The sequence below is a fragment of the Columba livia genome, assembly GCF_036013475.1.
Source record: "Columba livia isolate bColLiv1 breed racing homer chromosome W unlocalized genomic scaffold, bColLiv1.pat.W.v2 SUPER_W_unloc_5, whole genome shotgun sequence".
NCBI classification, from domain to species: domain Eukaryota; kingdom Metazoa; phylum Chordata; class Aves; order Columbiformes; family Columbidae; genus Columba; species Columba livia.
The window spans coordinates 148,131-292,309 of NW_027043000.1; the positions used below are offsets into that span (position 1 = coordinate 148,131).

General features: G+C 40.8%; 1 protein-coding gene and 1 long non-coding RNA gene across 2 annotated transcripts; one reads left to right on the forward strand and one right to left on the reverse strand.

Annotated features, from left to right (window-relative positions):
* The first annotated feature begins 42,855 nt into the window (after positions 1–42,855).
* On the forward strand, positions 42,856–45,223 carry LOC135577531 (uncharacterized). The gene is made up of 3 exons (XR_010469311.1): positions 42,856–43,114; positions 44,293–44,385; positions 45,137–45,223. It is a non-coding gene; the product is annotated as an uncharacterized LOC135577531 (long non-coding RNA).
* A 4,402-nt stretch (positions 45,224–49,625) lies between these two features.
* On the reverse strand, positions 49,626–96,398 carry LOC135577501 (uncharacterized). Its single transcript, XM_065047636.1, has 8 exons — positions 96,266–96,398; positions 96,014–96,180; positions 72,859–72,927; positions 71,566–71,985; positions 70,150–70,216; positions 60,145–60,222; positions 50,783–52,362; positions 49,626–50,240 (listed from the first exon to the last, which is right to left on the reverse strand). Exons 1-8 carry the CDS (start codon positions 96,396–96,398, stop codon positions 50,172–50,174), a joined length of 2,583 nt encoding a protein of 860 aa, XP_064903708.1. The 3' UTR covers positions 49,626–50,171.
* Between the last annotated feature and the right edge of the window lie 47,781 nt (positions 96,399–144,179).

Here is a 144,179-nt window from a genome sequence, read left to right on the forward strand (position 1 = left end):
TCTTTCTCTCCACGAGCATGTGGGTTGATTTCGTCGCACAAGTGCATCTGCCATAATATTGAGCTCAGCGGATTGTGTCTGTTGACTCTTGGTGTGCGTTGGCTGTAACACAGTGTGTAACACAGCAGAGTCATGACTGCTCATGTGAACAGAGAAAAGGGAAACCATCTAGGTAGAGGCAACAAAGGAAAGCCGAGGCAGGACTGACGTTTGCTAGACAGAGATGAATTCGCTGCGCTGACATTTCTCAGTTATCGAACCCACCACATGGACCTGCACAAAACACCGAAACACCTTGTAAGCTTCTTGCTCAGGCTGATAAGCATTTCATTCTGAATCCTCTGCAGATCTCGGATTTTCTCCTCATGCTCTTAGCGAGAAACTAAGCAACTGTCTCCAGTATTACAATGCGTATCTCCCACTCTCCCCAGCTTCTCTTTCAGTACAAGATCCTTCTTTGCTTAACAAGAGGCCTCCTCTTGAGATGCAGACTCCTATCAGATGGCCCCGGGACTCTTCTGTTCACTTGATTGTACAAATGGAATGACTCAATCCAGTCCTTATAACTGCTTGAGTCCTTCTCCTTCCCTGGGCTTGTGACAAAACCTTTACTTTCAAACACATGAACTGCAGTCTCCACTTCATAAAACTCTATGTCTTCCCTGCTTTAAGCCACAGTTCAGACTACAGATGATAGAATGCATCACTTACCAAAAGGAGTTCTAGTTCTATTATATATCCTGGTTTTCAGTGAAATGTGATGGACCCATGCCTTTTGGTTTATCGATGAGAAATTTTGATTCTACTCGTATTGATGAGTGTGGTCTCTAAATTCAGTTGCTGGCAGATGCCAAAGCTATGTCCACTTTAAAATAGTGTCATTTTCATGCGATTTTTCATCATGTTAATTACAACCTCAAGAACGGTATAAAGCGGAAGAATTCCCACAATTTTCAGCGTTTTTATATTAATTTCTCCTCATCAACTCTCTTCATTATGATATAGCTCTAAATAGATAACAATATAAGCAATTACTCTAATGTCTAAGGATGCATCCTAAGGGGGAGCAAGGTGGAATTTTAGCAGTGGAACCAGTTTCCATTTTGTAATTATCTCCCCAAACAAAATTCTTTTAGTACCAAATAGAAATATGCAAATTAAAATGCTGAGCTCAGATATGAAAACCAAACACCAAGTTCAAATATGCAGATAGATCACAGTTACACTTATTCAAGACAATATCTCAATTTTTGCATTGCACCTTTGGGCCGATCACTGCTCAGCCAGGTAGAGGTGCCGCTGGGTCTCCCTGACAAAACAGGTCAATGCGCGCTGGAGCCCAATCGGCACCCGCCCCCCCGCAGCAAGAAGCTGGACTGGGCAAGGCTTTTATTAGTGTCTCATCTGGTGTGCTACAACTGTTATTCCAAAACCGGGATTCTTTACTTGATGTGCATACAAAAGAGTCAAATCCAGCACATCGAGATGAGACATAGCCTATCACAGAGTTGCGCAAGTCTGGACACCTGAATAAAGCTAGCATTCTAGAAAGAAAAGTAACAGCTACTACACACAAAAATTTTACCATCACATTCACGCAGTAAAGAAGTAAATTACTCATGATCTTCCGTATTGTCACAAAATGCACATTTTGAGTCAACGCATTCTCATGATTTAACAGTCTGTGAACTTATCGTACCATATAACAAAGACCTACCAAAACTGTAACATACTTAAACAGATACCTACAAAGAAAACAGGTTAATAAGGAAAGCATCCTGCAGACTTTAACAAGTTTTCTGACCTGTGTGTTATCAGTTAATTCTTTCTCAGCTTGTTGAAGTTCAAACCGTTCCACCTGTAAAACTGTCTGAAATGATTTAATGATCTCTTGTAGAGATTTATTTTGTCCTGCTCTTCTCGCCTTAAAAACAACACGAATTGCAACAAAGTGTTATACTTCAAGATTTTATTCTCTGAACACTTTTCCCAATCATTTAACTTATACAGCAGCCACCCTTAATTACAACATCTCACAAGATCTTCCTTCCTCATATTTCCAAGTGCTTTCCTATGTTTTAAAACACCTCCCAATACCGATCTCTTAGGAACACAACTGAAAACAGTTGTTTCTGACCCCATCTCATAAGTAAAAACCATGAGAAGAGGGAGGGAGGAGGGAAAAGCACAGGGCTGCTTGCAGTGTGAGTGGGAAAAGTGGGGAGAAGGTTTTTTACGGTGTACTTATACCACAAAGAAACAAGTCTAATAGCAACCAGTGAAACAATTAACTCACATTCCTAACAAGCTGCTTGATTTTCAGAGAGGCAATACACAGAAGCATGTAATATGTACTGTAAAACTCGCAAATAACATGTTGATAGCAAACATTAGCATTCTCTACTGCTAATTTCAACACCCGTGCTTCCTTAACTTCTAAGTTTTCAACCTGCTTATTGATGGCCTCTTGAAGATGGTCAATAAATTGCATGTAATTCTCATTGGGACCCTGATAGTAGTTATAAACGATTTGGCTGCTTTGTTGGTTTCAGACACCTCTACTATAGCTTGATATGCGAGGTCTGTTGACTGCCTCAGGATTTCAGAAACTTATCAGTGCCTGTAGTTGTGGTGTGCCAATTAGTGTCTCTTCCTAGAGCTGTGGGATACCCACCCCTTTCAACAAATCCCCATAGTTCCGTCCTAAATGATCTATAGCTGTTACATTCCATAGGTCAAATTTTCCTTTGAGTCTCTCATGGATTTTATCTGATCTCGGGGCAGCTTGCACACATACTCCTTTTAACTTTTCAAGAATATGCTGCAAACCCTCATCTTCATCCGAGTCATCAGATAACGTGGACTTGAACGGTGCTGGAGAATCATTAGTAACAGGTGGGTTCGGGGTTTGGAACAGTGCTTTTTTTTTTTACAAATCTAGTCCAGAGAAGCCACCCCCCTCCACTGTCTCTGCATGTTCCCGTTGCTCTTTTAATCCTCTCAAAGTCTCTAGCAACAAGTGCCATGTTATTAACAGTTCAGTTGCTGCTTTGGATCTTTCACTAGTGCTTTGCCCCATAGTAACTTAGTCCTTCGTAAAGTCAATTCCAGAAGGCTAATACCCTGCTTCTTCAGAAGCAACTTCCATGTAGATAATATAATACCATCTTCTTTAGATAAGTTCCACCCCCCTGTTCCTGGTAGCTCACCAACCCTTGGCGTGGTGTCTTTTCAAGGATCCGGATCTTCAGCAGCTCCCCTCTGCTTCTCTATCAGCTGTACCGGGCTCCGTCTCCACAGCTCGTCTCCGGCTGTCACAGCTTCACTGCTGTCTCTTCTTCATGTGAGATCCTCTTCATGCAGGATCACGTCGGGGTCACCATATGTTGTGGTTGAGACGGACAAACGACATACACCAAGTTCTTCCAGGATGAAAGTAGTAGATGCCATTTGTTGCCACAAGTGCATTTTTATACAGTTTTACCAATTAAAATGTCTCTTCATTATTGGTTACAAGTTACAGCAGTAACATCTCATTGGCTAATTTTGTTATCATCAATGTTACTCTTCTACTCCCTTCTCTCTCACGGGTACATCCTTAACATCTCCGGATACTCCTTTACTCCCATCTTTCTCACGGGTAGGCCTTCATATCTTCAAGGCTAATTTCTGTTCCCATGCCCTCCGTCAGGGAATCCACGGACCCACCATAGTCCCCCCCCCACACGTCAATCCTTCCTTGGTTTTGCTTTATTGCCTCTACCTAGATTATTTCCCTTTTCTCTGTTCACTTGAGCAGTCATGGCTGTGCTGTGTTACACACAGGCACAGCCAATGCACACCAAGTGTCAACAGACACAGTCCGCTGAGCTCAACACTAGCGCAGATGCACATGTGCGATGAAATCAACCCACATGCTCGTGGAGAGAATGACATGGACTCACACGCGTGTGGAGCGACTCATAGATACAGCAGGTGCTAACGAACACAGACTTTCAGGCACTCTGTCTCCACGCAAACAGGGACCGGTCTGCAGGTATCCTAAATGTTGATTATTGAACCCACCACATGGACCTGCGCAAAACTCACAAGATTTACTTGCTAAGTAAATAAGAGGTGCAGATTTATCAAGTCCAATGCATTGAAGCCTTGTGCCAGCTGCCTGTTAAATTTGCATTTTTTTTAATTACACTTGAAAAATGTAGTATTTAGTTTTAACACTCATTTTTGGAGCAAGAGTTAAGCTAATCCCCAGAAGTCTTCTTTCAGTGGCATAGAAAACACTTTCTTCTTTGAAAACAGAGAGGAAGGATTCAAGACAGCTTTTTGATTTCTTAGGGTAGAGGAAAGGAAAGGAAAAAAATCTGAAACTGCTTTCAGGTCAATAAGGCTGAAAATTCTTTTCCCTTGAGGTTTCTGCTCATGTAGAGCAAATTCCAGGCTTGGAAGAGCCTGCTGGCAACTGCTAAGGGTGTTGTTACCTTTTTAAGACACCAACAGTAAAACATTCCATCCTTCCATGCTTCATCCACAACCAGAAAAGCCCTTTAAATATAAAAATTCTGATAACTGTATTGCTTCTGGAAACTGGCTCACTTCCTCTCTTGGGATCTCAGCACTATTACTATCTTTCCTTGGTCAGCCACTGCCTTAGCTCCATGCTCCATGGCAACATTCTGCTATCTCATCACAAAAGTTAGATACAGATATCTAACATGTTTGGCTGCTGCCACATATCTCCTTCCTCAAAAATTTAGTGTAAGCCTTCCAGTTTCATATATACCACTGATGGATAAACACACATGTAGAAGGAACTTCATAGTAAGTGTGAGTTACCATCTACTAGAACATGAGTACTGAACACAGGCACTTCCAGGTTTTCTAACTATTCCACTCTGTAGATGGCACAATGTATATTCAAGACAAAAACATACAAACAAAAAAGCAACAACCCCCCCTACATCCATAACATACTTCTCCGCTGCCCCCCTTTCTCTACACTAATATCAAGCTTAGGAAGACTTAGCTAAGCTCAAAGAAAGAAATTCGAGACCTACCCTCTTCTTTCTAAGTATGCCTTTCCTCCCTAAGGTAGAGTTGTCTTTCATGCCTACTTTAGGATGCTTCTCCTTGTCGTTCTCTAAAACAACAAACAAAATACTACCTCATAAGCTCTTTTTTTTTTTTTTTTACTTTGTCAAGTGTTGTCTCAGTCAGCTTCACTCAATCATGTTAGCCTTTAGCCAAACACTACTGTTTGCTTGACTCCATTTGAGCAGACTTACTCCTTCATATACAGCTGTGCACATCAATATTTAATAATACTCCATTTACCTTCTCCAAGCACTTAAATACCAAAAGCTATTCCCAGCCAAGTCACATGTCCACTTGACATAGGTTCTTACCTTGGAGACATCAGCAGCATATGTTTACCAAAGATCACATAAGTAGCCAAGCAGTCAGAGATACTTTCCCAGAATATGCACCCAGCAGTTTATAGCTTGGGGACTTTGAAAAGAAGAGGAAATGTCTTTGTGCACAATAGATGTGGATGGAATAATATTACCTTATGTCCCATCTTTCTAAAATTGGACTTGATTTGTCCTTGTCTCTATCATCCCAAATAACAGCACTTTAAGCACGCTACTGGCTCACTAAGTTTTTTAATGTAACACTGATATAAAGGACAAGAAAGAGAAGTAAGAAGTCCTTTCTATTCACAATGGATTTTACAGCCTGCAGCAAATAATTTCTTGCTATTGAAGAGAGCTTCCATTCTGTTGCAGGCTGCTCAAAATAGCATACCAAGCTCGTGTCCAATCCAATAGACTTTGCTTCTGCAGCCAGTCAAAGCTGACACTGTACAACAGTGATTTGCTCTTGGAGAGCAGATTTATTAACACACCACCAGGACCACAAACCCAGAAATCCTTTGCTGCATTCTCAGTGTTCACCTTTCCATTATGCCCCTAATTATCTCCAAAGGAGTTTATTCCTTGTAAGCTTCTTGCTCAGGCGGATAAGCATTTCATTCTGAATCCTCTGCAGATCTCGGATTTACTCCTCATGCTCTTAGCTGAGAAACTAAGCAACTGTCTCCAGTATTACAATGCGTATCTCCCACTCTCCCCAGCTTCTCTTTCAGTACAAGATCCTTCTTTGCTTAACAAGAGGCCTCCTCTTGAGGTGCAGACTCCTATCAGATGGCCCTGGGACTCTTCTGTTCACTTGATCGTACAAATGGAATGACTCAATCCAGTCCTTATAACTGCTTGAGTCCTTCTCCTTCCCTGGGCTTGTGACAAAACCTTTACTTTCAAACACATGAATTGCAGTCTCCACTTCATAAAACTCTATGTCTTCCCTGCTTTAAGCCACAGTTCAGACTACAGATGATAGAATGCATCACTTACCAAAAGGAGCTCTAGTTCTATTATATATCCTGGTTTTCAGTGAAATGTGATGGACCCATGCCTTTTGGTTTATCGATGAGAAATTTTGATTCTACTTGTATTGATGAGTGTGGTCTCTAAATTCAGTTGCTGGCAGATGCCAAAGCTATGTCCACTTTAAAATAGTGTCATTTTCATGTGATTTTTCATCATGTTAATTACTACCTCAAGAACGGTATAAAGCGGAAGAATTCCCACTATTTTCAGCGTTTTTATATTAATTTCTCCTCATCAACTCTCTTCATTATGATAAAGCTCTAAATAGTTAAGAGTTATATCACCTTTGGACTCAGATGGAAGGTTATATTATATTAATCAAGACTAACCTGCTCCTTCATGTTGAAATAGGATGCTAATCCAGTAAATTTTTTCTTAAGCATTGATCTAAGGCAGTTAATGTAAAAATAATTTTCCAAAGTAATAACATCTCAAATAAGCATATACTGCAAAGGATATTATCTCACGTAAGAACTTTTCTTGAAGAACAATGTTTTACATTGCTCCTTAGACTACACTGAGGGCTATTTCAATGTAGGTATTCAAAAAAGATAAATGTAGTCATGTGATTCACTTTTTCTGTTGAGAAACCGTTCCGCCTTCTACATTATGCACGATTGGAAATAAAATCTTCTGCTCTGCAAAAACAAACAAATAAACAAAAAAACATAAAAAAAACAAACCCTCAGAATTTAACAGAAAACTTCTTTGACGGTGCTCACAGTGCAATCTTCCTCTGGAAGAAGCTACTCCAATGGCTTCTCTACCCAAACACGGGCATGTTTCATTAAATTTTAAAGACAAATACACATCGTAAGCCACATGCTGATGTACCCTGTCTTTCCACAAATGTTCTGGATTGTGGGTCCAGATTTATAGACTTTAAAGAATAGAGGAAACATATCATGATATCCTAACCTGACCTTCCAGAGCTGGCAATGGTATCATTTTGGCATCGTGCCTCTGAATCCTATTTCAGCTAAACCATAGTCTCTCTCGGAGATGAACTTTCAGGCTTGGTTTAGAAATCTCAAGAGATAAAGAGTCAAATAGCACACCTAGGTAATATAGATCTGTAATTTAGTTTAAGAGGTATCTAAATACTTTTGTTGAATTCAACACAACATCACAAACAGGAAGACTTAGAGCGTGGGTCTCATGTGAATATCACAAAAGCAGGTTTGTATCACATAAAATGGAACTAATATTCCTGTACATGCTCTTCTGTGGCAAGGCAGGTGGATAATAAATACACTAATAAATACATACATAATTACATATGCAAATGAATTTCAAATTCCTTTGAAGGAAATTACACATTTGAATGAGGCAAACACTGAAGGAGACTGTCAGTTTGCTAGTGAGGTTGCATAAGCCTGAACCATGCTTCCTGTTTTTAAGAAAGCTGGTGGAAAAAAAAAGGCTGGAGACCTTAAAGACTGGTGGCAGCTGTAGAGATAGATTCATGCTGCCAGGTCCAACACAAAAGAGCATCCAAGGTTTGCCAACATAACTTGATTGTCTGTTGGATAAAGGGTGGGGAGTATTCCTAGAAACAACAAAAACAGGTGTTATCTTTTCAGGATTATAAACTTGTGAACAAATCAGCAGTAAAAACACACTGGTAGAGCACTAGCATTCCAAGCAAGTTGGTCAGGGTTCTGAATTCAAATTATTAATAATAATCATGATGATGATGAGTCATCATCGACAGCTTAAACCTTCCTTAATTAAGGTTTATTAATGAAGACTAAGGATTGGTGTTAGTTTTGTGCTTAATATATTTACTGTGCTGAAGGCTTATTTTACAATGCGCCGCTTCCCTTCTGAAGTATGCACTAATTAATTGCAGTTTAAGGAATCCTTTCCGGAGAATTCATCTTGCCTTAAAAACTCACTCAGGTGGAAGCATGTTTAATGCTAATTTAACATTCATCAGTCTTTTAATGTGTTTCTTTATCTAAGGGTCATTAGTATGTAATATTACTTATCTCACCATTCAGTTGGAGAGGGGGGAAAACACTAATTTTATCTCATCTTGACAAATTTGCAGAAAGAACAGGAAGCAAATAATTTTGTGCTCCAGATGATCATTTTAAATCCGGTAGCGACCAAAGTAATTAATTTGCTTGTATGAATGATGAGTCGATACCATAGATGGCATGTCCAGCTAGACATGTATCTATATTGCGCACCTCACGTTCCTTTTCAGTAGGAGAAACTGGTCGAAGTATGGTATCTTCCTGTTAGCCTTTGTGAGAGATTCTCTAAACAAAATACATTAGAACAAGAAGGAACCAAACATAGTACTTCTGCTACCTATTCTTATGCTGTTAGGAGGACAAACACCTATTTCTAGCCCCAAATTGTTAAATCTGTCCCCTGCCCCCAAAGGTAAGTACAAGATTATATCTTCTCCTTTGAGTTGCAGTAGTATTGAATTGCAGAAATTAATCCAGGAAAGTTAGAATGTCTGGGGGCCTTCTGTTTGTTTGGTTATTCTTTTTGGTTTGCTTCCTCCTCTCCACCCCCCTCCAATTACAGTATAACGAGCCCTGCAAAGAGAAAACCTGACAAGTGACCAAAAGTTTATTTGTTCCCGTGTTTTTTCTCTTGGTAGAGAAAGTCGTCAATAATAGATTTAAAAAGGAGAAAAGGCACAAGTAACTATGTCTTTAGAAAGTCTTTTACTTGCCTGTATTTTGTTGTTGAATATAGTTTACAGCACTGTAAAATATAATAAGATGAGACGAGTAACTCCATCCCTAAACTCAGAAAAGTAAAAACATCATCCAGATGGAGCAAATTACTGAAGGTAGGTGTTTACTTGGGTGCAACTCCAAGTTTGACCCTGTTTCCAAATAGAAGTGAAAGAACAGCAGAACAGGAATATATAATTAATACTAGAGAGATTCAGGTATTAGATAGTCAAAACACTCTCACCTTTATAATGATTAAATATAGTACTTCTGCCACTTACACTTCCCAGCTTGGAACAATAAAACGAGAATCGTCCTTCTCATGAAACCTTTGGCTATATGATGAACTCTTTCACAGAGGAGCGCATTAGTCTAAGAATAGCTTCAATATGGTTTCTTATGAACAAACTACCATGGCTCTGGCTTTTCCCCATCGGAGATAGACTATGACAGAAAACCCTGATGAAATTTGAGCTTATCCCATTAGAATCATAATGTACTATTTCCAGGGGCCTAAATTTGCTTAGGACTGCTTTTTTTCAAAGATATAACAATTTTTTTTAAAATATGCAATTTGATTGCAATAGAGTAAGAATGCCCCTGAACACAGTGCTACAGGTTCTTTGGAAGAAATATGTAATACGTAAAAAATAATAATCTGCTTTTGCTACATTTGACCATAAATTACTTGAGTGATAATTAAAATTAGAGTATAGAATAGAAGAGACTATTTCAGAACAGACTATAATTAGTCTAATAGACTTCTCTTTCTGTTTATTTCTCACTCTCCATCAACAACCAGCACCGTCATGGGTTGCATCTGCTATTATACATAAAGGGACAGCAGTGTAGTTATCTGAGGAGGCGAATTTTTTTCTTCGCACAGGTATCCAGCTTTTCTTCTATTGCTGCTGTTGCCAAAGTAGTAAATATTTAATGTATTCAGTTATAAATGTAAACAGCAAACTGGCAACAGCTGTAAGGGTAGTAAAAGAACACGTGGGAAAGAGCTGCGAGTTGTATATCTGTAAAGCTAAGATATATAATCAAAATCGCGTGTATTTTGTACTTGGAAAGTAAGATTAACTTGAAATGGACATTGGAAAAACATAGAGAACTCAGAGTGGCACCTGTATGTCTCTGATCATGCCTTTACTATGGTTTTATAGGGTAAATGAAAACTGCTGTTGTTTCTCAGATACAACTAGTGTTGTCTGACAAACAAATAGCTCCTATGGCAAAGACAAAAACCAAAACAACCTGAAGTCAGACGTATGTTTGTATACATTCCCCTGAAATACAACCAGGTGTTTAAGTCAGAGTTGTGGAAAATAAATTTAAAAATAAACTCAGTTGTGTTCAGCTAGGAATACATATAAATATTGTTTTCTTAATTTCCTCACACCTATGCAATTTCCTAAATCATGTTTAAGAAAGAACTAGATCGTGAGGTTTAACACATTGGTACGTTGTATTAGAAATCCCAGTTTCATGCCTTTTGTTTTGCTAGAATATTTTTAAAGTCCTAGAGAAGTGGGACTGCTCAAATACTGTAGATGTTAAACCTGAGACTGAAAAGGGAAACAACTTTTTTTTCAAACCTTTACATTTTTCCAGATAATAATTCCAATTTAATTCAGAATCGGAAACACAAAAATAATACTTGTCATCAAAAATTTGTTTTCCTCCTGCACTTCAATTAAGGGCTGAAAATATTAAAATAAAAAAGTAAAACTAAGAGTTCTCCTTCTGCCTGGAAACACCAGGGGAAAAAATGGATTCCTCAATCAGAAAAATAAATGACAGCATTCAGGATCCAGAAAAAGGTATATACTTAGATCAGAACTTTATTTTAGGTATTGACTCTCTTTCAAACGAATCACAGGGTTGTAGTTTCTATCTCAGTTACACGTGCTTCACTTCTCTTATGCAACAATACTGGTTTTGCTCCCTGAAAAAAAAAAAAAATAAAATAAAATAAATAAAGAGAGTTTGTAGGAGAAGAAGGAAGGAGGACAAGGATGTCCCTTATTATTTAGGCACTAACTTGAGACTTAAAATCTCTTGCCTTTGCAACAGACATCTCGTAGTTTTGGACACGTTGCATAGTTGCATAGGATGCAAATGCCGAGTGACTAATTGTAGACTAACCACGTTCCAAGCACTGATGGTTCTTGACGTGGCCTGACAACATCTTCTCAAGGTATGATGTCCCTTTCTTTTGACTCCTTCTCTGAAAAATCAGAATGATATGTAGCTGCTTCATGGAGGTGTCATCCCTCCTCAAGAATGTCTGTACCTTGTAAAAAAGTGCCTCTCAACATGAAAAGTAGTATTGCTGTGATGGACAACCCTCAAACACCTTTGGGAGAACTCTAGGAGAAAAGAAAGGACTGGAAATTGGTTGTTTAGTATAAAAGGAAGGATAAATGGCCACTGGAAGTGCAATGTGATAAAAACAGCTACAAGCCTGTCAGAAAGTTACATCTCTGTTTTGTCCCTTTTAAAAGAGAGTTCTGACGTGAAGGAAACCTGCATCATAGAATTCAATGTGATTTGTGATTTTTTTTCTACCAAGGATTATCTTCTCGTTTCAACATCATAAATACATCTCTGGCTTGAAATAAAACAAAAGTAAAAGAGCTTTTGCAACCCCAGCATAATTAGGGAACAGAGCCCGTAAAGGGGCTGTCCCCAAGATGAGCTGGAGCCAGTCAACCAGGGAAAAAAATCTCTGTCTTCTCAGCAGGAGCACATCCATTGCCTCCGCCACCTGTGGCTGGCAACACAGGAACGTGTATTCCTGTATTCTTTTACCTCAGCTTTCCTTTACGGACCAAACAAAACATCAGCCCCCTGAAGGAATCCAGCTACAGCAAAACCAAAGAAGTGTGTTAAGAACCTGCTCTAATCTCATTCTGAGAGTACCATCTAGTCTCTCCCCTTGACTGCTCTGTTCCAGCTAGACCTTTTAATGCAATATTAGTGGAAGTCCTTAGTTTTGGGGGCCTGGCTTTATTTAAAACTCTCTGAATCTAGAAAAATATAAAACATGCCTCTAGGGAAGGTGAAAAATCTAGCTTCAAGCTCCTTTCACTCATGTATTTGGCTCAGCATTTCCTCTGTAAAGGAAGGGTTTTCACAAGCCATTTGCAGCAACGCCAATCACTTTGGCCACTAGACTGTCACAAATAGGCTATTTTCTTCAGCATGGTTTGTGATGGAAAATCTGTATGAGTTAGGTCAATCGAAGAATTAATTAAATGGCAAAATTCACTTGGTGCAGGGAGAGTTCCTTCCTGTATTTCTATCATGGCTCCAAGGAGAGGCGAGCTCAGTGCAAAAGGAGGCTTTCTTTGTTTAAGTTGACACACCTTTTCCCAAGTGATTCTTCAGGAGCTGTTCAGGTTTTTCTCTGTAGTAGTTCACTGATTCCCAGCTACCTCTCCTCCTTTGCCACTACAACATCTACTTTCTCAGGAAGGAGAGCGAGGATATGAGTACAAGTGATTTTAATAGGAAATGCAAGAAAAGACATAACCAGCCTTTGAAATCTGTTGCAGAGATTCTTAAATCCTGATGGTCTTAGCTATTATTCAGAGACATTTCCAGTGAAGTTGTTTTGACTGAATTAATCTTCAGAACTACATTCACGAACTCCAGAACTGAGCCCAAAATTTACTGCAAATAATAAGTAAAAGACAATTACAAAAATAATTTCAAAGCTATTGACTTTTTTCTTTATCGATTTCTGACTTTTACTGCATCTTACAGGTAAACCAATAGTCCAACCTTTGGCCGAATTCCTATGAAATAGTAGTTCTGTTAACAGCTTATTGACATTGCTCTCTTATTATTGAGCATCTGGGTTTGATATTAATTATTTAGCTTGTATAGCAATGGCTGTCACAGAGTAAACAACAAAATAGTAGCTTCAATTACAGAAAGCAAAAATCAGCCCACCACAAAGAATACAGTAAAATTGTTGACAACACAAACTATGGAATTATTTTCTCTCAGTTGCAGAAATGGACTGCCATTTTTCTGTCTGGGGAGTTTTGGCCTTTCTGAGTTTGGCTCTTGTTGTTTCGTTGATACTGAACATTTCACACTATATGAAAAAGAAGCAAGGTAAGTAATGTCTCTGTAAGGAATGGAGTTTGAGTGGTTAAAGTGTTTGCAGAGAAAGCCATCACTGCTTGGAGATTTCAAGCCAACAAATGGATTCATTATCTTTCGGCAAGAATGATTCTAGTAGAGAGCATGCAACTTTTAAACATGTTTAGGGGAGCCAGGTATGATCATACAATGGTTGCTAGCTGCCCAGTCCACTGCCAAACACAGCTACCTGAGTCCATTCTCTGAAGAAAAACCAACAGAACACGTACAAGTTGAGGAATTAAGTTTTGGCTAAATTTGTATTTTTAATGTACATTTTTAACACCTGTAACTTCCTTTATTAAGGTGTACTTTTCATGTAACTGGTTATTATTCGTACTTTAGTTTAAAAAGAATTTTAAGTAGCTGCACTGATACAAAATACATTTGAGAAAATTTTATCTTCCCAAAATTCCTGAATGCTTATTTGAATTTCAGATTTCATACACTTTTTATGCTTAATTAGTTTGTTTTGAAAAAATCCAAATTGCTTTTCATCGTGGGATGCTAATGTAGCTCTTAAATCAATGTGTCACTCACAATAAGGAACTGGTTTGTTTAATTCACGTTAGAGGGTGACTACAGTCATACTCTTGTTTCGGTTAAAATTAACTATGATGTTCAACAGATTTGATGATGTCATTGCAACCTCTCTTATGCATGCAATTCTGTAGATTTCAGTTGCACATCCTCACCACGCCCATTCAGAGAAAAAGTGCGTTTCCACAGGGAAAACTGCACCTGTGCTATATGCACATGGGTGCTCAGGCAAACACTAGCGGGTTCAATCACGTTAAACACACATACGTACATAACCTACATAAACACGCCTATGTTTATAAACTGAACTCACCAAGTACAAGAGAATTAGAATATGACAGGATATTAAAAGAGCTGCTGGAGAGCTGTGGGATGAGGGAGTGCCTTTTTGGTTTGTCTTTTAGTGCTGCTAGGCAGAGATTTCTACGATGAAAAATCACAGTAATTTACAAAACTAATGCTGAGCAAGGTTTTGGTAAGGTTGGCTGATGTTGCATTGCTCATGTAATCGGAGCTTACTGTGCTAAATTCGGGAGTTCTGGAGCAGAAGATAGAAAGTCAAGCGTTCCTGAGTTATTAATCAAGCTCTAGTAACAAATCTCTTTGGAGCCAATGCCTCTCTGCCTCAGTTTCTTTTTCTGCATAGTCACAGGATATATACCCCTCTTTCAGAGATATAAGCAGCAGAACTAGCAAAATAAATAAACCCTTCGCCTTGTAATATAAACACATGATGCACCTCCCTAGGCGGAGAAAAAGATGAAGTAGAAGCAGAAGGAGGAGGAAATAAGAAATTAATCACAGGTGTTACAATACATTTTGGGGGACTTGTAAACTAATGTGGACTTTGCAGCCACAGGACAGGGTAGCACACCAACATTTCTTGTATTAGTCACAAGTATTTGAGAAAAGCAGGGAGACAAATGAAGGTCCTCAGAGCCAAGAGCATTCCATTTTACTGTCTACGGTGAAATCAAAAGCATGTCAGTTGGACAATTATCTGAAGTGTTCTAGAAATAGCGTGTTTAATTTGCTCTTTAGTTTTTTTTAGCAAATTTTCCAGCTAAAAAGTATAAGGACTATGAAGACAACAGTCCAAAGTAAGACTGATAAAATATTTCTTTCTGGAAAGGTTGAAATAAGCAATAAATAATGAGAGACGGCTTTGGAGGGACAGCATAGGGAAAAATCCAGTAGATGTCATGAAGCCCGCCTGGAAACACCAGAGAGCACGCTGGTTGTGGAAAAGAAAAATCCGAAGAAAACAGGAAAAAAATTATGTGGAAGTGATGTACTCCAGTCATTTCATCAAAAATGAAATAATTGCATGTTAATATGATAATTTTGTATACTGAAGTGCAAGATATAGAGCTAAAACAATATTTACTATCACTCAAACTCAATAAGTCTATAATAATTTAAGATAAATATCAGAAAACAATAAGTTACAATATATAAAAACATGTATTTACATTTCATACCCTTATTTTATACATGATGTTCAAAAGCAATTAAATGGAGTCTGTATACAGCTGCTGGATACCTAATGATCTGTTACAAGTCTGTTTCTCTTATCCCAAACTAAAAAAAAATAGGCCAAACTCTAAAAAACAGAGATGGAAAGGGTCTCATGTCAACCAAAATATAAAAGGCCCTTGAAACAAAAATACAAAAGCCTTCACCTGTTTCCCCAAACCAATCCTCAATTACAAATTTACCTGAAGTTGGGAAGTCTCTGTCTACTGCTGCCTGTTCAGTTGAAAAATATCACGGTAAAAGTGGTGTTAGATTCCATTATTTCATTCCCTTGACAAGGCACAGTACATGGATGCAAAAGGAACAAGGTTGCTCAGTGCTTCCCACTAACAATTCCCATTTTACAAACATGGTTAAAAATATTTTCAAGCGACACGGGCTGATAAAACACAGAAAACCATTCAAAATTCAAAGCTGAACTTTGCCTTGGTCTTCTCTAGTTGGGTCAATGTAAATATTTTAGTTGAATCAAGACTGGAGTTTTTAAGAACTTTGCCCCAAGAGACCCATTTAGTGCTTTAGTTTGTATTGCAAAGCAGGCTCAGAGGACATGAAGTGGGTTCATTTCAGTGATCAGTAATACCTCTAGAACTACATCAAACGGTAGCTTAGTGGTCTTGAGATTAGCTTTATACTTAAGTAAGTTCCAGGAATGAAGAGTTCTATTCTTGGCTAGATAACAAATCTCTCTTCAGAACATGCACATAGCCATTTCTGTGCTGTGTCCCCACACTTGTTTCCCCCCCCACCCCGATATTTTTGGTCTTGTTTTTCAGATCACATACAATCTGCTTGCTACTGCCACATGCGTGTAAAATGTTTAAAGTCTAATAGTGAAGTCCTAAATCAAGCATATTCTGTGAATTAAAAGTATTTTTCCGTTGCCCTTCTAGCTATGATGGCTACTACACAGAAGATGACCCAGTTTATGGCAATCTCAATCAAGATATTTTAGGTAAGCTTCACTTTGAGAACACGTGTCTGTTCAGAGGCTGTGATAAATGTGTAGTTAAAAACTGACCGACCAACGCTTTCTGTGTTTCTCAACACAGAATTAATACCAGCTTGGGATAGAACTGCAAACCATCATACTGCACTACTCTTTTTAAGACCAGGTCTCATACTGAATTGGATTTTTTGCAGTCCAAATGATCCTGTTCAGCCAAATATCTCAAAACCAAGAGCTGTTCTTCATGTAAAGCTGCACCAGTTGAAATAACAGCTTCATCCATGCAGTTACAGCAATCTAAGACACATATTACTCCCTGCCCAAAGTCAATGCTCCCACACAAGCTGGTAGAAACAGACACAGACCAGTTCTCTGTTGTGGCTGTCCACAGATCATCAGCAATGTTGACAAATATGCTGGAACAAGTCTGAAAACTGTGAGGAAATAATCTGTTTTACTGATGGCTAAAATGAGATACGTGATGAAAAAATGACTTACACCAGATTTTTCAGAAAACTGGAAGTAGAGTCAGGAATACAATTTAATCACCAGCTGCTGCAACTCACAGCCTCTTTCGTGGTCCAGTATAAGTTTGCCCGTGCTGAAAAATACCTTATTATGTGGTTACGCTCTAATTGCAAGATGTACCCCTAGCAGTCTAAAATGATGCCCACTTGGTGAATAATGAGAAACTTTCCATCCATATGAACAGAAAATGCTTTTCATTTTCACAGTATGCATGTCTGAATTTCTTAGCTATTCGCCCTTCTGTTAATAGAGAAAGAGATCTGTGTGTGAATTCAAACCAAAACAAACTTCTACCAAAGTAAACTGGGCAAAGTTGGTTCTGTAACAGGGAGGATCTGTTAATTTGATCTTTTAAGACTCAGTAGTGTGCCTTAATAACTAAAACATTTTTCTACTTTGATAAACTGTAGAGTAATGTTGTTACGAGCAGATGAAGTCCCAGCCTCAAAGGCCAGTTAACCAGCTACAGGTATCTCTAAGTTTAATTCTGGATTTCTGAATTAGGGTAATGTGGTCTGTCTCAGAATTTTTGTGTGTATCCCATGACAATATATAACAAAAATTTTCACACTGCTCATCACGAAAATTACCATGCACTAGTGTCATAGTTCATCAAGGAATTTAAGCACGGACTCGACCCTTTGTTCCATCTGGGACATTAATGAGGGAGCAGGAGAATTATAGACAGCTCATTTCCATCCATATGGCATAATAAAGCTCGGTCACAGGCATGCAGATCAGGCTGAATTGAGCCTACATCTAATGCCATGGCTTATGTAAAGAATTAATTGTATTTATCTTGGACATCATTGAAGTGAAAACAGAAGCGGCATCACATGATAATCATGAGTTTGACTGGCTCTCTCTTGCCCAACACAAAATCTATATGCCTTAAATAAATGCCTGGTTTTGTATCAATTTATATTTTGTTGAGATACCTGGATGCCTAAAAGCATGCAACCTTCAGCTGAAATTTGTCTGTAATTGAAGAATTTCTAGCATCGATTTCCTGAGTTGATTTCCAGCTTCTCTCTCAGGATACTTCCAGGTGGTGGAAAATTTATTTTTTTTTTCTCTTTTAAATTTAGACATTTGCTTTATTAACTTCACAGAAACAGACTAACCTATGAAAATTCCAATATGAAAAATGTTTGATAATTTGGCTTGAAAAACACAGAGAAAAACAGGGGAAAGACACACGAGGCATACATTTTGCACTGCAAATGAGATCATATTTACAGACGAGAATCACCCATCTTTAGTTTTTTGCACAGACCAAGCCTATGAAAACTGTTACTAGTAACTGGATGATAATTTAAAAAAAAAAAAAAAACAAACAAAAACAGTAAGAAGAAAAAGAGATCAAATAATGTCTTGCATCCCAAAGAACTTGGACCAATTATATAAAGTACCCTCAGTCCCACAGTGAATCTTTCCAATAATAGCTGCCACTACCCTGTGGAGGGGTTTTGATGGATAAAGATTTGTTGCTGAATTAGTCTGGCTCAACGGCATCTCAAGGCCGCTTTGAGAAGCTGAGAACAGAATCTGCTGTGAGAAAGAGGAGCGTTCCTCAATCAGCGGGGTCCCAACATGGCGTGAATCATCTCCCCCCCCACTGCAGCGATGTAATACTGAATGGAGCAGTCTGATGGTGAAGTTTAAAGGCATTCCTAGCAGACCCGTAGTTCTAATGAAACTGGAAAACCAAACCAAAAATTTGTTAATAGACTTATTCTGTGGTAATTAGTTGTAAGAGACTTCTCAGTAAATTCACCATGCTAGTTTTTGAGGTCATAGGAGAGAACGAAAGAAAGGCCGTTTTTTGAGACCAATGGAATGCCAAATTTGGAACAAAGTTTTAATACATGAATTCTTATAGTTGCCAGAAAGTCCTATACCTCTCTTAGGTTAAGATTTGTTAAGTAAGGTCAAATAACATTTTCTGAAAATTCTGTTTAGTTGCATGGCCTACAAGATGCTGCTTGGATGGTGCAGATCTGCTTGCTGCAAGTGAGAAATCTCCAAGGAAATTTCGAATGCTGCATATCCACTAGTATTAACAGCCAATGTTTCGATAAAGCAAATACTACACTGATAGATCTGAAACAGGACTTCAATCCGGTAAGGGAAAACAATATCCAATAAATATGACAGCTAAAATGGAGTTAGAAATGTTGAGGAATAAATTTATGACAATCTTACAGGCTGACTGCATTCGATTGGACTTGCAGATTTGTCTATGAAACAACCTGTGGCTATTGTGGGACAGTATGATGACATTGCTAGCAGACTGATATACCAACTGTTATATATCAACTGTCACTCTGATCAAGAAAATGCAGGGAATGAATTTAAGTCTTAATAGGCCATGATCCTTTTGTCATATATGTAACATTTGTGAAATTTAATTCTGATTTTTTTTTTTTATTTGTAATTTATGTCTTTGTAAATTGCACTAGCTGGTTTTTTTTTAACAGCACAGATTTTGGCATGCATAAATGTAAATTGCTGCAGAACCTGCAAGTCTTTAACATCAGGTCTGTCACGGAGGCAACCCACAGGTCAATTTAAGGGACAACAAGGTCCAAAAACAACTTTTATTAGACCGGCGAGGAACAGGGTTTTAGCACTCCAAAAGTGACTTAAATACAGGTTCGGATATCAGTTGAGGAAATTATTGAGAGGGGCGGTCCACAGAGTGCATGCATGTGGCTTCACTCAAAACAATGCCGGAGCCGTCCCTGAGTCCCAGAGGAATACACACTTGCCTGAACACGGTGCGGGATTATTTTTAAAGAGATACATGTACTCGTAGTGAGTATGGAAAGTGTGCACTCGCGATTCCGCGGGAGTAAATTTATAATACGCTCGCAGTCCTGCGAGAGTTATTTTACACGTGCAAATGTGCACGGAATCCTACACGTGCTTATGTGGAAGCACGGGAGGAAAATACACTCGCGATTGTGCGAGGGGCTCTCGGCGGCCACTCGCGATTGTGCGAGGAAATAAAGTACTTGTGCAAATGTGCACGGAAAGAAAATACACCCGCGATTCTGCGAGGATTAATTTTACACGCGCTCATATGGAGCGCGGAAAGTTATACGTGCATATGTGCACAAAAAGTATAAATATACTCGCAATCCTGCGAGAAGTTTACTTACACACGTGGCGACAAGGCAAGCAGAGTCTCCATCCCAGGGAGGGGGCTCTCCTGGCGGCAGTGGCTAAGCTCTTACTCCGAGAGACCCCCACACAAAATGGGGCTGGGTCTCGACGAGAGGCCCATTTTTATTTGATCAGATATGACTGTAGGCACTCTAGAAGCTTCTCTGCACCCCCCACACTGGCTGTGGGTGCCCCTGAAGCCTCCAAACATCCCCCACACTGGGCGCGGCTCAGTGTGCCTTGGCACTCCCTTCTTCTAATGTCCCAGGAGCCAGGGTGCTCTGGGCCAAACAAAAGAAGCTGTTAGCCTCAAGTAGCAGAGGAAGAGGGAGATGTGCCATACTGAACGAGGGAGGGGGGTTGCAATCTGCCACAAGGTCATAGGCCATACTTGTATTTGGTCTGATCCTACATACTTGCAAAGTTTTTGTTGATGGTTCTGGGAAGTCTCATAAAGCTGTAGTGGTTTGGTGTGAAGATAATGACTGGCATCATTCTGTAAAAATTACTGAAGGTTCAACCCAATTAGCAGAATTTGGCACAGCTTTAAATTACTTAGAGCTTTTTAAGGCGGAACCTGTAAATTTGATTTGTGATTCTGAGTATGTAGTCAAGATCTAACGCATATTGCTAGTTTAAACTGGGTTTTTAAACTAACGAAGTCATGGGCTTTGAAAAAATGCAAACTATCTATCTACACAGACTCTTTTTTATAAAGGCATTTTAAAGAGAATATTTCAATTTAAACTTCTCTAATTTGTCTGTCTAACTGTAATTATATGAAGTGAATTACCTATTCAGGAGGAGTGTTGTGTTGTATTAAAAAAAATTATGTATGTAAGGAAATTCCTAGCCATTTTTTGTTAAGCTAAATTTTAAAGTAGCTGACATGGTAATTTTCCACACTTTGATCTAAAATCATTTAGCAGAAACCTGTGTAATTAAGAAGCAAATATCTTTACTGCTTAATGTAAACACTCTGGCACATCATATCAAAAAACATTTACCTACAGTAACTCCACATGTGTTTGGGACTAGTCATAAGATTCTATCTCGTTTTTTGTAAGTTGATTAACATAAATTTCCTTTAACTACTTAAGCATCATTTGATACACAGCTGTTTGAGATAAATGCATTATGGTCACCATTTTCTATTGGTGTCATTCTTCTGAATTCATCAGCTGTTCATCAAGCGTGTCAGCGAAAACAAGTGGCACATGAAAAAAAAACTCTCAAGTGTGACTCCCCAAAGTCTTGTTCTAACCAACGTGAAGCTGCAACTTGTTGGGGAGGTGCTTTGAAGTCATGAAGGTATATTGTAAGTTGACCTGATTATTGGAATGCTTCTTGCTAGTTTAATAGGCATCAGAAAAGGAAAAAGAAAGCCTAATGTTAGCTCATGTTACATTATAACCCTTAGCAAATACGAGCGGTGAAGGGGCAGAGCTGAGCCGCTGATCCTGAGGGCTGCCAGAGCCCACAGGAATGCTTTTGCTTCAAAGCCCCGCCTAGGAGAGAAAAAAACAGTCTAGCACTTGCTCTCAAGAAGTGTCTTTGTCAACAAGATTGATGCAGATGCCAGCTGTGAGTGTCTGGAGAAGCTGGGCTGCCTATATCATCATCACAGGGGGGGTAGGTTTTATTTAAGGTAGATGTGTGCTGAGAATGGCTAATGATTTTGTCACCATATTCACCTTGAGAAGAACCACAGGTTTCAAACTCACTCTGTGCAGCTGGGTGAGCTTTGCCAGTCAATGGGGTAACTGGTAGTTTCCAAAAAGAAGTACAGAGCAGCACTCAGAAAAGACAGGCCATTCTCAGGTCACACAAGACAAATGACAGCTGCTGTTTCCTTAACATCAACATTTTAACATTATAGTTTTTCCTTGTTTCATTTCTTTTGCTTGTTTACAGTTTGATGCACTATCATGCTTTGCAGTCTGCATAAATGCATACTCTGGGCAAAAGCATTAGCTAACGTTCATTGACTTTGTGATTCCTAAGGTCATGGAGTTTGAAATTTTTGGTTATACCCTATCAAGTATACCAGTTACTACTGCTATAGGATAGTTTTCATGTGCAACTGCTGAATGCCACTCTCATTTTCTCACAGGGGTGGTGTAAGAAATTATTTGCAATTGAGGGCTCCTGTCAGTCTAGTGAAGTGTTGCAGGAATTCCAAACAGCCAAAAGTAACAACTGGGTAGACTGGCTGAAAGACTGATCTTCTCCCAATGAAATTGAAATAACAGGAACACACCCTTATTTTTCCAGGTTAGTGATTACCTCAAATACAAAATGTCTGAGGCTACTTCTATTTCTAGTTTAAAATTACATATTAAGAAATTAGAAGATGGTTGTAAACTGAGTGACTCCTAAGCTAGGGAATGACAAAGGAAAGTAATTAATCTCATCCTGTGTGTGCACTGTATTGGTGGCTTTACAGGGAAATGAAATGTTCTACAAGTTTTTATTATCACTGAAGTGATGATTACGTTTCGTAAGTTACTTTATCAATTCTTGTAAAGTAGAACTTACCACACCTACACGTGATGTACTACCACAGTACCAAGCCTTATCTAATCATTGCACCAAGTATGATTTACCATTTAAAGGCTTTTACAGACTGGGAAAATTGCATTTCATAGCATTTTGTATACGTTGTCCATCAAGAGAAGGAGAGGGTGGCATACAGCAGCACTGTAATTCACAACCATTGATTTGTAAAGGCTGGCTTATACTTTTGGTTTACTAACCTCTATTCAGTATGGAATTAATATGGATCTCAGTCCTGTCAAGCCTTAACTGTGGCTTTAACTAATGTCAGATACCATGTAGTCAGCATGCATTTATGTCGAGGGTTAAGATTGCGGGGTGACAATAAAACCCTGGCAGATGTATTGTTAACCCCCTTTCCCCCCCCCACTTCCCCCTTTTTGCCCCTCCCACTCCCCCCTTCCCACTCAGGACAGGCAATCGGGAGAGAAAGAAGGACAGAGAGAAGAGAGTTGGAAAAATTAACAATGTTTTACTAATGCTACTAATAAGAATAGAGAAAATAATACAAAATATACAAAACCAATTCTGACAGTCTCAGCAACTGCAGAGCCGGCAACCAAAGTCCTGGATTAGGCTGTGCAGCCAACCGGAGCTGGATTCAGTCTGTCACTAGGCCTCAGTTCGCAGGGACAACTAGCAAGGTCCTCTCCTAATGTCGGCCGTAAGCAGAAGGGAAAAAGCAAAGGCAAAAGGGACGAGATCCTAGTGATCTCCCACTTTTATATGAAGTATGCATGTGAATGGAATGTTATACACAGTTGGTCAGTTTCTTGGTCACCGGTTTCTCGTTGCCCCTCTCGCGAGATGTCCATCCATGCTTATCAATAAGTTTGCATTCCATTGCTAGGTTTACCAAAACATGTGTCTGGTTCTCCAGGAAAATGCAGTTAATATGAAGGCTTTAGCTGACAGGAAAAATTCACTGAAAGAGAAACTTGTTTTTAACAAAACCAGGACATTCCACCTCTTATAATATGCTATTCACTGAATACTTAAACCTTATAAATACAATCTATCAATACAATCTAATTAATCACTACTACTATATATATATATACATATGTACATATATACACAGGAGTAATTAATCAGTGGACCATCCTTTAAAAAGTTCATTAAGTTCATTTTGTCACAACAGTCTCCCAGGGCAGGAAAAATGGTACAAGTGCATCTCATGACCACTGTTTGTGGGTTAAAGACATCAACTTCGAAGAAGTTGTCAGGCGCCACTCGAAGAAGCTAGCTTTGGTTTCATCATCACTGTCTTGATCTGAAATACACTTATTAAACACTGTTAGTATGGCAATTCACATCCTGCAGTTCAGTATTGCATATTTTCACCTAAAATCAAATCCCCTTGAGGTACACACCGAACTTCTCCATCCTTAAGCATCACCCACCAGGTGCTGCCAGGTCCCTGGGCAAAAACAATCCCGCGAACGGGCTTGCTTTTGCCTGAAGCAGGAGTAACCCAGACTGCCTTTCCTAACATATTTTTCATGTGTACTACAGGGACTTTATCTCCTTCTACAGTCCGTAGAATTTCTGATTGGGCAGGCCTGGCTCGATTGGTTGATCCCCTGGTGTTGACCAACCAAGTGGCTTTTGCTAAATGTGAATCCCAGTTTTTAAAGGTTCCACCACCAAGTGCCTTTAGTGTAGTTTTTAGCAAACCATTGTACCTTTCAATTTACCCAGAGGATGGTGCATGATATGGAATATGATATACCCACTCAATACCATGTTCTTTGGCCCAATTGTCTATAATACTGTTTTTGAAATGAGTACCGTTGTCTAATTCAATTCTTTCTGGCGTACCGTGTCGCCAAAGGATTTGCTTTTCAAGGCCCAAGATAGTATTTTGGGCTGTAGCATGAGGTACGGCATATGTTTCCAACCATCCAGTGGTTGCTTCCACCATTGTAAGTACATAACGCTTACCTTGACGTGTTTGTGGAAGTGTAATATAATCAATCTGCCAAGCTTCTCCATACTTATACTTTAACCATCGCCCCCCATACCATACAGGCTTTAACCGTTTCGCTTGTTTGATTTTGGCTCAAGTCTCACATTCATTAATAACCTGTGAAAGAGTGTCCATAGTTAAATCCACCCCTTGATCGTGAGCCCATTTACATGTTGAATCTCTACCTTGATGCCCTGAAGCATCATGGGCCCACCGAGCTAGGAAAAGTTCACCTTTATGTTGCCAGTCCAAGTCCACCTCAGCTACTTTAATCTTAGCAGCTTGATCTGCTTGTTGGTTGTTTAGATATTCCTCAGTGGCTCGACTTTCAGGCACATGAGCATCTACATGGCGAACTTTCACAGGCAGGCTCTCTAGCCGAGCAGCAATGTCTTGCCACAGTGTGGCAGCCCAAAATGGGTTTACCTCTGCACTGCCAGTTGGTTTTCTTCCATTGCTGTAGCCACCACAAGGCATTTGCTGCCATCCATGAATCAGTATAAAGTATTGGCCACTTCTCTCGTTCAGCAATGTCCAAAGCCAGCTGGATGGCTTTCACTTCTGCAAATTGACTAGATTCACCTTGTCCTTCAGTGGCTTCTGTAACTTGTTGTGTGGGACTCCACACAGCAGCTTTCCACCTTCGATGTTTTCCTACAAGACGACAGGATCCATCTGTGAACAGTGCATACTGCTTATCAGTCTCTGAAAGAGTATTATACGGTGGTGCTTCTTCAGCATGTTTTACTTCCTCCTCATCTGGAGACATCCCAAAGTCTTTACTTTCTGGCCAGTCTGTAATCACTTCTAAGATCCCTGGGCGATTGGGATTTCCAATTCGAGCTCGTTGCGTGATCAATGCAATCCATTTACTCCACGTAACTTCGGTTGCATGATGTGGAGAGGGAACCGTGCCTTTGAACATCCAGCTCAGCACCGGCAGTCAAGGTGCCAGGAGGAGCTGTGCTTCAGTGCCGATCCCTTCTGAAGCAGCTCGAACTCCTTCGTATGCTGCTAGTATCGCTTTTTCAGTTGGAGTATAGTTGGCCTCAGATCCTTTGTATCCTTGACTCCAGAAACCTAAGGGTCGACCTCGGGTTTCTCCTGGTGCTTTCTGCCAGAGGCTCCAGGTAAGTCCATTATCTCTGGCTGTGGTGTAGAGCACATTTTTAACATCTAGTCCAGTCCAAACTGGTCCAAGGGCCACCACATGAGTTATCTCACGCTTAATTTGTTCAAAGGCTTGTCGTTGTTCTGGGCCCCACTCAAATTGGTTCTTTTTACGAGTCACTCGATAGAGAGGGCTCACAATCTGGCTGCAGTCAGGAATATGCATTCTCCAAAAACCTACAACGCCCAAGAAAGTCTGTGTCTCCTTTTTATTAGTAGGTGAAGACATTGCTACAATTTTGTTGATCGCATCCATTGGGATCTGACGACGGCCATCTTGCCATTTTATTCCTAAAAACTGGATTTCTCGTGCAGGTCCCTTGACCTTGCTTCGTTTTATGGCAAAACCAGCATCCAAAAGAATCTGAATTATTCTCTCACCTTTCTCAAAGACTTCTTTCTCTGTGTCGCCCCATACGATGATGTCATCAATATATTGCAAGTGTTCTGGAGCTTTACCTTGCTCCAGCGTGGTCTGGATCAGTCCATGGCAGATGGTAGGACTGTGTTTCCACCCCTGGGGCAAGCGATTCCACGTGTACTGAATGCCTCTCCAGGTGAAAGCAAACTGCGGCCTGCACTCTGCTGCTACAGGAATAGAGAAAAATGCATTAGCAATGTCAGTTGTGGCATACCACTTAGCTGCCTTTGACTCCGGTTCAAATTGCAATTCTAACATGTCAGGCACAGCAGCACTCAGTGGTGGTGTAACTTCATTCAGGCCATGATAGTCTACAGTTAGTCTCCACTCGTTACTAGACTTATGCACTGGCCAGATTGGGCTGTTAAAAGGTGAGCGAGTCTTACTGATCACACCCTGGCTTTCCAATTGACGGATCAACTTCTGGATAGGAATCAAAGAGTCTTGATTGGTGCGATATTGCCGGCGATGCACTGTGGTGGTAGCAATTGGCAGCTGCTGATCGTCAACCATCAGCAGTCCTACAACAGAAGGGTCATCTGAAAGACCAGGCAAATCAGACAGCTGTTCAGTTTGCTCAGTGTCCACAGCTGCTATACCAAATGCCCACCTATACCCTTTTGGGTCCTTAAAATACCCTCTCCTGAGGTAGTCTATGCCAAGGATGCACGGAGCATCTGGACCAGTCACAATGGGATGCTTTTGCCAGTTTTTTCCAGTTAGGCTCATTTCAGCCTCTACAACAGTCAGTTCCTGGGATCCCCCAGTCACTCCAACAACATTAATGGATTGCGTTCCTTGATAAATAGAAGGAATTATTGTGCACTGAGCACCAGTGTCCACCAAAGCTTTGTACTCATGGGGCTGTGTTGTACCAGGCCATTGTATTTGTACAGTCCAATAAACTCTGTTATCCCTTTCCTCCACCTGGTTGGAGGCAGGGCAGCTCTAATTTCTGTTTTGCAGAGTCTCTGGGTGTGAATTAGAGGTTCCTTCAAGAGCATCCGAATCTCTTCTGCCCCTTTTGTAAACTGGAGCAGCCACCTTCCTAGGAGTTTTTCCTTTTATTTCATGTACTCGTTCTTGAAGTTCTGAGGTAGGTCTTCCATGCCACTTATTCATGATTTCTCCCTGCTCATGTAGGAAGAACCACAGTGAACCTCTTTTTGTGGGCTGCCTCTGTCCTCTCTCTCTCAATTTGAAATGCCTTCTCCTAATAGATGAAACATAGGTTTGTACAGGTTGTGAATGGTATGTGTCTTCTCTGAGTTCTTTGATTTCTTGCAACAGCTATTCAAACTGGTCATCAGATTTTTCACACAGTTTCTCCACAGCAGAGACACAAGCCCGTAGAGAACCAGCAAGGCTGTCCTCAAAGTTCCGGAGCTGCTCAATCACTTCAGTAATATTTTGTACACCTCCAGCTGTCCAGACCATTCCTGCCAATGACTTAGCATATGCAGGTGGTGCACTTTGTACAAATCTGCACCACAGAGGTCGTGTACAATTGATTCTATCAGGGTCTGTCCCCTCTTGGCTGTTTGGTCCAAAATAGATGATCTTTCGCACAGCTAATTCTCTCAGGAACTGGATACCTCTCTCCATAGTATTCCATTTCCCTAACTTGGATATACAGTCTTCCTTGGAGGGAAATCTTACTTTCATAGCTGCCAGGAGTTGGGTCCAGAGGGTAGTGGCATTAGACTCTCTTGAAATTGCCCTATCAATGGTGGAATCTTTTGATAGAGATCCCAGCTGCCTGGCTTCACCATCTTCCAATTCAATTGTTTCTGCCCCATTGTCCCAGCATCGGAGCAGCCAGGTTAAAACATTCTCGCCTTCATGACGACTAAAGTCTTCTCGCAGATCTCTCAGCTCACCTGGAGAAAAGGACCGAGTGGTGGTCACTTCATCTCCTCCCTGTGCTGATGATGACCCTTGGGTTGATGTTGGTCCTGTGCCATCACCTGTTGCACGGGTAGTCTTTCTAGTGACTTTCTTACAACCGGCAACTGATGCTGATATGGGTTCACCATCATTTGATTCATTTCCAGAGTCTGAATGACTGTCACAGTGATTGCTGTGGTTACAGCAGCAACAGTGAACAATGTGTGAAGAAGAGGGGGCTGCCTTCTTAGCCTTTGAGGCTGGAGAAGTAATGTTATCTGCAGCGATCTTGGCAGAGGAACGCTGCGGAGGAGCTGTATCTTCAGCCTGCGAAGCCGCCGTTGGGGGGGCAGTGGCTGCAGCGGCAGCTTTCTGTGTTTTGCTCTTTCTCGAGCGGCTAGGAGTGCTTTTTGCTAAAGCTTCCGAAGACGCACCACAAATCTCAGGACAAAAAAGAGACGCAAACCTCCTGTTGAACCCCATTTCTCTTAACAGTAACAGAAACTGACACACATTCAGCAAACCAGATAACACCATCACAGTTCTATCAAAACTCCAAGGATATTCAAAGCTCTCTAAAACATTTGCGAACTGTCCCAGCGAAAAAACGAAAGTATTGTTAGTCAGCCTTTCTAAAGCTTCGCTCGACCAATTAGCAAACACAGAGCCATACTGCTCTTTAATCTCTCCTGGAGGCTTTTCAAGGTAAAGCAGAAATTAGTAGAAATACATTAGCGGATGCAGTATAATGAAATAAACCAGTGACAAACCACACAGTATCATCATGACCATTGTCCAGTTCCTTGTTATATGATGAATACTTCGATTTAAAAAGAAGGCCCAACACAGATATGGAATCAGTGAGCACAATGTAGAAAATAACTGATACAACTTATGCCATAACATCTTTAAATCAGTGTAATTCACTTTGCCTTAATACAACTAAATAATATCCAAAGCAAACAGATCCGCGAGTATCACAACTCTATGAGTTGGCACCGTGCCAAGAAAATTGAAAGGTACGTCAGAGCAGTAGAAAAGACAAAAATCTTCAAATTTACCCCTTTCTCTTGCTCCACGTTGGGCGCCAATTATCTGTCGAGGGTTAAGATTGCGGGGTGACAATAAAACCCTGGCAGATGTATTGTTAACCTCCTCTCCCCCTGCCACTTCCCCCTTTTTGCCCCTCCCACTCCCCCCTTCCCACTCAGGACAGGTAATCGGGAGAGAAAGAAGGACAGAGAGAAGAGAGTTGGAAAAATTAACAATGTTTTACTAATGCTACTAATAAGAATAGAGAAAATAATACCAAATATACAAAACCAATCTTGAAAGTCTCAGCAACGGCAGAGCTGGCAACCGAAGTCCTGAATTACACTCTGCAGCCAACTGAAGCTGGATTCAGTCTGTCACTAGGCCTCAGTTCGCAGGGACAACTAGCAAGGTCCTCTCCTAATGTCGGCCGTAAGCAGTAGGGAAAAAAGCAAAGGCAAAAGGGACGAGATCCTCGTGATCTCCCACTTTTATATGAAGTATTCACGTGAATGGATTGTTATACACAGTTGGTCAGTTTCTTGGTCACCGGTTTCTCGTTGCCCCTCTCGTGAGATGTCCATCCATGCTTATCAATAAGTTTGCATTCCATTGCTAGGTTTACCAAAACATGTGTCTGGTTCTCCAGGAAAATGCAGTTAATATGAAGGCTTTAGCTGACAGGCAAAATTCACTGAAAGAGAAACTTGTTTTTAACAAAACCAGGACAATTCAATAAAATTTTAAGAAAATGGCAGGAGGAAGTACTTGAGGTAGCTATTAATGTAGTCCTATTATGCAGTTTGTAGTAATGTTTCTTTTTCCTTCATATATAATATCTATAGGAATAAATTCAAATCTCGCTGTGCCATATCATATTTGCAAGAGGTATTAATCAATTAATTCAACATCTGCCTTAAAACAGGGGTTTAGGATAAATTGGTTAAGACTGTCAGATGAGACAGACTAAAATAGATGACCATTTACCAGTGGTAAGCACCACTAGTAAACCTGGAAAAAATAAATATGTTTTTTTTTTTTTTACATCCTGGCTGATGGGGATGCGTACTTTTGGATCTCAACAGAATATTGTCATTGAAGTTAACAAGCACTGAATCAATTTATCTTGGTTCAGGGGTAATCAGCTCTTCAATTCCAGAGGGCTTACTGGTTTCATCATTAGATTTTTTTTCTTTTTTCCTGCAAAATAATGCTACAGTAATTAAAGTATCTTTGCAGTCTCAGCACTTGCTGTCTTTGCCAGACTAAAGCCATTACTGTTGTGTGATCTGTATTTTTTTATTCTGAGTACTTACATTAAACAAGCAGTTACTTCTTTTACTATTTCCTGAACTCCCTCGTAAGAACTCAACAGTGAATTTATTCTAAATCTCAGTGTTTCTGCCATAACTGCCAAAAGTCACCTTGTTGCTACATTCCTAATATCTGCCTAAAAAGCTAAGTTATGTGGTGTGCCTTGGTAGTTAACACAGAAGCTGTTTGGAACCCCACAGAGTGAGGGGACAAGGGGTAAAATTCAGTCTTGGGAAACAAGAGAGTATCTAATGGAGAGAGCAAAGGGGCTGTATTTCCCTTTCCTTTTCCACTCCTGGGTAATACCTTGTGCATCATCTACTAATCCTTGCTGCACAACTTTACAGACTAAATACATTAAGGACTGTAAGAGGAATTATCTGTCTTAGCCTGGGCCAAGGTAGCTAAAGTTTACATCGTTGTAGCGATTTTAACAGCAATAGTATGACAAGAAGTAAGTGATCAGGTAACTTTTAACATGTATAGTATTTGTGGCTTTTCTGATCAGGCCGTGGGAAACCTGATGGAAACGGAATTATTATTTAGGAAGTGCCTAGTTGTGAGATGTACCAAAGTAAACAAAGGCATCCATTAATTACTATTCTAATATTCTTCTGATGTTTCTTCTTTTCCTGTTTCTAATTGCAGTGTAACAGAGGAAGTGAAAGGAATGCAGGTAAAGTGTTTAAGAAAATAAGTGCCATAGATTATCTTATCCAAAGAGTCTTGACTTAATAGAAGACATCCTGCTTTTATGGCAAACTCTCTAGGATACTCACTGTTTTTTGTGGGGGGAACCACACAAAAACAATAATGTTCATAATTAAAAGCTTGAGTAAATACATTATAATTGATATTGCTGCCATCACAAGTTGTTTAAAATAATCTCACCTGATCAATTAAAAAGATAGCTTGTTGTTGTATATGTCAGTTTCGGCAGATGTTCATTGAATCTGAAAATTCCAGCCCTAAGTTACATGGATGTTCAAGTGGAGAGATTTGGAAGTTGCTAACTTTTTGAAATAATTAGATAAGCAGGCATATAAAAAAATGAGTGTTAAAAGAATCTCATTAAGTTGCATGATGAACTATCAAATTTAGCAGATTATTCTGTATACTGAATGAATCAGGCTGCCTGCAGGAAAAGGTTCATTAGAGACCAAGTATCACGATGAAAGTCAAATCAAGACTGAACACCTAAGTGTAATTCTGATACTACTTAGGGTGATGTATGCCATATGAAGATTTTCTCATTCTTCTGAAAAGGTCCTGTATGTTCCAATAAAATACAAGTTTTTACTGGAATAAATGATTGGGGGGGAAAGCTGATGTGTAGTACAGCACAGATATTTTGGGCTTTATTTTCTTAAGGCTTTGCAGTCTTTTTTTTTCTTTTTTTTGGTGTTGCTTATTTCATGACATTCATCTAAGAAACCCTTAGCTGAACATCTGAGGACAAAACACAGTCTAGTGTCTCTGTCTCTCTATAATCCTACCAAAAAGGTTTTCCACACAGGCTTCAGGTATACTTTGAATCAGCGTATAATTAAAACGTTGAGCTGGGAAGGGTCTGATATAAAAAGATTCTGATGGTCCAGACCTTTGCCTCCAGCTTTTAGAAAATATATGCCGAAGGGTCTGAAAACTACAAAAAATGACTGGTTACAATCTGTGGTAAAACTCAGAAATTAAGCATCCAGCAGTTAGGTTTTTTAAAAGATACAGTGTTGGAAGTCTTTCAGAAGTAAGTTTTTGTGAATCTTTGTGTGTTGACCTAAGGTCTGAACACCTTAGAAGTTCTTATTGAAGGAATTGACTTGGAGTTTATTTAATGCTATGAAGATTTGATCTAATTAATTTTAAATGTACTGCATCACAAATAAGGTAGAAAAGCAAAAAAACCTGATGTCTGTCTTATTTTTTCCAACTTTGAATATAATTTGAGCAAAGTCTTTATCATTTAGTTATGTTTTAAGTTATGCTAGGGAAGATATATTTAACTGAATATTGAAGGCGTTAACAGCTTTTGTTATGAGGAAAAACCTGCTTTTACAGATTAGTATTTATACCTGTATATTTATATATGCTATAAAAGATGGAATCTCATAATTTTGTTCAATTTAAGAAAATCATATATTGTATTGTCTTTTTTTATTTGAAATGCAAAAGTAAATGGAGTGAGCATTTGAAATGGCTGATTATGGTTGGTGTAACCCTTTAAAAAAAAAAAAACGGCTCTGGCTATGGATTATTAACGCTACGGTGCACATTTTACCTGTTCTTCTATATTCTTAAGTGGGCCTGATATGTATTTTCATTTAGGATACATGAAGTTCTATTCTATTAATGGTGAACATTTAAAATATCTTTATGAGATCCAAATACTTATTAGTGAACCCTTTGTTTAGTGACAGTCTTGAGTCGGGTAAACATAGCTGCTTAAGCACATGTACTATTTTTATTATTTAAGTCACATGCATTCAATCATGCTGTATTTGACTAGAACATTGTTCTGTCACTTATCTGCTCTTTGTATCAGTCCTATGTAAGTTCTCCATTTGCAAAATGTCAATGTTAAATATTTTTCCAAGTAAGAGTATATACAAATGATCAATTAATGAGTTCGGGTATAATATTGGTCTGTGACTTATCAAATTGAAATAGAATTATTTTGTTCCTCCTGTGCATGCTAAGAAATGTCAAAGCAAGATAACAGTGATTTTGAGGATGGACATTCAACAGGACATCAGGTATGGGCACTGCATTCCGTCTACTGTTACAAAGCCTCTTTAGGAAAAGTATTTATGTACTCAAAAGTTGAGAAAATAATCATGAACAGGTGATCCTGTACTATACCTACAGATTTTTAAAGGCCTGCTCATTGCTAAATTGAATCACTTTGTTCTCCTTAAGTAAGAACTTCTGAAAAAAAAAAATAAATAAAAATGAGGTCTTAAAGTATTTTGCTGCAGTTCCACTGCAGCTCTTCAAATTTTTAGATACCTTATTAAACAATTGTTTTGTAGTTCCCCGCATGTAGTTGCATTATTTTAGGAAACATGTGTCTTTACTTGCTAGGTGCGCAGAATCATAGAATCATTTTGGTTGGAAAAGGCCCTCGAGATCATTGTGTCCAACCATTAACCTAAGTCTGTCACTAAACCATGTCCTTAAGAAGTTCATCTACAATCTTTTGAATGCTTCCAGGAATGGTGACTCCACCACTTCCCTGGGCAGCCTGACAACCCTTTCTGTGAAGAATTTTTTCCTAATATCCAACCTAAACCTCCCCTGGGACAACTTGAGGCCATTTCCTCTTGTCCTATCACTTGTTACCTGGGAGAAGAGACCAACACACTCCATGCAACAGCCTCCTTTCAGGGTTGTAGAGAGCGATAAGGTCTCCCCTCAGCCTCCTTTTCTCCAGGCTAAACAGCCCCAGTTCCCTCAGCCGCTCCTCATCAGACTTGTGCTCCAGACCCCTCGCCAGCTTCGTCACCTGCAGAGAAAAGTCCCATCAGAGTTCCAGACCCGAGCGGACGGAGGAAGAAATGCAGCCGACTCAATATGAGTGATAAAGCATACTTCAACTTTATTGCCCGAGATAGCGTGCATTTATACCAAATACCATAATTATGCATACTTGTCTCTTTCTAATAGGCTAAGCGCATTTACTTACTCCACCTACTTGGGTTTAGCTAGCTATGCACATCCCGCATTCTTCTGACTCTTATCTCTTCAAAAATATCCTGACCCTGCCTTAGTCAGTACTTTTCCGTTCCCCCCTTTCCCACGGCCTAATAGACAAGCTAACTAAGGCCTACTTATGTCAACTAAAATGGGCTCTGCTCATACAGTTGCTCGGTGGACTCATGTCTGTGCTCCTTGAGCCAATCCCCGACCTCTCCCCCTTTTTCTTTTTTTTTTAATGAGCAGAGCCTGCCCAAGTGTCTGCTCTAAAATCTTCTTAATACATGATATAGCACAACTCAAGCATATTAATGCAACTACTACTATGATTAAGAGAGCCAGAGCACTCTGCAAAAGCCCTTTTACCCATCCTCCTAGTCCAAACCAGTTCATGAGGCCCTCTAAGCCAAAGAGGCCCACATCCTCTCTGATCTTCTGTGAATGGTCCGTAAGTTGTTTAATCTCCTTGTGGATGGAGCTCGACTTATCCTGTAAATCCATACAGCACATTCCATCAAATTCCACACATCCATGGCCATGGGCTAATAACAAAAGTCTCCTGTGACTGTATTCTGCAGTGTAGCATGTCTTACAGAATCTACATCTAACAAAAGTCCACTTAAAGCCTTAGAAGTTCTGTTTATTTGCTTAACTAGCCAGCATCCTGATTTTTCTAAAATATTTAAAGCTTTAGTTGTGCCAACACTAGATACAAGAGATCCTAAAACCCTTAACCTGATCCTCAATAATCTACATTATCATCACATTTTGACTCATATACATGCAAAAAGTGTTTTTCTCGTCTTGCTCTTCTGTGATCTATTATCATAGATACGTTGGGCGTTAAGAGAGTTAATAGTCCCAAAATACACAGTCCTCCAACAGCATTAGAAGGAATTCCTGGTCAGGCTCTATCTTCACAGATCAAGAATACACCATACAGGAGGTTTTAGGGTCGCTGTCAATGACATCCCTTGCATTCTTCTGTGAAGCATTACACCGTCGAGTTTCATTTCTGTAGTCACCAAGGGTAGCATTAACATTTTGTAGTTTTGTCCATTCATGTTCTTGTATACTGTTCTGACACTTTTCACAAACCGGCTGAATACAAGCATCCATGGGCATAGATGCCAGCAATTCCAGTTCCTGTGGTTCGATGTCTGCTTCCAGGTGGCAATTAATCCAAAGTGCCGTGTTAGTATTATTACAGTTCGTTGCAATGCCTCTGCATCAACCACTGTTTGAAACAGTCGTGTGATGCTGCTGTAGTCATCAAGGAAGACACCAACCAAGCATGTGTGGAACGTTTTTTCCAGAGACATCGTAGTTAGGCATATAGATGGTCAGTCATGTTGGCTAAAGTACTCCACATGTTAGTCTTTGTCTGTGCAGGCATCCAAAACACAGCAGCTGCAACAATCATTGTCAGGAAGATAACACAGGTTTCACGTTTCGTGCTGGCAACCATTGCAGCACTTGATCTGTAAAAACATAAGCATAACCTCTCCCCCAGGTTATCAATTGGTGTGGCCTTTTCCATTGAACGTTAACTAGTGATTTGACCATAACTAATGCAGGTTCTTTCTGATTTAGCATGGTTTTGGGTCATAGTTACAAAGTGTTTCATAGACAAATCTGTAAGTCCAATCAAATGCAGTCATCCTGTAAAGTTGTCATAAATTCATCCCTCAAAGTTTCTAACTCCATTTTGGCTGTCATATTTATTGGATATTGTTTTCCCTTACCGGATTGAAGTCCTGTTTCAGATTTCTCAGTGTAGTATTTGCTTTATCAAAAACATTGGCTGTTAATACTAGTGGAAATACAGCATTCAAAAGTTCCTTGAAGATTTCTCACTTGCACAAGCAGATCTGCACCATCCAAGCACCTTCTTATAGGATATGCAACTAAACAGAATTCTCAGAAAACGTTATTTGAGCTTACAATTTACTTAACAAATCCTGACCCAAGAGAGGTATAGGACTTTTAGGCAAATACAAGAATTCATGTATTAAAACTTTGTTCCAAATCTGGCATTCCGTTTGTCTCAAAAAACGGCCTTTCTTTCGTTGTCTCCCATGTCCTCAAAAACTAGCATGGTGAATTTACTAAGAAGTCTCGTACAATTAATTACCATAGGATAAGTCTATCAACAAATTTTTTGTTTAATTGTCCAGTTTCATTAGAACTACGGGTCTGCTCAGGATGCCTTTAAACTTCACCCTCGGACTGCTCCATTCAGTATTACATCGCTGCAGTGGGGGGGAGAGAAAACCCCCCTTTCACTGCTTTAAAAGCGGGCAGCCAGGTTTTTCCAGTTGTTTTTTCTTTCTGTGCAGTGTAGATATAACCAAGGTCACGCAGCTGGCATACTGGCTGGTACGAAGTAGGAGGCTCTGGGAAACTTCTCAGTTACAATGAGCTGCACACAGGCCTGGGATATTTTGCTCTTTTGTTTTCCCATTTCATTCCAGCCATAATACACTTTATATGCAATTTCAAGTAGCTCAGCAATAGTCACATTCCTTAGCTCCATTTACCTTTTACAATTTAGAGATGTCAAAAAACAGTATAAACCAGTATAATAAACATAAATCCATTATTCTATTGTCCTAGATCCAAATCAGTTCACATTCCAGCAACCTTTAAATACAACTTCATAACTTCATACAATACCCCAAGTTCACATCTATCATAGTATTTTAACAATTTAAATGCTTTTCTAACAATATAAGTGATTACTTTAATGTGTAAGGATGCATCCTAAGGGGGAGCAAGGTGGAATTTTAGCAGTGGAACCGGTTCCCATTTTGTAATTATCTCCCCAAACAAGATTCTTTTGGTACCGAATATGAATATACAAACTAAAATACTGAGCTCAGATACGAAAACCATATACCAAGTTCAAATAAGCAGATGGATCACACTTACACCAATTTAAGACAATATCTCAATTTTTTGCATTGCACCTTGAACCGCTTACTGCTCAGCCAGGTGGAGATACCTCTGGGTCTCCCTGACAAAATGGGTCAGTGCGCACTGGAGGCCCATTTGGCATCCGCCCCCCCTGCAGCAAGCTGGACTGGGCAAGGCCTTTTTTTTTTTTTTTTTTATAGTGTCTCATCTGGTGTGCTACAACTGTTATTCTAAAACCATGATTCTTCACTTGATGTGCATACAAAAAGGCCAAATTTAGTGCACCGAGATGAGAGACAGCCTGTCACAGAGTTGCGCAAGTCTGGATATTGGAATAAAGCTAGTACGCTAGAAAAAAAAAAATATAACAGCTACTACACATAAAATCTTAACATCACGTTCACGCAGTAAGGAACTAAATTACTCATGATCTTTTGTACTATCACAAAACGCACCTTTTGAGTCAACCGATTTTCATGAATCTCTGTGAACCTACTGTACCATATAACAAAGACCTACCAAAATTGCAACATGCTTAAACAGATACCCACAAAGAAAACAGGCTAATAAGGAAAACATTGTGCAGACTTCAGCAAGTTTACTGTGACCTGTGTGTTATCAGTTAACTCTCTCTCAGCTGTCTGAAATGATTTAATGATCTCTTGTAGGGATTTATTTTGTCTTACTCTTCTCACCCTAAAAACAACATTAATTGCAATAAGGTGTTATACTTCAAGATTCTATTCCCCGGACACTTTTCCCAATCATTTAACTTATACAGCAGCCACCATTAATTACTATATTTTACAAGATCTTCTTTCCTCATATTTCCAAGTGCTTCCCTATGTTTTGAAACACCTCCCAATACCGATTTTTTATGAACACGACTGAAAACAGTAATTTCTGACCCCACGGGAAAGCACAGGGCTGCTTGCAGCGTGAGTGGGAAAAGTGGAGAGAAAGTTTTACGGTGTACTTATACCACAAAGAAACAATTCTAACAGCAACCAGTAAAACAATTAACTCACATTCCTGACAAGCTGCTTGACTTTCAGAGAGGCAATAAACAGCAGCACATAATATGCACTGTAAAACTCGCAAATAACATGTTGATAGCAAACTTTAGCATTCTCTACTGCCAATTCCAAAACCAGTGCTTCCTTAACTTCTAAGTTTTATACCCTGAGTCCCCAGGAGCAGCCCCTTTCCCGTCACGATTATCATGACCACATTGCCGACTGTCAGATTCACTTCCTGTTAACTGATCTAATCTGTCACACAGTTCTGTTGTCCAGTTCTATTTTCAGTGACTTCTTCTGTTCTCTTGTGGAAGTTAGAGGGTTAAAATGCAGGAAAAGCAGATTGGTAAAATTGGTAAAAGGACTGATAGTACACTTGTTTACGACTTTAGCATTCTCAGCTTTCACAGGTTCTTTGAGTAAGTTGTCTGACACCAATCCTCTGGACTTGCTGTTCTCACCCAAAGTTCAAGTTTTGAGTCACTAATGCTCGTAACAGTCTTTTCAGGTTTTAATTGCTTCACTGTAGTATTTATCAGTTTCCAGATGGTTACAAGGCCGAGAATATATCTTTCGCGGTGACTAATTGCCTTCCACAACACAGTTCCCATCTTTTTCCAAGTCTCTATTCGAAAAACTCCTGACAGGTCAGCAGGATACCTATTGCCTCTGCACCAAGTTAATAGTCTTTTAAGGTTCTTCGCTGATAACGCAGATATGCCCGTTTCCATCGGCGGAGCGGAAGGCTCCATTTTGCCGAGTTTCTGTGAAGCTACCGCGGCTAAATTCTTTTCCACTTTATGACGCTTAATATTATTAATTACTTCCCTCCATGGTTTCATCAGTTTCTTAGCTGTTTTATCCTCGTCTATGACCATATCCCACAACACATCCCCCAATTTCCTCCACTCTCCTTCATCAAACAATAAATCAGGATCCTGAAAACACCCCTTAGTTTTCCCCGTTGCTACTAGACCAGCTAGCTGTTTAACGCAACTATAATCAACCCCCCGCTTTTCTAAAAAGCTTTGTAATAAATCTAGGGCTACTTCTAAATCCATTTCTCTGTTATTCATCATTTTAATCCGTTTCTCCGTTATTCATCATTTTAATCTATTTCTCCGTTATTCATCATCTTAATCTATTTCTCCGTTATTCATCATCTTAATCTATTTCTCCGTTATTCATCACTATAGTACGGTACCTCTTGCTAAATTAAGAGACCTCTTGCAGCCCTTGTTTCCTGTAGCCCAGCACTGGCGAACTTCAGTCGGTTCAGGCTTCGGAGACGACACACCGCAGCACAGTGTTCGGTCGCTCTTGCCCGCCGGTCGCTGCTCTCCCGGCGCCTTTTGCTTCTATCCGCCGCTTCAAGTCCCCTGTTCGGGCGCCAATTGCGGAGAGAAATCCCATCAGAGTTCCAGACCCGAGCGGACGGAGGAAGAAATGCAGCCGACTCAATATGAGTGATAAAGCATACTTCAACTTTATTGCCCGAGATAGCGTGCATTTATACCAAATACCATAATTGTGCATACTTGTCTCTTTCTAATAGGCTAAGCGCATTTACTTACTCCACCTACTTGGGTTTAGCTAGCTATGCACATCCCGCATTCTTCTGACTCTTATCTCTTCAAAAATATCCTGACCCTGCCTTAGTCAGTATTTTCCATTCCCCCCTTTCCCACGGCCTAATAGACAAGCTAACTAAGGCCTACTTATGTCAACTAAAATGGGCTCTGCTCGTACAGTTGCTCGGTGGACTCATGTCTGTGCTCCTTGAGCCAATCCCCGACAGTCACCCTCCTCTGCACTCTCTCCAGCACCTCAATGTTTTTCTTGTAGTGAGGGGCCCAAAACTGAGCACAGTATTCAAGGTGGGGCCTCACCAGCGCTGAATAGAACAGACTGGTTAATATAGCTTATGCTACCAGGTCTTAAAATTCCTTTAATGTTCTTTTAAGGAATCTCCTGAGACCTCTTGTGTGAATACATCTGATACAGGTGGGTGTTTTCATTTACTTTTTAGATATTTTTTTTTGCTTTTTGAAACTTGTATTACTCATGATCTTTTTATTCTTGTGCATATGAATACTTGCTATTTTGCATAAATTAAACTATGGCTAGGCAGTTACCAGCATGTAATGATGAACAAAGCAGCTGCAGCAAAATATGGTTAGCTGGTGTTTAAATACTCTGGTATATATTAGGTGCTTCACACGCATAGCTGTCACCAAGGCAGATGATTGCTTCCTTCTTGAGGGAAAACAGAAAATAGCAATCATCTGAAATTTGTCCTCCTGTCATTTGAGAGTGTAATTTCAAATATGTATTTGAATGATAAAATAATTTCTGCAAAGTTAGAAAATGTAACCTTGTGTTTTCTCAACCCGTGTAGTGAAATACAGGAAATGAATTTCAGAGGTGTCTGTAGCTTAGCTTCTTTAAGTGTCCTTTGTGTCTTTTGCACTAATGGGATAAATGAGTGATGCAGTTCAGACTCTGGTAGCTTCATAGCAGTGTGCGATAATATGATTATCCACTCCTCCTCCTCCTCTTGTAAATGTTCTACGAAGAGACTGGAGAGGATTTATAGCAGCCTTGGTGAGTCCCAGCTATCTCCAAATGTAGTAGCTTCTTAGAGATGCGGGATTGGATTCCTCACTTAAAAATGGAATTCACCTAGGTGTTCTGGTTTGGGGGTTTGTGGAGTTTGGTTTGGTTTGTTTTTTTGTGTGTTTGGGTTTTTTTAATATACAAATGGTTAGCAACAGGACATGCCAACTCTTAGGAAAAAAGAGTATTTCTAGCTGCTTTAGCTAAAATTTTAGTTTTAGCAGGTTTTTTCCATCTTTAGTATTCATTCAGAGACACTTCGTAGTGAAGGCAGTGTTTCTTCCAGGTTTTATACAGTACTTTTGTTCTGAAAGTATGCAAAGCCTATCAACAGCAGGTACAAATAAACCAAACATCTCTCACCTGTACATGAAAGTATTGGTCTTCCCTTAATTGGGAAAATTATTAGGTCTACCTCCTTTGGTTTCACAGGAAGTAGCACAGCAAATTATAGTGATATCTGAACAATTCCCTGTATCTATTAGGGTAGTATCACAGAATAATTAATTTGGAGAGAAAGGGGAAAGTTCAATCTGTGTTGTATATTTATCTAAGTGTATTCAAGTTCAGAAGATTGTATCAAAGTCAAAACTTAATAATTACAGTTACCTCCCTACTAATATGTTCAACTCTTCTGTAAGATATCTCTTTTAGGTAGTGATATATCCTTTAGATAACATTGTATTGAGTGCATTTCCAGTGAAATAACTTCCTGTATTATTGGTCAAATTTTTCAGAGAGAAAGGTGGAAGTTTTCATTTTTCCTCTCTCTCCTGCACTTGAGCAACAAAGGTGTTCCTGAATTTCCCTTTTGGCCCTTAAAAACACTTCAGGGATCCCTGGAGCAGATACTTGATTTTTTTTTCTGTTTTGTGCCGTGCCGTGATCCTCTGCTAATAACGTTCTAGTGATTTGAAGTATGATTGACAATACATTGAAAACATATTTAAAATTACACTTTTGTGATGTTTCACACCTAGAAGGATATTCAGTTTGTATGCAGATCAACTTGTTGTATGATACAACCTATTTCTAAGAACTTGTAATTGACATGATGGAGTCAACCATTCTTGGACACTTGAGTTACCTTTATACAAGAACCTCTCATTTCTATAGCAGTCTAGTAATTTCTGACCGTTTAGGGAGCAGTGTGCCAGATTTGTGGCCAGTTCTACTGGATAAAGAATACTGAATGGCAGAAAGCGAGTATCAGCTGTTAGAGCAGCAATTGGAGGCTGAAACTTTTCCAGATGATAACATTAACATTTTCACTGCTTCCTCCACTATTGATGCTTGGTAACTGGTTTCCTGTGGATAAAGTGATAACTTTTTTTTCTTTTAGTCATGTGGGAAGAAACTTTGATAATCTGACAAGTATGGGTTTCAGTTCTAATAAAACAATTCTGCTGGGGTCAGGTAAACTGTCAAAGACGACCCTCCGTTTGCTCAACATTTTCACCAGATGATGTGAAATTGTGTTGTTTCCCACAAAGATACAGTTTCTTTCATATGTGTCTTTATTTTAGCTCTATGGCAGCAGGTGTCCACAAAGCTTTAGGTGACGACTGCAGTGACAGGGGACAAAAACGGAAGATGGGATAAGTTGGAATATATTTTCATTCGCTTTTTAATAATTTAGGGATAGTGTCAAGAGGCAGCGATGTCGTAGGTATCATAACCAGATCTTTCACTCTTTTTTTCCATTTTCAGGGGTATTCTCCTTTCCCCTTTCCCTCCCTGTGATGAACACGATCATGGGACAACGATATAACAGCCAGGGAATTTCAGAAATGAGAACTTAGAATGCAGCTACATGTTTTCTGATCATGAAAGACTAAGGCTTTAGCTAGTGATGAATTGGAAGGTCTGATACACCTAGCAAAGAAATGCTTTATTGTGTTTCATTCACAAACATACCACATAGAATACCTAAAAATTAAGTTGGAAGATTTGGACTTGCTTTTTAATATTATTAAGTCTGTCTTATTTCTTGCTTTGGCAGTTCTAAGGCAGTCTTGACAAGAAGCAACTAGGAAAAGGAAGCATAGTAGAAGGTCCTCACTGTCTTTGTTGGGAAATTTAGGAATGTAGTAGGAAATAAGTGGGAACGATACCTTAATTAATAGTGAATCTTGCCATTCAGTACTTAGAAAATATTTCCCATCTGAAATTGTTAGCATAAATCTTGAAGAACTGGTTGCAAACAAGTTATCTCCACTCTTTGTTCCACTCATGCCACTTAGGACTCTGTAAGCCATGCTTTTAAATTTGACTTGAAATGGAAAGGTAATACAGATAAACAGTTTTAGTGTAGAAAAGAGTTTTCTAAAATGAAACCTGTTAGCAAATGAGTCATACAGGGTGTGTTTAAAAACATTTCTGGTTTGGTTTTGAGTTCAACTAGGTTTTATTTAGTATTTATTTTCAAATTGTAGGTGAAGAAAGTGATACCGATACAGTTTCAGTAAGAAGAAAATTTCGAGACGTTCACTTACAGGTAAAAATTTCTGATGTCTAACGCAACGGAATAATTTTATGTTCAATAGACGTGATTGAATTATTTGAATAGCTTACATATGCCTGTGGTGTTGATGCAGTCAGCAGAAGACTCCATGTAGCCTGCATTTTAATGCGTTTTTTCAGCAAGTATAACAAGAGAGAGGTTCAATAAATAATGTCATGAAGGCCAATATGAAGTAATATTTTGTCTTGGTATTATTAGTATACCAGAGAAAGCAATACAATGTATTGCATAGAACAGGCAACTCTGAGAAAGGCTACGATAGGTATGGAAAAAGAATAACCAGATGAATCACAAAATGAAAAAACTTATAAAAATATGGTCATTCACCTGAGAGCCTAACATAAACAGGTAACATGGTGTTTTGTTTTAAAAAAATAAATAAATAAATCTGAGATAATGGCTACCATAACAAAAGCAGACTGGAATATCCTGCTGTTGTTTCCCAAACTAGACTATGGGCTACCCAGAGTAGTTACACTGATGCGGAAAAGTACAACACACATTGTGTGTGTGCAGCCATACTAATCCTGTGTTTTGCTTGCTCAAATACCAATTACGAAAACTGAATTTACTGTCCTTGCTTGTTCAGCATAGTGCTAGGCATTGTCATGCCTCTGACAACAACTAATACAAACCACTTCAGAAAGCAAGAGTTTCACTAATGGAAAACATTTGCTGTTTATCACCAAATGCTTTTAGATTTTACATAGAGGTGAATTACAGAGTAGGCCTTAATTTGTATATGAACTCAGGGAATATTAATAATATATACATAAAGATTTGCAGCTGTAATTACCAGTGATTTGTAACCTAACACTAGGACTCTTTTTTTTTCTTTGTTGTTTGGGGTTTTGGGGGTTTGTATTTATCAGTAGGTCTTCTGAGGCAGTGTGTGCTTTTTGCTGCATCAAGAAACTAGCTATTTATCTCTTTTTTTTTTTTTTTTTTAATATGTCTTCACATAAGGTTCCCTCTTGGGCTATTTTTAGCATAAAATGTCTTCATTAAAAATAAGTTCATGCAGGTTGGGTATCCTCATCTGAATAACAGTAGTTTGAAACAAATCTAAGTAATGTTGTTTGGGTTTGTCAGTGTCAGTATCTTCTGTGTTTTGAATTTAACTTTTTTGTTTTTTCTCCTCCCCCACTAAGAATCTGCATGTACGTGATGGGAAAATACAAGAGAAAGTAAAAGTGGATGTGATAGTTCAAGACAATGTTAGAAAAATTCCCGGATGGATTATGGTAACATATTTCACCTGTTCTAAGTTACTAGCTAAGTAGAATAAAGTAAGAGCTCTCTAACTGTGCAGCACCATGAATTCTAATACAACTTCTCTGCTGTTCTATCATTGTTCCTCTCTTGATTGCTAATTACATAAATATCACAGCATCTCAGGTCTCTGACAGCAATGACTTGTAAGAAACAGTGCAGACTATATCCATTTTTTTTTTTCTTTTTTTTCTACTTTGTTCTTTGAACCCTGAGGTGTGAGTTGATCCTCACTTCAGTAAGTTTTCTGAAAAGCCTAAATTTGAAGGTTGTAGAGAAAAAGAGAGTTTTAGCTTTATTTTGGGTTTGGGGATAAGGGAGATTAGGGGCACGAAGGATTCTGTTACATGGTATGGCTTCTGTTTCCTACTCAAGTTGCCAGGGATGTATAAATTATCCAGGTGTATATATACATATATGTATATATCTCCATGTATGGATTCTCATATTTGGGAAAGGGATTAAACTATGACACATAACGTAGAAGTTGCAAAAATAAATAGCCTTTCCAAGATTAAACTGCTAACTCTTAAAAATTGTTACTGAAGTCTGACTAGACATTTTCTTCCTTGTCTGAAACTTACGAAGGCCCTTAGGACCATAACTATACAGGACCTATTATAGTAAGGAGAGAGTAGGAGAAGTCACACATAAGGTTTGGTTGTTACTTCTAATGTGCAAAAAATTGAGGATATTAGATTGTGTCTTCTGTTTGTTTTTCAGAGAGAATGTCAAGGCTCGTCAAAAGGTCTGCATTTAGCTTCACCAGTGCAAGAACTGATTGGTACAGCTAAATCTTTTGGAGGTTGGTCAAATATTTTAGTTACAAAACATGTTTCTATTAAAATTTATTAGAAATATTTAATGTATTGAAAACACAGAGGCACTGTTTATCCAGCAGTAAAGTTCAACGGACTGGATTCTTGAAGAGAAGACAGACATGATTTTGCTTATGGCAAAATGTGTTTGAAAAAATAGAAAATAAATAACTTGTATACATAAAAGCAGCTTTTCTTAAATAGCCCCAGGAAAAAAGAAAATGCATAGTTACAAAATTCAGAAGCATTACGCTCCATTAAATGAAAGCGTAGTTTTTTGTTTCTGGAATGTCATGAATGGCTTTGGGTTGGCTGGTAACTGGTACTCCAAGTGGTACTTTACTAGTAAACTTCCTTTTTTCAGAAGTTCTCCAGACTTGATGCAAACCTAAAATAGAATTTTGGTGTAAATACTTCAAGCCTAACAACTACAAAAAGCATTATGTTAATCATGCTTTATGGCAAGCAAAGCTGCGCTGGTACTAGCCAACTACAATGCTTTAAAGTAATATAAAAATAGAGTAACAAAACCTGTTGGATAAGGCTGTTCCTTCTGATCAGAAATCACGAAGAGCAAAGCAGTCTTCCTCTACAATGAAAACATTTTAGATCTCTGTCTATCTATCTATCAAGCTATTTTAAGATGGGGGGAGGGGCTCCAACACATCTCTTTTTTTCTGTCTTCTGTAGTCTGTGAAATCAATATGGTTAGGAAAAACCTTTTATTTTTTTCTTCCTAATAGATTGTATGTTAATAATCCATTTAGCCTGGCAAAAAAGCTTAATGAAATATGCTATTACAGTAAGGCTTGTTTCTAAGTCATATACATTAGTGGAAGTGCCCTAATAGATTTGGGGCTTTTTTTCTTCTTCTTGTTTTGTTTTGTCATTAATTTGGTTGGGTTTTTTTAATAGGCAACCAAGCTGCTGTTTGCAGAAGGAAAGTAGAATTGTCAAATGTATGTTCTTCATCCAGACCTCCACAGTTAGGATTTTCTGATGTTCCCGTATCAACAAAGACAATCACCATACCCAGGCATCAGACTTCCCCAGAACTGAATAAAACTTGGTGTGACAGTATCTTGGAAGAATACCAGTCTGCAGATGAGGGATGCTCCTGGAGCAATGTAACTCTTGCAGACTTGTATCCAGGGATGTTAGAGTTACTTACAAGGCTCATGACAAAGCAGACTCGGAGAAAAGAGTCAAAATACATGTTTGGACAATTAAGGCACAGAAGACAACAAGAGTTTAAGCTTGATTTTGGGTTTGGGGATAAGGGAGATTAGGGGCACAAAGGATTCTGTTAAATGGTACGGCTTCTGCTTCCTACTCAAGTTGCCAGGGATGTATAAATTATCCAGGTGTATATATACATATATGGATATATGTCCATGTATGGATTCTCATATTTGGGAAAGGGATTAAACTATGACACATAACATAGAAGTTGCAAAAATAAATAGCCTTTCCAAGATTAAACTGCTAACTCTTAAAAATTGTTACTGAAGTCTGACTAGACATTTTCTTCCTTGTCTGAAACTTACTAAGGCCCTTAGGACCATACTATAATAGGTCCTGTATAGTTAAGGAGAGAGTAGAAGTCACAAATAAGGTTTGGTTGTTACTTCTAATGTGCAAAAAATTGAGGAAAAAAAGTGCAAAAAATTGTGTCTTCTGTTTGTTTTTCTGTTTGTTTTTCAAGGTTCATCAAAAGGTCTGCATTTAGCTTCACCAATGCAAGAACTGATTGGTACAGCTAAATCTTATGTAGGTTGGTCAAATATTTTAGTTACAAAACATGTTTCTATTAAAATTCATTAGAAATATTTAATTTATTGAAAACACAGAGGCACTGTTTATCTGGCAAACAATGCAGCAATGAAAACCTGTGGGACCCAGCCACATCACTCTGATGTATTTGCTGTAGGGATACAAACTCCTCATGAGCATTCACATACCTGAAATAAAATGTTGAAAGCAGATAGCTGTTGAGAACGGGTTTTTATTTAGAACATATATTTTGTCAGAACACAGAATATAACTGTCAAAATCACTGAAACATATAAAGTTTTATTGAACAATCCACTCTGTGAGCTATGTAGAAAATTTAACATAGCAGGCATATAACAAGTCATAGCGCCTAATACTGCATTTCAATCATCCATCCCAGTTTAGAATTTTTCATGTAGTGTCAATACCCTTATAAAGCACAAACAGGCAGGAATCCAGCAAAAAGAGCTTGATTCTCATCTTACGACTAATATGTTAAGAATCAAAGCTTATTAGCAGATAACAAGAAAATACTGATCACACTGTTAGAACAAACACTACTAAGTACAAAATTTAAACTTTGCCATAGAACGGAACCCTGATTCCCTGCAATACCTGATGAAGCCAAAGGACTAAGCGCCCTGTCAGAAGGGATGAACCAGTCCTGAAGACTTACATTACAGGTAAGCATAAAACAGGACTAACTGCATGACACATACATAAAATACATCCCTGATTCTTGGAAGAAGAAAGAAAAACAAAACAAACCCAAACTTTATAAAGCAAAGTTTTTTCTGTAGCAGTCCATGAATGCTCCTTGGTGGGTTTCAACCAGGAAGTCACCCAAGCGATTGCTGGGATTTGTCATCTTTACCCACAGTGTAGCTTAATTTTCTGGATACGCTATAGAAAAGAATGGTTAAGATTACAAAGTAAATTACACAAAAATACTATGCCTGCCAAAACTCTGATGAACAGAATGAAATTGAAACAAATCATCAAAGCAAGATATCTGAACATCTTGACTGTAAACAGCAGCAGGACTCCTTGTCCACATTCCTATGTGCTCTCAGCTAGAGAGAAAACTTTTCATCCTATGTCATTTTAATGTCTCCGTAATGCTACTCTCTTAACCTAAATTATATAAGTATCTCTTAAACTTCCCGATGTAAGCTCGGAATGTATTCACCAATAGCTAAAAAGGAAAGATACAAGTGAGAATGTAATTATTTCCTTGCCTATTACTTAAGAAATGGCATATTTTGAACCATTTTGGTTTACATCTGACAACTCAGTATAGCACTATAGCTGTACAACAGCAGTCACACAGAGCTCAAGAAAAGTTTTAGTTATGAACATTTCTTTTTCTGAAATACGTCTTTCATAATCACCTTCTCCAGAAAGGCTATCAAGTTTGAGACAGGAAGACAATACAGGTTTCTTTCCACCACCATTCATTACAAATGCAGCATTTTGCCACGTGGCTTAAGCATAAAACTTCTGAGGGCTCTGTAGCCATTAAACAAGAGCTTCACTCCTTGGAACCATATACAAGAACGACACACTACAGGCCCAAGGAAGATTGTCAGCTGGCAGTCCATCTGAGTTATATCTAAAATAATAAATGCGTCTACAAGGAACAGAAAGAAGGACTAGAGTAGCTATTCAGTCAAGCCATCTTACTACCTTACGTTCACTGGCCAGCCATGCTGAAGTCTGGCTAGTTTTGTCCAGACACTTACCTCCCAGTGTTTGAGTCTGCAGGTCTGATTAGCTTGGGCTTTCCCAAGCATCCGATCTGATTTTCATTCTAGAAGGACACATGTAAGCAACAGCCTCCACACCTTTAATATAGACGTAAAGCACCAAGAATTTCTTTTGGATTTTCTTTTTGAGGAAGAACTTACCTTTTGCGACAGTACTGTGCATTTCTGGGACTGCTGTAATTCTTCACTGCACTAGGCCAACCAGAGTTGGTACCTGCAATCCCAGATTCTGGTGGTAGAAAACAGTAGTATGAAAAGGATAAGAACAATGCTGAGTAGCATGGACACTACTGTATGTTGTTAAAATGTTAGCCTGTTAAGACATGGGTAATACTTCACTGGCATACTTCAATGAGCAAGTTTCCTTACAAAAATATTCTAATGCAAAAGGTGCTGGCAAAACTTAATTTCCAATACATTTTGCACACTGTACTTAAGTATAAGCTATATTTCTGCAAAAATGCTTATGCCATTAGAAAAACGTAGAAGGAACTGCTGATACCAGAAAAAAAAAAAAACATAATACATAAAGTATTAGTTAAAATTTGAGGAAGGCAAAATAAACAGATGTCCACCTCAAATAAACAAATTATTTACAATTAACCATCAATGAAAATGCAACAAGGCAAGAAACATGCAAAGAAGTACATTTCTTCTGCTATTTTCTTCTTGTATACCAGTTGACAATATTTCAAGGCATCTTCTTCAGTATTTTCCTTTACATGTTAGTTGTTATCTTGATGACAAGGTTCATAAAAATAAAACAAACATTTTACTTAGTAGGAAAAAAAGTTCATGCAGACATGCTTTAAACCAAAATTAGATTTTAAAAAGAAAATCAGAAGATTAGCATTTTTGAATCTTAAACTAAGCTAGTTTTGGTGGTGTGTTTTGAAAATTCTAAAATTCTACTGTCCTGAATTAGCAAAAGCCTTTTTATCCAGGCTAACAATCTAATTCACCTAAGCAAGTGACAGTAGCATGCAACAACTCAATTGCAAGTTTTTGTAAAGATGAAGAATCCAAACAAAAGCATGTGGTTACTCAAGTGTAGGATTAATAAAGTATGCATTTCCTGCTGAACAGGTAGATATGTAAAGTAAAAGCAACAGCAAATTTTAAATAAAATAGAAAAAAGGAAGGGAGAAAACCAATGGGTATAAGCAACACTTTAGTAGGAAAAGTCCCAGTTAACCTAAAGAAAAGCTTCTTAAATTGCTGTTTACATGTGATTCAGAAAACCCTTTTCTGTATAGATTCCTTAAAGGAACACTTGAACATACCCAACTGTTACTGAGGAAGAAGAGCTGTCACCTAGACAGCGGTCTATTGAGATTTGTAGATCTACCCTTGAAGAAGTGCTTGTGATTGCTAAAGCAGTAATTCATAAAGTCTCTGAAACTAACCTTGCAAGGAAGTACCAGGAACACCAAGAAAAGTTTTATCTGACGCAGCATGAAATCCAGAGCCCTGAGAATAAAGCATTAACAGATTACATCGATGGAAAAACTCATGTATTATGTCACAGCTTGCCTCAGAAGAAATGACTGGGAACCTGGAAATAAGGGCTGGATTTAATATTTAAATCCACAAGTCTAATGATTTCAGTAGAACCCGGTAAAGTTTAATTGGTTCGCCTCAATTCGTTCACCTACAAAGTGTTATCATTTCAGAAGGACACCACCTTAATTAACAGGCTCACTGACTGAGATTATTTAAACCAGTGACACAGTCTATTAAAACACAATCTATTATTGAGCATTGTATAACCACTTTCAAGGTTATTAAATATAGTGAACTTCCTCACATGATCCAGGAGACCTGATACGACTTATATTTTAGCAAATTAAAATCCCCCAAACCCCAAAGATGTAAAACAACTCTACTGACCAAATAGCACAAGAAGTAAGCTGCCACTTGTTTAAAAAGCTTCCAGCTCTAATCTATTTTTAAGCCCTTTTCCAAATATCAAAGATTGCACAATATTATAGTTTTACAAGGTCCTTTAGTACCTGACTCTGGCAGTTGTGACTGTCAAAAATGCTGGGGTTACTGACAATGTATGGGTTCAAAAACCTCATGCCGTCGGTCTGAAGTTCAGCGTTTCTTCTGTGAGCAATCTGTTCACATTTTGTTGAAGATAGATAACGTTCCGGTATACCTCTCAGTCGCTTTACTGGTGAACAAAGAGGATCGTTTTGGAAATTCCCCAGTCTTTTAACTCTGGGAGATACAGATAAAGTTTGAACAGGCGAGTTAACCAGAGCATTTACAGTTTCTGACATCTGTACTCCTCCATACTTCTTTAAATTTGAAGCTCTCTGAAACCCAGGAAGTTTTGGAACACCCCCACTACACAATTGCTCATAGATCCTGTCAAATTCTCTATCACACTGTGTATGGGACCTCACAGAATGACTTAAATTACTCTTCACTAATCTTCCTTTATCTTCAAGGTTCTGTGAATTTGCAAGAGATCTTGTCAATGTGAAAGGCTTTTGGATTTCTTGGGGACACAGCTTGTAGGAGAGCTTTTCAAATGCATCATTGTATTTCTGGGGCATCTTTGAAGGACTCTGCTTTGTAGACAACAAGGAAAATAAGTGCTTGTGCTCGAAAGGAATTTGTCTTTCAGAAGTTATTTTTTCAGGATTTAAGAGCAAAGTATTTGATGCTCTTGCAAGAGAACAGTTTGCAACAGGTGTAAAAGCATGACTATTGCCATAGGAACTGCAAGTAGATGAACACAACTCTGAGGTATCACCACAAGAAAAGTAATTTTTTTGAGTTTTACTCTCTTTTACCGGATGAAGTCCTGTTGACCCTGAACTGGCAGCAGACGTTACAAAACAGTATTCTGAAGGACACTGGTAAGCAAATTTTTCACTTTCTTTGCATTTTGGATTAAGTGAGACAGTAGTCTGTAACTCATCTTCAACTAGAAACGTCTCTCCCATTGCAGTTATAACATCAGGAAAAACAGTCCGTTTGGAGACTTTTGGGCCTTTTCTAGGTACTAAACTTGAGTCAGAGCAGTCCATTTTGATTTCATTTGTATCAATGTAAGAATAAGGTACCACACCAGACAACTTATTAATGGACCTCTTGTCATCACGAAGTTCTCTATTCTCATTTCCAAAAGTTTGATTCTGTATGTCTTCATGTCTACTGCTGCATATGCTAGGCTGTGCTCGCTTCAGTTTAGGAGGTCTGAACCCTCTTATTTTGACTAAGGTGACACTGAGCTTTGGTCTTCCAGAAGGGTGTCTTCTGTGCCTTAATTGTCCAAACATGTATTTTGACTCTTTTCTCCGAGTCTGCTTTGTCATGAGCCTTGTAAGTAACTCTAACATCCCTGGATACAAGTCTGCAAGAGTTACATTGCTCCAGGAGCATCCCTCATCTGCAGACTGGTATTCTTCCAAGATACTATCACACCAAGTTTTATTCAGTTCTGGGGAAGTCTGATGCCTGGGTATGGTGATTGTCTTTGTTGATATGGGAACATCAGAAAATCCTAACTGTGGAGGTCTGGATGAAGAACATTCATTTGACAATTCTACTTTCCTTCTGCAAACAGCAGCTTGGTTGCCTATTAAAAAAACCCAACCAAATTAATGACAAAACAAAACAAGAAGAAGAAAAAAAGCCCCAAATCTATTAGGGCACTTCCACTAATGTATATGACTTAGAAACAAGCCTTACTGTAATAGCATATTTCATTAAGCTTTTTTGCCAGGCTAAATGGATTATTAACATACAATCTATTAGGAAGAAAAAAATAAAAGGTTTTTCCTAACCATATTGATTTCACAGACTACAGAAGACAGAAAAAAAGAGATGTGTTGGAGCCCCTCCCCCCATCTTAAAATAGCTTGATAGATAGATAGACAGAGATCTAAAATGTTTTAATTGTAGAGGAAGACTGTCGGGGATTGGCTCAAGGAGCACAGACATGAGTCCACCAAGCAACTGTACGAGCAGAGCCCATTTTAGTTGACATAAGTAGGCCTTAGTTAGCTTGTCTATTAGGCCGTGGGAAAGGGGGGAACGGAAAAGTACTAACTAAGGCAGGGTCAGGATATTTTTGAAGAGACAAGAGTCAGAAGAATGTGGGATGCGCATAGCTAGCTAAACCCAAGTAGGTGGAGTAAGTAAATGTGCTTAGCCTATCAGATAGAGACAAGTATGCATAATTATGGTATTTGGTATAAATGCACGCTATCTCGGGCAATAAAGTTGAAGTATGCTTTATCACTCATATTGAGTCGGCTGCATTTCTTCCTCCGTCCGCTCGGGTCTGGAACTCTGATGGGATTTCTCTCCGTAATTGGCGCCCGAACAGGGAACCTGAAGCGGCGGATAGAAGCAAAAGGCGCCGGGAGAGCAGCGACCGGCGGGCAAGAGCGACCGAACACTGTGCTGCGGTGTGTCGACTCCGAAGCCTGAACCGACTGAAGTTCGCCAGTGCTGGGCTACAGGAAACAAGGGCTGCAAGAGGTCTCTTAATTTAGCAAGAGGTACCGTACTATAGTGATGAATAACGGAGAAATGGATTAAAATGATGAATAACGGAGAAACGGATTAAAATTATGAATAACAAAGAAATGGATTTAGACGTAGCCCTAGATTTATTACAAAGTTTTTTAGAAAAGCGGGGGGTTGATTATAGTTGCGTTAAACAGCTAGCTGGTCTAGTAGCAACGGGGAAAACTAAGGGGTGTTTTCAGGATCCTGATTTATTGTTTGATGAAGGAGAGTGGAGGAAATTGGGGAATGTGTTGTGGGATATGGTCATAGACGAGGATAAAACAGCTAAGAAACTGAAGAAACTGTGGAGGGAAGTAATTAATAATATTAAGCGTTATAAAGTGGAAAATAATTTAGCCGCGGTAGCTTCACAGAAACTCGGCAAAATGGAGCCTTCCGCTCCGCCGATGGAAACGGGCATATCTGCGTTATCAGCGAAGAACCTTAAAAGACTACTAACTTGGTGCAGAGGCAATAGGTATCCTGCTGACCTGTCAGGAGTTTTTCAAATAGAGACTTGGAAAAAGATGGGAACTGTGTTGTGGAAGGCAATTAGTCACCGCGAAAGATATATTCTCGGCCTTGTAACCATCTGGAAACTGATAAATACTACAATGAAGCAATTAAAACCTGAAAAGACTGTTACGAGCATTAGTGACTCAAAACTTGAACTTTGGGACAGTATAGAGCAGAAATTATGGGATAAAGTCAGCAATGGACATACAGAAGCTAAATCATTAGTAACTACATGGAAGCTTGAACGGTCTGCTGCTGCCGGAATTTTTGCAGCGTTGCAGCCTGATAAGTATCCTGAAAGTTGCGGTGAAGTTCACCCGGTTTGTGTCTGCGATACCCTCCCTATTCAATCCCCTGCTGTGCTTTCGGCACCCCCGATGGTTCAGCAGTCCGGGGCGGGGGGAAGGAACAATGCCAAACGGTTAGCCTCCTGTACCATCATCTAACCCTGGTGAGAACAGCAAGTCCAGAGGATTGGTGTCAGACAACTTACTCAAAGAACCTGTGAAAGCTGAGAATGCTAAAGTCGTAAACAAGTGTACTATCAGTCCTTTTACCAATTTTACCAATCTGCTTTTCCTGCATTTTAACCCTCTAACTTCCACAAGAGAACAGAAGAAGTCACTGAAAATAGAACTGGACAACAGAACTGTGTGACAGATTAGATCAGTTAACAGCAAGTGAATCTGACAGTCAGCAATGTGGTCATGATAATCGTGACGGGAAAGGGGGTGCTTCTGGGGACTCAGGGTATAAAACTTAGAAGTTAAGGAAGTACTGGTGTTGAAATTAGCAGTAGAGAATGCTAATGTTTGCTATCAACATGTTATTTGCGAGTTTTACAGTGCATATTATGTGCTGCTGTTTATTGCCTCTCTGAAAGTCAAGCAGCTTGTCAGGAATGTGAGTTAGTTGTTTTACTGGTTGTTGTTAGAATTGTTTCTTTGTGGTATAATTGCACCGTAAAACTTTCTCTCCACTTTTCCCACTCACGCTGCAAGCAGCCCTGGGCTTTTCCGTGGGGTCAGAAATTACTGTTTTCAGTCGTGTTCATAAAAAATCGGTATTGGGAGGTGTTTCAAAACACAGGGAAGCACTTGGAAATATGAGGAAAGAAGATCTTGTAAAATATTGTAATTAATGGTGGCTGCTGTATAAGTTAAATGATTGGGAAAAGTGTCCGGGGAATAGAATCTTGGAGTATAACACCTTATTGCAATTAATGTTGTTTTTAGGGTGAGAAGAGTAAGACAAAATAAATCCCTACAAGAGATCATTAAATCATTTCAGACAGCTGAGAGAGAGTTAACTGATAACACACAGGTCACAGTAAACTTGCCGAAGTCTGCACAATGTTTTCCTTATTAGCCTGTTTTCTTTGTGGGTATCTGTTTAAGCATGTTGCAATTTTCGTAGGTCTTTGTTATATGGTGCAGTAGGTTCACAGAGATTCATGAAAATCGGTTGACTCAAAAGGTGCGTTTTGTGATAGTACAAAAGATCATGAGTAATTTAGTTCCTTACTGCGTGAACGTGATGTTAAGATTTTATGTGTAGTAGCTGTTATATTCTTTTTTCTAGCGTACTAGCTTTATTCCAATATCCAGACTTGCGCAACTCTGTGACAGGCTGTCTCTCATCTCGGTGCACTAAATTTGGCCTTTTTGTATGCACATCAAGTGAAGAATCATGGTTTTAGAATAACAGTTGTAGCACACCAGATGAGACACTATAAAAAAAAAAAAATAATAAATAAATAAAAATTAAAAGGCCTTGCCCAGTACAGCTTGCTGCAGGGGGGGGGGATGCCAAATGGGCCTCCAGCGCGCACTGACCCATTTTGTCAGGGAGACCCAGAGGTATCTCCACCTGGCTGAGCAGTAAGCGGTTCAAGGTGCAATGCAAAAAATTGAGATATTGTCTTAAATTGGTGTAAGTGTGATCCATCTGCTTATTTGAACTTGGTATATGGTTTTCGTACTGAGCTCAGTATTTTAGTTTGTATATTCATATTCGGTACCAAAAGAATCTTGTTTGGGGAGATAATTACAAAATGGGAACCGGTTCCACTGTTAAAATTCCACCTTGCTCCCCCTTAGGATGCATCCTTACACATTAAAGTAATCGCTTATATTGTTAGAAAAGCATTTAAATTGTTAAAATACTATGATAGATGTGAACTTGGGGTATTGTATGAAGTTATGAAGTTGTATTTAAAGGTTGCTGGAATGTGAACTGATTTGGATCTAGGACAATAGAATAATGGATTTATGTTTATTATACTGGTTTATACTGTTTTTTGACATCTCTAAATTGTAAAAGGCAAATGGAGCTAAGGAATGTAACTATTGCTGAGCTACTTGAAATTGCATATAAAGTGTATTATGGCTGGAATGAAATAGGAAAACAAAAGAGCAAAATATCCCAGGCCTGTGTGCAGCTCATTGTAACTGAGAAGTTTCCCAGAGCCTCCTACTTCGTACCAGCCAGTATGCCAGCTGCGTGACCTTGGTTATATCTACACTGCACAGAAAGAAAAAACAACTGGAAAAACCTGGCTGCCCGCTTTTAAAGAAGTGAAAGGGGGGTTCTCTCTCCCCCCACTGCAGCGATGTAATACTGAATGGAGCAGTCCGAGAGTGAAGTTTAAAGGCATCCTGAGCAGACCCGTAGTTCTAATGAAACTGGACAATTAAACCAAAAATTTGTTGATAGTCTTATCCTATGGTAATTAATTGTACGAGACTTCTTAGTAAATTCACCATGCTAGTTTTTGAGGGCATGGGAGACAACGAAAGAAAGGCCGTTTTTTGAGACAAACGGAATGCCAGATTTGGAACAAAGTTTTAATACACGAATTCTTGTATTTGCCTAAAAGTCCTATACCTCTCTTGGGTCAGGATTTGTTAAGTAAATTGTAAGCTCAAATAACGTTTTCTGAGAATTCTGTTTAGTTGCATATCCTACAAGAAGGTGCTTGGATGGTGCAGATCTGCTTGTGCAAGTGAGAAATCTTCAAGGAACTTTTGAATGCTGTATTTCCACTAGTATTAACAGCCAATGTTTTTGATAAAGCAAATACTACACTGAGAAATCTGAAACAGGACTTCAATCCAGTAAGGGAAAACAATATCCAATAAATATGACAGCCAAAATGGAGTTAGAAACTTTGAGGGATGAATTTATGACAACTTTACAGGCTGACTGCATTTGATTGGACTTGCAGATTTGTCTATGAAACAACCTGTGGCTATTGTGCGACAGTATGATGAGAATGCTAACAGACTAATATACCAATTGTCACTCTGATCAAGAAAATGCAGGGAATGAATTTAAGTCTTAATAGGCCATGATCCTTTTGTCATATATGTACCATTTGTGAAATTTAATTCTGATTTTTTTTTATTTTTTTATTTTATTTGTAATCTATGTCTTTGTCAATTGCACTAGCTGGTTTTCTTAACAGCACAGCTTTTGGTATGCATAAATGTAAAATGTAAATTGCTGCAGAACCTGCAAGTCTTTAACATCAGGTCATAGGTCATACTTGTATTTGGTCTGATCCTACATACTTGCACAGTTTTTGTTGATGGTTTTGGGAAGTCTCATAAAGCTGTAGTGGTTTAGCGTGAAGATAGTGATTAGCATCATTCTGTGAAAATTATTGAAAGTTCAACCCAATTAGCAGAACTTGGCACAGCTTTAAATTATTTAGAGATTTTTAAGGAGGAACCTCTAAATTTGATTTGCGATTTTGAGTACGTAGTCAAGATCCAACGCACGTATCTGATTCTGAACTGTGTTTTTGTTTTGTTTTGTTTGTTTGTTTGTTTTTAAAACAAAAAGGGGTATTGTCAAAAGGATTGTATGTGATGAATCACTTATATCTAAGTGGTGCAGCCTAAATTTGCCCTGTGATGAAACACTTTGTAACTATGACCCAAAACCATGCTAAATCAGAAAGAACCTGCATTACTTATGGTCAAATCACTAGTTAACATTCAATGGAAAAGGCCACACCAATTGATAACCTGGGGGAGAGGTTATGCTTATGTTTTTACAGATCAAGAGCTGCAATGGTTGCCAGCACGAAACGTGAAACCTGTGTTATCTTCCTGACAATGATTGTTGCAGCTGCTGTGTTTTGGATGCCTGCACAGACAAAGAGTAACATGTGGATTACTTTAGCCAACATGACTGACCATCTATATGCCTAACTACGATGTCTCGGGAAAAAACGTTCCACACATGCTTGGTTGGTGTCTTCCTTGATGACTACAGCAGCATCACACGACTGTTTCAAATAGTGGTTGGTGCAGAGGCATTGCAACAAACTGTAATAATACTAACACGGCACTTTGGATTAATTGCCACCTGGAAGCAGACATCGAACCACAGGAACTGGAATTGCTGGCATCTATGCCCATGGATGCTTGTATTCAGCCGGTTTGTGAAAAGTGTCAGAACAGTATACAAGAACATGAATGGACAAAACTACAAAATGTTAATGCTACCCTTGGTGACTACAGAAATGAAACTCGACGGTGTAATGCTTCACAGAAGAATGCAAGGGATGTCATTGACAGCGACCCTAAAACCTCCTGTATGTTGTATTCCTGATCTGTGAAGATAGAGCCTGACCAGGAATTCCTTCTAACGCTGTTGGAGGACTGTGTATTTTGGGACTATTAACTCTCTTAACGCCCAATGTATCTATGATAATAGATCACAGAAGAGCAAGACGAGAAAAACACTTTTTGCGTGTATATGAGTCAAACTGTGATGATAATGTAGATTATTGAGGATCAGGGTTAAGGGTTTTAGGATCTCTTGTATCTAGTGTTGGCACAACTAAAGCTTTAAATACTTTAGAAAAGTTAGGATGCTGGCTAGTTAAGCAAATAAACAGAACTTCTAAGGCTTTAAGTGGACTTTTGTTAGATGTAGATTCTGTAAGACATGCTACACTGCAGAATACAGTCACAGGAGACTTTTGTTATTAGCCCATGGCCATGGATGTGAGGAATTTGACGGAATGTGCTGTATGGATTTACAGAATAAGTCGAGATCCATCCACGAGGAGATTAAACAACTTACGGACCATTCACAGAAGATCAGAGAGGATGTAGGCCTCTTTGGCTTAGAGGGCCTCATGAACTGGTTTGGACTAGGAGGATGGGTAAAAGGGCTTTTGCAGAGTGCTCTGTCTCTCTTAATCATAGTAGCAGTTGTATTAATATGCTTGAGTTGTGCTATATCATGTATTAAGAAGATTTTAGAGCAGACACTTGGGCAGGCTCTGCTCATTAAAAAAAGAAAAGGGGGGATATGTCGGGGATTGGCTCAAGGAGCACAGACATGAGTCCACCAAGCAACTGTACGAGCAGAGCCCATTTTAGTTGACATAAGTAGGCCATAGTTAGCTTGTCTATTAGGCCGTGGGAAAGGGGGGAACGGAAAAGTACTAAGGCAGGGTCAGGATATTTTTGAAGAGATTAGAGTCAGAAGAATGTGGGATGCGCATAGCTAGCTAAACCCAAGTAGGTGGAGTAAGTAAATGTGCTTAGCCTACCAGATAGAGACAAGTATGCATAATTATGGTATTTGGTATAAATGCACGCTATCTCGGGCAATAAAGGTGAAGTATGCTTTATCACTCATATTGAGTCGGCTGCATTTCTTCCTCCGTCCGCTCGGGTCTGGAACTCTGATGGGATTTCTCTCCGCAGAAGACTGCTTTGCTCTTCGTGATTTCTGATCAGAAGGAACAGCCTTATCCAACAGGTTTTGTTACTCTATTTTTATATTACTTTAAAGCATTGTAGTTGGCTAGTACCAGCGCAGCTTTGCTTGCCATAAAGCATGATTAACATAATGCTTTTTGTAGTTGTTAGGCTTGAAGTATTTACACCAAAATTCTATTTTAGGTTTGCATCAAGTCTGGAGAACTTCTGAAAAAAGGAAGTTTACTAGTAAAGTACCACTTGGAGTACCAGTTACCAGCCAACCCAAAGCCATTCATGACATTCCAGAAACAAAAAACTACGCTTTCATTTAATGGAGCATAATGCTTCTGAATTTTGTAACTATGCATTTTCTTTTTTCCTGGGGCTATTTAAGAAAAGCTGCTTTTATGTATACAAGTTATTTATTTTCTATTTTTTCAAACACATTTTGCCATAAGCAAAATCATGTCTGTCTTCTCTTCAAGAATCCAGTCCGATGAACTGTACTGTTGGATAAACAGTGCCTCTGTGTTTTCAATACATTAAATATTTCTAATAAATTTTAATAGAAACATGTTTTGTAACTAAAATATTTGACCAACCTCCAAAAGATTTAGCTGTACCAATCAGTTCTTGCACTGGTGAAGCTAAATGCAGACCTTTTGACGATCCTTGACATTCTCACTGAAAAACAAACAGAAGACACAATCTAATATCCTCAATTTTTTGCACATTAGAAGTAACAACCAAACCTTATGTGTGACTTCTCCTACTCTCTCCTTACTATAATAGGTCCTGTATAGTTATGGTCCTAAGGGCCTTCGTAAGTTTCAGACAAGGAAGAAAATGTCTAGTCAGACTTCAGTAACAATTTTTAAGAGTTAGCAGTTTAATCTTGGAAAGGCTATTTATTTTTGCAACTTCTACATTATGTGTCATAGTTTAATCCCTTTCCCAAATATGAGAATCCATACATGGAGATATATACATATATGTATATATACACCTGGATAATTTATACATCCCTGGCAACTTGAGTAGGAAACAGAAACCATACCATGTAACAGAATCCTTCGTGCCCCTAATCTCCCTTATCCCCAAACCCAAAATAAAGCTAAAACTCTCTTTTTCTCTACAACCTTCAAATTTAGGCTTTTCAGAAAACTTAATGAAGTGAGGATCAACTCACACCTCAGGGTTCAAAGAACAAAGTAGAAAAAAAAAAGAAAAAAAAAAATGGATATAGTCTGCACTGTTTCTTACAAGTCATTGCTGTCAGAGACATGAGATGCTGTGATATTTATGTAAGTAGCAAGCAAGAGAGGAACAATGTAGGAACAGCAGAGAAGTTGTATTAGAAATCATGGTGCTGCACAGTTAGAGAGCTCTTAATTTATTCTACTTAGCTAATAACTTAGAACAGGTGAAATATGTTACCATAATCCATCCAGGAATTTTTCTAACATAGTCTTGAACTATCACATCCACTTTTACTTTCTCTTGTATTTTCCCATCACAGACATACAGATTCTTAGTGGGGGAGGAGAAAAAAAAAAAAAAAGTTAAATTCAAAACACAGAAGATACTGACACTGACAAACCCAAACACCATTACTTAGATTTGTTTCAAACTACTATTATTCAGATGAGGTTACCCAACCTGCATAAACTTATTTTTAATGAAGACATTTTATGCTAAAAATATCCCAAGAGGGAACCATATGTGAAGACATATGAAAAAAAAGAGATAAATAGCTAGTTTCTTGATGCAGCAAAAAGCACACACTGCCTCAGAAGACCTACTGATAAATACAAACCCCAAAAACCCCAAACAACAAAGAAAAAAAAAAGAGTCCTAGTGTTAGGTTACAAATCACTGGTAATTACAGCTGCAAATCTTTATGTATATATTATTAATATTCCCTGAGTTCATATACAAATTAAGGCCTACTCTGTAATTCACCTCTATGTAAAATCTAAAAGCATTTGGTGATAAACGGCAAATGTTTTCCATTAGTGAAACTCTTGCTTTCTGAAGTGGTTTGTATTAGTTGTTGTCAGAGGCATGACAATGCCTAGCACTATGCTGAACAAGCAAGGACAGTAAATTCAGTTTTCGTAATTGGTATTTGAGCAAGCAGAACACAGGATTAGTATGGCTGCACACACACAATGTGTGTTGTACTTTTCTGCATTCAGTGTAACTACTCTGGGTAGCCCATAGTCTGGTCTGAGAAACAACAGCAGGATATTCCAGTCTGCTTTTGTTATGGTAGCCATTATCTCAGATTTATTTATTTATTTTTTTAAAACAAAACACCATGTTAACTGTTTATGTTAGGCTCTCAGGTGAATGACCATATTTTTATAAGTTTTTTCATTTTGTGATTCATCTGGTTATTCTTTTTCCATACCTATCGTAGCCTTTCTCAGAGTTGCCTGTTCTATGCAATACATTGTATTGCTTTCTCTGGTATACTAATAATACCAAGACAAAATATTACTTCATATTGGCCTTCATGACATTATTTATTGAACCTCTCTCTTGTTATACTTGCTGAAAATACGCATTAAAATGCAGGCTACATGGAGTCTTCTGCTGACTGCATCAACACCACAGGCATATGTAAGCTGTTCAAATAATTCAATCACGTCTATTGAACATAAAATTATTCCGTTGAGTTAGACATCAGAAATTTTTACCTGTAAGTGAACGTCTTGAAATTTTCTTCTTACTGAAACTGTATCGGTATCACTTTCTTCACCTACAATTTGAAAATAAATACTAAATAAAACCTAGTTGAACTCAAAACCAAAGCAGAAATGTTTTTAAACACACCCTGTATGACTCATTTGCTAACAGGTTTCATTTTAGAAAACTCTTTTCTACACTAAAACTGTTTATCTGTATTACCTTTCCATTTCAAGTCAAATTTAAAAGCATGGCTTATAGAGTCCTAAGTGGCATGAGTGGAACAAAGAGTGGAGATAACTTGTTTGCAACCAGTTCTTCAAGATTTACGCTAACAATTTCAGATGGGAAATATTTTCTAAGTACTGAACGGCAAGATTCACTATTAATTAAGGTATCGTTCCCACTTATTTCCTACTACATTCCTAAATTTCCCAACAAAGACAGTGAGGACCCTCTACTATGCTTCCTTTTCCTAGTTGCTTCTTGTCAGGACTGCCTTAGAACTGCCAAGGCAAGAAATAAGACAGACTTAATAATATTAAAAAGCAAGTCCAAATCTTCCAACTTAATTTTTAGGTATTCTATGTGGTATGTTTGTGAATGAAACACAATAAAGCATTTCTTTGCTAGGTGTATCAGACCTTCCAATTCATCACTAGCTAAAGCCTTAGTCTTTCATGATCAGAAAACATGTAGCTGCATTCTAAGTTCTCATTTCTGAAATTCCCTGGCTGTTATATCGTTGTCCCATGATCGTGTTCATCACAGGGAGGGAAAGGGGAAAGGAGAATACCCCTGAAAATGGAAAAAAAGAGTGAAAGATCTGGTTATGATACCTACGACATCACTGCCTCTTGACACTATCCCTAAATTATCAAAAAGCGAATGAAAATATATTCCAACTTATCCCATCTTCCATTTTTGTCCCCTGTCACTGCAGTCGTCACCTAAAGCTTTGTGGACACCTGCTGCCATAGAGCTAAAATAAAGACACATATGAAAGAAACTGTATCTTTGTGGGAAACAACACAATTTCACATCATCTGGTGAAAATGTTTAGCAAACAGAGGGTCGTCTTTGACAGTTTACCTGACCCCAGCAGAATTGTTTTATTAGAACTGAAACCCATACTTGTCAGATTATCAAAGTTTATTCCCACATGACTAAAAGAAAAAAAAGTTATCACTTTATCCACAGGAAACCAGTTACCAAGCATCAATAGTGGAGGAAGCAGTGAAAATGTTAATGTTATCATCTGGAAAAGTTTCAGCCTCCAATTGCTGCTCTAACAGCTGATACTCGCTTTCTGCCATTCAGTATTCTTTATCCAGTAGAACTGGCCACAAATCTGGCACACAAATCTGGAAATTCGGGAACACCTTTGTTGCTCAAGTGCAGGAGAGAGAGAAAAAATGAAAACTTCCTCCTTTCTCTCTGAAAAATTTGACCAATAATACAGGAAGTTATTTCACTGGAAATGCACTCAATACAATGTTATCTAAAAGAGATATCACTACCTAAAAGAGATATCTTACAGAAGAGTTGAACATATTAGTAGGGAGGTAACTGTAATTATTAAGTTTTGACTTTGATACAATCTTCTGAACTTGAACACACTTAGATAAATATACAACGCAGATTGAACTTTCCCCTTTCTCACCAAATTAATTATTCTGTGATACTACCCTAACAGATACAGGGAATTGTTCAGATATCACTATAATTTGCTGTGCTACTTCCTGTGAAACCAAAGGAGGTAGACCTAATAATTTTCCCAATTAAGGGAAGACCAATACTTTCATGTACAGGTGAGAGCTGTTTGGTTTATTTGTACCTGCTGTTGATAGGCTTCGCATACTTTCAGAACAAAAGTACTGTATAAAACCTAGAAGAAACACTGCCTTCGCTAAGAAGTGTCTCTGAATGAATACTAAAGATGGAAAAAACCTGCTAAAACTAAAATTTTAGCTAAAGCAGCTAGAAATACTCTTTTTTCTTAAGAGTTGGCATGTCCTGTTGCTAACCTTTTGTATATTAAAAAACCCAAACACACAAAAAAACAAACCAAACCAAACTCCACAAACCCCCAAACCAGAACACCTAGGTGAATTCCATTTTTAAGTGAGGAATCCAATCCCGCATCTCTAAGAAGCTACTACATTTGGAGATAGCTGGGACTCACCAAGGCTGCTATAAATCCTCTCCAGTCTCTTCGTAGAGCATTTACAAGAGGAGGTGGAGGAGGAGTGGATAATCATATTATCGCACACTGCTATGAAGCTATCAGAGTCTGAACTGCATCACTCATTTATCCCATAAGTGCAAAAGACACAAAGTACACTTAAAGAAGCTAAGCTACAGACACCTCTGAAATTCATTTCCTGTATTTCACTACACGGGTTGAGAAAACACAAGGTTACATTTTCTAACTTTGCAGAAATTATTTTATCATTCAAATACATATTTGAAATTACACTCTCAAATGACAGGAGGACAAATTTCAGATGATTGCTATTTTCTGTTTTCCCTCAAGAAGGAAGCAATCATCTGCCTTGGTGACAGCTATGCGTGTGAAGTACCTAATATATACCAGAGTATTTAAACACCAGCTAACCGTATCTTGCTGCAGCTGCTTTGTTCATCATTACATGCTGGTAACTGCCTAGCCATAGTTTAATTTATGCAAAATAGCAAGTATTCATATGCACAAGAATAAAAAGATCATGAGTAATACAAGTTTCAAATAGCAAAAAAAAATATCTAAAAAGTAAATGAAAACACCCACCTGTATCAGATGTATTCACACCAGAGGTCTCAGGAGATTCCTTAAAAGAACATTAAAGGAATTTTAAGACCTGGTAGCATAAGCTATATTAACCAGTCTGTTGTATTCAGCGCTGGTGAGGCCCCACCTTGAATACTGTGCTCAGTTTTGGGCCCCTCACTACAAGAAAAACATTGAGGTGCTGGAGAGAGTGCAGAGGAGGGTGACGAAGCTGGCGAGGGGTCTGGAGCACAAGTCTGATGAGGAGCGGCTGAGGGAACTGGGGCTGTTTAGCCTGGAGAAAAGGAGGCTGAGGGGAGACCTTATCGCTCTCTACAACCCTGAAAGGAGGCTGTTGCATGGAGTGTGTTGGTCTCTTCTCCCAGGTAACAAATGATAGGACAAGAGGAAATGGCCTCAAGTTGTCCCAGGGGAGGTTTAGGTTGGATATTAGGAAAAAATTCTTCACAGAAAAGGTTGTCAGGCTGCCCAGGGAAGTGGTGGAGTCACCATTCCCGGAAGCATTCAAAAGATGTGTAGATGAACTTCTTAAGGACATGGTTTAGTGACAGAGTTAGGTTAATGGTTGGACACAATGATCTCGAGGGTCTTTTCCAACCAAAATGATTCTATGATTCTGTGCACCTAGCAAGTAAAGACACATGTTTCCTAAAATAATGCAACTACATGCGGGGAACTACAAAACAATTGTTTAATAAGGTATCTAAAAATTTGAAGAGCTGCAGTGGAACTGCAGCAAAATACTTTAAGGCCTCATTTTTATTTTATTATTATTTTTTTTTGTCAGAAGTTCTTACTTAAGGAGAACAAAGTGATTCAATTTAGCAATGAGCAGGCCTTTAAAAATCTGTAGGTATAGTACAGGATCACCTGTTCATGATTATTTTCTCAACTTTTGAGTACATAAATACTTTTCCTAAAGAGGGTTTGTAACAGTAGACGGAATGTGGTGCCCATACCTGATGTCCCGTTGAATGTCCATCCTCAAAATCACTGTTATCTTGCTTTGACATTTCTTAGCATGCACAGGAGGAACAAAATAATTCTATTTCAATTTGATAAGACACAGACAAATACTATACCCGAACTCATTAATTGATCATTTGTATATACTCTTACTTGGAAAAATATTTAACATTGACATTTTGCAAATGGAGAACTTACATAGGACTGATACAAAGAGCAGATAAGTGACAGAACAATGTTCTAGTCAAATACAGCATGACTGAATGCATGTGACTTATATAATAAAAATAGTACATGTGCTAAGCAGCTATGTTTACCCTACTCAAGACTGTCACTAAACAAAGGGTTCACTGCTGGATGCTTACTTTACGACTTGTAGCACAGATTGTAACCAGTCATTTTTTGTAGTTTTCAGACCCTTCGGCATATACTTTCTAAAAGCTGGAGGCAAAGGCCTGGACCACCTGAATCTTTTTATATCAGACCCTTCCCAGCTCAACGTTTTAATTATACGCTGATTCAAAGTATACCTGAAGCCTGTGTGGAAAACCTTTTTGGTAGGATTATAGAGAGACAGAGACACTAGATTGTGTTTTGTCCTCAGATGTTCAGCTAAGGGTTTCTTAGATGAATGTCATGAAATAAGCAACACCAAAAAAAAGAAAAAAAAAGACTGCAAAGCCTTAAGAAAATAAAGCCCAAAATATCTGTGCTGTACTACACATCAGCTTTTCCCCCCAAACATTTATTCCAGTAAAAACTTGTATTTTATTGGAACATACAGGACCTTTTCAGAACAATGAGAAAATCTTCATATGGCATACATCACCCTAAGTAGTATCAGAATTACACTTAGCTGTGCAGTCTTGATTTGACTTTCATCGTGATACTTGGTCTCTAATGAACCTTTTCCTGCAGGCAGCCTGATTCATTCAGTATACAGAATAATCTGCTAAATTTTTGATAGTTCATCATGCAACTTAATGAGATTCTTTTAACACTCATTTTTTGATATGCCTGCTTATCTAATTATTTCAAAAAGTTAGCAACTTCCAAATCTCTCCACCTGAACATCCATGTAACTTAGAGCTGGAATTTTCAGATTCAATGAACATCTGCTGAAACTGACATATACAACAACAAGCTATTATTTTAAACAACTTGTGATGACACCAATATCAATTATAATGTATTTACTCAAGCTTTTAATTATGAACATTATTGTTTTTGTGTGGTTCCCCCCACTAAAAACAGTGAGTATCCTAGAGAGTTTGGCATAAAAGCAGGATGTCTTCTATTAAGTCAAGACTCTTTGGATAAGATAATCTATGGCACTTATTTTCTTAAACACTTTACCTGCATTCCTTTCACTTCCTCTGTTACACTGCAATTAGAAACAGGAAAAGAAGAAACATCAGAAGAATATTAGAATAGCAATTAATGGATGCCTTTGTTTACTTTGGTACATCTCACAACTAGGCACTTCCTAAATAATAATTCCGTTTCCATCAGGTTTCCCACGGCCTGATCAGAAAAGCCACAAATACTATACATGTTAAAAGTTACCTGATCACTTACTTCTTGTCATACTATTGCTGTTAAAATCGCTACAACGATGTAAGCTTTAGCTACCTTGGCCCAGGCTAAGACAGATAATTCCTCTTACAGTCTTTAATGTATTTAGTCTGTAAAGTTGTGCAGCAAGGATTAGTAGATGATGCACAAGGTATTACCCAGGAGCGGAAAAGGAAAGGGAAATACAGCCCCTTTACTCTCTCCATTAGCTACTGTCTTGTTTCCCAAGACTGAATTTTACCCCTTGTCCCCTCACTCTGTGGGGTTCAAAACAGCTTCTGTGTTAACTAACAAGGCACACCACATAACTTAGCATTTTAGGCAGATATTAGGAACGTAGCAACAAGGTGACGTTTGGCAGTTATGGCAGAAACACTGAGATTTAGAATAAATTCACTGTTGAGTTCTTACGAGGGAGTTCAGGAAATAGTAAAAGAAGTAACTGCTTGTTTAATGTAAGTACTCAGAATAAAAAAATACAGATCACACAACAGTAATGGCTTTAGTCTGGCAAAGACAGCAAGTGCTGAGACTGCAAAGATACTTTAATTACTGTAGCATTATTTTGCAGGGAAAAAAACCAAAAAAATCTAATGATGAAACCAGTAAAACCTCTGGAATTGAAGAGCTGATTACCTGAACCAAGATAAATTGATTCAGTACTTGTTAACTTCAATGACACTGTTCTGATGAGATCCAAAAGTACACATTCCCATCAGCCAGGACGTAAAAAAAAAAAAAAACATATTTATTTTTTCCAGGTTTACTAGTGGTGCTTAGCACTGGTAAATGGTCATCTATTTTAGTCTGTCTCATCTGACAGTCTTAACCAATTTATCCTAAACCCCTGTTTTAAGGCAGATGTTGAATTAATTGATTAATACCTCTTGCAAATATGATATGGCACAGCAAGATTTGAATTTATTCCTATAGATATTATATATGAAGGAAAAAGAAACATTACTACAAACTGCATAGTAGGACTACATTAATAGCTACCTCAACTACTTCCTCCTGCCATTTTCTAAGGTCCTCGGTTGACACATCCTCCCATGATTTTGGTCCTAGAAATACCAAGAGACATCAGTATAAACACAGCTTTTCTTATAGCACTATATATACCCAGTATCATTCTAACAAACATAAACATTTAGGAAGAACATATTACATAGTAACAACACATTATCAAATCTGAACACCCTTCAAAAAAATTGTAGAAGCAAAAACTCGCAGGTAAACAAGCCAAGAGAAAATTGTAATTCTAAGTTAATTGAGAAGTCAGGCAAAACAACAACAAAATCACATGCTAAGTCTAACAACACTAAGCTAAAATCCAAGGAGCATTACAGCCGCACATGCCATGAAGAGGGGAAAAAAAAGCAAAATATTTTACGCTTATAATTTTATTGAATGCATGCTGACTACATGGTTTCTGACATTAGTTAAAGCCATAGTTAAGGCTTGACAGGACTGAGATCCATATTAATTCCATAGTGAATAGAGGTTAGTAAACCAAAAGTATAAGCCAGCCTTTACAAATCAATGGTTGTGAATTACAGTGCTGTATGCCACCCTCTCCTTCTCTTGATGGACAACGTATACAAAATGCTATGAAATGCAAGTTTCCCAGTCTATAAAAGCCTTTAAAAGGTAAATCATATTTGGTGCAATGATTAGATAAGGCTTGGTACTGTGGTAGTACATCACGTGTAGGTGTGGTAAGTTCTACTTTACAAGAATTGATAAAGTGACTTACGAAACATAATTATCACTTCAGTGATAATAAAAACTTGTAGAACATTTCATTTCCCTGTAAAGCCACCAAGACGCTAAGTCATAAGTCCTACTAAAACCCCAAGCAAAGTATTTTAGAACAACAGGGTTTTTTTTTTCCCCAATAAACTCTCCATAAGCCTTGTCAACTCTATAACGGATCAACGTTTATAATGAAACACTGGAAAAATATGACATAGAACAATGTGGTACAGATTTATGCTAACCACTGAAACATTCAATGAAAAGTTAAAGAGACTATCCACCCAGTTCCCCCTGGCATTTGACATAAGAGAAACTTATCAGAGCAGCTTTCAGAATACTAAGCAGAAAGGAAATTACACAGTCCATTCATGTGTATCAACTTCCTGCCAATACCTCCATTCACAGAATCACAGAATATTACGGATTGGAAAGAACCTCAAAAGATCATCTAGTCCAATCCCCCTGCCGGAGCAGGTACACCTAGATGAGGTTACACAGGAAGGTGTCATTCCTTTGATTCCTCTCAGTCTTCTTCACTTTGATTCTTCTTCTTAGAAGTATCTAAATATTAACCATTGTTATCCTGAACTTCCCTAATAACTCTTTTCTGTTGTCTAAAACAGAGCACGCAGTAGACCAAAATGGTGCATATAAAGAAAATCTCCAGGTATTACATGCATGCCTCAAAGTTTACATATGAAAGGCCACACCAAAGTGTACAAAATTCAGCATCTTCTGCCATCAAATGTTATATAACTTCCACCAGTTGCATGCTTGACTAAGTATAAATACACAGCACGTAAATATTGAAGCTTTACGAAGTTCTTACCGTCAGGCGTACTGTAAGTGAGAGTTTCCATGGAGATAAGTAAATCATCTTCAAAAGGATGATTATACTAAATAAAAAGGACCATTAAAGATTAGAATAAATGCTTGCAGTGATGTTTTTAACATGCATTTTAAGTATTGTTTTTGCACAATTTTGTTTTGACCAAAACATGAAATTATCCACATGCTGCTTTATTGGCTGAAGTTAGCAATCTCAAAACTTTAATTCCTAGAAAAAACACACATATTTTAAGCATATGTATGAGTTGTTCAATCTCAAGGCATAAGCCAGTTGCTGACAAAATGAGGCTTCAGCGAGTTTTCAAAAATGGTTAAGTTACTTAATTACAGAGCTTCTAAACTCCCTCTGTCGTAACTGGAAGCAGCCACTTACCAGAGACCTACAGGTGATGACATATGAAAATGTCATCCAGTCTAATGCGAGATGAGGAAAACATTCTAGAAACAGAGTCTTGTGGCTTTTTTTTAAGTTGTTGGAAACCATTGCTGAGGTACTAACAGGCTAACTCCTGTTCTTACCTCTGCTGTCAGAGTGGTTCCAAAGAATGTTTATTGATATGGTAATAGGTGCTTTGTATATAAATATGGCCTTATATATAAATATATATATATATAGCCTTATGCCAGCACCTAGACATTAACACAAACCATTTATCTGAACTGCAAAGCTGACATCCCTGAATAAATACGTGCATCTCTGGATGGAGGTGTATGGTTCTCACATCTTTAGCAGAAAATAGCTCTGAAGTAAGGAGGATTTGTGGAGGGAGTTTCACTTCTGTCTGTAATTTTTTTGAAAATACCTCATCTAATGCTAGCTAAAATGGATTAAGGGCACTACAAAGACAACTCGGACTTCTAAGTTCAAAAAAAAAAACTGGCAATCCCTGATGTAAGTGTTACTCACGCCAAAGCTCAGCACAAACTGCGAAGCTGCGTGAGGCCCCGGGTGACTGCTGCTTTCAGCAGCCAGGAAAAACGGGAGCTTGTGACACCAGAAGTAACTAATTGACAAAGAGAGTTCAGTGCCAGTTACTGCAAATCAGCACACGGAAAGAAAAATGAACGTGTCGGCACTAACAGAGCAGGACTTAAGAGGTGGCCAGGGAGGATCGGAGTGGAGAGCCCGGCCACCGCACCAGGCGAGGCGGGCAGGGAGGGCCGCGCTGCCTGGCAGCCTGCCAGAGGCAGACAGAGGGACGCACAAGGGCAGCCAGGCCCCGCCGCACACCATTTCGGCAAGAGGGACCGTAAAAGCGCACGGCGCTCCTCAGACAGGCAGGGGCGAGGCCGGGCGGCAGCAGCCTGAAGGCCGAGTACGCGGCCAGGAGCGCTTCTTATTCTGATTGGCTGCTAGAGATGCCGAGCGCCCACCCCCTCCTCACCGCCAGCTCACCTCAAGGTCCTCCCATTGGCTACGGGGCTCGCAGCGAATCGGGGGTTGGACGCGGCACGAAGTCTCTGTTCTACTAAGCATCACTGTCCCACCGTGAGCTCTCATTGGCCACGGGGTCAGCCGCAAGCGCAGCCCGCCGAACTCTGTGCTTGGGTTGGGGGGCGGTGGCGGCCCCGGCCTTGTGGCTGTTTCCCGACCGCGGGCTCCTCCTGTCGGGTGGGTCCTGGAGCCGTGGCCCGCCTGCGGGCTGTAGCCGCTGCTTAGCGGTCGTGGGCCGTGTGGGGTTGGGTGCTCTGAGGAGAGCTCTGCCAGCGGGAACGCTGCTGGGGTGAACGTGGCGGCCCAGGGGCCCCGCGGGGTGGCTGCTGTGAAAGCAGGTGCTGAGACCAGGAAATTCTGCTTTGCCTGCAAGGTGGTGCCCTGCCGTCGGCAAAAGGCCAATATTTAAAAAAAAGAGCATGAGCCACTTCATGTAAAACTGTTTGTTTGTTTGTTTGTTTTGACTTTGTTTTGGTTTTTGTTTGTTTGTTCTAAGCAAGGCTTAGCCAGGGCTCCCTGGGTCTGCAGGCTGTGCTGCCCCCCAGCTGGGGAGCGGTATGGACCGGGCAATCACAGAATCACAGAATGTCCTGTGATCCACAAGGATCATAGAGTGCAATTCCTGTCCCTGCATATGACGACCCCACAGTTCACACCATGTGTCTCAGGGCCTTGCCCAGTCTCTTCTTGAACGCTGTCAGGCTTGGAGCCATGACACCTCCCTGGGGATCCTGTACCAGTGCTCCACCACCCTTTGGGGGAAGAACATTTTCCTAATGTCCAACTTAAACCTCCCCGGGCACATCTTCCTGCCATTCCCTCAGGTTCTGTCACTGGTCACCAGAGAGAAGAGATCAGCGCATGCCCCTCCTCTTCCCCTTGTGAGGAAGCTGTAGCCCCATGAGGTCTCCTCTCAGTCTCCTCCAGGCTGAACAAACCAAGTGACTTTAGCCACTCCTCATACAGCTTCCCCTCCAAACCCTTCACAACTTTGCAGCCCTCTTCTGGACAGTCTCTAGTGGCTTAATATCAAACTGTGGCTCCCAGTGGGGAGCTCTGGGCAAAGCAATACAGAATGTAACCTTCCTGTTGTGTTCCGCAGAAATGGCCAGAGGAACAAGGGCTGGAAAACTGGACTCTAAGTGGCCACCACGACTCATGCCCTTTCTGGTTGTTCTCCATTGGGTCCTGGAGGGTTGCAGGCCTGAGGCCACTGAGGAGAAGGGCTGGAACTGGCACCACCGAAAGCATTACCAGTCTGCTGGCACTGGTATTTTTGATATCATCCCATTCCTCTCCCAATATTCCTAAACCAACCGTTTTCTATAAATAAAGATTTAATTTTTAAAAATTGCTATCAGTACATCAAGTTGCCTGGAACCTCCCATTCCAAAAACCTTTTCTATTTCACCAATATAAAGGCTTAGATGCATCTTTTCAGAATGGCATCTTCATAATGGCATCTTGTCTAAAGCTGACATTTACTTATCTACTTACTTTTTATGTGTTCAGTTGTAATAAATGTTATTTTTTAAAATTACACAACTAAAGAAAAATACTTTTTTTCATCCATTTTTAAGCATTCTTACTATTATGTGGTTGTGAAATTTCCACAGTGTCGAGGTTTTGATTGCGGGGTGACAATAAAACTCCCCCCACTTCCCCCTTCAGCCCCTCCCTCTCCCCCTTCCCACTGAGGCCTCAGTTCCCAGGGACAACTAGCAAGGTCCTCTCCTAATGTCAGCCATAAGGAAAAAGGGACGAGATCCTTGTGATCTCCCACTTTTATGTGAAGTATTCACGTGAATGGGATGTTATACTCTGTTGGTCAGTTTCTGGTCTCCTGTTTCTCGTTGCCCCTCTTGTGAGATGTACATCCATCCATCCTCATCCATGACCTCACATTCCATTGCTGTGTCTACCAAAACATGTATCTGGCTTTTTGGGAAAGCAGCTAATATGAAAGCTTTAGCTGACAGGCAAATTCACTAAAAGAGAAACTTGTTTTTTAACAAAATCAAGAGACACAGTTGACAAGTTTTGCATTAAGGCCTCACCCTGTTTTTAGCAGGTCTTACCCTTTTTCTGGTTCTGCATTAAGGACTTACTATTTTTCAAGGTACGATTTTTCTGCCACCACTGCATGGGCCCCTGTGGTCAGTGGTTAAATCACATTTGCGAGAGGAGCAAAGTGTTGATTTCAGCTAGCAGGATGAGAAAAGACGAGTGTGGTAATTCAAATCTTGATGAACTAGATCACACTCCTGCATTTGTCACTCTTCTCCCACTGGGATGAATGCAAGACAAATAATCTAAAAACCAGAACATCACTGAGGATCACCTAACTGCATGTTCTTTATTTTCTTGATATCGACCTGGGAGGAGATTTGCAGAAGCTCTCAGCACTTTCTCTTGCTATTCACTTTAATGGAAGATAGACTTTGAATATATAAAAGCATATATAAACTTTCTATGGCAAAAAAAAAAATATTCTAAATGCCCTGAATAAATCAGATTCTGTGTAGCTCAGATTGACTTGACAAAATTGGTGCGCATGTAGTAGTTTGAATCAAGTCCCTGTAATCTTTCCCATGGGCAAAAGAGGGATACTACTACTACTACTTTTACTCCCCTGAATACTGGAAAAATAAATTCTGTGATACTTTCAACATGGTCAAATATTGGGATAGGTCAGAATAGTAGTAGGAAGTTTATTAGTAAACAAGTAATTCTGTACCTGTTCAGGGCAAAGTTTACATGATCTGTAATAAATAAAACTTGAGGTGCCATACTTAAAGAAGTGTAAAAAGAAGTATTGGATAATGAACTATGCAGTTCTTTCAACAAAGTGCTATTCCCATGGGAAAAAATGTATCATAAAGTCACTTGTGGGGAAAAAAAAAAAAAAAAAAAAGCATGATAAAGTCTCTGTCGTTTTGACTCTAGAGTTTAGGGTCATCATGGCGTTTGTTATAGTGGTTTGTGATCGCCTTTCAGTGCTTTGGTAATTAAATATCAAAATACAGTGCACACACAGGATGAGATTAATTACTTTCTTTTGACATTCCCTAGCTTAGGAGACACTCAGTTTACAACCATCTTCTAATTTCTTAATATGTAATTTTAAACTAGAAATAGAAGTAGCCTCAGACATTTTGTATTTGAGGTAATCACTAACCTGGAAAAATAAGGGTGTGTTCCTGTTATTTCAGTTTCATCGGGAGAAGATCAGTCTTTCAGCCAGTCTACCCAGTAGTTCCTTTTGGCTGTTTGGAATTCCTGCAACACTTCACTAGACTGACAGGAGCCCTCAATTGCAAATAATTTCTTACACCACCCCTGCGAGAAAATGAGTGGCATTCAGCAGCTGCACATGAAAACTATCCTATAGCAGTAGTAACTGGTATATTTGATAGGGTATAACCAAAAATTTCAAACTCCATGACCTTAGGAATCACAAAGTCAATGAATGTTAGCTAATGCTTTTGCCCAGAGTATGCATTTATGCAGACTGCAAAGCAAGATAGTGCATCAAACTGTAAACAAGCAAAAGAAATGAAACAAGGAAAAACTATAATGTTAAAATGTTGATGTTAAGGAAACAGCAGCTGTCATTTGTCTTGCGTGACCTGAGACTGGCCTGTCTTTTCTGAGTGCTGCTCTGTACTTCTTTTTGCATCTGCTGCTTGCCATCCCTTGCTTACTTGAGTTGTAAATTAACAGGGACTACCCATTTGTCTTGTCTTTATGTAGCACCTAGTGTAACAAAGTCACACAGAATCACAGAATGTTAGGGGTTGGAAGGGACCTTGTCTTATGTTCTACTCCTGTTAGCAATCAGGACACATAACCAGGGAGTAGTTATATGCAGTGCTTTATTTCAGCGCTGGGAAACCAGGGGTTCGCACCCAAAGCTGGCTTCGCTGGTCAGTTTAAGTTACACAGTATTTATGCAGTCCATTCACATACATATTCATATATTCATTAAGATACGTAACGGTTACTCAACATTGATTGCAACATCGATTGCAACATCTTGGAACTATTTTGATCATGTGCAGTGTCCTCTGGTCGTCTTTCAGGGGGTCTTCAGGATGAAGTAAGTAGTCTTCATCACTTTTGTCCCTTTCACCTTTGCGTACTGCACAGGCGTACTACTTCTATAGCTAGATAACTGCTGACTTGCTCAACCTCCGGAGATACTGCATGTACTTCTCCTCACTCTATGCGTATTTAGGCTAAGATAAAAGCTAGGTTGTTAAGATAAGAGTATACTCAAACACGATATGCTTGAACATCCTTTCAGGGACAGTTTACAAAACTGATTCATCCTTTCAGGAACATTTTGTAAAACTGGTTCTGTTACTAACACTCCCATAAAGATACTCAATAAATCATTAAAACTACTTCTGGAGTCACGAGTAAACTGAGTACTGGGAGGAGTGGTTTGCAGTCCTCATGTGAGTGGGGGTGGCTGGGTTGTAAAGCTGTAACTGCGCAGTCTGCGGCATGAGGAAATGTGGGTTTTGGACGGTACCAGCAGAGAGATGAAGATGTCCTGGTCCCACCATCAGTGCACAGCCAGACTTCTGAGGCTTTGCTTTTAAATCGGTTCTCACTCTTGCTCTGCCACTGGGAAAGGCCATACTGACATCAGCAGGAAATTTCTTAGGGTGTGAAGACAGCCAGCATCCTTTTAATTTTATGATTAAGTAAACGATGAACATTATGCCACTTTTTGGCTATAAAAGATGATATTGTTAATTAATATGATGCAGAAACACAGGCATTTCAAGAAGAAAACTCCTTTGGTGCCTGTGTAATGCTAGAAGCTTGTCCTCTGTTCTGTCCAAGCTCCACATTTTCTGCAATTCTGTTGAGTAGGTCTGCACAGAAGTGATTGACAGAAGATTTAACCTCAACTTCTCTTGGATTAATTTGGCTTACAGAAGAATAATTTGTGTGACTGAGTTCTGTGTGCCATTGCTTACCCCATGGTATGCTGCCATATGTACTTGTTTTATTTATGGTCTTTATTCATATCTGCAGAGGGCTGTGCCCACTCTAGCTCATCAGATGGTCCAGCCCCAAGCTGTATTTTATCCCTTTAATCATTTAATCACTTTTTTAAAAAACATCTGCACTAAGGGATCATTTTTACTACTCTACTCTGTACTCTTTACAGTCAATATCTTTGAGTATGTAGGCATCTGGAATAGTAAATAATCTCTATATTTCCAAACATAGGGTGCAGGCCTACTGGAAGGGAATCGGAGCAGGCTCTAAGGCTGCCCTTCCTGGGCTGCTCATTCTTTGAAGGTTGTTTACTGAACTCAGTTGTTCAAGAGCATGTTTAATTTTGTGAAGAAGTAATTTAATCAGTTCCAGTCTAATCAGTCCTCTGCCAGAATGGGACTTTGCTGTTTAGTTTCCTGGTGTACTAGTTGTGGCTGGGATGGAGCTAACTTTCTTCATAGCAGCCGTGTGGTGCTGTGTTTTGGGTTTGAGGTTAAAACAGTGTTGGCAAGATATTAATTATGTGACTATTGCTGAACAGTGCTTGCAAACATGAGGCTTTCTCTTTTTCCCCACTCTGCTCTTGCAGAGAAAAGTCCCATCAGAGTTCCAGACCCGAGCGGACGGAGGAAGAAATGCAGCCGACTCAATATGAGTGATAAAGCATACTTCAACTTTATTGCCCGAGATGGCGTGCATTTATACCAAATACCATAATTATGCATACTTGTCTCTATCTAATAGGCTAAGCACATTTACTTACTCCACCTACTTGGGTTTAGCTAGCTATGCGCATCCCACATTCTTCTGACTCTTATCTCTTCAAAAATATCCTGACCCTGCTTTAGTCAGTACTTTTCCGTTCCCCCCTTTCCCACGGCCTAATAGACAAGCTAACTAAGGCCTACTTATGTCAACTAAAATGGGCTCTGCTCGTACAGTTGCTTGGTGGACTCATGTCTGTGCTCCTTGAGCCAATCCCCGACATCTCCCCCCTTTTCTTTTATTAATGAGCAGAGCCTGCCCAAGTGTCTGCTCTAAAATCTTCTTAATACATGATATAGCACAACTCAAGCATATTAATGCAACTACTACTATGATTAAGATAACCAGAGCACTCTGCAAAAGCCATTTTACCCATCCTCCTAGTCCAAACCAGTTCATGAGGCCCTCTAAGCCAAAGAGGCCCACATCCTCTCTGATCTTCTGTGAATGGTCCGTAAGTTGTTTAATCTCCTCGTGGATGGATCTCGACTTATTCTGTAAATCCATAAAAGTGTTTTTCTCGTCTTGCTCTTTTGTGATCTATTATCATAGATACATTGGACGTTAAGAGAGTTAATAGTCCCAAAATACACAGTCCTCCAACAGCGTTAGAAGGAATTCCTGGTCAGGCTCTATCTTCACAGATCAAGAATACACCATACAGGAGGTTTTAGGGTCGCTGTCAATGATATCCCTTGCATTCTTCTGTGAAGCATTACACCGTCGAGTTTCATTTATGTAGTCACCAAGAGTAGCATTAACATTTTGTAGTTTTGTCCATTCATGTTCTTGTATACTGTTCTGACACTTTTCACAAACCGGCTGAATACAAGCATCCATGGGCATAGATGCCAGCAATTCCAGTTCCTGTGGTTCGATGTCTGCTTCCAGGTGGCAATTAATCCAAAGTGCCGTGTTAGTATTATTACAGTTCGTTGCAATGCCTCTGCATCAACCACTATTTGAAACAGTCGTGTGATGCTGCTGTAGTCATCAAGGAAGACACCAACCAAGCATGTGTGGAACGCCCTTTCCAGAGACATCGCAGCCAGGCAGATAGATGGTCAGTCATGTTGGCCAAAGTAATCCACATGCTAGTCCCTGTCTGCGCAGGCATCCAAAACACAGCAGCTGCAACAATCACTGTCAGGAAGACAACACAGGTCCCACGCCTCGCGCCGGCAACCACCACAGCTCCCGATCTGCAAAAACACAAGAACAACCTCTCCCCCAGGTTATCAACCGGTGCGGCCCCCTCCACTGAACGCCAACCAGTGACCCGACCACAACCAATGCAGGCCCCCTCCGACCCAGCATGGCTCCGGGTCACAGTCACAAAGCGTTTCATCACAGGGCAAACCCAGGCTGCACCACTTAGATACAAGTGACTGACCACACACAACCCCCCTGACAATTCCCCTTTTTGTTTAAAAAACAAAACAAAACAAAACAAACAAAGCAAAACAAAAACACAGTTCAGAATCAGATACGTGTGTTGGATCTTGACTACGTACTCAAAATCGCAAATCAAATTCAGAGGCTCCTTAAATTTCGCAAATGGTACATATATGACAAAAGGATCATGGCCTTAAATTCATTCCCTGCATTTTCTTGATCAGAGTGACAATTGGTATATTAGTCTGTTAGCATTCTCATCATACTGTCCCACAATAGCCAAAGGTTGTTTCATAGACAAATCTGTAAGTCCAATCAAATGCAGTCATCCTGTAAAGTTGTCATAAATTCATCCCTCAAAGTTTCTAACTCCATTTTGGCTGTCATATTTATTGGATATTGTTTTCCCTTACCGGATTGAAGTCCTGTTTCAGATTTCTCAGTGTAGTATTTGCTTTATCAAAAACATTGGCTGCTAAGTTCCTTGAAGATTTCTCACTTGCACAAGCAGATCTGCACCATCCAAGCAGCTTCTTGTAGGCTATGCAACTAAACAGAATTCTCAGAAAACGTTATTTGAGCTTACAATTTACTTAACAAATCTTAACCTAAGAGAGGTATAGGACTTTTAGGCAAATACAAGAATTCACGTATTAAAACTTTGTTCCATATCTGGCATTCCGTTTGATCTCAAAAAACGGCCTTTCTTTCGTTGTCTCCCATGCCCTCAAAAACTAGCATGGTGAATTTACTAAGAAGTCTCGTACAATTAATTACCATAGGATAAGTCTATCAACAAATTTTTGGTTTAATTGTCCAGTTTCATTAGAACTACGGGTCTGCTCAGGATGCCTTTAAACTTCACCCTCGGACTGCTCCATTCAGTATTACATTGCTGCAGTGGGGGGAGAGAGAACCCCCCTTTCACTGCTTTAAAAGCGGGCAGCCAGGTTTTTCCAGTTGTTTTTTCTTTCTGTGCAGTGTAGATATAACCAAGGTCGCGCAGCTGGCATACTGGCTGGTACGAAGTAGGAGGCTCTGGGAAACTTCTCAGTTACAATGAGCTGCACATAGGCCTGGGATATTTTGCTCTTTTGTTTTCCCGTTTCATTCCAGCCATAATACACTTTATATGCAATTTCAAGTAGCTCAGCAATAGTCACATTCCTTAGCTTCATTTACCTTTTACAATTTAGAGATGTCAAAAAACAGTATAAACCAGTATAATAAACATAAATCCATTATTCTGTTGTCCTAGATCCAAATCAGTTCACATTCCAGCAACCTTTACATACAACTTCATAACTTCATACAATACCCCAAGTTCACATCTATCATAGTATTTTAACAATTTAAATGCTTTTCTAACAATATAAGCGATTACTTTAATGTGCAAGGATGCATCCTAAGGGGGAGCAAGGTGGAATTTTAGCAGTGGAACCGGTTCCCGTTTTGTAATTATCTCCCCAAACAAGATTCTTTTGGTACCGAATATGAATATGCAAACTAAAATACTGAGCTCAGATACGAAAACCATATACCAAGTTCAAATAAGCAGATGGATCACACTTACACCAATTTAAGACAATATCTCAATTTTTTGCATTGCACCTTGAACCGCTTACTGCTCAGCCAGGTGGAGATACCTCTGGGTCTCCCTGACAAAATGGGTCAGTGCGCGCTGGAGGCCCATTTGGCATTCCCCCCCCCCGCAGCAAGCTGGACTGGGCAAGGCCTTTTTTTTTTATAGTGTCTCATCTGGTGTGCTACAACTGTTATGCTAAAACCATGATTCTTCACTTGATGTGCATACAAAAAGGCCAAATTTAGTGCACCGAGATGAGAGACAGCCTGTCACAGAGTTGCGCAAGTCTGGATATTGGAATAAAGCTAGTACGCTAGAAAAAAAAAAAAATATAACAGCTACTACACATAAAATCTTAACATCACGTTCACACAGTAAGGAACTAAATTACTCATGATCTTTTGTACTATCACAAAACGCACCTTTTGAGTCAACCAATTCTCATGATTTAACAGTCTGTGAACTTACTGTACCATATAACAAAGACCTACCAAAATTGCAACATGCTTAAACAGATACCCACAAAGAAAACAGGCTAATAAGGAAAACATTGTGCAGACTTCGGCAAGTTTACTGTGACCTGCGTGTTATCAGTTAACTCTCTCTCAGCTGTCGGAAATGATTTAATGATCTCTTGTAGGGATTTATTTTGTCTTACTCTTCTCGCCCTAAAAACAACATTAATTGCAATAAGGTGTTATACTTCAAGATTCTATTCCCCGGACACTTTTCCCAATCATTTAACTTATACAGCAGCCACCATTAATTACAATATTTTACAAGATCTTCTTTCCTCATATTTCCAAGTGCTTCCCTATGTTTTAAAACACCTCCCAATACCGATTTTTTATGAACACGACTGAAAACAGTAATTTCTGACCCCACGGAAAAGCACAGGGCTGCTTGCAGCGTGAGTGGGAAAAGTGGAGAGAAAGTTTTACGGTGCACTTATACCACAAAGAAACAATTCTAACAACAACCAGTAAAACAATTAACTCACATTCCTGACAAGCTGCTTGACTTTCAGAGAGGCAATAAACAGGAGTACATAATATGCACTGTAAAACTCACAAATAACATGTTGATAGCAAACTTTAGCATTCTCTACTGCCAATTCCAAAACCAGTGCTTCCTTAACTTCTAAGTTTTATACCCTGAGTCCCCAGAAGCACCCCCTTTCCCGTCACGATTATCATGACCACATTGCCGACTGTCAGATTCACTTGCTGTTAACTGATCTAATCTGTCACACAGTTCTGTTGTCCAGTTCTATTTTCAGTGACTTCTTCTGTTCTCTCGTGGAAGTTAGAGGGTTAAAATGCAGGAAAAGCAGATTGGTAAAATTGGTAAAAGGACTGATAGTACACGTGTTTACGACTTTAGCATTCTCAGCTTTCACAGGTTCTTTGAGTAAGTTGTCTGACACCAATCCTCTGGACTTGCTGTTCTCACCCAAAGTTCAAGTTTTGAGTCACTAATGCTCGTAACAGTCTTTTCAGGTTTTAATTGCTTCACTGTAGTATTTATCAGTTTCCAGATGGTTACAAGGCCGAGAATATATCTTTCGCGGTGACTAATTGCCTTCCACAACACAGTTCCCATCTTTTTCCAAGTCTCTATTCGAAAAACTCCTGACAGGTCAGCAGGATACCTATTGCCTCTGCACCAAGTTAATAGTCTTTTAAGGTTCTTCGCTGATAACGCAGATATGCCCGTTTCCATCGGCGGAGCGGAAGGCTCCATTTTGCCGAGTTTCTGTGAAGCTACCGCGGCTAAATTCTTTTTCACTTTATGACGCTTAATATTATTAATTACTTCCCTACACAGTTTCTTCAGTTTCTTAGCTGTTTTATCCTCGTCTATGACCATATCCCACAACACATCCCCTAATTTCCTCCACTCTCCTTCATCAAACAATAAATCAGGATCCTGAAAACACCCCTTAGTTTTCCCCGTTGCTACTAGACCAGCTAGCTGTTTAACGCAACTATAATTAACCCCTCGCTTTTCTAAAAAGCTTTGTAATAAATCTAGGGCTACTTCTAAATCCATTTCTCTGTTATTCATCATTTTAACCCGTTTCTCCGTTATTCATCACTTTTAATCCGTTTCTCCGTTATTTATCACTTTTAACCCGTTTCTCTGTTATTTATCACTTTTAACCCGTTTCTCTGTTATTTATCACTTTTAACCCGTTTCTCTATTATCTATCACTTTTAATCCGTTTCTCTGTTATCTATCACTTTTAATCCATTTCTCTATTATCTATCACTTTTAATCCGTTTCTCTGTTATATATTTCTCCGTTATTCATCATTTTTAATCTATTTCTCCGTTATTCATCATTTTTAATCTATTTCTCCGTTATTCATCATTATAGTACGGTACCTCTTGCTAAATTAAGAGACCTCTTGCAGCCCTTGTTTCCTGTAGCCCAGCACTGGCGAACTTCAGTCGGTTCAGGCTTCGGAGTCGACACACCGCAGCACAGTGTTCGGTCGCTCTTGCCCGCCGGTCGCTGCTTTCCCGGCGCCTTTTGCTTCTATCCGCCGCTTCGGATCGCCGGTTCGGGCGCCAATTGCAGAGAAAAGTCCCATCAGAGTTCCAGACCCGAGCGGACGGAGGAAGAAATGCAGCCGACTCAATATGAGTGATAAAGCATACTTCAACTTTATTGCCCGAGATGGCGTGCATTTATACCAAATACCATAATTATGCATACTTGTCTCTATCTAATAGGCTAAGCACATTTACTTACTCCACCTACTTGGGTTTAGCTAGCTATGCGCATCCCACATTCTTCTGACTCTTATCTCTTCAAAAATATCCTGACCCTGCTTTAGTCAGTACTTTTCCGTTCCCCCCTTTCCCACGGCCTAATAGACAAGCTAACTAAGGCCTACTTATGTCAACTAAAATGGGCTCTGCTCGTACAGTTGCTTGGTGGACTCATGTCTGTGCTCCTTGAGCCAATCCCCGACATGCTCTCTCCCCCTCTACCCCCCCACACACCCCCACCTCCGCAGTGAGTATGAGTAGGCTGGGGCTGTTCAAGAAGTTGGGAGGGGACACAGCAGGACAGCTGATCCAAATTGACCAAAAGGATATTCCATGCCATATAATGTCATTCTCAGCAGTAAAAACTTAGGCAGAAGAAGAAGAAGAGGTTTTTTTTCTTCCTTCCATGTTGACCATTGCTCAGCAAGCTCTGCTTATAGGAGGTAGGGAGTCGTTGCCTTTGCAGTGTTCTTGTAGAGTTTGTTGTTGTTGTTCCCCTTTTTCCTTCACTTTCTCAGCTGTCTTTATCTTGACTCACAAGTTTTCTTGCATTTGTTCTTCCTGTTCTGTCCCCTGTCCCACGGGGGTGTGTATACTATATCCTGTATACTATTTAACTGCCAGTGTTCAACTATTTCCTCTAAGCGTTAGCAGCTCTCTTAAAGAGTGAGCTGTGTTTTAAATCTGAAGTGTTTTGAAATCCTCCAGGATAGAAGCAGTTTGTAATTTAAATAAAAAGATGAGGAAACATGCAAACTCTTCCCATATTGTCCAGAACCATTAAAGTTGTGTGCCAAAGGTATGCTGCCAGTGTAAAAAATCCCCACATATTTCTATTTGGTACCAAAAGAATTTTGTTTGGGGAGATAATTACAAAATGGGAACCGGTTCCACTGCTAAAATTCCACCTTGCTCCCCCTTAGGATGCATCCTTACACATTAAAGTAATTACTTATATTGTTATCTAGTAATTTTGAGAACAGAGAAGAACGTAAATTGTTAAACTCACCATTGCATTTAAAAAGATAAAAAAAACAAAACCCAAAAAAAAACCAAAAACCAAACAAACAAACGAAAAAACAACCACCAACCAACCAAACACCTAAATGCTCTGATGAATGTGAACTTGGTATTGTATGAGGTTGTATTTAAAAGCTGCTAGAATATTGTCGAGGGTTAAGATTGCGGGGTGACAATAAAACCCTGGCAGATGTATTGTTAACCCCCTCTTCCCCCCCACACTTCCCCCTCCCTCTCCCCCCTTTTCACTAAGGAGAGGCAATTGGGAGGAAAAGAAGCACAGAGTGAAGAGAGTTGGAAAAAATTAAAGATGTTTTACTAATGCTACTAATAAGAACAGAGAAAATAATACAAAATATACAAAACCAATCTTGAAAGTCTCAGCAACTGCAGAGCCGGCACCCGAAGTCCTGGATTAGACTCTGCATCCAATCGGAGCTGAATTCAGTCTCTCACTAGGCCTCAGTTTGCAGGGACGACTAGCAAGGTCCTCTCCTAATGTCGGCCATAAGCAGAAGGGAAAAGGGAAAAGCAACACGAGATCCTCGTGATCTCCCACTTATATATGAAGTATTCACGTGAATGGAATGTTATACCCAGTTGGTCAGTTTCTTGGTCTCTTTCTTCTCGTCGCCCCTCTCGCGAGATGTCCATCTGTGCTTATCATTAAGTTTGCATTCCATTGCTAGGTTTACCAAAACATGTGTCTGGTGCTCCAGGAAAATGCAGTTAATATGAAGGCTTTAGCTGACAGACAAAATTCACTGAAAGAGAAACTTGTTTTTAACAAAACCAGGACATTCCACCCCTTATAATATGCCATTCACTGAATGCTTAAACCTTATCAATACAATCTATCAATATAATCTAATTAATCACTACTACTATATATATACACATATGCACATATATACACAGGAGTAATTAATCAGTGGACCATCCTTTGAAAAGTTCATTAAGTTCATTTTGTCACGACAGTCTCCCAGGGCAGGAAAAATGGTACAAGTGCATCTCATGACCACTGTTTGTGGGTTAAAGACATCAACTTCGAAGAAGTTGTCAGGCGCCACTCGAAGAAGCTAGCTCTGGTTTCATCATCACTGTTTTGATCTGAAAAACACTTATTAAACACTGTTAGCATGGCAATTCACATTATGCAGTTCAGTATTGCATATTTTCACCTAAACTCAAATCCCCTTGAGGTACACACCGAACTTCTCCATCCTTAAGCATCACCCACCAGGTGCTGCCAGGTCCCTGGGCAAAAACAATCCCACGAATGGGCTTGCCTTTGCCTGAGGCAGGAGTAACCCAGACTGCCTTTCCTAACATGTTTTTCATGTGTACTACAGGGACTTTATCTCCTTCTACAGTCCGTAGAATTTCTGATTGGGCAGGCCCGGCTCGATTGGTTGATCCCCTGGTGTTGACCAACCAAGTGGCTTTTGCTAAATGTGAATCCCAGTTTTTAAAGGTTCCACCACCAAGTGCCTTTAGTGTAGTTTTTAGCAAACCATTGTACCTTTCAATTTTCCCAGAGGCTGGTGCATGATATGGAATATGATATACCCACTCAATACCATGTTCTTTGGCCCAATTGTCTATAAGACTGTTTTTGAAATGAGTACCATTGTCTGATTCAATTCTTTCTGGCGTACCGTGTCGCCAAAGGACTTGCTTTTCAAGGCCCAAGATAGTATTTTGGGCTGTAGCATGAGGTACGGCATATGTTTCCAACCATCCAGTGGTTGCTTCCACCATTGTAAGTACATAACGCTTACCTTGACGTGTTTGTGGAAGTGTAATATAATCAATCTGCCAAGCTTCTCCATACTTATACTTTAACCATCGCCCCCCATACCATATAGGCTTTAACCGTTTTGCTTGTTTGATTTCGGCGCAAGTCTCACATTCATGAATAACCTGTGAAATAGTGTCCATAGTTAAATCCACCCCTCGATCGCGAGCCCATTTATATGTTGCATCTCTACCTTGATGCCCTGAAGCACCATGGGCCCACCGAGCTAGGAAAAGTTCACCTTTATGTTGCCAGTCCAAGTCCACCTCAGCTACTTTAATCTTAGCAGCTTGGTCCGCTTGTTGGTTGTTTAGATGTTCCTCGGTGGCTCGACTTTTAGGGACATGAGCATCTACATGCCGAACTTTCACAGGCAGGCTCTCTAGCCGAGCAGCAATGTCTTGCCACAGTGTGGCAGCCCAAATGGGTTTACCTCTGCGCTGCCAATTGCTTTTCTTCCATTGCTGTAGCCATCCCCACAAGGCATTTGCTACCATCCATGAGTCAGTATAGAGATAAAGTATTGGCCACTTCTCTCGTTCAGCAATGTCCAAAGCCAGCTGGATGGCTTTCACTTCTGCAAATTGACTAGATTCACCTTGTCCTTCAGTGGCTTCTGTAACTTGTCGTGTGGGACTCCACACAGCAGCTTTCCACCTTCGATGTTTTCCTACAAGACGACAGGATCCATCTGTGAACAGTGCATACTGCTTATCAGTCTCTGAAAGAGTATTATATGGTGGTGCTTCTTCAGCACGTTTTACTTCCTCCTCATCTGGAGACATCCCAAAGTCTTTGCTTTCTGGCCAGTCTGTAATCACTTCTAAGATCCCTGGGCGATTGGGATTTCCAATTCGAGCTCGTTGCGTGATCAATGCAATCCATTTACTCCACGTAACTTCGGTTGCATGATGTGGAGAGGGAACCGTCCCTTTGAACATCCAACTCAGCACTGGCAGTCGAGGTGCCAGGAGGAGCTGTGCTTCAGTACCAGTCACTTCTGAAGCAGCTCGAACTCCTTCGTATGCTGCTAGTATCTCTTTTTCAGTTGGAGTATAGTTGGCCTCAGATCCTTTGTATCCTCGACTCCAAAAACCTAAGGGTCGACCTCGGGTTTCTCCTGGTGCTTTCTGCCAGAGGCTCCAGGTAAGTCCATTATCTCCGGCTGCAGTGTAGAGCACATTTTTAACATCTAGTCCAGTCCGAACTGGTCCAAGGGCCACCGCATGAGTTATCTCATGCTTAATTTGTTCAAAGGCTTGTCGTTGTTCAGGGCCCCACTCAAATTGGTTCTTTTTACGAGTCACTCGATAGAGAGGGCTCACAATCTGGCTGTAGTCAGGAATATGCATTCTCCAAAAACCTACAACACCCAAGAAAGTCTGTGTTTCCTTTTTATTAGTAGGTGGAGACATTGCTGCAATTTTGTTGATCACATCCATTGGGATCTGACGACGGCCATCTTGCCATTTTATTCCTAAAAACTGTATCTCTCGTGCAGGTCCCTTGACCTTGCTTCGTTTTATGGCAAAACCAGCATCCAAAAGAATCTGAATTATTCTCTCACCTTTCTCGAAGACTTCTTTCGCTGTGTCGCCCCATACGATGATGTCATCAATATATTGCAAGTGTTCTGGAGCTTTACCTTGCTCCAGCGTGGTCTGGATCAGTCCATGGCAGATGGTAGGACTGTGTTTCCACCCCTGGGGCAAGCGATTCCAAGTGTACTGGATGCCTCTCCAGGTGAAAGCAAACTGCGGCCTGCACTCTGCTGCTACAGGAATAGAGAAAAATGCATTAGCAATGTCAATTGTAGCATACCACTTAGCTGCCTTTGACTCCAGTTCAAATTGCAGTTCTAGCATGTCAGGCACAGCAGCACTCAGTGGTGGTGTAACTTCATTCAGGCCACGATAGTCTACAGTTAGTCTCCACTCGTCACTAGACTTACGCACTGGCCAGATTGGGCTGTTAAAAGGTGAACGAGTCTTACTGATCACACCCTGGCTTTCCAATTGACGGATCAACTTCTGGATAGGAATCAAAGAGTCTCGGTTGGTGCGATATTGCCGGCGATGCACTGTCGTGGTAGCAATTGGCACCTGCTGGTCGTCAACCATCAGCAGTCCTACAACAGAAGGATCATCTGAAAGACCAGGCAAATCAGACAGCTGTTCAATTTTCTCAGTGTCCACAGCTGCTATACCAAATGCCCACCTATACCCTTTTGGGTCCTTAAAATACCCTCTCTTGAGGTAGTCTATGCCAAGGATGCACGGAGCATCTGGACCAGTCACAATGGGATGCTTTTGCCAGTTTTTTCCAGTTAGGCTCATTTCAGCCTCTACAACAGTCAGTTCCTGGGATCCCCCAGTCACTCCAACAATATTGATGGATTGCGTTCCTTTATAATTAGAAGGAATTATCGTGCACTGTGCACCAGTGTCCACTAAAGCTTTGTACTCCTGGGGGTGTGTTGTACCAGGCCATCGTATTTGTACAGTCCAATAAACTCTGTTATCCCTTTCCTCCACCTGGTTGGAGGCAGGGCACCTCTAATTTCTGTTTTGCACAGTCTCTGGGTGTGAATTAGAGGTTCCTTCAAGAGCATCAGAATCTCTTCTGCTCCTTTTGTAAACTGGAGCAGCCACCTTCCTAGGAGTTTTTCTTTTTATCTCACGTACTCGTTCCTGAAGTTCTGAGGTAGGTCTTCCATGCCACTTATTCATGTTTTCTCCCTGCTCATGTAGGAAGAACCACAGTGAACCTCTTTTTGTGGGCTGCCTCTGTCCTCTCTCTCGAGATTGGAAACGCCTTTTCCTAATAGCTGAAACATAGGTTTGTGCAGGTCGTGAATGGTATGTGTCTTCTCTGAGTTCTTTGATTTCTTGCAATATCTTTTCAAACCGGTCATCAGATTTTTCACACAGTTTCTCTACAGCAGAGACACAAGCCCGTAGAGAACCAGCAAGGCTGTCCTCAAAGTTCCGAAGCTGCTCAATCATTTCATTAATCTCTTGTTGACCTCCAGCTGACCAGACCATTCCTGCCAATGACCTAGCATATGCAGGGGGTGCACTTTGTACAAATCTGCGCCACAGAGATCGTGTACAATTGATTTTATCTGGGTCTGTCCCCTCTTGGTTGTCTGATCCAAAATAGATGATCTCTCGCACAGCTAATTCTCTCAGGAACTGAATACCTCTCTCCATAGTATTCCATTTCCCTAACTTGGATATACAATCTTCCTTGTAGGGAAATCTTACTTTCATAGCTGCCAGGAGTCGGGTCCAGAGACTAGTGGCATTAGACTCTCTTGAAATTGCCCTATCAATGGTGGAATCTCTTGACAGAGATCCCAGCTGCCTGGCTTCACCACCTTCCAATTCAATTGTTTCTGCCCCATTGTCCCAGCATCGGAGCAGCCAGGTTAAAATATTCTCGCCTTCACGGCGACTAAAGTCTTTTCTCATATCTCTCAGCTCACCTGGAGAAAAGGACCGAGTGGTGGTCACTTCATCTCCTCCCTGTCCTGATGGTGCACCTTGGGTTGATGTTGGCCCTGTGCCATCATCTGCTGCACGGGTAGTCTTCCTAGTGACTTTCTTACAACCAGCAACTGATGCTGATATGGGTTTACCATCATTTGATTTATTTCCAGAGTCTGAATGACTGTCACAGTGGTTACAGCAGCAACAGTGCCCAGTGTGTGAAGAAGGGGGGGCTGCCTTGTTAGCCTTTGAGGCTGGAGAAGTAATGTTATCTGCAGCGACCTTGGCAGAGGAACTCTGCGGAGGAGCTGTAGCTTCAGCCTGCGAAGCCGCCGTTGTGGGGGCAGTGGCTGCGGCGGCAGCTTTGGCTGTTTTGCTCTTTCTCGAGCGGCTCGGAGTGCTTTTTGCTAAAGCTTCCGAAGACGCACCGCAAATCTCAGGACAACAAAGAGACGCAAACCTCCTGTTGAACGCCATTTCTCTTAACAGAAGCACAAACTGACACACATTCAGCAAACCAGACAACACCATCACAGTTCTATCAAAACTCCAAGGATATTCAAAATTCTCTAAAACATTTGCAAACTGTCCTAGCGAAAAAACGAAAGTATTGTTAGTCAGCCTTTCTAAAGATTCGCTCGACCAATTAGCAAACACAGAGCCGTACTGCTCTTTAATCTCTCCTGGAGGCTTTTCAAGGTAAAGCAGAAGCGAGTAGAAATTCATTAGCGGCTGCAGTATAATGAAATAAACCAGTGACAAACCACACAGTATCATCATGACCATTGTCCAGTTCCTTGTTGTTATATAATGAATACTTCGATTTAAAAAGAAAGCCCAACACAGATATGGAATCAGTGAGCACAATGTAGAAAATAACTGATACAACTTATGCCATAACATCTTTAAATCAGTGTAATTCACTTTGCCTTAATACAACTAAATAATATCCAAAGCAAACGGACGCGTGAGTATCACAACTCTATGAGTTGGCACCGTGCCAAGAAAACTGAAAGGTACGTCAGAGCACTGGAAAAGCCAAAAATCTTCAAATTTACCCCTTTCTCTTGCCCCACGTTGGGCGCCAATTATCTGTCGAGGGTTAAGATTGCGGGGTGACAATAAAACCCTGGCAGATGTATTGTTAACCCCCTCTTCCCCCCCACACTTCCCCCTCCCTCTCCCCCCTTTTCACTAAGGAGAGGCAATTGGGAGGAAAAGAAGCACAGAGTGAAGAGAGTTGGAAAAAATTAAAGATGTTTTACTAATGCTACTAATAAGAACAGAGAAAATAATACAAAATATACAAAACCAATCTTGAAAGTCTCAGCAACTGCAGAGCCGGCACCCGAAGTCCTGGATTAGACTCTGCATCCAATCGGAGCTGAATTCAGTCTCTCACTAGGCCTCAGTTTGCAGGGACGACTAGCAAGGTCCTCTCCTAATGTCGGCCATAAGCAGAAGGGAAAAGGGAAAAGCAACACGAGATCCTCGTGATCTCCCACTTATATATGAAGTATTCACGTGAATGGAATGTTATACCCAGTTGGTCAGTTTCTTGGTCTCTTTCTTCTCGTCGCCCCTCTCGCGAGATGTCCATCTGTGCTTATCATTAAGTTTGCATTCCATTGCTAGGTTTACCAAAACATGTGTCTGGTGCTCCAGGAAAATGCAGTTAATATGAAGGCTTTAGCTGACAGACAAAATTCACTGAAAGAGAAACTTGTTTTTAACAAAACCAGGACAAATATGAACTGATTTGGATTTAGGAAAATGGAATAATGGATTGATGCTTAATATACTGTTTTTTGACATCTGTGAATTGTAAAAGGTAAATGGAGCTGAGGAGTGTGGCAGCTCTTGAGCTGGTTGGAATTGTGTATGAAGTGTGTTATGGTTGGAGTGAAATGGGAGAACAAAAAAGCAAAATATCCCAGGCCTGTGCCTGAACATGGATTTTGGGCCTGTGTGAAGCTGCAAGATAAACTCAGCTCATTGCAATCGAGGAGTTTGCCAGAGCCTCCCACTTCGTACCAGCGATTACGCCAGCTGCGTGGCCTTGGTTATATCTGAACTGCAGCAAGAAGAGAAAGAAGAAAAAAAATATGGAAAAACCTGTTTGCCCGCTGCTAAGTGGAGAAAGGGGGGCTTTACTTCCCCCGCTCTGTCTCTTTTCTTTTTTTTTTTTCCTGGAGTATTGTCATCCATCCTTGTTGTGGCACCGTGTTGCTTCTCAACTTTGAATCAGGGGTTGTTGGTGTTGTTTCTTTTTGTTTCTGTCTTTTTTCCTAGGTTTTGACACATCTGGAGAGAGAGCTCATCATTTTACCTCCTTGCTGAGGTCGGTCTTTTCACACTGGTCAGCTTTTGGGGGTCAGAGTGCTCAGTGCTTCTCTGGGTCAGACTGGTACTGATTTGGGTGTGGAGTGGAGCCAGGTTGGTTTGATGTGGAGTTCGAACTGATCTGTTTTCATGCTGGGCTGGAGATCCTGCCATCTCAGATGGGGGCAAGAGGGAGGTTTTATTCCCCCCTCCCCAGCTATGTTACTGCTAGGGAACTGTCATACTGCATGAAGGAGAATGAGGGTTGAATTTTAAAGGCATTGCCAGTGGATCCATAGTTCTAATGAAGCTGGAAAATTAAACCAAAATTTTTTTTTGAATACACTTATTCTGTGGTAACTAGTTGTAAGAGACTTCTCAGTAAATTCACCGTACTAGTTTTTGAGGCCATGGGAGAGAATGAAAGAAAGGCTGTTTTTTGGGACCAATAGAATGCCAAATTTGGAACAAAGTTTTGATACATGAATTCCTGTAGTTGCCAGAAAGTCCTATACCTCTCTTGGGTCAAGATTTGTTAAGTAAATTGTAAGCTCAAATAATGCTTTCTGAGAATTCTGTTTAGTTGCATGGCCTACAAGAAGCTGCTTGGATGGTGCAGATCTACTTGCTGCAAGTGAGAAATCCCCAAGGAAATTTCGAATGCTGTATTTCCACTAGTATTAACAGCCAATGTTTCGATAAAGCCAATACTGCACTGATAGAACTGAAACAGAACTACGATCCGGTAAGGGAAAACAATATCCAATATATATATGACAGCCAAAATGGTGTTAGAAACTTTGAGGAAGAAATTTATGGCAACCATAATAGCTAACTGTATTTGATTGGATGTGCAGATTTGTCTGTTTATAGCTACAACATAGAAACAACCTGTGGCTATTGTGGGACAGTATGATGAGATTCCTAACAGACTGATATACCGATTGTTACTCTGATCAAGAAATGCAGGGAATTAATTTAAGTCTTAATAGGCTGTGATCCTTTTGTCATACATGTACCATTTGTGAAATTTAATTTTGATTTTTTTATTTGCAATCTACATCCTTGTAAATTACACTAGCTGATTTTTTTTTAACAGTACAGCTTTAGCATGGCTAACTGTAAATTGCTGCAGAACCTGCAAGTCTTCAACATCAGGTCACAGACCATACTTGTAGTTGGTCTGATCCTACATACTTGCATAGTTTTTGTTGATGGTTCTGGGAAGTTTCATAAAGCTGTAGTGGTCTGGCATGAAGATAACAATTGGCATCATTCTGTAAAAATTATTGAAGGTTCAACCCAATTAGCAGAACTTGGCGCAGCTTTACATTACTTAGAGCTTTTTAAGGAGGAACCTCTCAATTTGATTTGTGATTCTGAGTACGTAGTCAAGGTCCAACACACACATCTGATTCTGAACTGTTTTGGATTTTTTTTTAAACAAAAAGGGGGGAGAAGTAGGGAAAACACCAAAAACCCAATTGGGAAAAGCATTGTATGTGATGAATCACTTATATCTAAGTGGTGCAGCCTAAATTTGCCCTGTGATGAAACACTTTGCAAGTATGGCCCAAAACCATGCTAAATCAGAAAGAACCTACATTAGTTATGGTCAAATCACTAGTTAATGGTAAATGGAAAAGGCCACATCAATTGATAACCTGGGGAAAAGGTTATGTTTGTGTCATTACAGGCCAAGGATCGAAGTGGATTCCTGCGAAATGGGTTAAGCCATGGCTGAATAAAGACAACACAGACTTGACGGATGCAGACGGGCAGGAGGGAGCTTAGTTGTGAGGACTGTTTCAGATGTAAACCATGGATCCTAATTCAGTGTTATAGATGCTCACAGACCTGGTGGTCCAGAAGCCTATTAGCAAGCAGGTAGTGTACTTTCTGTGGAGAATGGCAATTTGAACAAACAGCGGGAGAGCCAAAAGGGTGATGTTACACTTAGATAGTCAATGCAAAAATGAGGTAAAATTATGAGACATTCTTACCATAGTATCTACTGCACTCCTCCTCCCTAGTCTAGCAGTTGGTAAAGCTTTAGGAGACATATCTAACTTAAGCTATTGGTCTTTTAAACAGGCTAATCTATCTTCTGAGATACTAACTCAATTAATAGTAGATGTTGATGGTATTAAACATGTTACACTTCAAAATCGTTTTGCTAGAGATTTTTGTTGTTATCATAAGGACATGGTTGTGATGAATTTAAGAGCAAGATGTTGTATTAACTTGTTTAATCATTCTGGATCTATTCATAGTACTTTAGACAAACTAAACCAGCACATTAATAAGATTGTCATAGTAGAATTAGGGTTTGACAAATGGTGGGTAGTTGTTTGATCTTATTATGTAAGGCTTAGCTACATTATATGTAACTGTAATCATTGTTGTTAATCATATGTTGTATGCTGCAGTGTATTTCAAAGATGATTCCGCGCATTGTAAACAAGGCCTGGCTGGTTCAGAAACAAAAAGGGTGAATAGTGGGAGATTTGAGGAATTTTCTTGAGGTTGTTGTGTGGATGGGTTTCTATTAGATGGAGATTTATTTCTGAACTAGCCAAAGGAATCTCAAGGGCAGCTCGAAGGCTGAAGAACAGCACCTGCTGTGGGAGTGAGGCCTCAGGGCCTCAAAAAGATGTAAATCAACAGACCTATTAGCAGTGAGACTCGGGCGCGTGGACAGCTCGTGAACATGGACAATATTCAATCAGCTAATGCATGCTTGGAGCGTGGACATGTGATCAGGAAATAACTGCATATATAAGGAGGCTTGTTTCTGTAATAAATGGCTTCGCTTGAATTCATATTGAATTGTGTGGAGTCCATGAGTTTTTGCCCTCGCAAGCCTCGACGTGGTTGACGTGGCAGCCCAAAGGGTCGGGGCCAAACGGGGGAGTGGCCAAGGTAAATAAGCGGGAGATGGGATTGGCTGCGAGCAAGCTGCGCTTTCGTTGCTATTCGAGGAGGGTTCGTGGGTCGGAGCGCGGGGAGGAGCAGCCAATGGACGGCGCGGTGGGGTGGAAAGCAGCCAATCAGAGCGCACCGGCTCCTTCCAGTGTCAACAGCTGCATCCTGCGTGTCCGTGGGGTCACGGAGGTACCGGGGATGGGCGGGGAGGCTGCGGAGCCTCCGTCGGCCCCTGGGGAAGGAGCAGGCTCAGGCAGGGGTGAGCTATGGTGCTGATGGCTGCTGCTGCTTCTCTCCCTCTCCCAGAGGCCCGGCTGAGGATGTGGCCGTTCGCTCCCACCCCGGGGATGCCGTCGGCTGCACCTGCCTCAGGTGCAGAGAAACAGAGAAAAGGGAAACCATCTAGATGGAGGCAACAAAGGAAAGCCGAGGCATTATTGACGTTTGCTAGACAGAGACGGATTCGCTGCGCTGACATTTCTCAGTTACACGAGAAGAAAGCTGAGCGGTAGATCGACCGGAGAAATGTTTCCAAAGAGGGCACTTTGCGAATGAACAGCAGTATGCGCGGCTTTCAGGAGCGTGCCTGAAAGGTGCCCAAACCAGCACAGCCTGTCTTCAAAAGCTAGTGCCTATGTGACTGCATTGATGCACGTTCCTGTGTCTGCGAGTGTATAGACGACTGTTACGTGTTCACACAAAGGCAAATGGTCCGGTTCTTCTGTGCGTGCACACGCGACTACGTTCTCGCTTCCCAACAGAGGTAGGTCTGTGCATGCAAAACTCCGTGGTAAAACGCGTCTGCATATGTTTTGGTAAACAGGCGAGTGTGCGCGTTCTGGCAGCGGCATCTACGCCGACGTCTCCACAGCTCCAGTTCTGAAACCCCGCACCCCAGTACTTGAATGTATAAAGAACCAATTGCACCGGTGTGCGCAATCACATATTCAGAGGGACGTCTTTAATCTCACAGAAGCACGAACGTTTTTACGTTCAAGCGTATATCAGAAACAATGTGTGAACAGAGGAGCTGCTGGTATTTTCGCTGTTCGGCATGCTTCCTTGTAGCTCTCTTGAAGATCGCAGGCTTATGGGCTTGCTTTGCACGACTAGCTATAGGGAGAGAAAGAGAGAGCATCGGAAAACTTGCCTTTTGCCTTCTTCAGCACTGGAACCTAGTTGCTACGCCTTCTGTTTGTCCACGTGCACACAGACTAATCCTCACCGAAAACCACGCAGAAACCTATCCACAAGCACCCAGGTATGTGCAGCCACCACCACGGGCACGCACACGCAGCTAGAGAAAAGCACCCACCTTTTCACACACTGATGCGTAAGCAAATGCGTGGCCGCCAACGTGCACACATCCGCCAGCACGCCCACTCCCATCTATGGCCAGAAAGACGTAGGGGAAACGTGCTGACATGCCTGAGGGTAAACACATCCGTTGATGTAACGCGCACTGCACAAACGTATACACGGCTGCACGAGAATACACATATGGAGGGTACCTGCAGATATGTGCTTGTTCTTGGACGACCCTCTGCGTGAAATCATTTGTGCCTACCAACGTTTGTCTGTCCACATGCGTGTGCCTTGATGCTGACTCCATTCATGCTTAAGCTGGTGTGAGTGAGTGCACAGCTGCGCTGTTTTTTGGCGAGGTTCTGCGTGTTGCACACTGTTGCCCAGTCCGGCATATCTCATGCGGACCGATGCAAGGGAGCTCTGCTAGTAAGGGAACAAAGACAGTCGCATGTAGTACTGAACGCTGCTCCGTGGTGCCGCTCTCCTACGGTAAATGCATCACAGTCGCCCGAGGAAAGACGCTTGGCAATCGATCTCCAAGAGAAACGAAACAGAGCATGCCATAATGCGAAAGAAGAGCACGGCATCTCTTCACAAGCTTATTCCCGATCCTTAGCTGAGGGCAAACACTTGTGTGCTTGTGGGAGAGCATGTGTCTTTCCTGTAAGCGTTTGGGAGTTTTGCGCAGGTCCATGTGGTGGGTTCGATAATCACCGTCTAGGATACCTGCAGACCGGTCCCTGTTTGTGTGGAGACAGTGTGCCTGAAAGTCTGTGTTCGTTAGCACCTGCTGTATTTATGCGTTGCTCCACACGCGTGTGAGTTCATGTCTTTCTCTCCACGAGCATTTGGGTTGATTTCGTCACACAAGTGCGTCTGCGCTAGTATTGAGCTCAGTGGAGTGTGTCTGTTGACACTTGTTGTGCGTTGGCTGTGCCTGTGTGTAACACAGCACAGTCATGACTGCTCAAGCGAACAGTGAAAAGGGAAACCATCTAGGTGGAGGCAACAAAGGAAAGGCGAGGCATTATTGACGTTTGCTAGACAGAGACGGATTCACTGCGCTGACATTTCTCAGTTACATGAGAAGAAAGCTGAGCGGTAGATCGACCGGAGACATGTTCCCGAAGAGGGCACTTTGCGAATGAACAGCAGTGTGCGCGGCTTTCAGGAGCGTGCCGGAAAGGTGCCCAAACCAGCACAGCCTGTCTTCAAAAGCTAGTGCCTATGTGACTGCACTGATGCACGTTCCCGTGTCTGCGAGTGTATAGACGGCTGTTACGTGTTCACACAAAGGCAAATGGTCCGGTTCTTCTTCTGTGCGTGCACACGCGACTACGTTCTCGCTTCCCGACAGAGGTAGGTCTGTGCATGCAAAACTCCGTGGTAAAACGCGTCTGCATATGTTTTGGTAAACAGGCGAGTGTGCGCGTTCAGGCAGCGGCATCTACGCCGACATCTCCACAGCTCCAGTTCTGAAAGCCCCGCACCCCAGGACTTGAATCTATAAACAACCAATTGCACCGGTGTGCGCAATCACATATTCAGAGGGACGTCTTTAATCTCACAGAAGCACGAACGTATTTGCCTTCAAGCATATATTGCAATAAATTTTGACTCGGACTTAACTTGATGGATTTCAACGCAATAAGCAAAGACAGCGCAGGGCGGCTGAGGAGTCCCCGCTGCTCCAGTGGCGCGCGCGGGAAAAACTTCTTCCGTAATTTTTATAAGGCCGGGTTCTTTGCTCAGGGTGCCATGTCACTCGTTCTTTCTGCGCATGTATCCTCTGTTGCCAGGCAGTTAATCTCCTATCTTCTCACCTACCCCTGCCCCCCCACCTTTAGAGGATCGAACATTTAAGGCAGTTGCATAACAAAGGGCAGGGGCTTCCCGTGTTGCACAATAACTCCTGAGCGTTTCCTTTTAAGAAGCTTTAATGAACAAACATCTCTAACTCTTAGAATTGTTTATTACAACTCCCGCCTTTTCTTTTTCTACTTATTTTGTTCATTAAAGCGTTGTAATTCTTGACTACTTAATACAAATAACTCAGTATCATCTTGATTGGGTAACTGCTCATACTTTCCTTTAACTAATAATAAATGTGCTGCTTCTAGCCTGCTTCTCACAATATCTATTACTTTATTAAAAATACATGGTCCAAACATCAACACTAGCATTAAGAGAATCAATGGCCCTGCTATAGTAGAGAGGAGGGCTGTAAGCCAAGGTGATTGTCTGAACCAGGTTTCGTACCAACTCTGCCGAGATTCATATTCCCTTTTTCTTTTTTCTATATTTTCTCGTAGCTTATTCATGGTGTTTCTTACTAGACCTGTGTGGTCTGCATATACACAGCATTCCTCCTTTAAAGCTGTGCAAAGGCCTCCTTCTTTGAAGAACAATAGATCTAATCCTCGCCGGTTTTACAAGACCACTTCTGACAATGATCTGACTGATTTTTCTAGTGCAGTAATAGATTGCTCTATTCTTAGCAGATCCTCATCGACAGCTACACTCAATGCTGCGAATTCTTGGTTTTGGTTGACTATTGAGGCAATTCCTCTTCCTGGACTTGCTACACTGAGGGCCATTATCATACCTAAGGTCAGAGCAGTGATCTGTTCCCTTTTCGTTAATCAGTGTGTAAAGACAGTTTCTAGCTGATATTCATATTCTTTCGGGTGATAAGTAATTTTAGGGATTACGACCACTTGTATACAAAATTCCTTCATGGTTTTTAGATAATTCATAGAAACACAAGGTGTAAGTCCGGTTTTTTAACATATCCACTTAGAATTATTGGCGGGTATTACCCAATCACCAGGCCTATTAGCTTTAAGGGTGCCATTTATACATAGATACCGTTTTCCAGGGGGTATTTGACCTATACATATTCCTTGCCCCTGGACTTGTTGCAACGATATTCCTTGAGTATTTTTTTCCCACCTACAAGACCCAGGATTTGATCCATTAGCGAGCTTTGGCATATTTCTTAGTCCAATAGCTTCGAAATATGGTGGTTTGGTGTTTAAGCATAACCAGCATTCTGCTGTTAAATTTGGGTGTGTTTTGTTAATCACCTGATAGCTCGCATTTATTAGAGTCCAAAGTGGGTTTACTTCTTCCGGTTGTGTAAATGCATCTATATCAGAGCTATCTGTCATTGTTATATTAAGTATCTTAGAAGTTTTATTTATCTCTAATTTCCCCGTTATTATCCCATTAGGGCCTATTGATTGAGATTTCCCTTCTGGGGCAGGTTCTTTTTGTATCTTTATAAGTGTCCCTTGATCAGTCCTAGTCTCCCAGATCCTTACACCCCAAGTTTTGCCAATTGACCACCCCTGGTCTTGCGGTTGCAAGACTGTAATTTCTAATGTTTTGCAATTCCCTGGGTCAGAACTACCATAAAACGATGGGAGAGATTGTCGACAATCTCTAGGCCACCAGTTGACTTGGAGGTATTTATCCGGATTGGCAATGCTCCACGCTGTGGCTATTGTCTCACAACCCCAATAAGCACAATAATATTGATTAGGATAGTTGCAATATCCCTTTGCTGGATTGGAGCTAGGGCACCAATAAGTTGATACTGCACTTCCCCTTTTATGTGGAGGTTTGCAGTGATCAAAATTCCAGTCTTCCCCAGAACCTAAATGTCCTAATAAATCACAAATGGTTACGTTAAATGAGGATGCACCTACGGTTACATTTTCTTCAATCACACGACTTTCCTCTGCTTGAATTAAAGTCCACTTAAACGGTCTATGTGCTGTTTCTCCATAGCTCAGCAATAATAGCAACAATAACATGGTGTACCAGATTGGGCTGCATTGACTCTGGCTCATGCCTCTTTGCTTTTTAGTTAGTGCTTGGGTGTGCCGCTTAACATTGGAGTAGCTCGGCCAATATTTTGGCATAGTTCCACTCAGGCTCTTGTTTCCACTGTTTCTTATTCCTCCGCCTCGCCTGTCGACTCGGTTGCTTCGAGCCACGGGGTAAACCATCTTCTCGGCAGCAAGAATATTTTTCAGGAAACCCTGAATGCTTTTGCTCTCCATGCCTTTGTTTATACGCTTCCCAATTACAGTCTTTGACTATAGGAGAGTGGCACAGTATTTTCTTTACGGTAGTTCTACGGCACACTCTTGTTATTTGTATTTTAGAGGGGTTGGTTCATAAGGGTGAGGAGCAAAACCGCTCAGGCTATATTTCGTAGGTGTATATACACCACCAGTCAGGACTGTCGGGTTGGATCTCTTTTTCATGTGACTTTTTATTTCAATGCCAAATCTGTAATTTCTAATTCTATATTATAACATTGATTGCATATTCCTCTAGGGGAATACCGTCTATACAAAGCAACCACCAATTGTTTCGGCACACTATGCACCTAAAGCATATAAAAAGGTGTCCTGATTTTCTTAAAAACAAGATTCTCTTTCAGTGAATTTTGCCTGTCAGCTAAAGCCTTCATATTAACTGCATTTTCCTGGAGAACCAGACACATGTTTTGGTAAACCTAGCAGTGGAATGCAAACTTATTGATAAGCATGGATGGACATCTCACGAGAGGGGCAACGAGAAACCGGTGACCAAGAAACTGACCAACTGTGTATAACATTCCATTCACGTGAATACTTCATATAAAAGTGGGAGAACACGAGGATCTCGTCCCTTTTGCCTTTGCTTTTTCCCTTCTGCTTATGGCCGACATTAGGAGAGGACCTTGCTAGTTGTCCCTGTGAACTGAGGCCTAGTGAGAGACTGAATCCAGCTCCGGTTGGCTGCAGAGTCTAATCCAGGACTTTGGTTGACGGCTCTGCAGTTGCTGAGACTTTCAAGATTGGTTTTGTATATTTTGTATTATTTTCTCTATTCTTATTAGTAGCATTAGTAAAACATTGTTAATTTTTCCAACTCTCTTCTCTCTGTCCTTCTTTCCTTCCCAATCGCCTGTCCTGAGTGGGAAGGGGGGAGAGGGAGGGGCAAAAAAGGGGGAAGTGGAGGGGGGAAGAGGGGGTTAACAATACACCTGCCAGGGTCTTATTGTCACCCTGCAATCTTAACCCTCGACAGATAATTGGCGCCCAACGTGGGGCAAAGAGAAAGGGGTAAATTTGAAGTTTTTTGGCTTTTCCAGTGCTCTGACGTACCTTTCAGTTTTCTTGGCACGGTGCCAACTCATAGAGTTGTGATACTCGCACGTCTGTTTGCTTTGGATATTATTTAGTTGTATTAAGGCAAAGTGAATTACACTGATTTAAAGATGTTATGGCATAAGCTGTATCAGTTATTTTCTACATTGTGCTCACTGATTCCATATCTGTGTTGGGCCTTCTTTTTAAATCGAAGTATTCATTATATAACAACAAGGAACTGGACAATGGTCATGATGATACTGTTTGGTTTGGCACTGTTTTTTTTCATTATACTGCAGCTGCTAATGAATTTCTACTTGCCTCTGCTTTACCTTGAAAAGCCTCCAGGAGAGATTAAAGAGCAGTATGGCTCTGTGTTTGCTAATTGGTCGAGCGAATCTTTAGAAAGGCTGACTAAGAATACTTTTGTTTTTTTGCTAGGACAGTTTGCAAATGTTTTAGAGAGTTTTGAATATCCTTGGAGTTTTGATAGAGCTGTGATGGTGTTATCTGGTTTGCTGAATGTGTGTCAGTTTGTGCTTCTGTTAAGAGAAATGGCGTTCAACAGGATGTTTGCGTCTCTTTTTTGTCCTGAGATTTGCGGTGCATCTTCGGAAGCCTTAGCAGAAAGCACTCCTAGCCGCTTGAGAAAGAGCAAAACACAGAAAGCTGCCACTGCAGCCACTGCCCCCCCAATCGCGGCTTCACAGGCTGAAGCTACAGTTCCTCTGCAGAGTTCCTCTGCCAAGGTCGCTGCAGATAACGTTACTTCTCCAGCCAAAAGCTGTGCTGTTAAGAAAACCAGCTAGTGCAATTTACAAAGACATAGATTACAAATAAAATAAAAAAATCAGAATTAAATTTCACAAATGTTACATATATGACAAAAGGATCATGGCCTATTAAGACTTAAATTCATTCCCTGCATTTTCTTGATCAGAGTGACAATTGATATATAACAGTCGGTATATCAGTCTTCTAGCAATGTCATCATACTGTCCCACAATAGCCACAGGTTCTTTCATAGACAATCTGCAAGTCCAGTCAAATGCAGTCAGCCTGTAAGGTTGTCATAAATTTATTCCTCAAAATTTCTAACTCCATTTTGGCTGCCATATTTATTGGATATTGTTTTCCCTTACCGGATCGAAGTCCTGTTTCAGATCTATCAGTGCAGTATTGGCTTTATCGAAACATTGGCTGTTAATACTAGTGGAAATACAGCATTCGAATTTCCTTGGGGATTTCTCACTTGCAGCAAGCAGATCTGCACCATCCAAGCAGCTTCTTGTAGGCCATGCAACTAAACAGAATTCTCAGAAAGCATTATTTGAGCTTACAATTTACTTAACAAACCTTGACCCAAGAGAGGTATAGGACTTTCTGGCAACTACAAGAATTCATGTATCAAAACTTTGTTCCAAATTTGGCATGCTATTGGTCCCAAAAAACAAGCTTTATTTCATTCTCTCCCATGGCCTCAAAAACTAGTACAGTGAATTTACTGAGAAATCTCTTACAACTAGTTACCACAGAATAAGTCTATTAAAAAAAAAAAATTTGGTTTAATTTCCCAGCTTCATTAGAACTATGGATCCACTGGCAATGCCTTTGAAATTCAACCCTCAGACTCCTTCATGCAGTATGACAGTTCCCTAGCAGTAACATCGCTGGGGAGGGGGGAATAAAACCAACCTCTTGCCCCCATCTGAGATGGCAGGATCTCCAGCCCAGCATGAAAACAGATCAGATTTTCCTAAATCCAAATCAGTTCATATTCTAGCAGCTTTTAAATACAACCTCATACAATACCAAGTTCACATCATAGCATTTATGTGTTTGTTTGCTTGGTGGTTGTTTGTTTGTTTGTTTTTCTGCCACGATGGAGAGACGGGGACGCAACTTGATGCAAGCAAAGTGTCCGCTTTATTGTTCTTTACACAGTCCTTTTATACTGTTACATACATTACAACTACTATCGTGGATTATACTGATTGGTATACCAACTAATTAGTTCATACATATTACAAAAGCTGAGCTCATGATAGGTTAGTAAGAAAGCATGCATATCTTATCTTAGTTCCTTGTGGCTACGTGCCCTACGTGCTGGGAAGGCTCTGCATTCCTCACTGTAACAAGATCCTGTTGCTCGACCACCAGTTCCTGTTCTTTGTTCTTACATCCACATGTTGTAACTTTCCACAGCCCCCAGTAATGCTGACACAGCAAGCCCAGTAACTAAAACTAGCATATTGACTACAGATATATATTTTTGCTAATATCCTATAAGCCTAAATAACCCACATCTCCCCCTTTTTGTTTTCAAACATTTGCTTCTTCCCACGGTCGGCGTCCAACTAGTTCGAGGACGTCTTGCTTCACCAACATTTCTGTACTGGGAGTTTTCAGGAGGTCTTGTGCTTGCACAAGAAAAATCTTATTTACTGAAGCGGTTATCGACCTTTGTAAGCACTGCAAAATACATGGAATCATTAGTAACAATACACAAATTCTACAAATCCACGGATTACATTTTTCACATTGGAGACATTTAAGCTCCCATTTGTTAACCTCTGGAACAGAATTCATTCAATTATTGATTGGTAGGGTCTTCTATATCAGTCGCAGGATCAGGCCCAGGAATGTCTTCAGGAGGCTGCTGCAATGTTTCTCGAAAAGGTCTCACATTCTTGGCTGGGATCCAACGGGGGTCTCTTTCTGTGGAGACACAAGCATAGCCTCTACCCCATGTAACAAGGGGATAGGGTCCCATTACTTTACCTGTTTCGGGGTCCCAGATCAATACTGGCGGCTTAATCTTGGGTTCAAAAAGGGTGTTTGTGCTAAAATGACGAACTACTGGAGGATTGCTGTCTAACAGGGAACAATTCAAAAAATTAAAAACATACAAGGCTTTCTGTATTCGCTCCTCTGGTGTAGCAGCCCCTATTCCCCCTTTTTGTTTTAATAACAGGCGTTTTAAGGTTTGGTGAGATCGTTCTATCAAAGCTTGTCCCGTAGGAGAATGAGGGATACCTGTAATGTGTGATATACCCCAAGAGGCAAAAAAGGTCGTTAAGGTTTTAGATACATACGCAGGGCCATTGTCAGTTTTAATTTGAGAGGGTACCCCTAAAGTAGCAAAGGCGCGCATCAGATGTTTTTGCACATCGCGTGCTTTTTCTCCTACATGACAGGAGGCAAATAACATTCCGGAAAATGTATCAATAGAGCAATGAACAAACTTTAAACGACCAAATTCAGCAAAATGAGTGACATCTGTTTGCCAGAGTTGAAGGCTTTGTAGCCCTCTGGGGTTAACTCCTTCTGCTATAGAAGGGAAAGAATGTCTTTGACAATCAGGACACACCGCAATGATATTATGGGCTTGTTGTATAGTGAGGTCAAATTGACGCTTAAGGCCTGCAGCATTTTGATGAAAAAAGGAGTGGCTGAGTCGAGCTTGCGCTAATCGATCTGGTAACACCTGCACCGGTAGCGTAAGCAAATCCGCTTGTCGGTTCCCTTCTGCAATAAAACCAGGTAGAGAAGTGTGAGATCGAACATGCATAATAAAATAAGGGTGAAGACGGGAATCTAACAGGAAAATGAGTTCTTGTAACAAATTGAACAGTGCCGCATGAGAAATATCCCGTAGCACAGAAGCTTCTGCTCGGCTAACAATTCCTGCAACATAAGCAGAATCAGTGATTATATTGAGAGGAATAGACCATTTTCGAAACACTCGAACAACTGCAGACAATTCTACTATTTGAGGAGAACCCTGCACAGTCTCTACATCTGAGCTCCACCGTTCCCGATGGTCATCCCACCAAAGGATAACAGATTTGTGAGATTTGCCAGACCCATCCGTGAATACAGTGAGGGCTTGTAAAGGCTGGTCACTCCGCTTTGGAATAGGTAGAAGGTGAAAATCAATGCTTAACAGCTTGTGAGAAGGTGGATGAGAAGTGAGTTGGCCTGCATAGCCAGTCAGGGCTATACCTAGTGCATCTGATTGTTGTTGTAGCCATTGCAGGTAAACACTTGTTACTGGCATACATATGAGGGCGAAGTCCGTGCCTGCCAGGGTAAGTAATCGCTGTCTGGCCCTGATGATTAAAGATGCAAACATCTCATGTTGGGTAGAAATCGTCTTTGTGGCTTGGTTAGGCAGAAAAATCCATTCAATGATCAGTAAAGGGTCCATTTTCTGGCAGTCCCATTGGAAAATGAGTGCATGAGGCTGTCTAGCAGGATTAAGGATGATTAATTGAAAAGGCAATTCTGGTTCCCATCGATGCGCTTGTCTGGAGGCAATTGCTGTTGCAGCTTTATGCAAGGAAGCTATGGCTTCAGGACTAAGAGTTCGCGGAGCGTTTAAGTCCGAGCTTCCTTTAAGCATTTCGAATAGGGGACGAAGGTCCGCACTAGTGATTCCTAACAATGGTCTGACCCAATTGATTGTACCCAGCAGTTTTTGTACGTCATGTAAGTTCTTTACATTTGCCTGTATCTGTAAGGGTTGCGGGGTAACAGTCTGAGCCCTTATACGCCATCCTAAGTATTTCCAAGGTGGCATTCTTTGAATTTTTTCCGGTGCAATACAGAGGTCTGCCGATTTTACAGCAGCCACGACAAGGGCTACAGCTTCCTCCATGACTTCATGGTGCTGTGCTGCCACTAGAATGTCATCCATATAATGATATAACAATGCAGCAGGTACTGCAGTTCTAACAGGACTAAGTATGTTTGCTACATACCATTGGCATATTGTAGGGCTATTTTTCATTCCCTGCGGTAGCACAACCCACTGGTATCTTTGCAAAGGGGCTTGCATGTTGACGCTTGGTACAGAAAAGGCAAATTTAGGGGCATCATCTGGATGCAATGGAATGTTGAAAAAACAATCTTTGAGGTCTATGATAGTTAAATGCCAGTCTCGAGGGATCATGGTAGGTGATGGAAGCCCAGGCTGCAGGGCCCCCATGTCTTCCATAGCGTCATTAATTTTTCTGAGGTCATGGAGCAAGCGCCACTTGCCAGTCAGTTTTTTAATAACAAAAATAGGCGAGTTCCAAGGACTCGTTGAGGGTACAATATGTCCCATAGATAGTTGTTCGTTAACTATTTCTTGGAGGGCGTGAAGTTTTTCCAGTGGCAGGGGCCATCGATCAATCCAAATAGGAGTATCTGTCTTCCAGGTTAACTTTGGGGTTTCACGCCCCTCAATGGCCCCGCCTAAAAATGTGTCTGGATAGACACCCCCCACTGAGACAACACATCACGCCCCCACAAGACCATAGGTACTGGTAAGATAAACGGTTTGACTGAGGCAACTTGTCCTTCTGAATTTTGAACTTGTATCATTTCTACGCTTTGGCGGCTAGCTCCACACCCCCCAATTCCTGCTAACGTCTGAGAGATATCAGCTAAAGGCCACCTAGAAGGCCACTTCGCTTGAGAAATAACGGTAACATCTGCACCTGTATCAATGATTCCACTCAACACGACTTGCTGACCTCTGCAAATGAGGGTGCATTGACATATAGGACGTTTTTGTGAGATGGCTTGAGCCCATAAAATTAGCGGTTCTCCCGTAGACCCAAAGCTTCCCTGTCTCTGCGGGAGCATTTGGTCAGGGATTGAGACATAGTCCTCCTTAGGGATCAGTATCAATTGAGCGATACGACTTCCCTCTGGTACTGTGCAAGGAGGAAATGGGGTCCAAGCCATAATTTTGATTTCGGAATTACTGTCAGGATCAATCACTCCAGGCAATACAAAAAGTCCTGACAGGGTGGTGGATGATCTTCCTAATAATAAAGCCTGCGTTCGAGGGGGCAAAGGACCTGCAACTTTGGTAGGCAGTAAGTGAACAGAGGAATCAAGTAGCGTTACTGTGTGGGCGGCTGCCAGGTCCAGGCCGGCGCTCCCTGCTGTTGCGGGAGAGAGACTGGAAACCCTCCGGTCCCCCGCTCCTCCCCCCGCGCTTGCAGGGGCGTTGAGGCTGGCCGCGGAACTTGTGTCTGCACGCGCCGCGGGTTCGCGTTTAACTGCCGGTTTCCCGGTATGGGATGCCCATTCACATCAAATTTAGATTTACATTGGTTTGCAAAATGCCGTCCCTTCTGGCATCTGGGACAAACACTAGGTGCTGGGGGTCTCCTCCCCCCGGCGCTGCGACAATCTCTTTTAAAGTGTCCTGGCTTCCCACAACTGAAACAGTTTTGTTGCTTACTGTTTTCCACGGATCCGCGCATGGCCGCAAAGGCAGCAGCCATCGCTTCATATTTATGATCCATAGTGCCAATTCTGTTACACGCCTCAATCATCTCAATCAAAGTGGGATTTTGGTTTGGAAGCGATTTTAAAAGTTTTTTGCAATCAGCGTTGGCATTTTCCACTGCTAATTTAAGTAATAGGATATCTCGAGCCTCGGTATTATCTATCTGCCGATCTAAGGCTTGTTTCAACCTGTCTATAAATTGCATATACGGCTCTCGGGGCTCTTGGGTGATATTAGTAAACGCTTTCTGAGGCTTTTGAGAATCAGGAACTTTCAATAGGGCCCTTTTTGCTTCCTCCCGGACTGCTTCTAAGGCTTCTCGGGGGATATCCCTTGCCTGTCCAGCCGGGTCTGCATGTTGCCCAGTCCCAGTGAGATGTTCTAAGGTTAAGGCAGCTAGGGCAGCATTCGCGTGTCCTGCATACCCCAACAAAATTGCTTGTAGCCCCGCCCTCCATTGAGATTCCCACATTGTATATTGCGTTGGGGTTAATAACAATCGCGCGAGAGATTTTAAATCATGTGGGGTCATAACATATGTATCAAATACAGAAGATAAAAGGCTTGCAAAATAAGGAGAAGACAACCCGTGCTCAGTAACCGTACGACGCAACTCCTTAATCACTGAAAAAGACAATGCTTCCCATCGAGCCGCCCCCCCCCTTCCTTGATATATAACAGGCGCTACTATAGTTCTGGCTATCTCTAGCTCCCCCTCCTTTAATGCTTGGCGTTTGATCTCTCCCCAGGCATTATGAGGATCAGGAGGGAAAAGATCGGGTTCTTTTTCGGGATCAACAGGTCCGGGATCAAAGGGATCATCCTCCGGGGGATACCCCGCTGCACAGGCCAAGGGGGGTGGTGACGGTAATGATGGTGCAGAGGGCTTTGTCTCCCCTTCTGAACCTCGTTGGCTCTGCTCTTGCGCTTTCACAGTCTCAAAAATTTTTCTCCAGCGTGGGAGCATATGTTGCGCTTCCTCATCTCCAGAGGTAGCTGCATCCCATAATTTCACCCCCACATCGTCCCAAAGTTCCCGGGTAAAAATCGAAGAAGCAGTAACTGTAGGGATCTTAACCTGGACCCATTTAAGGATCAGCTTGAGGTCCTGACCCGAAAGGGTTTTTCCCCCATGCTTCTTAAGTAAAGCTTTCATTAGCTCATAAACGTCTCTTTCAGGGGAACTCGCCTGATTTCCCATGTTAAGTTTCCCGCAGCTCACCTCTCGTTCCAGACGGGGGTGATTACTTCAGTAGCCGGCTTTTCCTGCTTCTTTTAGCAGCGTCCTCAGTTCTGCGGGACTCGCAGCACGCCACCAGATAGGTGATTATCGGCCTCCAGCGGAGTCTTCACCGAAGATCACGTCGGGGGTCACCATTTGCCACGATGGAGAGACAGGGACGCAACTTGATGCAAGCAAAGTGTCCGCTTTATTGTTCTTTACACAGTCCTTTTATACTGTTACATACATTACAACTACTATCGTGGATTATACTGATTGGTATACCAACTAATTAGTTCATACATATTACAAAAGCTGAGCTCATGATAGGTTAGTAAGAAAGCATGCATATCTTATCTTAGTTCCTTGTGGCTACGTGCCCTACGTGCTGGGAAGGCTCTGCATTCCTCACTGTAACAAGATCCTGTTGCTCGACCACCAGTTCCTGTTCTTTGTTCTTACATCCACATGTTGTAACTTTCCACAGCCCCCAGTAATGCTGACACAGCAAGTCCAGTAACTAAAACTAGCATATTGACTACAGATATATATTTTTGCTAATATCCTATAAGCCTAAATAACCCACATTTTTCTTTTTTGGGTTTTTTTTGGTAGTGTTTTTTTTTTGTTTTAATGGTTTTTTTTGGTGTTTTGTTTTTTTTTTTATGCAAAGGTGAGTCTAACAATTTAAGTTCTTTTCTGGTCTCAAAATTACTAGATAACAATATAAGCAATTACTTTAATGTGTAAGGATCCATCCTAAGGGGGAGCAAGGTGGAATTTTAGCAGTGGAACTGGTTCCCATTTTGTAATTATCTCCCCATACAAAATTGTTTTGGTACCAAATAGAAATATGTGGGGATTTTTTTACACTGGCAGCATACCTCTGGCACATAACTTTAATGGTTTCTGGACAATAAGGGAAGAGTTTGCATGTTTCCTCATCTTTTTATTTAAATTACAAATATTTGACAAACTGCTTCTATCCTGGAGGATTTCAAAACACTTCAGATTTAAAATACAGCTCACTCTTTAAGAGAGCTTCTAACGCTTAGAGGAAATAGTTGAACATTGGTAGTTAAATAGTATACAGGATATAGTATACACACCCCCGTGGGAAAGGGGACAGAAAAGGAAGAACAAATGCAAGAAAACTTGTGAGTCAAGATAAAGACAGCTGAGGAGGTGAAGAAAAGAGGGGAACAACAACAACAACAAACTCTACAAGAATGCTGCAAAGGCAATGACTCCCTACCTCCTATAAGCAGAGCTTGCTGAGCAATGGTCAACATGGAAGGAAAAAAAAAAACCTCATCTTCTTCTTCTGATATTTAATTATCAAAGCACTGAAAGGGGATCACAAACCACTATAACAAACACCATGATGACCCTAAACTCTAGAGTCAAAACAACAGAGACTTTATCATGCTTTTTTTTTTTTTTTTCCCACAAGTGACTTTATGATACACTTTGTTGAAAGAACTGAATAGTTCATTATCCATTACTTCTTTTGATACTTCTTTAAGTGTGGCACCTCAAGTTTTATTTATTACAGATCATGTAAACTTTGCCCTGAACAGGTACAGAATTACTTGTTTACTTATAAACTTAGTACTACTATTCTGACCTATCCCAATATTTGATCATGTTGAAAGTATCACAGAATTCATTTTTCCAGTATTCAGGGGAGTAAAAGTAGTATTAGTATTCCTCTTTTGCCCATGGGAAAGATTACAGGGACTTGATTCAAACTACTACATGTGCACCAATTTTGTCAAGTCAGTCTGAGCTACACAGAATCTGATTTATCAGGGTATTTACTTTTTTTTTTTTTTTTGTTGTAGAAAGTTTATATATGCTTTTATATATTCAAAGTCTATCTTCCATTAAAGTGAATAGCAAGAGAAAGTGCTGAGAGCTTCTGCAAATCTCCTCCCAAGTCGACATCAAGAAAATAAGGTGCTCCTCAGTGATGTTCTGGTTTTTAGATTATTTGTCTTGCATTCATCCCAGTGGGAGAAGAGTGACAAATGCAGGAGTGTGATCTAGTTCATCAAGATTTGTATTAAGACACTCGTCTTTTCTCATTCTGCTAGCTGAAATCAACACTTTGCTACTCTCGCAAATGTGATTTAACCACTGACCACAGGGGCCCATGCAGTGGTGGCAGAAAAATCGTACCTTGAAAAACAGTAAGTCCTTAATGCAGAACCAGAAAAAGGGTAAGACCTGCTAAAAACAGGGTGAGGCCTTAATGCAAAACTTGTCAACTGTGTCTCCTGATTTTGTTAAAAACCAAGTTTCTCTTTTAGTGAATTTGCCTGTCAGCTAAAGCTTTCATATTAGCTGCTTTCCCGAAAAGCCAGATGGACACAGCAATGGAATGTGAGGTCATGGATGAGGATGGATGGATGTACATCTCACAAGAGGGGCAACGAGAAACAGGAGACCAGAAACTGACCAACAGAGTATAACATCCCATTCACGTGAATACTTCATATAAAAGTGGGAGATCACAAGGATCTCGTCCCTTTTTCCTTATGGCTGACATTAGGAGAGGACCTTGCTAGTTGTCCCTGGGAACTGAGGCCTCAGTGGGAAGGGGGAGAGGGAGGGGCTGAAGGGGGAAGTGGGGGGAGTTTTATTGTCACCCCGCAATCAAAACCTCGACACTGTGGAAATTTCACAACCACATAATAGTAAGAATGCTTAAAAATGGATGAAAAAAAGTATTTTTCTTTAGTTGTGTAATTTTAAAAAATAACATTTATTACAACTGAACACATAAAAAGTAAGTAGATAAGTAAAAGTCAGGTTTAGACAAGATGCCATTATGAAGATGCCATTCTGAAAAGATGCATCTAAGCCTTTATATTGGTGAAATAGAAAAGGTTTTTGGAATGGGAGGTTCCAGGCAACTTGATGTACTGATAGCAATTTTTAAAAATTAAATCTTTATTTATAGAAAACGGCTGGTTTAGGAATATTGGGAGAGGAATGGGATGATATCAAAAATACCAGTGCCAGCAGACTGGTAATGCTTTCGGTGGTGCCAGTTCCAGCCCTTCTCCTCAGTGGCCTCAGGCCTGCAACCCTCCAGGACCCAATGGAGAACAACCAGAAAGGGCATGAGTCGTGGTGGCCACTTAGAGTCCAGTTTTCCAGCCCTTGTTCCTCTGGCCATTTCTGCGGAACACAACAGGAAGGTTACATTCTGTATTGCTTTGCCCAGAGCTCCCCACTGGGAGCCACAGTTTGATATTAAGCCACTAGAGACTGTCCAGAAGAGGGCTGCAAAGTTGTGAAGGGTTTGGAGGGGAAGCTGTATGAGGAGTGGCTAAAGTCACTTGGTTTGTTCAGCCTGGAGGAGACTGAGAGGAGACCTCATGGGGCTACAGCTTCCTGTGGGAAACTGCAGCGGGTCTGTGGAATCCTTGACAGAAAATATGAGAGTAGAGATCAGCCTTGAGATATTAAGATTTACCCTTGAGAAGGATGGGAGTAAAGGAGTATCCGGAGAGAGGAGAGATGTACCCGTGAGAGAGAAGGGGATAGAAGAATAACATGGATGATAGAAAAATTAACCAATGAGATGTTAGTGCTGTAACTTGTAACCAATAGTGAAAAGACACATGAACTGGTAGAACTGTATAAAAATGCACTTGTAGCAATAAATGGCATCTATTACTTTCATCTTGAAAGAACTTGGTCCATGTCATTTGTCCGTCTCAACCGCGACAGTTTAGATTGGATATTAGGAAAAAATTCTTCACAGGAAGGGTTGTCAGGCTGCCCAGGGAAGTGGTGGAGTCACCATTCCCGGAAGCATTCAAAAGATGTGTAGATGAACTTCTTAAGGACATGGTTTAGTGACAGACTTAGGTTAATGGTTGGACACAATGATCTTGAGGGTCTTCTCCAACCAAAATGATTCTATGATTCTGCGCACCTAGCAAGTAAAGACACATTTTTCCTAAAATAGTGCAACCACATGCGGGCAACTACAAAACAATTGTTTAATAAGGTATCTAAAAATTTGAAGAGCTGCAGTAGAACTGCAGCAAAATACTTTAAGCCCTCATTTTTTTTTATTTTTTTTTTTTTTCAGAAGTTCTTACTTAAGGAGAACAAAGTGATTCAATTTAGCAATGAGTAGGCCTTTAAAAATCTAACTTTATAGGTATGGTACAGGATCACCTGTTCATGATTATTTTCTCAACATTTGAGTACATAAATACTTTTTCCTAAAGAGGCTTTGTAACAGTAACAAAATAATTCTGTTTCAATTTGATAAGTCACAGACCAATATTATACCCAAACTCATTAATTCATCATTTGTATATACTCTTACTTAGAAAAATATTTAACATTGACGTTTTGCAAATGGAGAACTTACATAGGACTGATACAAAGAGCAGATAAGTGACAGAACAACGTTCTAGTCAAATACAGCAGACTAATTCTGATCAGAGATGCACATCTACCATATTGTTTTCTTCTTAACCCATGAAGCACTACAGAAAATAAAATTTACCCTTTTATCAGTTGGTATCACTTGTAGAAAAGGAAGACAACTGCAGACTTTTTCTGCATTTTTCTTGACGTGTGTTGAAAAGGATAAGAAAAAGATGAACTACTCCTGAAGCCTGAGGATGGAGCCCCAAACCTCTATTGCATCTTTTTAATGATTTTTGGCAAGGGGACATTCCAAAAGTGCTGTGCCTGTCTTCCTGCACAGATAGACCCACTCACAATCTTTTTGGGTTGTTCCCCCTCCATTTATCTCAGAAGCAGCAGAAGAAATATGAAGACTATAAGAGCTGCCTATTTCAGCAGAGATCTCTATTTTTTACATTTGCTACCGCAACTCAAATGGATTTAAATAAAACCGACAAGACATCCACAGAGAAGCAGCCATCTTCAAATAAATGTGACTTCCACACAAGTTTATTTCATAATGAACCTCTAAGACAAATACTGTTGCTATAAAAATTAATCCGACTGAAAACTGTTTTGATATTGCAGAAAAAAGTTACATTTCTAACCACTGCCTTGTTAGATATAAGAACGTATCTATAGCAAGCCACAACCTCTCAAATCTGTATAGAGTGCATATGATAAGGTGTGTATAAAAAAAAAAAATATTGCTTAAATCTATTGCTAATGCTGCATAAATTACAGAAACTTAATCTTTCCCAAAAGAGAAGATCTGTATCCCCAAACATATGACTCTGCTGGTATTAAAGCTGTAGCAGGACTTCTCATGATTGAATGCATGTGACTTAAATAATAAAAGTAGTACATGTGCTTAAGCAGCTATGTTTACCCGACTCAAGACTGTCACTAAACAAAGGGTTAACTAATAAGTATTTGGATCTCATAAAGATATTTTAAATGTTCACACTTAATAGCATAGAACTTTATGTATCCTAACTGAAAAGACATATCAGGCCCACTTAAGAATATAGAAGACAGGTAAAATGTGCACAGTAGCCTTAATAATCCATAGCCAGAGCCTTTATTTTTTTTAAAGGGTTACACCAATCATAATCAGGCAGTTCAAGTGCTCACTCCATTTACTTTTGCATTTCAAATAAAAAAAGTCAATACAATATATGATTTTCTTAAATTAAACATAATCTATGAGATTCCATCTTTTATAGCATATATAAATACACAGGTATAAATACTAATCTGTAAAAGTAGGTTTTTCCTCATAACAAAAGCTGTTAACGCCTTCAATATTCAGTTAAATATATCTTCCCTAGCATAACTTAAAACATAACTAAATAATAAAGACTTTGCTCAAGTTATACTCAAAGCTGGAAAAAATGAGACAGACATCAGGTTTTTTTGCTTTTCTACCTTATCTGTGATGCAGTACATTTAAAATTAATTAGATCAATTCTTCATAGAGAGACAGAGACACTAGATTGTGTTTTGTCCTCAGATGTTCAGCTAAGGGTTTCTTAGATGAATGTCATGAAATAAGCAACACCAAAAAAAAAAAAGAAAAAAAGACTGCAAAGCCTTAAGAAAATAAAGCCCAGCATATCTGTGCTGTACTACACATCAGCTTTTCCCCCCACTCGTTTATTCCAGTAAAAACTTGTATTTTATTGGAACATACAGGACCTTTTCAGAACAATGAGAAAATCTTCATATGGCATACATCTCCCTAAGTAGTATCAGAATTACACTTAGGTGTGCAGTCTTGATTTGACTTTCATCGTGATACTTGGTCTCTAATGAACTTTTTCCTGTAGGCAGCCTGATTCATTCAGTATACAGAATAATATGCTGGAATTTTCAGATTCAATGAACATCTGCTGAAACTGACATATACAACAACAAGCTATTATTTTAAACAACTTGTGATGACACCAATATCAATTATAATGTATTTACTGAAGCTTTTAATTATGAACATTATTGGTTTTGTGTGGTTCCCCCCACTAAAAACAGTGAGTATCCTAGAGAGTTTGGCATAAAAGCAGGATGTCTTCTATATAAGTCAAGACTCTTTGGATAAGATAATCTATGGCACTTATTTTCTTAAACACTTTACCTGCATTCCTTTCACTTCCTCTGTTACACTGCAATTAGAAACAGGAAAAGAAGAAACATCAGAAGAATATTAGAATAGTAATTAATGGATGCCTTTGTTTACTTTGGTACATCTCACAACTAGGCACTTCCTATATAATAATTCCGTTTCCATCAGGTTTCCCACGGCCTGATCAGAAAAGCCACAAATGCTATACATGTTAAAAGTTACCTGATCACTTACTTCTTGTCATACTATTGCTGTTAAAATCGCTACAAGAATGTAAGCTTTAGCTACCTTGGCCCAGGCTAAGACAGATAATTCCTCTTACAGTCCTTAATGTATTTAGTCTGTAAAGTTGTGCAGCAAGGATTAGTAGAGGATGCACAAGGTATTACCCAGGAGTGGAAAAGGAAATACAGCCCCTTTGCTCTCTCCATTAGCTACTCTCTTGTTTCCCAAGACTGAATTTTACCCTTTGTCCCCTCACTCTGTGGGGTTCCAAACAGCTTCTGTGTTAACTACCAAGGCACACCACATAACTTAGCTTTTTAGGCAGATATTAGGAATGTAGCAACAAGGTGACTTTTGGCAGTTATGGCAGAAACACTGAGATTTAGAATAAATTCACTGTTGAGTTCTTACGAGGGAGTTCAGGAAATAGAAAAAGAAGTAACTGCTTGTTTAATGTAAGTACTCAGAATAAAAAAATACAGATCACACAACAGTAATGGCTTTAGCCTGGCAAAGACAGGTGCTTAGCACTGGTAAATGGTCATCTATTTTAGTCTGTCTCATCTGACAGTCTTAACCAATTTATCCTAAAACCCTATTTTAAGGCAGATGTTGAATTAATTGATTAATACCTCTTGCAAATATGATATGGCACAGCAAGATTTGAATTTATTCCTACAGATATTATATATGAAGGAAAAAGAAACATTACTACAAACTGCATAGTAGGACTACATTAATAGCTACCTCAAGTACTTCCTCCTGCCATTTTCTAAGGTCCTCGGTTGACACATCCTCCCATGATTTTGGTCCTAGAAATAACAAGAGAGATCAGTATAAACACAGCTTTTCTTATAGCACTATATATACCCAGAATCAGTCTAACAAACATAAACATTTAGGAAGAACATATTACATAGTAACAACACATTATCAAATCTGAACAGCCTCCAATACAATTGTAGAAGCAAAAACTCATAAGTAAACAAGCCAAGAGAAAATTGTAATTCTAAGTTAATTGAGAAGTGAGGCAAAACAAAAGAAAAACAAAGCAACAACTAAATCACATGCTAAGTCTAGCAACACTAAGCTAAAATCCAAGGAGCATTACAGCCGCACATGCCATGAAGAGGGGAAAAAAGGCAAATTATTTTACTCTTAAAATATTATTGAATGCATACTGACTACATGGTATCTGACGTTAGTTAAAGCCATAGTTAAGGCTTGACAGGACTGAGATCCATGTTAATTCCGTACTGAATACAGGTTAGTAAACCAAAAGTATAAGCCAGCCTTTACAAATCAATGGTTGTGAATTACAGTGCTGTATGCCACCCTCTCCTTCTCTTGATGGACAATGTATACAAAATGCTATGAAATGCAATTTTCCCAGTCTGTAAAAGCCTTTAAAAGGTAAATCATATTTGGTGCAATGATTAGATAAGGCTTGGTACTGTGGTAGTACATCACGTGTATGTGTGGTAAGTTCTACTTTACAAGAATTGATAAAGTAACTTACGAAACGTAATCATCACTTCAGTGATAATAAAACTGGTAGAACATTTCATTTCCCTGTAAAGCCACGAAGACGCTAAGTCATAAGTCCTACTAAAACCCCAAAGTATTTTAGAACAACAGTTTTTTTTTTTTCCCCAATAAACTCTGCATAAGCATTGTCAACTCTATAATGGATCAACATTTATAATGAAACACTGGAAAAACATGACATAGCACAATGTGGTACAGATTTATGCTAACCACTGAAACATTCAATGAAAAGTTAAAGAGACTATCCACCCAGTTCCCCCTGACATTTGACATAAGAGAAACTTATCAGAGCAGCTTTCAGAATACTAAGCAGAAAGGAAATTACACAGTCCATTCATGTGTAACAACTTCCTGCTAATACCTCCATTCACAGAATCACAGAATGTTAGGGATTGGAAAGAACCTCAAAAGATCACAGTATCACAGTATCACAGTATGTTTGGGATTGGAAGGGACCTCAAAAGATCATCTAGTCCAATCCCCCTGCTGGAGCAGGAACACCTAGGTGAGGTCGCACAGGAACATGTCCAGGCGCGTTTTGAATGTCTCCAGAGAAGGAGACTCCACAACCTCCCTGGGCAGCCTGTTCCACTGCTCTGTCACCCTCACTGAGAAGAAGTTTTTTCTCAAATTTAAGCAGAACCTCTTGTGTTCCAGCTTGATCCCATTACCCCTTGTCCTATCATTGTTTGCCACCGAGAAGAGCCTGGCTCCATCCTCATGGCACTCACCCTTTATATATTTATAAACATTAATAAGGTCCCCCCTTAGTCTCCTCTTCTCCAAACTAAAGAGACCCAGCTCCCTCAGCCTTTCTTCATAAGGGAGGTGCTCCACTCCCTTAATCATCTTCGTTGCCCTACGCTGGACCCTCTCCAGCAGTTCCCTGTCCTTCTGGAACTGAGGGGCCCAGAACTGGACACAATATTCCAGATGGGGTCTCACCAGGGCGGAGTAGAGGGGAAGGAGGACCTCTCTCGATCTACTAACCACCCCCCTTCTAATACACCCCAGGATGCCATTGGCCTTCCTGGCCACAAGGGCACAGTGCTGGCTCATGGTCATCCTGATGTCCACCAGGACCCCCAGGTCCCTTTCCCCTACACTGCTCTCTAATATGTAATTTCCCAACCTATACTGGAAGCTGGGGTTGTTCCTGCCCAGATGCAGGACTCTACACTTTCCCTTGTTAAATTTCATTAGGTTATTCCCCGCCCAACTCTCCAGCCTGTCCAGGTCCCGCTAGATGGCAGCACAGCCTTCTGGCGTGTCAGCCACCCCTCCCAGCTTAGTGTCATCAGCAAACTTGCTGATAGTACACTCTATTCCCTCGTCTAAATCGTTAATGAATATATTGAATAATATTGGCCCCAGTACTGACCCCTGAGGCACTCCACTAGATACTGGCCTCCAACTAGACTCCGCACCATTGACTACCACTCTCTGGCTTCTCTCCTTAAGCCAGTTTGCAACCCACCTCACTACTCTATTGTCTAGACCACACCTCCTCAACTTAGCTGTGAGGATGCTGTGGGAGACTGTGTCAAAGGCTTTACTGAAGTAGCGGTAGACCACATCCACCGCTCTGCCATCATCCATCCACCTTGTTACATTCTCATAAAAGGCTATGAGGTTGGTCAAGCATGACTTACCCTTGGTAAAGCCATGCTGACTGCCCCTAATAACCCTCTTATCCTTGATATGCCTTGAGATGGCACCAAGGATAAGCTGTTCCATTACTTTCCCAGGGACAGAGGTGAGGCTGACCGGTCTATAATTACCCGGGTCCTCCTTCTTGCCCTTTTTGAAGACTGGAGTGACATTTGCTTTCCTCCAATCCTCGGGCACCTCTCCCGTTTCCCAAGACTTGGCAAAGATGATGGAGAGCGGTCCAGCAATGACTTCAGCCAGCTCCCTCAGCACCCGCGGATGCATCCCATCTGGAACCATGGATTTATGGATGTCCAGACTATTTAATTGCTCCCTAACCCAGTCCTCATTGACTAAAGCAAACTCCTCCATTGACCTGGCTTCATCCGGGGTCTCAGGGGTACAGGGCTCCCCAGGACAGCCTCTGGCAGAATAGACAGAGACAAAGAAGGCATTCAGTAATTCTGCCTTCTCTGTATCTTCTGCCACTAGGGCACCCACCCCGTTCATCAGTGGGCCTACATTGCCTCTGGTATTAGTTGTATCTGCTATGTATTTGAAAAAGTTCTTTTTGCTGTCCTTGACCCCTGTCGCCAGCTGTAATTCTAAGGAGGCCTTGGCTATCCTAGCTGCCTTCCTACATCCTCTAACAGCAGCCTTATATTCTTCCCAAGTGGCCAGCCCCTGCTTCCATGACATGTAAACTCTCCTTTTCTGCTTGAGCATACCCAACAGATCCCTATTCAACCACGCAGGCCTCCTGGCTCCCTTCCTTGACTTCCTACGTGTGGGGATGCTCTGATCCTGAGCGTGGAAGAAGCAATCTCTGAATGCAATCCAGCTATCTTGGGCCCCTTTTCCTTCAAGCAGTCTTGCCCATGGGATTTCCCCCAGCAATTGCTTGAAAAGGCCAAAGTTAGCCCTGCTAAATCCAGGGTTGCAATTCTACTTGCTATTCTGTTCCTGCCACCCAAGATGCTGAACTCCACCATCTCGTGGTCACTGCAACCCAGGCAGCCCTCAACCTTTACTGCTTCGACCAGACCCTCCTTGTTAGTGAGGATGAGATCCAGCAGTGCACCTCTCCTAGTCGGCTCCTCCACCATCTGCATGAGGAAGTTATCATCAATGCACTGGAGGAACCTTCTGGACTGTGGCTGGCTGGCTGAATGGTCCTTCCTGCAAACATCAGGGAAGTTAAAATCCCCCACAACAACCAGGGCCTGTGACTGTGAGGCCACTCTCAACTGCCCATAGAAGGCCTCATCAACTTCCTCATCCTGATCTGGTGGCCTGTAACAGACGCCCACAACAGTGTCACCCCTGCCAGCCTGCTCCTTGATCCTGACCCATACACTCTCAACTCGCTCGTCATCCACTCCTGGGCAGAATTTAGTACATTGTAGTTGCTCTCTCACATAGAGAGCAACTCCACCACCACTCCTGGCTGGCCTGTCTTTCCTGAAAAGGGCATAGCCATCCATGACCACATTCCAGTCATGTGAACTGTCCCACCATGTTTCCGTAATTGCCACCAGATCATAATCTCCCAACCGAACACAGGATTCTAACTCCTCCTGCTTATTCCCCATGCTGCGCACATTGGTGTACAGGCATTTCAGGGAGCGAGCAGAGCACACCAATTTCTCCCTAGGGGCATAGGAGGCCACCCGGTCCTCATCAGTTTTAGAATGCTGACCCACTGGGACAAGCCCAGCTACAACCCCATCTCCCTTCGAGCCTAGTTTAAAGCTCTCCAAATGAGCCCAGCTAATTCCTGCCCCAGCATCCTTTTGCCCCTGCGAGATAAACCTTTCCCGTGTGACACTGTCCGGACTGGTGTCTTATAAAACCAACCATTATCAAAAAATCCAAAGCCCTGCCTGTAGCACCAGTCTTCGAGCCAACCATTATGAGACTGAATTTTCTTATTCCATCCTACATCGTCACTTGAAGATGGAAGGAGTGAAGAGAAGATCGCTTGAGCCCCTGAGTCTTTCACCATCCTTCCCAAGACCTTGAAATCGTTCTTCATTCCCCTCAGACTATGGGAAGCAGCTTCCTCCCCATCTGTCTGGAAGACCAGCAGCGGGTATTAGTCTGTCGGGTGCACCAGTTTGGGGAGCTCTCTAGCAATATCCTTGATCCGAGCTCCAGGTAGACTACAAACTTCCCTAAGATGAGGGTCAACTCTGCATATTGGGCCCTCTGTTCCTTTCAGAAGGGAATTTCCTATTAAAATCACCCTTCTTTCTTTCTTATCAGAGGCAGTCGTAAGTTGTGAAGTCAACCGCTTCTTCCTATGTGATCTTGTAGGCAGGTTTGGCACCACCTCCTCACCTACCTCTTCTTCAAGATCCAGGGCCTCAAACCTATTACGGAGGGGCACCTGGGGAGACAAAGCAGGCAGGGAGGGGTCTGCCTGTGACGCCGAACCGGAATACACTTCCAACCCTCGTCGTCTTTTAGGTCCCCTTCCTCTGCCCGACAGCAACAAGGGAGGGGCCGTCTCAGGACTTCCGCCTCTGTCCGAGAGGGCAGGAGGTCCATCTCCTTTTGGGGGGTACCTCCCTGGGACCTTTCCGACTGGCCCATCAGGGTGTTACTCTACCAGTCGATCTCCCTTTCGCACTCCCTGATGGTCCTCAGCGTCTCAACCTCCTCCTTAAGTTTCACAACCATGTCAAGCAGATCTTGCACCTGCTCACACCTCACACAGGTGGACTGCTGGCCTCCCTCCCCCGGCAGCAGCAGGCTCTGGCACTCCCTGCAGCCAGAGACCTGAACAGCCACCGTTTGGGACAGAAGCTCCTCAGTCTGCGTAGCCACAGTCTGTTTGAGACAAGCTCTCCTCCTGGAGGCGACCATGGTCGTCAGCAGTCTGGGATGCTGGCAATAAGTTAGAGGGGCTGACAAGCGACAAGTGCTCTCTGCACCCTGCTACACAAGCTATCACACCTGCTGCTGCAGCACAGTGTGGGTGGGACTCACCCGCTACACAAGCTGGTTGCTCCTCCCTACACCTGGTGGACAGCGACTAGTCGCTGCCCTCCCAAAGGATTTTTCAAGGCAAGAGGAGGGGGTGTGGTCGCCGTCACCGTGGGAACGTCCCCCGCCACGTCAGCCGCTCTCTCGCAATGGCTGCCGGGGCTGCAGGGATCGGGACTCGCCGGGAATCACGCTGTCCCTGTACGTTTCCCTCTGAGCTTCCTAATCTTGGCTGAACCTCGTGGTCGGCTGAACCCCGCCGGCTCCGGCTCTCGCTGGGCTGGCTCCGATCAGCTGACTGAATGATAGTATCGAGTTTCAGCCGCTTTTAAACCTCCCGCCATCACCGTGGGAACGCCCCCTGCCACGTCAGCCGCTCTCTCGCAATGGCTGCTGGGGCTGCAGGGATCGGGACTCGCCGGGAATCACGCTGTCCCTGTACGTTTCCCTCTGAGCTTCCTAATCTCGGCTGAACCTCGTGGTCGGCTGAACCCCGCCGGCTCCGGCTCTCGCTCGGCTGGCTCCGATCAGCTGACTGAATGATCATCTAGTCCAGTCCACCTGCCGGAGCAAGAACACCTAGATGAGGTTACACAGGAAGGTGTCATTCCTTTGTTTCCTCTCAGTCTTCTTCACTTTGATCCTTCTTCTTACAAGTCATCTAAATATTAACCATTGTTATCCTGAACTTCACTAATAACTCTTTTCTGTTGTCTAAAACAGAGCACGCAATAGACCAAAATGGTGCATATAAAGAAAATCTCCAGGTATTACATGCATGCCTCAAAGTTTACATATGAAAGGCCACACCAAAGTGTACAAAATTCAGCATCTTCTGCCATCAAATGTTATATAAATTCCACCAGTAGCATGCTTGACTAAGTATAAATACACAGCACGTAAATATTGAAGCTTTACGAAGTTCTTACCGTCAGGCGTACTGTAAGTGAGAGTTTCCATGGAGATAAGTAAATCATCTTCAAAAGGATGATTATACTAAATAAAAAGGACCATTAAAGATTAGAATAAATGCTTGCAGTGATGTTTTTAACATGCATTTTAAGTACTGTTTTTACACAATTTTGTTTTGACCAAAACATGAAATTATCCACATGCTGCTTTATTGGCTGAAGTTAGCAATCTCAAAACTTTAATTCCTAGAAAAAACACACATATTTTAAGCATATGTATGAGTTGTTCAATCTCAAGGCATAAGCCAGTTGCTGACAAAATGAGGCTTCAGCGAGTTTTCAAAAATGGTTAAGTTACTTAATTACAGAGCTTCTAAACTCCCTCTGTCGTAACTGGAAGCAGCCACTTACCAGAGACCTACAGGTGATGACATATGAAAATGTCATCCAGTCTAATGCGAGATGAGGAAAACATTCTAGAAACAGAGTCTTGTGGCTTTTTTTTAAGTTGTTGGAAACCATTGCTGAGGTACTAACAGGCTAACTCCTGTTCTTACCTCTGCTGTCAGAGTGGTTCCAAAGAATGTTTATTGATATGGTAATAGGTGCTTTGTATATAAATATGGCCTTATATATAAATATATATATATTTATATATATATATATAGCCTTATGCCAGCACCTAGACATTAACACAAACCATTTATCTGAACTGCAAAGCTTTCATCAGTCAGGAAAAACGGGAGCTTGTGACACCAGAAGTAATTAATTGACAAAGAGAATTCAGTGCTAGTTACTGCAAATCAGCACACGGAAAGAAAAATGAACGTGTCGGCACTAACAGAGCAGGACTTCAGAGGTGGCCAGGGAGGATCGGAGTGGAGAGCCCGGCCACCGCACCAGGCGAGGCGGGCAGGGAGGGCCGCGCTGCCTGGCAGCCTGCCAGAGGCAGACAGAGGGACGCACAAGGGCAGCCAGGCCCCACCGCACACCATTTCGGCAAGAGGGACCGTAAAAGCGCACGGCGCTCCTCAGACAGGCAGGGGCGAGGCCGGGCGGCGGCAGCCTGAAGGCCGAGTACGCGGCCAGGAGCGCTTCTTATTCTGATTGGCTGCTAGAGATGCCGAGCGCCCACCCCCTCCTCACCGCCAGCTCGCCTCAAGGTCCTCCCATTGGCTACGGGGCTCGCAGCGAATCGGGGGTTGGACGCGGCACGAAGTCTCTGTTCTACTAAGCATCACTGTCCCACCGTGAGCTCTCATTGGCCGCGGGGTCAGCCGCAAGCGCAGCCCGCCGAACTCTGTGCTTGGGTTGGGGGGCGGTGGCGGCCCCGGTCTTGTGGCTGTTTCCCGACCGCGGGCTCCTCCTGTCGGGTGGGTCCTGGAGCCGTGGCCCGCCTGCGGGCTGTAGCCGCTGCTTAGCGGTCGTGGGCCGTGTGGGGTTGGGTGCTCTGAGGAGAGCTCTGCCAGCGGGAACGCTGCTGGGGTGAACGTGGCGGCCCAGGGGCCCCGCGGGGTGGCTGCTGTGAAAGCAGGTGCCGAGACCAGGAAATTCTGCTTTGCCTGCAAGGTGGTGCCCTTCCGTCGGCAAAAGGCCAATATTTAAAAAAAAGAGCATGAGCCACTTCATGTAAAACTGTTTGTTTGTTTGTTTTGACTTTGTTTTGGTTTTTGTTTGTTTGTTCTAAGCAAGGCTTAGCCAGGGCTCCCTGGGTCTGCAGGCTGTGCTGCCCCCCAGCTGGGGAGTGGTATGGACCGGGCAATCACAGAATCACAGAATGTCCTGTGATCCACAAGGATCATAGAGTGCAGTTCCTGTCCCTGCATATGACGACCCCACAGTTCACACCATGTGTCTCAGGGCCTTGCCCAGTCTCTTCTTGAACGCTGTCAGGCTTGGAGCCATGACACCTCCCTGGGGATCCTGTACCAGTGCTCCACCACCCTTTGGGGGAAGAACATTTTCCTAATGTCCAACTTAAACCTCCCCGGGCACATCTTCCTGCCATTCCCTCAGGTTCTGTCACTGGTCACCAGAGAGAAGAGATCAGCGCATGCCCCTCCTCCTCCCCTTGTGAGGAAGTGTCGCTGTTGAGACGGACAAACAACATGGACCAAGTTCTTTCAAGATGAAAGTAATAGATGCCATTTATTGCTACAAGTGCATTTTTATACAATTCTACCAGTTCATGTGTCTTTTCACTATTGGTTACAAGTTACAGCACTAACATCTCATTGGTTAATTTTTCTATCATCCATGTTATTCTTCTATCCCCTTCTCTCTCACGGGTACATCTCTCCTCTCTCCGGATACTCCTTTACTCCCATCCTTCTCAAGGGTAAATCTTAATATCTCAAGGCTGATCTCTACTCTCATATTTTCTGTCAAGGATTCCACAGACCCGCTGCAGTTTCCCACAGGAAGCTGTAGCCCCATGAGGTCTCCTCTCAGTCTCCTCCAGGCTGAACAAACCAAGTGACTTTAGCCACTCCTCATACAGCTTCCCCTCCAAACCCTTCACAACTTTGCAGCCCTCTTCTGGACAGTCTCTAGTGGCTTAATATCAAACTGTGGCTCCCAGTGGGGAGCTCTGGGCAAAGCAATACAGAATGTAACCTTCCTGTTGTGTTCCGCAGAAATGGCCAGAGGAACAAGGGCTGGAAAACTGGACTCTAAGTGGCCACCACGACTCATGCCCTTTCTGGTTGTTCTCCATTGGGTCCTGGAGGGTTGCAGGCCTGAGGCCACTGAGGAGAAGGGCTGGAACTGGCACCACCGAAAGCATTACCAGTCTGCTGGCACTGGTATTTTTGATATCATCCCATTCCTCTCCCAATATTCCTAAACCAGCCGTTTTCTATAAATAAAGATTTAATTTTTAAAAATTGCTATCAGTACATCAAGTTGCCTGGAACCTCCCATTCCAAAAACCTTTTCTATTTCACCAATATAAAGGCTTAGATGCATCTTTTCAGAATGGCATCTTCATAATGGCATCTTGTCTAAAGCTGACTTTTACTTATCTACTTACTTTTTATGTGTTCAGTTGTAATAAATGTTATTTTTTAAAATTACACAACTGAAGAAAAATACTTTTTTTCATCCATTTTTAAGCATTCTTACTATTATGTGGTTGTGAAATTTCCACAGTGTCGAGGTTTTGATTGCGGGATGACAATAAAACTGGCAGATGTATTGTTTACCCCCTCTCCCCCCACTTCCCCCTTCAGCCCCTCCCTCTCCCCCTTCCCACTGAGGACAGGCGATCGGGAGGGAAGGAAGGACAGAGAGAAGAGAGCTGGAGAAATTAAAAATGTTTTACTAATGCTACTGATAAAATAGAGGAAAAGAATACCAAATATACAAAACTAATCTTGCAAGTCCAGGCAACTGCTCTGGCAGATGTTGGGCTGGCACCCGAAGTCCTGGACTGGACTCTGCCGCCAACTGGAACTGGGTTCAGTCTGTCACTAGGCCTCAGTTCCCAGGGACGACTAGCAAGGTCCTCTCCTAATGTCAGCCATAAGGAAAAAGGGACGAGATCCTTGTGATCTCCCACTTTTATATGAAGTATTCACGTGAATGGGATGTTATACTCTGTTGGTCAGTTTCTGGTCACCAGTTTCTCGTTGCCCCTCTTGTGAGATGTACATCCATCCATCCTCATCCATGACCTCACATTCCATTGCTGTGTCTATCTGGCTTTTCGGGAAAGCAGCTAATATGAAAGCTTTAGCTGACAGGCAAATTCACTAAAAGAGAAACTTGGTTTTTAACAAAATCAGGAGACACAGTTGACAAGTTTTGCATTAAGGCCTCACCCTGTTTTTAGCAGGTCTTACCCTTTTTCTGGTTCTGCATTAAGGACTTACAATTTTTCAAGGTACGATTTTTCTGCCACCACTGCATGGGCCCCTGTGGTCAGTGGTTAAATCACATTTACAAGAGTAGCAAAATGTTGATTTCAGCTAGCAGGATGAGAAAAGACGAGTGTTCAAATATGCAGATGGATCACAGTTACACTAATTTAAGACAATATCTCCATTTTTGCATTGCAACTTTGGGCCGCTTACTGCCCAGCCAGGTGGAGGCACCTCTGGGTCTCCCTGACAAAACAGATCAGTGCGCGCTGGAGCCCCATTGACACCCGCTCCTCCGCCGCCACAGCAAGCTGGACTGGGCAAGGCTGGTGCACTACAGCTGTTATTCCAAAACCAGGATTCTTACACATGGTGTGCATACGGAAAAGCCAAATCCAGCACACCGAGATGAGACACAGCCTGTCACAGAGTTGCGCAAGTCTGAATGGTGGAACAAAGGTAGCATGCTGGAGAGAAAAATAACAGCTACTACACGCAAAATTTTACCATCACATTCACGCAGTAAAGAACTAAATCACTTATCACGAAATGCACATTTTGAGTCACCAGATTGTCATGATTTAACAGACTGTGAACTTATCGTACCATATAGCAAAGACCTACCAAAATTGCAACATGCTTAAACAGATACCCACAAAGAAAACAGGTTAATAAGGAAAGCATCTTGCAGACTTTAACAAGTTTTTTGACCTGTGTGTTATCAGTTAACTCTCTCTCATCTTGTTGAAGTTCAAATCGCACCGCCTGTAAACCTGTAGAGATTTATTTTGTCCTGCTCTTCTAGCCTTAAAAACAACATTAATCACAACAGAGTGTTACACTGCGAGATTGTATTCTCCGGACACTTTTCCCAATCATTTAACTTATACAGCAGCCAACACTAATGTCAATATTTATAAGGTCTTCCTTCCTCATAATTCCTAAGTTTTAAAACACCTCCGAATACCGATTTTTTAGGAACACAACTGAAAACAATAATTCCTGACCCCATCTTGCAAGTAAAAACCTTGAGAAGAGGGAGGGAGGGGGGAAGGGGAGGAAGGAACAGGGCTGCTTGCAGCGTGAGTGGGAAAAGCGGGGAGAAGGTTTGACGGCGTACTTAAAAACAACTAGTAAAGCAATTAACTCACATTCCTGACAAGCTGCTTGATTTTCAGAGAGGCAATACACAGAAACACATAATATGTACTGTAAAACTTGTAAATAACATGTTGATAGCAAACATTAGCATTCTCTCCTGCTAATTTCAACACCAATGCTTTGTTAGCTTCTAAGTTTTCAACCTGCTTATTGATGGCCTCTTGAAAGTGATCAATAAATTTCATGTAATTCTCATTGGGACTCTGATTAATAGTTGCAAATGATTTGGCTGTTTTGTTGGTTTCAGGCACCTCTCAGCTTGATATGCAAGCTCTGTTGACTGCCTCAGGATTTCAGAAAGTTATCGTGCCTGTAGTTGTGGTGTGTCAATTAGTGTCTCTTCCAGGAGTTGTGGGATACCTGCCCCTTTCAACGAATCCCGATCGTTCTGTCCTAAATGATCTATAGCTGTTACATTGCATAGGTCTAATTTTGCTTGAGTCTTTCATGGTTCTTATCTGATCTCGGGGCAACTCGTACACATACTTAACTTTTCAAGAAAAATGCTTCAAACCCTCATTCTCTTCCGAGTCATCAGATAACACGGACTTGAACGGTGCTGGAGAATCATTAGTAACAGGAGGGTTCGGAACAGTGCACATTCTCGGCAATACTTTGTAGCATCATAATTATTCGTATAAGCTGAGTCCCCAAGCGCATCCCCTTTCCCGTCACGATCAGCATGACCGCATTGCTGACTGTTGGATTCACTCGCTAATAGCTGATCTGATCTTTCACACAGTTCTTTTGCCCAGTTCTTATCCAGCGACTCCTTCTGCTCTCTCGTAGGAGTTAGAGGGGTAGAAGGCGGTAAAGGCGGACATGAATCAGTAAAAGGACTGATATTACACTTATTTACGACTTTAGCATTCTCGGCTTTCACCAGTTCTTTTGACAAATTGTCTGATTCCAGTCCTTTAGACTTCTTGATCTCTCTAGAGTCGGGTAATGGTATAGGAGTCCATCCACTCGGTAATTTTCCTCCCTCCGCCCCAGACTGCTGTATCATCGGGGGTGCCGACGGCACAACAGGGGATGGAGTGGGGAGGGGGTCAAAAGACACGATCCGGGTAAACTTTACGGTTATTTTTAGGTTTGCTATCAGGCTGCAAGGCTGAAAAAATTCCGGCAACTGCAGCCCACTCAGCCTTAAAGTCTTTTAAGGTGGAAATTTTATGCTTCCATGTAGTCGCTAATGATTTAGTTTCTTTATCATCTCCATTGCTGACCTTATTCCATATTTTCTTCCCTTTATCGTCCCAAAGTTAACGTTTAAAAGCCTTCTCGTTTTCTCCCGGGTAGCCGTTAATTCTACACCAAACTAATAGTCTATATATGTTACATTTTTCCTATGTAAGTCCTCTCATAGAGAGAATATGCAGGAGGAACTTAACTGCAGCTTGTGCTTCAGAGAACACGTTCTGTCCCATAACTTTACTCTTCCCTCCTCCTGTTCCCAGCCAATCACCTTTTCCCTTTTCTGCGTCGACAACATTATTCCCGGGGCGTCCTTACGCCTCCGTCAGGTCTTCAGTCCAGCTGAAGCCGCTCCCGGCTGGGCCGCTCCAGGCTTTTCCCCGATTGTAGTGGTATGCCAGAGTATCACGTCGGGGTCACCATTTGTTGGAACGATAAAGGACTCAGCATTCTGATTCAATGTGAATCACGCAAAGCCATTTATTACAGAAACAAGCCTCCTTATATATGCAACTATATTCTAATCACGCGTCCACGCTCCAAGCATGGATTCACTAAATTAGTATCATGGGCTGTCCATGCAATGGAGTCTCGCTGATGATACGTCCGATGATGGGACCCCGATGATTGAGGAACACACCTCTTTCTCACAGGAGATTCTGTTCTCAGCTTCTCGAAGCGGCCTTGAGATTCGTTTGAGCCAGACTAATTCAGCAACAAATCTTTATCCATCAAAAACCTTCCACAGGGTAGCAGAAGCTATTATTGGAAAGATTCACTGTGGGACTGAGGGTACTTTATATAATTGGTCCAAGTTCTTTGGGATTAAAGACATTTGATCTCTTTTTATTCTTACTGGTTTTGTTTGTTTGTTTTTTAAATTATAATCCAGTTACATTTTTCATAAGCTTGGTCTGTGCAGAAAACTAAAGATGGGTGATTCTTGTCTATAAATATGATCTCATTTGCAACGCAAAATGTATGCCTCGTGTGTCTTTCCCCTGTTTTTCTCTGTGTTTTTCAAGCCAAATTATCAAACATTTTTCATATTGGAATTTTCATAGGTTAGTCTGTTTCTGTGAAGTTAATAAAGCAAATGTCTAGATTTAAAAAGAAAAAAAAAAGTAAATTTTCCACCACCTGGAAGTATCCTGAGAGAGAATTCAGTTCAGCCTGATCTGCATGCCTGTGACTGAGCTTTATTATGCCATATGGATGGAAATGAGCTGTCTATAATTCTCCTTCTCCCTCACTAATGTCCCAGATGGAATAAAGGGTCAAGTCCGTGCTTAAATATCTTGATGAACTACAACACTAATGCATGGTAATTTTCGTGAGGAGCAGTGTGAAAATTTTTGTTATATATTGTCATGGGATACACACAAAAATTCTGAGACAGACCACATTACCCTAATTCAGAAATCCAGAATTAAACTTAGAGATACCTGTAGCTGGTTAACTGGCCTTTGAGGCTGGGACTTCATCTGCTCATAACAACATTCCTCTACAGTTTGTCAAAGTAGAAAAATGTTTTAGTTATTAAGGCACACTACTGAGTCTTAAAAGATCAAATTAACAGATCCTCCCTGTTACAGAACCAACTTTGCCCAGTTTACTTTGGTAGAAGTTTGTTTTGGTTTGAATTCACACACAGATCTCTTTCTCTATTAACAGAAGGGCGAATAGCTAAGAAATTCAGACATGCATACTGTGAAAATGAAAAGCATTTTCTGTTCATATGGATGGAAAGTTTCTCATTATTCACCAAGTGGGCGTCATTTTAGACTGCTAGGGGTACATCTTGCAATTAGAGCGTAACCACATAATAAGGTATTTTTCAGCACGGGCAAACTTATACTGGGCCACAAAAGAGGCTGTGAGTTGCAGCAGCTGGTGATTAAATTGTATTCCTGACTGTACTTCCAGTTTTCTGAAAAATCTGGTGTAAGTCATTTTTTCATCACGTATCTCATTTTAGCCATCAGTAAAACAGATTATTTCCTCACAGTTTTCAGACTTGTTCCAGCATATTTGTCAACATTGCTGATGATTTGTGGACAGCCACAACAGAGAACTGGTCTGTGTCTGTTTCTACCAGCTTGTGTGGGAGCATTGACTTTGGGCAGGGAGTAATATGTGTCTTAGATTGCTGTAACTGCATGGATGAAGCTGTTATTTCAACTGGTGCAGCTTTACATGAAGAACAGCTCTTGGTTTTGAGATATCTGGCTGAACAGGATCATTTGGACTGCAAAAAATCCAATTCAGTATGAGACCCGGTCTTAAAAAGAGTAGTGCAGTATGATGGTTTGCAGTTCTATCCCAAGCTGGTATTAATTCTGTGTTGAGAAACACAGAAAGCGTTGGTCAGTCAGTTTTTAACTACACATTTATCACAGCCTCTGAACAGACACGTGTTCTCAAAGTGAAGCTTACCTAAAATATCTTGATTGAGATTGCCATAAACTGGGTCATCTTCTGTGTAGTAGCCATCATAGCTAGAAGGGCAACGGAAAAATACTTTTAATTCACAGAATATGCTTGATTTAGGACTTCACTATTAGACTTTAAACATTTTACACGCATGTGGCAGTAGCAAGCAGATTGTATGTGATCTGAAAAACAAGACCAAAAATATCGGGGTGGGGGGGGAAACAAGTGTGGGGACACAGCACAGAAATGGCTATGTGCATGTTCTGAAGAGAGATTTGTTATCTAGCCAAGAATAGAACTCTTCTTTCCTGGAACTTACTTAAGTATAAAGCTAATCTCAAGACCACTAAGCTACCGTTTGATGTAGTTCTAGAGGTATTATTGATCACTGAAATGAACCCACTTCATGTCCTCTGAGCCCGCTTTGCAATACAAACTAAAGCACTAAATGGGTCTCTTGGGGCAATGTTCTTAAAAACAGAGACTTCCCAACTTCAGGTAAATTTGTAATTGAGGATTGGTTTGGGGAAACAGGTGAATGCTTATGTATTTCTGTTTCAAGGGCCTTTTATATTTTGGTTGACATGAGACCCTTTCCATCTCTGTTTTTTAAAGTTTGGCCTATTTTTTTTTTACTATGGGATAAGAGAAACAGACTTGAAACAGATCATTAGGTATCCAGAGTCTGTATACAGACTCCATTTCATTGCTTTTGAACATCATGTATAAAATAAGGGTATGAAATGTAAATACATGTTTTTATATATTGTAACTTATGGTCTTCTGATATTTATTTTAAATTATTATAGACTTATTGAGTTTGAGTGATAGTAAATATTGTTTTATCTCTATATCTTGCACTTCAGTATACAAAATTATCATATTAACATGCAATTATTTCATTTTTGATGAAGTGACTGGAGTACATCACTTCCATATTATTTTTTTTCCTGTTTTCTTCGGATTTTTCTTTTCCACAACGAGCGTGCTCTCTGGTGTTTCCAGGCGGGCTTCATGAGATAATGGATTTTTCCCTATGCTGTCCCTCCAAAGCCGTCTCTCATTATTTATTGCTTATTTCAACCTTTCCAGAAAGAAATATTTTATCAATCTTACCTTGGACTGTTGTCTTCATAGTCTTTATACTTTTTAGCTGGAAAATTTGTTAAAAAAAAAAGAAAGAGCAAATGAAACACGCTATTTCTAGAACACTTCAGATAATTGTCCAACAGACATGCTTTTGATTTCATTGTAGACAGTAAAATGGAATGCTCTTGGCTCTGAGGAACTTCATTTGTCTCCCTGCTTTTCTCAAATACTTGTGACTAATACAAGAAATGTTGGTGTGCTTCCCTGTCCTGTGGCTGCAAAGTCCACATTAGTTTACAAGTCCCCCAAAACGTATTGTAACACCTGTGATTAATTTCTTATTTCCTCCTCCTTCTGCTTCTACTTCAACTTTTTCTCCGCCTAGGGAGGTGCATCATGTGTTTATATTACAAGGCGAAGGGTTTATTTATTTTGCTAGTTCTGCTGCTTATATCTCTGAAAGAGGGATATACATCCTGTGACCACGCAGAAAAAGAAACTGAGGCAGAGGCATTGGCTCCAAAGAGATTTGTTGCTAGAGCTTGATTAATAACTTAGGAACGCTTGACTTTCTATCTTCTGCTCCAGAACTCCCGAATTTAGCACAGTAAGCTCCAATTACATGAGCAATGCAACTTCAGCCAACCTTACCAAAACCTTGCTCAGCATTAGTTTTGTAAATTACTGTGATTTTTCATCGTAGAAATCTCTGCCTAGCAGCACTAAAAGACAAACCAAAAAGGCACTCCCTCATCCCACAGCTCTCCAGCAGCTCTTTTAATATCCTGTCATATTCTAATTCTCTTGTACTTGGTGAGTTCAGTTTATAAGTATAGGCCTGTTTATGTAGGTTATGTACGTATGTGTGTTTAACGTGATTGAACCCGCTAGTGTTTGCCTGAGCACCCATGTGCATATAGCACAGGTGCAGTTTTCCCTGTGGAAACGCACTTTTTCTCTGAATGGGCATGGTGACTATGTGCAACTTCAATCTACAGAATTGCATGCATAAGAGAGGTTGCAATGGCATCATCAAATCTGTTGAAAGTCATAGTTAATTTTAACCGAAACAAGAGTATCACTGTAGTCACCCTCTAACGTGAATTAGACAAATCAGTTCCTTATTGTGAGTGACACATTGATTTAAGAGCTACATTAGCATCCCGCGATGAAAAGCAATTTGGACTTTTTCAAAACAAACTAATTAAGCATAAAATGTGCATGAAATCTGAAATTCAAATAATCATTCAGGAATTTTGGGAAGATAAAATTTTCTCAAATGTATTTTGTATCAGTGCAGCTACTTAAAATTCTTTTTAAACTAAAGTACAAATAACAACCAGTTACATGAAAAGTACACCTTAATAAAGGAAGTTATAGATGTTAAAAATGTACATGAAAAATACAAATTTAGCCAAAACTTAATTCCTCATCTTGTACGTGTTCTGTTGGTTTTTCTTCAGAGAATGGACTCAGGTATCTGTCTTTGGCAGTGGACTGGGCAGCTAGCAACCATTGTATAATCATACCTGGCTCCCCTAAACATGTTTGAAAGTTACATGCTCTCTACTAGAATCATTATTGCCGAAAGATAATTAATCCATTTGTTTGAAATAAAGCCTGGCCCCCAAAACTAAGGACTTCCACTAATATTGCATTAAAAGGTCTAGCTGGAACAGAGCAGTCAAGGGGAGAGTCTAGATGGTACTCTCAGAATGAGATTAGAGCAGGTTCTTAACACACTTATTTGGTTTTGCTGTAGCTGGATTCCTTCAGGGGGCTGATGTTTTGTTTGGTCCGTAAAGGAAAGCTGAGGTAAAAGAATACAGGAATACACGTTCCCGTGTTGCCAGCCACAGGTGGCGGAGGCAATGGATGTGCTCCTGCTGAGAAGACAGAGATTTTTTTCCCTGGTTGACTGGCTCCAGCTCATCTTGGGGACAGCCCCTTTATGGGCTTTGTTCCCTAATTATGCTGGGGTTGCAAAAGCTCTCTTAGTTTTTTCTTTTATTTCAAGCCAGAGATGTATTTATGATGTTGAAAAAAGAGAAGATAATCCTTGGTAGTAAAAAATCACAAATCACATCGAATTCTATGATGCAGGTTTCCTTCATTTCAGAACTCTCTTTTAAAAGGGACAAAACAGAGATGTAACTTTCTGACAGGCTTGTAGCTGTTTTTATCACATTCTACTTCCAGTGGCCATTTATCCTTCCTTTTATACTAAACAACCAATTTCCAGTCCTTTCTTTTCTCCTAGAGTTCTCCCAAAGGTGTTTGAGGGTTCTCCATCACAGCAATACTACTTTTCATGTTGAGAGGCACTTTTTTACAAGGTACAGACATTCTTGAGGAGAAATGACACCTCCGTGAGGCAGCTACATATTATTCTGATTTTTCAGAGAAGGAGTTAAAAGAAAGGGACATCATACCTTGAGAAGATGTTGTCAGGCCACGTCAAGAACCATCAGTGCTTGGAACGTGGTTAGTCTACAATTAGTCACTCGGCATTCGCATCCTATGCAACCTGTCCAAAACTACAAGAAGTCTGTGTCAAAGGCAAGAGCTTTAAAGTCTCAAGGTCGTGCCTAACTAATAAGAGTCATCCTTGTCCTCCTTCCTTCTTCTCCTACAAACTCTCTTTATTTATTTATTTATTTACTTATTTACTTTTTTACTTATTTACTTATTTACTTATTTATTTATTTTCAGGGAGCAAAGCCAGTATTGTTGCATAAGAGAAGTGAAGCACGTGTAACTGAGATAGAAACTACAACCCTGTGATTCGTTTGAAAGAGAGTTCTGATCTAAGTATGTACCTTTTTCTTGATCCTGAATGCTGTCATTTATTTTTCTGATTCAGGAATCCTTTTTTTCCCTGGTGTTTCCAGGCAGAAGGAGAACTCTTACTTTTACTTTTTTATTCTAATATTTTCAGCCCTTAATTGAAGTGCAGGAGGAAAACAAATTTTTGATGACAAGTATTATTTTTGTGTTTCTGATTCTGATTTAAATTGGAATATTATCTGGAAAAAAGTAAAGGTTTGAAAAAAAAGTTGTTTCCCTTTTCAGTCTCAGGTTTAACATCTACAGTATTTGAGCAGTCCCACTTCTCTAGGACTTTAAAAATATTCTAGAAAAACAAAAGGCATGAAACTTGGATTTCTAATACAACGTACCAATGTGTTAAACCTCACTATCTATAGTTCTTTCTTAAACATGATTTAGGAAATTGCATAAGTGTGGGGAGATTAAGAAAACAATATTTATATGTATTCCTAGCTGAACACAACTGAGTTTATTTTTAAATTTATTTTTCTACAACTCTGACTTAAACACCTGGTTGTATTTCAGGGGAATGTATACAAACATACGTGTGACTTCAGGTTGTTTTGGTTTTTGTCTTTGCCATAGGAGCTATTTGTTTGTCAGACAACACTAGTTGTATCTGAGAAACAAACAGCAGTTCTCATTTACCCTATAAAACCATAGTAAAGGCATGATCAAAGACATACAGGTACCACTCTGAGTTCTCTATGTTTTCCCAATGTCCGTTTCAAGTTAATCTTACTTTCCAAGTACAAAATACGCGAGATTTTCATTATATATCTTAGCTTTACAGATATACAACTCGCAGCTCTTTCCCACGTGTTCTTGTACTACCCTTACAGCTGTTGCCAGTTTGCTGTTTACATTTATAACTGAATACATTAAATACTTACTACTTTGGCAACAGCAGCAATAGAAGAAAAGCTGAATACCTGTGCGAATTAAAAAATTCGCCTCCTCAGATAACTACACTGCTGTCCCTCTATGTATAATAGCAGATGCAACCCATGACGGTTAACTGGTTGTGCTGGTTGTTGATGGTGAGTGAGAAATAAACAGAAAGAGAAGTCTGTTAGACTAATTATAGTCTGTTCTGAAATAGTCTCTTGTATTCTATACTCTAATTTTAATTATCATTCAAGTAATTTACTGTCAAATGTAGCAAAAGCAGATTATTATTTTTTACGTATTACATATTTCTTCCAAAGAACCTGTAGCACTGTGTTCAGGGGCATTCTCATTATACTGCAATCAAATTGCATATTTAAAAAAAATTTGTTATATCTTTGAAAAAAAAAAAGTCCTAAGCAAAAATTAGGCCACTGGGAATAGTACATTATGATTCTAATGGGATAAGCTCAAATTTCATCATGGTTTTCTGTCGTAGTCTATCTCCAATGGGGAAAAGTAAGAGCCATGGTAGTTTGTTCATAAGAAACTACATTGAAGCTTTTCTTAGACTAATGCGCTCCTCTGTGAAAGAGTTCATCATATAGCCAAAGGTTTCATGAGAAGGACGATTCTCGTTTTATTGTTCCAAGCTGGGAAGTGTAAGTGGCAGAAGTACTATATTTAATCATTATAAAGGTGACAGTGTTTTGACTATCTAATACCTGAATCTCTCTAGTATTAATTATATATTCCTGTTCTGCTGTTCTTTCACTTCTATTTGGAAACAGGGTCAAACGTGGAGTTGCACCCAAGTAAACACCTACCTTCAGTAATTTGCTCCATCTGGATGACGTTTTTACTTTTCTGAGTTTAGGGATGGAGTTACTCGTCTCCTCTTAGTATATATTACAGTGCTGTAAACTATATTCAACAACAAAATACAGGCAAGTAAAAGACATTATAAAGACATAGTTATTTGTGCCCTTTCTCCTTTTTAAATCTATTATTGATGACTCTCTCTACCAACAGAGAAAAAACACGGGAATAAATAAACTTTTGGTCACTTGTCAGGTTTTCTCTTTGCAGGGCTCGTTATACTGTAATTGGAGGGGGGTGGAGAGGAGGAAGCAAACAAAAAAGAATAACTAAACAAACAGAAGGCCCCCAGACATTCTAACTTTCCTGGATTAATTTCTGCAATTCAATACTACTGCAACTCAAAGGAGAAGGTATAATCTTGTACTTACCTTTGGGGGCAGGGGACAGATTTAACAATTTGGGGCTAGAAATAGGTGTTTGTCCTCCTAACAGCATAAGAATAGGTAGCAGAAGTACTATGTTTGGTTCCTTCTTGTTCTAATGTATTTTGTTTAAAGAATGTCTCACAAAGGCTAACAGGAAGATACCATACTTCGACCAGTTTCTCCTACTGAAAAGGAACGTGAGGTGCGCAATATAGATACATGTCTAGCTGGACATGCCATCTATGGTATCGACTCATCATTCATACAAGCAGATTAATTACGTTGGTCGCTACTGGATTTAAAATGATCATCTGGAGCACAAAATTATTTGCTTCCTGTTCTTTCTGCAAATTTGTCAAGATGAGATAAAATTAGCGTTTTCCCCCCTCTCCAACTGAATGGTGAGATAAATAATATTACATACTAATGACCCTTAGATAAAGAAACCCATTAAAAGACTGATGAATGTTAAATTAGCATTAAACATGCTTCCACCTGTGTGAGATTTTAAGGCAAGATTAATTCTCACAAAAGGATTCCTTAAACTGCAATTAATTAGTGCACTACTAATTGCTTTGTAAGTTATCAGCTTCATCCTTAAGAAGAGAAGAGGCCCATTGTAAAATAAGCCTTCAGCACACTAAATATATTAAGCACAAAACTAACACCAATCCTTAGACTTCATTAATAAACCTTAATTAAGGAAGGTTTAAGCTGTCGATGATGACTCATCATCATCATGATTATTATTAATAATTTGAATTCAGAACCCTGACCAACTTGCTTGGAATACTAGTGCTCTACCAGTGTGTTTTTACTGCTGATTTGTTTACAAGTTTATAATACCGAAAAGATAACACTTGCCGGTTTTTGTTGTTTCTAGGAATACTCCCCACCCAACAGACAATCAAGTTATGTTGGCAAACCTTGGATGCTCTTTTGTGTTGGACCTGGCAGCATGAATCTATCTCTACAGCTGCTACCAGTCTTTAAGGTCTTCAGCCTTTTTTTTTCCACCAGCTTTCTTAAAAACAGGAAGCGTGGTTCAGGCTTATGCAACCTCACTAGCAAACTGGCAGTCTCCTTCAGTGTTTGCCTCATTCAAATGTGTAATTTCCTTCAAAGGAATTTGAAATTCATTTGCATATGTAATTATGTATATTTATTACTGTATTTATTATCCACCTGCCTTGCCACAGAAGAGCATGTACAGGAATATTAGTTCCATTTTATGTGATACAAACCTGCTTTTGTGATATTCACATGAGACCCACGCTCTAAGTCTTCCTGTTTGTGATGTTGTGTTGAATTCAACAAAAGTATTTAGATACCTCTTAAACTAAATTACAGATCTATATTACCTAGGTGTGCTATTTGACTCTTTATCTCTTGGGATTCCTAAACCAAGCCTGAAAGTTCATCTCCGAGAGAGACTATGGTTTAGCTGAAATAGGATTCAGAGGCACGATGCAAAAATGATACCATTGCCAGCTCTGGAAGGTCAGGTTAGGATATCATGATATGTTTCCTCTGTTCTTTAAAGTCTATAAATCTGGACCCACAATCCAGAACATTTGTGGAAAGACAGGGTACATCAGCATGTGGCTTACGATGTGTATTTATCTTTAAAATTTAATGAAACATGCCCATGTTTGGGTAGAGAAGCCATTGGAGTAGCTTCTTCCAGAGGAAGATTGCACTCTGAGCACCGTCAAAGAAGTTTTCTGTTAACTTCTGAGGGTTTGTTTTTTTTATGTTTTTTTGTTTATTTGTTTGTTTTTGCAGAGCAGAAGATTTTATTTCCAATCGTGCATAATGTAGAAGGCGGAACGGTTTCTCAACAGAAAAAGTGAATCACATGACTACATTTATCTTTTTTGAATACCTACATTGAAATAGCCCTCAGTGTAGTCTAAGGAGCAATGTAAAACATTGTTCTTCAAGAAAAGTTCTTATGTGAGAATATAACCTGTGCAGTATATGCTTATTTGAGATGTTATTACTTTGGAAAATTATTTTTACATTAACTGCCTTAGATCAATGCTTAAGAAATAATTTACTGGATTAGCATCCTATTTGAACATGAAGGAGCAGGTTAGTCTTGATTAATATAATATAACCTTCCATCTGAGTCCAAAGGTGATATAGACTCTTAACTATTTAGAGCTTTATCATAATGAAGAGAGTTGATGAGGAGAAATTAATATAAAAACACTGAAAATTGTGGGAATTCTTCCACTTTATACCGTTCTTGAGGTTGTAATTAACATGATGAAAAATCGCATGAAAATGACACTATTTTAAAGTGGACATAGCTTTGGCATCTGCCAGCAACTGAATTTAGAGACCACACTCATCAATACGAGTAGAATCAAAATTTCTCATCGATAAACCAAAAGGCATGGGTCCATCACATTTCACTGAAAACCAGGATATATAATAGAACTAGAGCTCCTTTTGGTAAGTGATGCATTCTATCATCTGTAGTCTGAACTGTGGCTTAAAGCAGGGAAGACATAGAGTTTTATGAAGTGGAGACTGCAATTCATGTGTTTGAAAGTAAAGGTTTTGTCACAAGCCCAGGGAAGGAGAAGGACTCAAGCAGTTATAAGGACTGGATTGAGTCATTCCATTTGTACGATCAAGTGAACAGAAGAGTCCCAGGGCCATCTGATAGGAGTCTGCACCTCAAGAGGAGACCTCTTGTTAAGCAAAGAAGGATCTTGTACTGAAAGAGAAGCTGGGGAGAGTGGGAGATACGCATTGTAATACTGGAGACAGTTGCTTAGTTTCTCAGCTAAGAGCATGAGGAGTAAATCCGAGATCTGCAGAGGATTCAGAATGAAATGCTTATCAGCCTGAACAAGAAGCTTACAAGGAATAAACTCCTTTGGAGATAATTAGGGGCATAATGGAAAGGTGAACACTGAGAATGCAGCAAAGGATTTCTGGGTTTGTGGTCCTGGTGGTGTGTAAGTGTTTGGGAGTTTTGCGCAGGTCCATGTGGTGGGTTCAATAACTGAGAAATGTCAGTGTAGCGAATCTGTCTCTGTCTAGCAAACGTCAATCCTGCCTCGGCTTTCCTTTGTTGCCTCTACCTTGATGGTTTCCCTTTTCTCTGTTCACTTGAGCAGTCATGACTGTGCTGTGTTACACACAGGCACAGCCAACGCACGCCAAGTGTCAACAGACACACTCCGCTGAGCTCAGTACTAGCGCAGATGCACTTGTGCGACAAAATCAACCCACATGCTCGTGGAGTGAAAGACATGGACTCACACGTGTGTGGAGCGACGCATAGATACAGCAGGCGCTAACGGACACAGACTTTCAGGCACACTGTCTCCTCACAAACAGGGACGGGTCTGCAGGTGTCCTAGACGCTTGTGAAGAGATGCCGTGCTGTTCTTTCGCGTTATGGCATGCTCTGTTTCGTTTCTCTTGGAGATCGATTGCTAAGCGTCTTTCCTCGGGCGACTGTGAAGCATTTACCATAGGAGAGAGGGACCACGGAGCAGCATTTAGTACTGCCTGCGACTGTCTTTGTTCCTTTACTAGCAGAGCTCCCTTGCATCGGTCTGCATGAGAAATGCAGGACTGGGAAACATTGTGCAACACGCGGAACCTCGCCAACAAACAGCGCAGCTGTGCACTCACTCACTCCAGCTTAAGCATGAATGGAGCCAGCACCAAGGCGCACGCATGTGGACAGACAAACGTTGGTAGGCACAAATGATTTCACGCAGAGGGTCATCCAAGAACAAGCACATATCTGCAGGTACCCTCCATATGTGTATTCTCGTGCAGCCACGTATACGTTTGTGCAGTGCGCTATACATCAATGAACGTGTTTACCCTCAGGCATGTCAGTACATTTCCTGTAGGTCTTTCTGTCAATAGGTGAGAGTGGGCGCGCTTGTGAATGTGTGCGTATTTGTGGCCACGTATTTGCTTACGCATCAGTGTGTGAAAAGGTGGGTGCTTTTCTCTAGCTGCGTGTGCGTGCACGTAATGGTGGCTGCGCATACCTGGGTGCTTGTGGATAGTTTTCTGCGTAGTTTTCGGTGAGGATTAGCCTGTGTGCACTTGGACAAACAGAAGGCGTAGCAACTAGGTTCCAGCACTGAAGGAGGCAACAGGCAAGTTTTCCGATGCTATCTCTTTCTCTCCCTATACCTAGTCATGCAAAGCAAGCCCATAAGCCTGCGATCTTCAAGAGAGGTACAAGGAAGCATGCCGAACAGCGAAAATACCAGCAGCTCCTCTGTTCACACATTGTTTCTGATATATGCTTGAACGCAAATACGTTCGTGCTTCTGTGAGATTAAAGACGTCCCTCTGAATATGTGATTGCGCACACCGGTGCAATTGGTTGTTTATACATTCAAGTCCTGCGGTGCGGGGCTTTCAGAACTGGCTCTGTGGAGACGTCTGCGTAGATGCCACTGCCTGAACACGCACACTCGATTGTTTACCAAAACATATGCAGATGCGTTTTACTACATAGTTTTCCATGCACACACCTACCTCTGTCGGGAAGCAAGAACGTAGTCGCGTGTGCACGCACAGAAGAAAAAACGGATCATTTGCCTTTGTGTGAACATGAAACAGCCGTCTATACACTCTGTGGCAGATGCAAACCCCCCTCTCTCCCCCTCTCTCCTTCAGTATGGAAGGATTATGCACATCTCCCTCTCTCTCTGCTACTTGAGGCTAACAGCTTTTTTTGTTTGGCCCCAGAGCACCCTGGACAGGGCCATTAGGAGAAGGGAGTGCAGAGGTGCCAGTGAGATGCTGGTTGCCTGTGGCCAGCGTGGGGGATGTTTGGAGGCTTCAGGGGCACCCCACAGGTGGGGGTGCAGAGAAGCTTCTGGAATGCCTACAGTCAGATCTGAACAGCCAATAAGAAAACGGAACTCTCGTCGAGACTCAGCCCATTGTCGCGGGTCTCTTGGAGCACGAGCATAGCAACTGCCGCCAGGAGCCACGGCGCCCCTGCTCCCCGGGACTGAGACTACGCTTGCCTTGCCACCACGTGTGTAAGTAAATTAACCCTCGCAGGACTGCGAGTACATATACTTTCTGTGCACATTTGCACGTGTATTTTCCGTGCTCAGTACGAGCACGTGTATAAATTATTTCCTCGCACAATCGTGAGCGTACACTTTCTGTACTCACTACAAGTACGTGTATCTCTTTAAAATAATCCCACACTGTGTTCAGGCAAGTGTGTACTCGTCCGGGACTCAGGGGCGGCTCCGGCATTGTTTTGGGTGAAGCCACGTGCATGCACACTGTGGACCTCCTGTTGTATTAGTTACTGCCCCTTAATAATTTTCCTCAACTGATATCCAAACCTGCATTTAAGTCACTTTTGGAGTGCTAAAACCTTGTTTCTCACTGGTTTAATAAAAGTTGTTTTGGACCCTGTTGTCCCTTAAACTAACCTCAGGGTGCTTCCGTGACATTTTTGGAGTAGTCGAGCAGGATATCAGAAATGGAGGAATTATTCAGAGGGTTGAGTAATATCTCTGCAGTAACCTGGGGTCTTGCCGTAATGTGGATCATGGTGTGTTTCAGTTTGTGCGTTTGCTTAAAGGTAGCACAGGATCTGTGTAAACTTAAGCACCAAATGGAGGAAAACCTTTAGCGGAAAAGTGAACAGTTTGACTCTTTAAAGTGGGACGTTTCGTGGCAAAGTGAACAGTCTGACTTTTTTAAGCAGGATCTTTCGCGGCAAAGTGAAAAATTTGACTGTTTAAAGCAAAACCTTTCGCGGCAAAGCGAACAGTTTGATTCTCTAATACAGGACTTTTCGCGGCAAAGCATATGATCGGATTTTATAGAAGAGAGATTTGGCTTGTTAGAACAGAAACTTGGTTTTTTGGAACAAAAACTTGATTTTTTGTGAATTAATATAAGAGCTTCCTCTTGCATCCCCCCAGTTCAGGTGTGCCCCTCGGCCCCCCCGCTTCTCAACAAAGATACTGAGTCTGAAAACAGTGTTGATGAAGGGGGAGTAGAAACAAAGGACTTGCATCCTCTTATTAGAACTGAAGCACATACAGAAGGACGAGGCAAAAATCCACGCACGGCTACCCATAGCACGCCATATTCAGGATTGGAGCTAGGAGATTTACAATAATAATAATAATAATAATAATAATAATAATAATAATAATAATAATAATAAAAGTTGTTTTGGACCCTGTTGTCCCTTAAACTAACCTCGGGGTGCCTCCATGACACACTCGCAGACACGGGAACATGCATCAATGCAGTTACATAGGCACTAGCTTTTGAAGACAGGCTGTGCTAGTTTGGGCACTTTTCAGGCACACTAATGAAAGCCACACACACTGCTGTTCATTCGCTAAATGCCCTCTTCGGAAACATTTCTCCGGTCAACCTACCGCTCAGCTTTCTTCTCGTGTAACTGAGAAATGTCAGCACAGGGAATCCGTCTCTGTCTAGCAAACGTCAATCCTGCCTCGGCTTTCCTTTGTTGCCTCTACCTAGATGGCTTCCCTTTTCTCTTTTATAGTGTTTTGCGAGCTGTTTAATGTTCACTATTTATAGAATTTTATTGGAAGTCGTTGTATTACTTAGAAGATTACTAAATTGTTACGGTCTTCACCAAATTTGGTTGCTAGCTGACGCTGCCATTAGAGGCTGAGCTGATGAACAGAAGGGGGACTGACCTAATTAAAAAATAAATGAGGGTAAGGGAATAAAGATCCTCTTTTGATGTAAGCCCCTTTAGTATAAAAAAGGAACAAGGAACAATAAAAAACTATTTAACTGCAAATGTTCAACTTTTTCCTCTAAGTGTTAGCAGCTCTCTTAAAGAGTGAGCTGTGTTTTAAATCTGAAGTGTTTTGAAATCCTCCAGGATAGAAGCAGTTGGTCAAATATTTGTAATTTAAATAAAAA

Excerpts from the sequence above, each read along its gene's own strand:
- LOC135577501 (XM_065047636.1), bottom strand. The coding sequence starts at position 96,398 with ATGCCGGACTGGGCAACAGTGTGCAACACGCAGAACCTCGCCAAAAAA. Across the intron at positions 71,986-72,858 it reads ATACCAGTGCCAGCAGACTG|GGCACCACCTTGCAGGCAAA; the intron begins GTAATGCTTTCG and ends TGCCGACGGCAG. Across the intron at positions 60,223-70,149 it reads CACTTACAGTACGCCTGACG|AATGTCAAGGATCGTCAAAA; the intron begins GTAAGAACTTCG and ends TTTTTCAGTGAG.